The sequence below is a fragment of the Amblyomma mixtum genome, chromosome 3 (assembly GCF_055824585.1).
Source record: "Amblyomma mixtum isolate Tamu chromosome 3, ASM5582458v1, whole genome shotgun sequence".
Classification (NCBI taxonomy): Eukaryota; Metazoa; Arthropoda; class Arachnida; order Ixodida; family Ixodidae; genus Amblyomma; species Amblyomma mixtum.
This window is the reverse complement of record NC_143014.1, coordinates 34,782,785-34,926,963: the sequence shown is the minus strand read 5'-3', so window position 1 is coordinate 34,926,963 and position 144,179 is coordinate 34,782,785. Positions and strand designations below refer to the sequence as shown.

Here is a 144,179-nt window from a genome sequence, read left to right as displayed (position 1 = left end):
TTAGGTGTAGGTCTAAGTAATCGATAATTGATGTATCATCTGCTTTAGCATAGTCCCTAACCTCAATTCGTTCTCGTTGTTTTCTTCTATTGACATTGATTGTTGATGAAAAAGAAATTAATTTGTGGTCTGAAATGCCTGCATCAATTTCAGCGGTTCCTTCATGGAAAATTTAACTGATGAATAAGAGGTCTAGAATATTGTCTCCTCTGGTAGATACAGTAATAACCTGTTCAAGACTAAAAGTTAGCATCATATCAGCGAGCATATCACAGGAAGGACTGTGCCCATAGCTCCAGTTATTCCATTTTATTTGAGGAAGATTGAAATCACCAGTAATTATTAAGTTTTTTCCTCTGAATTTCAAAAGGTGATCGTATAATTTCTGCATAAAGTGATCATCCGCATTTGGTGCGCAGTACACAGAACATAGTATGAATGAAAAACCCCAGACAGAGACATTCAGAAAGAAGCTTTCGAGGTTATCAATCTGCTCTAGTTCTCTTATATCAACACTATTTTTTGCTATAACTGCGACGCCACCACTTCGGGAGAATCTATCTCTTCTAAACAGTTGGTAGCCTGGCGAAATTATTTCGTCATCCTGCACCCCGTCATGCAACCAGGTTTCAGAAATAACGCATATATGAGGATCATATACTAATAAAATATCTTGCAGTTTGTCTATTTTGTTGAGAATGCTTTGGGCATTTAGTGAAAGCAGCCGAAACTGAAAAGGCCGTGATTGCTATTCTGCCTGCTCTAATCTCATTTCTGCGTCATCCCTTCTTGGAACTAGTTTCCGTGTGTTCTGTACGTCGTCCCAAATGTACAAGTCGTCGCCAATGCGAATCTTATCATGAACAAGCCAGACCTTTTTGCCGCTATCTTTTCTTTCTTTCGCACTGTTCCAAAGTAGACGGCGCTTGCGCAGCGTGTCTGCGCAGTAATCATTTTGCAAGGATATTCCTGATCCTTTCAGTTTGTGAGCATTCTTCATGAGGGTTTGCTTTTCAGTGTAATCCTGGAAAAACGCGATGACTGGTCTTCCTGTGGGTCTCTTCCCGAGTCTGTGAATTCTCGGTACTGAAACACAATCTACCCCCACCTTATCCTTGAAGACGTCTTGGATAACCTTCTCCCGTAGCGTTATTTCAGTTTCATTAGGATCTTCGGTAATCCCAAAAACAATCAAATTCGAACGGCGGCTGCGGTTTTCCAAATCAACCAGTTTTTCACGGTGAAGTTTAAGTAGGTCATGCGCTGCGGTTGCAACTGCATTTGTTTCTTCATTTTGATGGGTCTTTGCTCGAACCTCGGCCATACTGCATTCCAAGCTGATTAAACGCTTTTCGAAACACTGTATTGCTGTCTCCGTGGATTCAAGGCGTTCTTTCAATGAAGCGATGTCAGCTCTAATTGCTTGCTGGCCACTCAATATAGACTCGAACATTTCATCAACAGTCGGTCCCGGATTTTCTTCAATGTCCCCACAGACGAGGAGCTTACACGAATTTAAACACTCATTTTACTCTTGTTTTTTCACCAATGAAGCTTAAATTGGTTTCATATCAAAAGTTGCTACGCTGATTGACTGTCGTTCACGATCACGCCTATCCCCACCTGAAAATATGTACACCGTTTTCTTCCCATAAGTTTTTTATGTGATGTGCTCACAGTATTTCCCTGAGCAATTACGGCATTACATGCTATGACCTCTGAAGCTGCTCATATCTCGGTGCTACAGTGGTTCGCTACTGCTGACAATTTTTAGGCGAATGGTGTCTGATAGCCGCCTGTACTCACCTGCAGGCAATAAAGGCAAAACCCTTATTATCCCCATTACGAGAAAAGCCAGCGGCGTGTGTATGCTACTATGTGCGTGTACTCGCCGATGGTACAGAAAATCCCAGCGATTACAGAGAAAACAATGTGACATCATAAACGGACGTAGGACGCACACGGCAAGCCTAACACAGCCATTTCAGACGGCCACACAAAATTTCGTTCGTCTGTATATACTCCCCTCTGGGTGACTTCAATGGGGCGCCAGTTTTCCTTACTACATTCGTACCGAAATTGTGAGCAACCGTTTGTCGTACAGCGTTCCGGGTGGTGTCATATACGATTTCTCGTTGCATATAGCTTACATATGTGCTAGTCAAGTTGCAGGCTAGCTTGAGACGGTTTCGAAACGATGACATCCTTCAATTGTATGCCTTCTCAGACTACCTCTTCCCTTAAGGCCCCGTTGAAGTGTCTAGCGAGATATCCGACAATTACTGCGCCATTTTCTTTCCTCAAGAACAAATGTCCGTATCCAAGTTATGACGCAATTGTGCGTCGTGCAGTCTCTGGGTGGTGTCATAAGGTATCTCGTTCCATATAGCGTACGATTGTTAGTCAGGCTGGAGGCTAGCTCGCGACAGGTATTCGCACCGAGTGACCGAGTGTTTCACTCGGAACTTTGTGGAATCAGTGTTCTGAGGCGCGTCTCCATTTAATTTCATAGTGCGCAACCTGCGTCGAGGTCGACGCTCACGATCACACACTAATGCTTTCATCATTAGCGACAAGGCAAAGTAAAACAAGGGGAATAAAATGCGGCTAGCACCGGTACCTCCATCGTTTAAGATATCGAATTCAACGCTTAGTGAGAAGCTGTGGCCGACACATACGGCTCTATGATCACGTCTTGCTGGGGACGAGCTGGCATTGCTCTCAATGGGCCATCGCATTTGGAATTGGTCACTATAGCGGAAAAAGAAATTGCTGTCCGTCTTAGACGACGTCAGAAAGAGCGGGAAATGGAAGGCGTGCAGGTTCTGCGCTTTCGGTCCATAAAGAGTCCGCACATAGCCCCTTGTCCGCTCATCGGATTCCCCTCCTCCGCGCGCTCGCCGGAAGCGCGTGGAGGCCAGGCAGCAGCAGACACGGACCGCTGGGCAGTGGTCAGACCGTGATGGAATTGCATCGATCGCTGCCTTTCTGGCTGCCGCTCCTCCACCGTTGCCCCGCATTGCTTCATCTTGGAGCAAGCCCTCCTTCATCTTGCCGCGCGCCTCTGGACGGCCGCGCACTGAATGTCTATCTGGCGCGCACTTTGCATCTTGCTGTACCTTCTGCTGCTGTTCCTGCCTGGCGTTCCGCCTCGGCGCCGCTCCGGCGCTTCTTGGCGTTCGTGCCTCGCCCGCACGGATGCGCGGACGCGTTATGCCGCCGTTGTTCGCTGAAGCGCAGTCTGTGTGCCCGGATTTACGACAGGCGGAGAGGGAGAAAAGAGAAATTCATGCAAATGTGGCTCCAAGACAAGGTGCGAACGCGCTTTGGCAGCGGTAAACCTGCCGGATTTTGTGCCTTAGCCACGACACATGTACTGCCGCACCAAGCAAGGCTTTACCCGAATTTTTTTTAGTTTCTTTTTCTGAGAGCGCGGTAACGTTTAGGGATGTTCGCGAGTGGGAGTGTGCGGGAGGATGGGTAGGGGGTGGGGGTAATTCGGGCGCAAGTTCTTACAAAAGCCGGCCAAGCATTGAACCCTTTCGGGCGCTATGCACATAGTTGCGTCCATTGTTAATTCGCGGTTTTATTCTGGAAGTGGGCTACATCTAGCAGTGACTTTTTTTTTTTACCTTCCTCAGACGAATTCCGAACTTCATCTAGCAAGGGGGTGTTCTTGCCATTTTCGCTACCGAATGCAGTGAATAGAATTGGTTATAACAGAGAGCTTGGTAGCTCGGCCTTCGACACTCTCGTATAAACAGTATTTTCCACATATAATGGTATAACTTTATTTTTGTGTTCATGACACCCACGTGCATTTTACAAAAAAAAAAGGTTACAATCCTCTTATCCCTGGTGTGTCGGAGTTACCGCTTCGAGCTATTGTAGCTGTGCCAAATTTTGTACATGCCTGTCAACAATGTAACCATGACTGTTTTGTGTGAAAGCTTGACTAAAAGGCTTTCTTGAGGCCGGCATTCTTTTAAGGTGGGAAAACGTTTTTCTAAAGAGAAATGGCTTGCGCCGCCTGAATGGGATAACAGAAGTGATTTTGACAGCATTTCATCTCAAAACACGTACAGAACCAGGGAAGCTGGGATGATAGGCTCCTTCTGACGGCGTATTAGGGACTTTTTTGGGGCGACGTACATAAATCACCGTACCATATCTCATAAGAGGAGAACTCCGGCGGACTCCCTTTGCCGTTCGCCCGGCAAATTATTGGTAATACGATGACTACCGGTCACACTCACGATAGTTACTTTCGCAACTACTGCATTACTGCCATGGCGAAAAGCATAAGCGAGCGCAGATGGTGCGTAAAGAAGTCATTTCAGCCGCATCCTTGAATAGCCGCTATTTACGATGCTCATAGAGCAGATGAGATATAGCGGACAGCGTGACAAAAAAGTTAGAAAACATCGTATCTCTGAGATCAGTAGTTGCGCCCTTGAAGGAAACCCAGAATTCTGCTGATTGAAGTACTGTCATGAGATTAAAAAAAGAATTATTACCTGATTAGACGTTCTGTTTATCTTTGATAAATAAGCTGTGCCAGCAGAATAAAAAGAAACGCTCTTCCTTCCGCGAGACAACCCCCTATGCTAGAACACTGTACGGTGCACATGCGTGCGTGTGTGTGCGTGCGTGCGTGTGCATATGCGTGCGTGCGTCCATGCGTCCGTGCGTGCTTGCGTGTGTGCGTGCGTGCGTGTGTGTGTGCGTGCGTGCGTGCCACCTGTTTAAGTTGTACTAGAGTGTTGTGCGGTTCTATTTGTTATACTCTCTACGTTAGACGGTTGTGCTAGCAACACGTTTGAAAACATTGGCACATGTATGAGCCGGGCAGTGACTGTTAAAGTAGACGCAAAATTACCGCTTTGGAGCGAAGTCGTGCTCAGGTGCTTAGTTGTGCAAGAATGGCATTTGAAGATTATTTCAACACAACATGGCATCATAATTTTCATTAGTGGCCGCTCTCGGTCGCTTAGTAACATCAGACGGGCCTAGCGGTTCCAGAAGAGACAGCTTACGCGAAGTGGTGTCACTGAGCGCACACTCAAATGCGATTTTTAGTGTGGTTAATTCGCTAAAAGGATTACTATCATAACGTGACATGACAACCGCTGCGAGTCTGGGGCGTGTTAATGACATTTTTTTTTCTCTCGGTGTAGGTGACTCTCGAAAACTGAGTCGACACTCTGAAAGAGCAAGAAAATTGACGTATGATCTCCCCTACGCGGACAGCGCACCGTTGTTTAGCATTTTTCTCTGCGTGTATTCTTTTTGTTTTTTGTATTTTGCTCACTGCAAACCATTTGCATTTTATATTCGGGCCACAAGCAAAAAGATAAAACGCTCTCGAAAGCCACATAGTCGGCGGGCTGACACGCGACATGATTAATGACATGGAAAGGAATGGTATAGTAGCTGGATAAAAACAACAAAAGGGCGACAATCTCCGCCAGCTGCCGCCAGTAAGACGTAGCCCGTTCACCGACAGAGTTGATGCGCGCTGCAGCGCGCGTATATATGCTGCTTTGAAAAGCTCCGGTAGCTGCAGAATGCACCGCCGTGGTGGTCAAGCTTCCGCGCGCTCCCGAGGCGCTGCGCAGCAGCTTGCCGCGTGGCTCCCTTAATGAACCCGGCCGACGGCGATACGTGACGACCTTCTGGGCGCTTGGGCTGGCCGACCGCGCGAGGCCCGCTGAGACAAGAGGAACGGGAGGCCCTTGTGCCCGATCGCGGCAAGTGCGCGAGCGTGGGCGGCGCCGCGGCCTGCGACGGCTCAGGGCCGATTGTTGCGCCTGGCGTGCTCGTCTCGCCAAGTTCATCTCGCTGAATGCCGACAAGTTCCGGTGCGGGCGTTCAGCCCTTGAGACTGTATAGCTCGGAGGGAAATCGGCAGCGCGGTGGCCGGTAAAGTGTGCGAGAATATTCCGTGCGGCCAATCACTGGAGACGGCGCCGGGCGCCGTCAGTGACAGGTTCGCGGATTTCTTCTCTTTTTCAGCGGGAGTCTCGCGTGCCGCCGAGGCTCGAAAGCGTTGGGGGATTTACGGGTGAGCCGTCATTCACGCGAAGCACGGGTTTGGAAACGGTTCGCTCGCGACGTAACCGCTCTTCGCGTCCGAGGCACAGTCGTCAATCTCGCGCGCTCGTCGCCCACGCCATCGAATAGCTCTTTTCGATTTGAGATGCTGGCTTCCATCTCTCCGCATGCCTTTCAGCCGCCTTAAGAGAAACGGTTGGCGCCGCTCAGTGCGACAAAGGAGAGAACAGGAACCTATGCTCGTGGTAGCATCGGCGTCGCGCTGCACGGAGCCCGCCAAGCTGCGAGAAGAGAATAAATTAATGGTGTTCACCTTTTTGTCTTCCCTGCAATAAATATTCCCGTCCTTCGTATTGTCTGCCACTTTAAACTGCATGCCAGTTGATCTGAATCCGTCAGCAGATACGAATTTCGCAGCGCACCATATACGGGAAAAGTCGAGGGCAGAAAACATGCGATATGCTCAACTGCAAACATCAGTGAAGGTATGGAGAAATGAGAAACGGGAAAGAGAGACAGCTGCGACCCGTTCCGTGAACTGCGGCACCTTTGAAAAACATTAGCCATTTCAGGGGTTTCTGAAAGGAAAAGCCTGCAAATGATGACATTGCATGAGGTCGTGGTGTTGCGGGTTATAGAGACACGTCCTTCACTAAACCACGCGTTCTCTACTCGGGTGTATCCTGTTTTGCATAATTTTTTTCACTTCATTTTCGGTATTGTAGCATTTCGTTTCATGAAGGGGAGACACACGCACACACAAGCCATTCGAGTAGGCACTATGAACCAGTTATAGACTGGCACGCTTAAAAACACAACGCTTTACTGAATGTTGCTACTGGGGACCAGTCTTATTTGTAGTGACGTATGATTGTTTCAAACCAGTATTTTTAGAGGCTGGTAAAAGGCAGCTACAATGCGCCTGAGTTAAAACACGAAGAAAAAGAATAAAAAAAGAGAGAAAGGTGGTACCGAAATGGCACTTACGCGTGCGCGGCGCATGATGAGTGAAAGTTTGAGCTGTGCCCCGAGTGTGGCCACTGGACATTCTGCCATTTTTGTACTACCTTTTCTCTCTCTCGCTTTTTTTCTCTTTTCTTCTCGGGTTTCAAACTTAGGTGAATTGTACCTGCCTCTTTCCAGCCCCTAAAAATGCTGGTCGGAAACAATTATATACCAACATGGTGAAGACTGGTCCCCAGTCGAAACGTCAGTAAAGCCGTCAGTAACGACCTAGTATCGCTTACTGCGTTATGCACGATCTGCGTTATGCACGGCGCGAAAACGCCGAGTGTGCCGATAGCTTGCAGGCAAATCCGGGCTACACATAGGTTACCCTATCTGCATGAAATACACTAGAGTACTTTCTAGTTTCGCTTCTCTTAACCCATAGAGGTCCATGTATAACTAACCTGACGGTCACGCAGACTGCGTTCATTATATCCGATGTTCGCAGTAAGTGCGCGCCCTGTATTACAACCAATAATACTAAGTCTGCTGAAAAGTGGCGCTTATTTCGTTAAAATTCTGTCATGTGCATCTGTTTCTCCAAACCAGACACAAATTCGGCGCTTTCCAGGTTCTAAAAAAGGCGGTCATACTCTACTCACCGAGACCCGGCCTTGCTGCCAACAATGATCTTTAGGGACGGGGTATAACTAATCGTAATTGAAGCGCCCCGGGCAGCTGCGGTGGCAGGTCGGCCCCATTTATAAGATTCCAAGCGGTAGGGGGGTGTTCGTACTTTGCATACAACGGCTTCGTCAGAGCTCAGTTCTGAGATTATCATCCGCACGAATGTAGTCATCAGGGGCAAAATCCGGCTAGCTATGCACAACGACGTGCTGCCACAAATCTACATGCCTGTGATCATGCGTGCGTTTTCGATAGCGCCTTCTATAGTTCCTGGGCTCATGGAGCGACGAAAGTAGCGCAGCGTTCGTGCGCACAGAATCTATGAACTGCATTGCCAGCTATCTGGCGCTGCCTGCGCGTGGTAGCAGCACAAAAAGTGGAACTGACTTGGCATGCGAAGCATACCACGTGACCAGCGTGGCAAACCAATGGGCCAACAAAGCAGTTAAACTTCTCAAATCACTGCTGCTAGTTGATCCACGACCACTGGTAATAGCTTCACTTTAGACGCTGCCACTTTCTCGCGCCCACTGCTCTTCTGCTTCCACTTGGGATGCTTTGCCCAGCCGGCGAACACGCAGGTTATGATTGACCTTGTAGGCCTAGTAGAACTTACACTTTCAATGCCACCTTTTTAATGCTTTTATTGGGTCGACATGTTCTTTTCGGGGTGGTTCCGCGGAGTGGTGTCGTGGGATGGTGTCACGGGAACGCCGTTCGGCTTCGTACATGTGCACATGGGTACAAGGTGTGCACAAGTGCCGAGCAGGGATGGAGAACGACCTCTTCACAAGCACGTACCTGTACACCTGTAAAGACGGTCACAAAAGGAGCGGACAGCGAAGACGGACATGGGAAAGTCAAAATGCAACCTCATAGTGCACTTCGTGATGCAAATAAAAAACTGTACACCATGAACTATAACTTCGCTGTCAAAAGCGTTTAACTTCCCATTGAAAAAAAAAATGTCCTGCTTTATGGGCACACAATGCATTCTTTCCTGCAAGCGCTGTGTATCAACTGGAGCTCGAAACCAGCAATGCGAACACTGGAAGAATTTTCTATTTCGTGTTCCTTTTCAAGCTGCTGAATGCATCCCCTGTTGTGTAAGGAACACGTACGAAGGCGATTAGGGCGAAAATAGCAAACCTCAACGCAGAACAAAATTTCCTTGGACCTCACGATCATTAGGCTAACCGACAACGGTGGTCGGGTTCTCACGAACTCAATGTCTGCTTGCTTTGCGAAATAAAGTGAAAGCTCCAGCTGTCAGACAGAGTCGTGGCTCGCAGCCAAGTCGCTGGCACTTAGCGTCACGCGCTCGGCCGATTAGAACTAGACGGTGGACATGCGCCGCCTTCCTTGTGGCGCTACTCATCTACTGTTGCAACGTTCGGGCAAGCACGTACGCATAGCGCACACAAATGCACAACTCAAACCTTCCGCCGGTTCACTTTACATATGCCAAATGGGCTCTGACAGCTAGATTACGTCGTAGTAGCCCGGTCAAACAAACGTTCGCTTCGAACGATCTAAAGCAATAAGAAAAACACCCAGCAAGGCTTGAGAAAGTTGGGTGGAGCGTGACTTGCTCTCCGACTGTGCGCATGGCTGTCAAGAAATTTTACGGGGAGAGAAGTGTTGTTGTGTTACGCGTAACGCCAGCTTTCACCTTTCCTCAAACGAACTTGCCATGCCGGCCGCTTATGACCGCTGGGTTGCCAACAGCAGCTTTTACATGTATTCTCATTGAGCAGCACCACGCAGTTGCAGGCTGTCCTGAGCATTTTTCGAACAGACTGACGCCTGTTGGTGGTCTGGAGAACTTACCTCTTCTAACCTCAACATAGCACGCCGCATACAAAGAACTGAGTTGCACCTGAAGGTACTAGTTAATGCGTCAGGCAAACGGCAAAAGTTGTTTTGACAAAATCATAGAAGAGAAAACGAATTAAATTGTAACAACAGGTAGCTACTCCCGAAAAAACAGTTCGTTTTATATATTTTCTCGGGCGTGTTTTCTGATAGCCTCACTGAGCATTTAGCTTTGTTTGAAATACGATGAAATTAGCTTACTGCTTCTGCAATGTTTGGCTATGCTTTTTGTGTCACCGTTGAAATTTGCGAGACAAGCTCCTCATACTGTTTCAGTCAGGAAAGCACCGATGGCGCCCCTTTCTTTTACTGGTCGGCAATTTTCGGAACATGATGTCCATCCAAGACAACAGAGCCTGCGAAGTTAGTTTCGCTTTGGAGGCGTGCGACTGGTTTGTCGCGAATTCGGTAGGCGAAGGTAAAGGGCTTCGAAACACCTTTAATCAAAGGTGGAAAATCTGTACAGTATTAAGATGCGCCGCTCGTTGGAAAGTGCACGTCACCCCACTATTTCTTGCTCTCCAAGCAATTTCCCTGTCGTGGTCTGGGTCTGCAGTCACTACCTGCCCTAGGAAGAATTTTTCGTTTACCACTTCCATGCTTCGCTGCCTATCATAAACTCTTGTTCCTTTTTCAGGCTGTTGAGCATTACTTCAGTTTTCTCCATATTAATTTTTAGATCCACCAGTCTGCTTTACCTGTATAAGTATCATACTGAGTAATTCGTCCCCTCAGTTACATATTAAGGCAGTGTCATCAGCAAAATCGGAGAATACAAAGGTAGTCCTCAATAACTGTTATCCGCGACTCTTACAATTACAGTTATCTGAATATCTCCTGTAAACATGCGGTCAATAGTAGTGAAGAGATCGCGTCTCACTGCCTGACACCCTTCCTGACTGGGATTTTATAATAGCCCCCGTGGAGCACTACGGTCGTTGTGCTGTCCCTACAGATATTTTGCAGCACCTTTATGTATGCCTCTTCTAACGTAATGCCTGCATGATCGCTGATGTTTCTACTGAATCCTATACTTTCTCGTAATTAAGAATACATGCAGGGGATGGAAATAATCTCTGCATTTCTATATGCCACGATTGATACCGCTTCCCCACCTTCTATCACAAGACAGCACAGTGACGTACCTTTTGCGTACACCCGCCGCAGCTACTGAGCACGAGAACATGGGACTAAATCACGATCAAATCCCGGCCGCGTGTTCATGAAGGCCAAGTGCAAAATACCCCCATGTGCTCCTTTACCTTCAATGAGTGCACCTTAGCCCTCGAATGCCCAGGCACTGCAAACGTCTCGGGCAAAAGCTGTAACTGCCAGGATTTGATTACTAATGTTCCCCTGTTACTTGCGGCCTTGTAGGCTACAGCACTCGAAAAAGTCATAACAGATCAGGAAATTCTAGACAGCCGGTGACCGAGTCGAATAAAATTTATTTCCAAAGGAAAAGGAGTATAACTAATATTAAATATTTTGGACTAAATAGGATAACGTCGATTGCTTATTGGTCTACAATCGATTTTCCCTCGTCTGCCGGAGGCGGCTCTTCGCTTGTGGCACACCGCGACTGCATCTGATTGAGCTAGCGGAGCGGTCCTGTCTCAGATCGCACTACAGACCCCACAAATTATAGATGCAGCAACGGACAGAAAGTAATAAGCTATTGGGAGAACTTAAGGATGGGTTCGGAACCGGCAGTACGAAAACATATCGGAAGCTAATGTCTATTTGTACGGAAATAGAGCTGACTCACAGTGGAGGCAAAGGACAAGAAAATTGAGGAAGTATGCGGGAACTATCATGGGAGAAGGCACCGCACCTGCCTACTACCAATCGGAAGAAACCGCAGAACATTTGGTTCGGCTCATCCAAAGGCTGCTTCGAGTCGTAAACATTTCTAACCAGGAGGCACCTCTCTTCTCCGTGTAGCGTACTGATTAAATCACTCGAGCAATGCTAAGGATGAAACGGAAGAGCTTAAGTCGGTGGCAATTTTTGCTCGAGGCAAGCAGAGGCCGTGGTGTCACGTCGCCGACGCCACGGCGCTGTCCCGCGACTGGAGACCAGGTGAGGTGAGCGAGCAGAGCAAAACTGAAAGTGAAATGCGTGCGCACTGAGCTCTCACTTTCTCCCTCGTCTGGCTGGCTGCTCTTGCGTCACCGCGTCTTCGCCTTTGCGAGGGCAGCCTCTCTTCTTTCCGTTTGTTGACACCTCGGCCGGGCGCATCCTTGGTTCATTGTCAGGGCCACGCTGATTCTGGCACGGAGACGGGTTTCGCAAGCGGCCCCTGTGCGCTTAGCATCCGGGCCAATTATACCTGGCGCATCTCTCGGCAGCGGAGGCCGCCCGCGGGGGAATCCCGCAGTTGCGGGAGGCGCCGATCTTCGCAACTACTCTTCTCCGGGACCGCGGACAGCGAGCGCTTCCTGGTTGTATTGTGGGGGCCGTGGGGCGTGTCTCCGATTGACCCCGGGGCCTTCGCGAGGCACGCAGCGCGCGCCCGCGTGCGTCAAGAGGACGCCCCGGCTGCCACCGGCGGCAGCGCAGGGAGCGCCGTGTCGTGCAGCTTCCGGGACTTTGTTCTGCGTCGTAGTTTTCGACACGCGTGGCGACACTGCCAGAGGGGTCCCACTCGGAGAATTGAAGGGCGAGGAAGATGTTGCCACACGCGGCAGTCGTGAGAACCTTGACGCGCAGACCTTGCTGGGAGGGTGCCCTTCTGGTAAACGAACGTCCCGTTCAGGCACGTGGCGAATAGATACTCCACTTCAACTCTGTCAAACTCGTCTGCGTAATCTACATTTCTGAGAACTCGCAGGAACTGCGCCTATTGGGCAGCAGAGCGAACTTGCTCCCCACGTCTGTAACGATGAAGAACGTGTACGAAATCCACTGCTGTCCCTTAAATGGAGCAAACATTTTAACGGCTCGCTAGCACACTTTGTCCGGTATACTAGACGGAGCGCAACAAGAGCGGTCTTCGTTAGCAAAGTGGCACCTCACAAACAGAATGCGCGCTATAGGATTAGCTTCCCGTTTAATTCAAGCCATGTGGATATTTTTAACGAGCACAGGGATGGCAGCAGGATATTTGTAGCAGGGTGTCGAGGGGAAGGGGGATGCTGTGTCTATGGCAATCCCTCCTCATAAGTACACAAAACATAAGAAGCATGATTTTTGTTTGTTGTGGTGGGCTCGCTGTGTGCTTTTAAGAACGTTAACAGCGTGCTATTGCGCCATTTTATAACCTGCTTATTCCTAAGCTCAGCTTGAGTACGTGAAACACAGTACCTATGTCGAAACAAAAGTAACGAAGCAGAAACAAATCATGCAGAACAGCTGCATAAAGCGGAGAGAAAGTCGAAGGACGTAGCATGGAATTTATGCATCTTAAAACAGCAAAGACGTCACCAGATATTTCGGCGCAGAAATCCGTGAGGCATTAACTTGTCATCAACCCCATCAGCAGCATCACACGGCATCGTAGCTAAAATCCGGAAGGAAAGGTTTAGGCAGGCGCCTGTTGTAATTGCTTTGAGGTTATGTAATATCCATAATATGGGTCCTTCGTTCTAGCCATAAAACCGGCACCCTTTTCTCGAGGTCAGATTGCGTTCTTTTTTGGTTTTTTTTCTCGGTAATGCCCGACAGCACTGCTGACGTCTGATCTGAAGGTTCTCGCCACTTGTTGAACAATATAAGGTTTCATTTCGCTTCACAATTTTTTTTCCCCGCAGTACTTAACTGCAATCAACCCACTCCTCCAACTGTCACTGTTATCGCTCTCTTTGGGCTGTTGGCGTAGCGTAAGAAACGAAGTGTGGAGTTTTATGTCGGTCCAATGCGAGGCGGCTGCAGAACAACCACTGCTGCAAGAAATGAGTGTTGTCTTTCGTGTAATACTAACATTCGCCAAGTATGCAATACTATTCGTGAAATACGCATAAACAGCTGGTGTGCTAGTAGCATTGGTATCTGCGCTCTCTTGCCTTCTCACACGAATAGGGGTGCAAAACTATTTTAAGCCTTCCAGCTCTGAATTTTTCCGCACAATTTTGGAACTCTTCGTTGGTTTATTCAGATTATTTACCGGCCTGGGAACAAAAACAAATTATAGCGATATAGAGCGCATTTGCGGGAGCTCAACAAGGGGACTGCGTCCTCATATCAGGACGCCATGCCCTTGCCTAGTGTTTATAATAGTCATGAACTCAGCACGTAATCTTTTACCTCACGGCAGAACAATAGTTCCAAGCGCCAAAAAGTACTTCTTGATTGCCATGGCCGTAATTGGTGCTTATAGAAATTAGCTCGCATTAAAAGCCTTGAAAGGTTTTTTTTTTTATTATTTATCGCTCAAGCATTTCTGCATTCCGTTCCCTCCAATTAAACCTGAGTTTCCCAGTACAATCTTCAGGCTTTCACATTTCGTGCTAATAGCCAGTGGGCGATTCTGTCGTACCAAACATCCTCGACCGTTGACCGCCCAGAAAAAGATGCTTTTTCAGTGGACACAGTGGGAAACATGACTACCTTCCGCTATTCCTACGTAGACAGATACTGCTAACAGTTGCCAATTGTGCAATACGCTCGCACTGAGTTGTAGATGTTTTTGTTGCCCCATTTGAGATGGCACATACACACGGCGGGGGATTGGCCGAAGAAGCCCAGTTTTCAACTTTTATTCGTCTATACTACTTTTACCAGTGAATCAAGTGCGGCTGAAAACTGCAACGGACTCCCGGAATAGGGAGACCGACGACTAATTTTATGTACAACTAAAAAACGTGTTCATCATCATCGTATTCCTTCATTCCTGTTTTTTTTTTCGGACCTTTACATCTTCTACTAATTGTTCATGTCCTGCAACTTCTGTAACTGCAACTTCTGCAACTTCTATCTCCGCAAACTACGCCAGGACGTTTCAATATAGGGAGAAAAACCTGAGGTGCAATTTCGCTCCTGAAACAAAAATTGGAGGGGACTCTTTAGCTCTGCGTTAAGGGGATGACGCGATAGCTTTAATGGGTTAATGCTCATATATAGCGGAATTGGTCATTCCCGACCTTGCATTCATAGATTCCTGGGAGTCCTCGTACCACTCGTGGCGCAGTGGTGCAGCGGTTAAGCGATGCACCACTGCCCTGCGATGGCAGGTTCTGCCACCAGTGTGGCTTGCGCGACCCAGGCTGCTCTTCCCGGGCAACCTCTCGCGACCAGTCATTAATTTAATTGCCACCTGCCAGGGCAGGCAGTTTGCTCACAAACCGGAGGGCACACTGTGCTGACGCCACGGGGTCACGTGACCTGGGTGGCCCACCTAGGTTGCCTCTCCGGAGATTTTTAGCTGACAACGCCGACGATGGTGCCGCATTTTCTGCAGAACGGGAGTCTAACCTCTATCGCGTTAAAAAAAAAACACAATCAATTTTGTGAACAAGATTTTTCAAGCTTCCCTTTCACGCCATGCTAACCACCAAACCCTAACGTTCTCAACTAAGGGATGGAGGAATGGCTCGCCGTTTTTATCATTACTGTCAGGAAACGACTTTAATGTATTATAGTGGACGCACAAACAGAAAAAGTAGATGAAATTATCAGCGTGCCAAGCAAGTAGATTTAAGGGTTAAAAGATGTCAGAACATGATCATCTCATAGCGTCCTTGCTTTGTGTTGCGCGCCATTTTCCTCGTCGCTTTCAACCACAACAAAAAAGTGGGGCCGATATGAGCGAGGCGGCCATTTGTAACAATCTCCATTTTGGTCTGTTCATGATAATGATTTCTTAACGGCGCCAGGACAGCTTGGTCACAAAGCACATGGCGCAAGGTGTTTAGCTCTGCTCAAGGTGAGGTCAATGACCAGTTGTCCGAAGCATTTCATGCCAGAGAACCTCAGCACCAGGCCACTGGAAAACCTGTGCCAACTGGACAGCCAGTGGATACCCGGCGGCACTGGGGATCGAACCCGGCACCTTCTGCATACGAGGCGAGGCCCCCGCTGCGGTACTCCATTTTTGTCTCAGCGACTTCTATGAATGTAAGGCTTCAGAACAAATATTGTTTGTTTCTGCTCATCTCAGGACACCAGGACAGGAAGGGTTAACTGCTAACGTTGACAAGAATATTTGGGGAGAAACCCGCGTTGCCTCTCAAGGCGCAGCTGGTACAGCTTATACAAGTTTGGGCAATCGGAGGGAAAATGATAGACTGCAAGAACGGGAGATCTATTTCGTAAAAATTATTTTGCTACGACAGCTGTGTAAGACACGTTCGGCGAAGTCATATCGTCGTCGGCGCCTACTCCTCTCGCCCTCGTTCCTCCCCTTTCTATCCTTAGCAGCTTATCAACTATCCAATTCGTGAGTGTACATCGCTTCTAGTATTTTACTCTCAGCAGTCGTCCAGGGGCTATGGAGCTCAGCTGCTGAACCCCAGGTCGCAGGATCGAATCCAGGCTGCGGCGACCGCATTTTTATGGAGGCGAAACACTGTGCCGCCGCGGTGGCTCAGTGGTTATGGTGCTCGGCTGCGGACCCGAAAGACGCGGGTTTGATCCCGCGGCCTCGGCGGTCACATTTCAATGGAGGCGAAATGCTAGAGACCCGTGTACTGTTCGATGTCAGTGCATGCTAAAGATCCCCAGGTGGTCGTAATTATTTGGAGCTCTCCATTACCGCGTCCCTCACAGCCTGGGTCGTTTTGGGACGTTAAACCCCATACACCAAACAAACCAAACTTTCACAGCCCAAGTGGAGCGACGGGACGTTAAACCCCGCATACCATGTCATACGTTCCGCTATTTTATCTGGTAGTCTAACGTACTGTCGACGGTTTCATCAGAACTCGCTCTCTAAGCTGCCTCATCGGTCGACGCACGTAGGCCAGCACTGACGAACTATATGCCATATACGCTGGTGTGGTGTGATCGCACAGGCGGTAGCCACAAGGCTGCTTAAGCCTTTAATGCTCGTTGGTGCGCGGTTAGAAATGGTGTAAGCCATATGTACAGGGCTGTTGTTCGCATGGTCCCTTTCCCTGTGCATTGTTGGCACACCATTATGCACTATAGGCTTTGCAGCCTGTTTTCTGATTTAAACTAATTCCCAAAAGTGCGTCGCGTTCGGTGCAACGTTAGGCACGCACGCCCGCAGGCTTCAAGTGACACCCTTCCAATGGGCTGTAACGTAAAATGAAAGGCGAACAAGGCAATTCAAGCGCTGATAGAAAATCAAGACGGCTTTATTCGAAGGAGACTGGTTCTAAATACTTGAACGGATAACTAACTTTAAATGATTTCAGCTCAACACGAAGGCAGCATAGCAGAAGGCTCAAACAAGACCAGCGCGTCTTCTTTGTCCCCATTATTTTGCCTTGCATTCGCTTCAAATGACGTGTTGTGTGCATCACGTGTAGTTTCCTTCCGGTGTACCAAATTTGTTGATGTATTTTGTAAGCAGTTTTTTTTGTTCTTATTTTTTATACTTTTATATCTGTAAGCGACTCCTGCTTGGGCGTTTAGCCATCAGTATCCCGCAAATAAATAGTAAATTAATAAAATCGTCCAACTTTCCGTCTCATTTCTTTTAGTTGATTTTCACTTCTGAAGGGCGGATACTGGTATTTTGATATGTTGATGGAAACCTTCTGCATATCCTCGACGGCAGCTAATTATCTTATGTTTTTTGGTTCTAGTTTGAGTTGTCTTGTTCGCGTTTTTTTTTTTTTTACTTTGACAGTGCATACCACGATGCCAAGTTTGATGCACGCTACGAACGAAACGGACCTGGTACGTCGAGTAAGACATCCCAGTGGCGAATTTACGCGTTGTGGAAAAAAACCGGGCGCGTTTGTCTCCCCTAATGCGCCTCCGTTTGTCGTCCGAAAGGGGCCATTTCTTCGCCACACTTAGCAGCGCGTCGTCCCTGGGCCCGGACTAAAGGACGTCGTCGGGGAATGCATACACGCAGTCCAGTAATCGCTTCAGTGCGGACGACGCTCACTGCGGCTCGCGGGTGGAGAGCCTGCAGATTGCTTTACAAGTGTCTGGGGATTTGCCAAGTGACTCAAGTGAGAGACGCCGTAGATGTCGGCTGCCTGTACGCGGTGCGGCGCGTGGTAAATTCGTTTTACGGTGGCATCACTCGTTGATTATAGCCCCTGCGGTTGTGGTCGGCACCGCATGCCATACATTTCTTTCCCAGCGCGGTGCTAAAGGACGTGCGATTCGACTGCCTGTTGCGCGCCTGTTTACAACGCAAGGGTGATTTTTCGGCACTTGCGTAACCGCGTAGCTTCTCCGCCCTCACTTATCTTGGAAAGATAGCGTTGCCCTCTGTAATCGTCGCCCGATCTCGCACGGCGTGCACAACCGCCAAACACGGACGTCATGATATACGGCCCTGAGCGCGCGGGCATGTTAATGCTTTCGCGTGGCTTGGATGAAAAGGTTCTTATTTTTCTCGATGATATATGTGCACGCGTGCGTAAGTGCGCCTTGGGCACGTAGGGATGCGTCTGTTGTGGCGAGTTTCGAAAAGAGGCATCAACAGACGCTGCTGTGTAATGTAATTCTAGGTTTTTTTTTCCTTTTTTTCAGCCGGAAACCTTTAACAGTTTTTATATTTCAGGCAGACACCACAAAATTCGCTCGACGATCACCTGGTTAAAGATCCTACTGTCACATTTGCGACGAATTCTATAACGAAAGTTTTCATTTCTGGTCGCATTTTTAATTTTGTTTTCACATGGAGGACAAAGATTTGAATACATTCCGTGAGAATAAAATGGAAATTTTTGAAAAATTATACTCTTGCATAAGAAAACTATCTGCCATGTTGCCATTGTAGATTACTGAGCTCCCACTTGGTGCGCTTTTCAGATATAAAATCCAAGGCATAACACATGTGTATGCATATTGTGCCCAGTGGCCATTTCCTTGTCTTCCAGCTTTAGGCCTTCTTTAGATGCTACTCCGTCTCTGAAAATGAACAGTCACCCGGCGAACTCAGGGAACCCAGGCACACGGCTAAGTAGCCAATTTTCTCACTGACTACAAATTAGAGACATTATAGCGCAGCCTTCCCGCAGTACTGCATAAATATACGGTTACGGATGGCTATTTTATTTTCGAGAGAATATTTATTTGATTGTGAATACTGTACTTCAGTGGACATTCAGAAGGAGGTCCCAGAGCAGGAAGGCTGTATCAGGACCGCTTATCAGCAATTACAAGCATAAAAATGCAAACAACATCAGTTCACAGTGAAAGGAGGGCAAAATCAATATGAACAAAATAAAAGACAGCAAGACCAGAAGAATATCGTTACACAGTATCAACAGGAAATCATGCCAATGTCATTTATAAAGTGATATTAGTTCACGGTTGAAGATACCAAAAAATGAATGTTTAGTGCTGTTAGGAAGCTGATTCCAAACTAATAATGCAGAAAAAATACTGGTTTCTTTTCCATAATTAGTGCACGCTCTTGGGAGCAAGTAATTGTTGCTTGCGGCGAACCTTGTTGAATTTTATTAATTAACTCCCAAGTATAAAACAATTTAATTGACAAAAGGCTCTTGACGGCTTTAAAAAGAACTGTTAAAATTTTGTATTTCACCAAAGAGTGAGTCGACAATATGCGATAATCATGAAGTAGTGGAAGAGCACTGTTACTGTGTAGCATGAAAGTTGCGGCACGGATGGCCTGATTTTGCACACTTTGTAAAGGAGTTAAATGAGTTTCATAAATATTTCCCCATGATGCACTGCAATGGGTAATGCGGATACGAATAAAAGCAAAATACAGGGAGAGTAATGTTTCTCGAGGAAGATAATGTCGCGCTTTGAGTAGTAGCTAGATGCGATGCGCAAATTTTTGTTTTATGTGCGCTGTGTGTTTTGTGTACTTCAAATGAGAATCGAGGAAAACCTCAAAAAATTAACGTGGTTAACGGTCTCGTTTATTAACCCCAGTAGTAACTCTGGGCACGGAAGGATAGTGACAGGGAAACATTGAAGCGACTATAACAGTTAGGGCACTATTTATTGCCTTTATTGCGCGGAATTCCGCGTGTACGTGAAATGCTAAAAAAAAAACTGGACTGAAAATGAAAAAAGAAAACCCTGTTGCTGTTTCGTGTCACTACTGAAGTTATTTATGCAGGACCAACTAGCCCCATTCGTAGCTTTATTGGCGTCACACTCGCAGATAAACCCTTAGGAACTCTGGGGCGTCAGCGTTCTGCGTAAATGTAGGCTTTATTTTCCTCTCTTCCTTCACTAATCACAGCTTTATGCGCAAATCATTAGTTTTTCATAACCTATATGAGTTTGTACAGCTCATCTTATTTCTTTAATGTACATAAACGAACCTATGTTGCGAACATAGAACTGCTTCATGCTGATTACTTTCTGCGTGTATACCCACTGGGGACTTAAGCGAGAAATTTCTCTTTTGTATTGTCAGTGTAGAAAACATTACTAGAGATATTTATGCCCAAGTGTTTACCTTTATTGTTTGTCCCATTCGCCATATTTTGAAAATATTTTTGCTGTTTATTTCATATTGCGCGCAATTATTTGCATTTATCTCCCGCTGTGTTGCCTTGTAGTGGCTACCAGGGCCACGTAAAGCTGTCTTTTGACAGCTTGTAGCTCAGGTAGCCGACCAGAACTTCCTCAGAAAAATGAATTTAAAAAAAAATGTGTCCTAATTGTTTCGAAGCAAACGCTTCGGTGAGTTACTCATTCGTAAAGCATTTTCTAGCTCCAATGGCAGCAATTCGACTAGACCGAAGCCCTGTTCGCCCTTGATTCTCAGCAAAACTGCTAAATACTTAGCTTCAGCTAAGACATGCGTACACTAAACGCGAAAGCATCGATTTCCCTCAGCAAGTGCCTGCACAAATAAATAGAAAAAGGAATGCCGCTTTATTTTTACTTTCATGGCAAATGAGACTCCGTTGGTTCATAAATGTCTCAGCGGCAGAAAAAAAAAAGCCTGATAAAGTTTATATCGTGGCACAAACAAAACAAAACGGTGTGCTCATTGCACTACCTGCCCTGCACGTGTTTCGTTTTCTGAGATGAAGCGGGAAGGTGAAGGCCGCAACAGTAGCGCGCCACTTGGACCGTGCATCGATAAAGAGGCTCGCACAGGGCCGCCGTGTAGGGAGGCCTTGGGCCATCGTAAGCCATGATTGCATCCTGGTGAGACGCGCGCGCCTCGCGTAGTATCCGCGTCGGCCAACAACCACTATCAACCACCTTGGTGCGTAGCCACGGGTTAGGCACGCCTCGGGAGGGGACGCGGCGTACGATGCGCACGCAGGTCACTTTCGAAACGCTGCTCGTTGCCAGGGGGAGTCTTCACAGGGTGCGCATTTTCCTGTCTTGGCCGAAGCCGCCAACGCGATTGACTGCCTCGTTTATTTTTCTGTTTCCCTCTTTCATTCTTTTTTGGTGGCGAGACTGCCCTCGACGAATTGCAGGACTCGTGCACTGCAATCAGGCCGCCGGAGCGATTGCAGCGCGTTGCTCAACCCTCCGGTGTACCTCTAGTTGGTCCCCTTTGTTGATTTATTTTTTTTACGCCTCGAGACTTAACGGCCGTGCGGTCAACAAACACAATGTAAAACAGTGCGACGCCCAAGCCGCGTCAGTGCTTTCCCCGTGACGCCGTCTGACAAAACAGGAAAAGTGAGCCACCTGTGCTTTACGAGGTGGGCTCGGCGGTAACGCGGGCGCGATCTCGTCACACCTGGTGACGTGTCGTCAGACCCTCTTCGTGAATCCTTGAAGAAGAGTTTCGAGGTTTCATGCAAATGAGGAGGTGCCCTTGGTGGCAGCGTCACATCGTCGTAAAAGCTGTATTAATGCAGGAATGCATTTAACGGCTACATTTTCACCTCTCTCTGTCCGCAGATTCTTTGTCCGTCCGTCCACACCACGTGAAAATGACTCTGAGCCACTATCACAGCCGCGTGCAGATAGAAGAAGGAAGTTGGCAGAAATAAATGTCCCAAAAAAAAAAGCCTTAGAAAATACCCGCGTCGCAGCTGCCACTTCCACCCAAACGATTGGTGCAGCAACATATATATAGGTGCCTCCCATACCCCGTCCTCTGGTATGCAGGTAATAATAAAAGCTTAAGCAAAGGGCACTTGCTCATATAACAGTTAGCCACCATAAGTGCGACAATAAGAACAACAGCGTTGCTAAATACCGTTCTAACTTCGTACTTAGCGAAGCGCAAAGAGGGAAACAAGGATGTATATAAAAGATACCGTGCGAGAAATAAATTTTACCCACTTATGAATGCAAAAATGCCTTCACGAGATAAGCAAAGGGTGGCTCCTTGAATACGTTAAAGCCTTTCATGCTTGTGGTACGTACGGGCGGTGCGTATTTCGTCGTGATGCGTTCTCTGTCGCGTTCCAGACCAAGTTTTGTAGCCTCCCTGTCACATGCGCTGTGCTTGTAGTGTCCGCGTCCCTCTCTAGGAGTGTGATATATACTTTTGGTGTGTCAGGTGGGATTATAGCGTGCATGAAAAATCTATAAATATGCTGAAACATTGAACGACAGCATGCGTCCATTTATGCAGTGGGGTAATCTAGGCGCAGCAGGTATTAGACCACTATTTTTTTTTTATGCCAATGTACAGACTGTTTAGTCCTTTTGCCGGGTAAGGTTTTGCGGATGGACTCATCTATATTTAAAAGAAGAGTTTCAGAAACGATCGTTGGCACGCATTTATTCACTCCTGCCTTAGGCTTACACTAGCTGATAAAGTGGTAATACAATGGGCGGGGGGACGCTTGTGACTGGCTGAGGAAATGTATATCCCTCCGGCCTCCGCGGTTGCTCAGTGGTTACGGCGCTCGGCTGCTGACCCGAAAGACGCGGGTTCGATCCCTGCCTCGGCGGGTGAATTCCGATGGAGGCGAAATGCTAGAGGCCCGTGTACTGTGCGATGTCAGTGCACGTTCAAGAACCCCAGGTGGCCGAAATTTCCGGAGTCCTTCACTACGTGGTGTCCCCCATAGCCTGAGTTGCTTTGGTACGTTGAATACCATAAACCAAACTGAAATGTGCACTCCGAATGCTGACAAGCACGCGAATCCTCGCTCTCCGGAAGCGTTATGACACACTTGCGCAAAATTCTTGCCCATTCGCAGACATATATATGTCATGCGGATACATCAGAGAGAGTGATCACCACCTAAAGGATGAACACGGCGACGCTGGCAACGCTGCTAAGATATTCCGGCTGTTCCATTTGCACTCAGAGTGGGAATGGCTATAAGAACAGAAATAGAGAAAAGATGGTAAAAGGTGCAGCAGCTATGTCAAGGGCGTGTCTGTGCACTTCCGCGATTAAATGAAACGCGAACACTGCTTCTAGCGGCAGCGTGCACATTACGCGAGTGCGCGCGTGCGAACATTGGCACGTAACCAGATTATTAGCATGCCGCAGACATCCGCACTTTCTTTCTACTCGAACCATAACCAGCCAGCCGTTGCATAATAAGTAAGGCGCAGTAAAACGCGAGCGATGGCATTTGAGCTTTGTTCCGCCTCAGCAGTATCTGCAGTACATACATGGGCCCCACGGTGGAGAACCCTTACGGAGTGAACTTGATAAGGCGGCCTGACCAGCACAATTAGGGGTATGGCGACAGCGCACGCGTGTTCGTTCGTGCAACCGTACGTTTCTGCGTGCAAATCGCAATAAAAGAAAGCGAAAGGAGTATAAGCACGAAATTTTTTGGTTACGTGCTTTTTTCTTTGAAGTGACGGGTTAGACATTAGTATACATGGACCACCGCGTGGAATTCCCCAACGACCGAAAATAATTTACAATTGAATTTCTTCTCTCATGCTGTTTCAGTTTTAGTATCAGTGACCTCAGCGTTTCTGCCTTAAAAACAACATCAAGTTTATCACCCTTATAACTCCATCCTCCCACTTCCAGTCTATCTTCAATTCATAAAATCTTCAACAGCTCCACGCGCACCACGCCTCATATTCTTCCTCACCCAGCACGCATATTACCCCGTACCAGTCATCATTTTCACATTGCTCGTCCACTCTCACGCACTGTCACCTTCACCAATTCCTTTTTTCCCACGCACAGCTGCAGACTGTAACGGCCTTCCAAGCGACATTGCCACCATCACATGCTCATCCAAGGCCAATGAAAACGCAAAAAATTAAGTACAATTTTAAGAACGTTTTCTTTATTAGTTACCACCCCTTATGCAATACCCCACTCCTAGGGCTTTAAGAAAATAAAATGAAATGAAAATGAAATCAAGCTAAACGATGGCTGCGGCGTCGAGGTCAATTTAGGCCACGTAAGCCATGAAAAACTGCGATATAATCGCTCTCGCATAATTTTAATTTACTACAACGCTGCGGCCAACCTTCCGCAAGAGCCGTAATGACAACGAATGGAAAAGCAGCGATTATATTGCAGCTTTTTTTTTCATGCCTGACGTGACCTGCACTGACTTTCGACGCCGCAACCATCATACGGCTGTCGAAACCGATGCCGAAAGAGCATGAGGAAAAAATCCAATTATATATCATTTAGCGATCGCAGACCAATATCTCCTAGTGATCCACATATAATATGCCTTAGGCATCATTACTAAAGAAGGGAAATTCAACTTAAATTAAATGTCTATACTTCTTTAACATAAATTTTACTCTGTACATTGTCTCACGAAGAAAACACGTGCCGCTAGGTAATTTCGATATTTTTGACTTTCAAAGAAGTAGATATCATACGTAAAGGTTGCTGTAACGAATGTATGACTAATTATCTAAAGTGCATTACGTATCTAATTATCCCTTACGGAACCCGTGTGTGTATTGCGTAGCTGAAGGCTATAATTATCTAGGACTAACCTATGGTTGTTAAGCGCTCGCAGCGCGTATGCGCTCTGAAATATATCCGTCGCAAACGCTGGCGTGCACTCAAGGCGCCTAATTACGCAACCCGCAACCACCCACGAGGCGTAGGAGGGCGACATGTCCGTGTAGCGCGACACGCTGGAGCTGATTGCATTTTATCTGCCTGGGGAAAAAAATGAACGAGAATGAATGAATGCGCTTAGTTCCTTCTGCGAAAAAGCCCCACTAAAATGCCACAGCGATGCGCAAGGAAAAGGCGTAGCTGTTCAATCAGGAGCTCAATTCATAAAGCTCGTCGCGCTTGAGAATAGTCTATGATCGGAGGGAGTTCGTTCCGAGGCCAATCACGATGGCGACGAAGAAGGTTCCGGTATAGCAAGTAAATCTGTGAATTAAGAACGTGATTAGGTTACGAGTCTTCCGCAGTGCTTTGCGGTTTGAATAAATAAAAAAGAAGAAGAGGTAGAGAGTAGATAGGCAGTATCTGCGAGTGAGTGATGAGAAGAGCCAAAAGACGCCTTTAGCGACGGATTTCTCGAAGTACGGGCTTATAGCAAGACAAAAATGGAATAGCATTGCGCTAGTGGCTCAGATCTATAGCCGAAAATCAGTGATTAAAGGATAATGAATGCGCTGTATAGCTAATTTTTCATGTCTCCTGGAAAACTCGTCGTCCTGGTAATAGCGAAGCTTGGATGCAGCGCGGAGGAGGGCGGACACAGAGTCACGGAGGAGCGCTGGGAACATGGATGCAAAGATGAAAGCTGAAAAAAGCCCTCGGTACGGGAAATTAAATTCACTGAGGTGACACCCTGGGCTAGTTGGTGTGACTTATCGAAGAGAGACAGCGTGGGAAAGACAGGAGGGACGAGATCAGTTAAACTTGTTCCCTTTCTCCCGCGCTGTACCTCTTAGCTGCGTTACATCAACTTGCCTGAAGTGCCACTTTGCTGGTAATGGTCGTTTAGCAAACCAGTAAAGCTACATATAAGGACACCTTGTGGCGACCGAAGCTTTTTGTAGGAATTTTGTCTAGAATGAAGAGTCTATTACTGCATCAACGGTGGACTCTCTCTGTAAACAGCGCCAGCCTCAGCCCACAGTATATTTTATTTCTTTCTGAATGCAACAAAGTAGTATGATTAATTTCTAAAAGTTACAATCAAACTCAACGTCTCACTGAAGGCTGTGCTAAGTTACAAAAGTCGCTAATCGTTCGTACAAACAGGGCCTGAGAGAATATTTTGGTCTCGCAGGACATCGGGACAGCACTCTAGTTCACTTAAATCGTATTGCCATCACATGACATAAAACAAGCAGCTGGATTTATTAATTTTTTTTTGTGGGAAAATACATGGTGGTTACCTCTGGGAACCTCTTTATCTTTGCGGTGTAGCGTGCTACGGCGCGACGTATGTGTGCGTCTGTTCGCGTTGGCTTGGTGGCGATTTTCACGGCGTAGAAGGGGCGCCTCAGTTTCTCCAATACGGCGGCGCTACGGAGGACTGTTTCTGGGCACAGCCTATGCGGAATAGTGCCTGTTTCTGAAATCGCACCATAAGCACGCGCTTGTTTCTCGGTGGTGGCGCCCTGGCGTGAGTCAGTACAAGAGACGAGGAAGAAATCGCGGTCTGGCGTGTAAAAACGGCTGGCGTGATAGCGGAACGGTGGATGGTGGACGTGCACTTGGAGAGAATTTAAAATGAATGACATCGACGTTGAAGACTTGTACAACAGGTGAACGACAGAACTAGCAGAGCTTTTTTTTTTTGCACTTAAAACTACAGGTAACCAAGAATCAGCGACCGTCATGCGGCTTGCACAGAAAACAAGTTAGAAGCGTTCTCACTGTCGCGTGAGTTTTAACTCCTAAAGATACCCGGTTTCGTGGCCTTCTGGTTTGAGCATCCGCCTCGCAGGCGGTAGGTGCGGGGTTCGATCTCCAGTGCCGCCGGGTACCCACCGGTGACAGCGCACGTGCAAGCTTTTCCCTCGCCTGTGCTTTGCTTATCTGGGGTGAAATGCTTGAAAAATGGGCCCCTGATCCATCTTGTGTAAGAAAAAAGGACCACAATATGCTTTACTATTATTACTAATAATAATAATTAGTTTTTGGGAAGGAAATGGCACGGTATCTGTCTCACATATGTCGGTGAACACCTGAACCGCGCCGTAAGGGAAGGAATAATGGAGGGAATGACAGAAAAAAAGAAGGAAGAGCTACCGTAGTGGAGGGCACCGGAATAATTTCGACCATCTGGGGATCTGTAACGTGCACTGACATCGCACAGCACACGGGCGCTTTTTGCGTTTTGCCTCCAAAGAAACTCTGCCGCCGCGGTTGGGTTAGAACCCGGCTATAGTCCGGCTCAGTAGCCGGGCGCCCAAACTGCTGAGCCACCGCGGCGGGTAAGGCTTTACTGCAAAAGGTGGATTTCAATCCCTCACGGGTAGATTCTCCATCGGGGGGAAGGGTGAGGCCCTTTGCCAAGCATTTCACCCCAAAAGAGCCTAGTACCAGGCTGGAGGAAATCTTGTACCAATTAAACATTTTATGACCACATGGTACTTCAGGTACAAATATAGATTTCTGATGCTGTGTAGAGTGGAAAGCGAGAACATAATGAGATCGCCTTCCCCGGGCACTTTTTTCTCGCATCAACCGCTCAACCGCGCCTTGCGCACTCTATCCGTAAGCAGTGGATAGAAGGCACTTAATGAATGTGAGAACACTATGATACAATCTTTTCGTCCGATTCTATTAGGTCCTAACCATCCGCTTGTCTGAGCTCATATCTCATGTCACTGTGAAGGCATGCAGCAATAATGAAGTGCAGAAAGAATTATAACAAAAAGGAGTAGGAGTAAGTTACTGTAACCCGCCACCCTCCACTCCCATATGCGTAGGTAACAAACCACCGTGCACGCACGTCATAATAATGCCTGACATTACACAGACATTAATGCACAAAACTCGCGCTTCAGTTAGTCGTGTGTGTTCAGCGGTGGCTGTTAACAAATAGCGCCTTGTGTTACAATAACAAATAGAGACTTGGTGTCTGGTAACAACTGCGCTTTCATGGTCCTATACAAGCGCTCCACTTCACAGCGTGCAAACTTCTTGTTCACAAGCTCTCTTTGTGTTGCTGGTGCCAGAAAATCCGCGCAATAACATTTACCGCTTCCTCTATCTCGTCAGCATGCAAACATCCGCGTAAAAAGGCCCCTAGGGCATACTTCTACAGCAAAACTCTGGCAAATACGCCTGAGTGTGCCTGCAAACCACTTACTCTACGGAGCTAGCGGCGTGTTTCCGAGCGCCGGCTCTTTTTAGATTAGTTCGCGGAGCCGCCGCAGCGTGGCGTCGATTTCGTGAAGATCGACGCGTGACAGGGGCAGTTGGAGACACTGGCACATAAGGGCCTTGAGTGGATTTCGTCCGGCTGATGATGTTAACAGCGGCGATTGTGTGCCTTGGTTTCATTGTGGAAGCCTACGGCATAACTTGGAGCCGACAAAACATTCAGAGATGACATAGAGTCGTAAGGCTCAGTTGCGTAAGCAACTTAGCAGTGATGCTGCGCCGCCGATGCCAGTCTTGCCAGACTAAAGATAACCTTTGAAGCCCAGTCTTGCAAACGCGCTGAAAGAATGCGTCATTCGCGGCTTACGGGAATACGCCCGGAGGCGTCACTAGGGGAGTGCGGACCGCATCGGGTGCAGCGATGAGAGAAGATTTCTACGCAACGCGCGATAAGTAATTGATTGCTTGTAATAAATTACATTTTCTTGTTGCACGGGAACTACAGCCGACAAGTAAACGTCAAACAGTAAAGAAGACACGTACACACGGCTGCCTAACAACGTAGCTTTACTGATAACTGGTAACAAATGGGAAGGTATGCTGTGTGAAGACGGGCGATCACAAGTAGTCGCGTCGTAGGGTAAAATGGCAAAAAGGAGAGAAATAAAACCACTAAAATCTGGGGATATAAAGGTCCATTCTGGCAAAACCAAGCAGAAACAAGCTAGAAACGAGTCTAAAAAACCAGGGTAGATAAAAACCAGAGTACATTGAGAGAAAGTTAAAAGCGCGCGACGACAAGTCAGGCACATGTCAGTTGAAGGATAGCCTGGACCTAAAAATGATAAAATTCACCAAGACATTTCAATTCTCTATCGGTAAGCGCAACGGACGGGGTGCTAATGCAAGCCACGTTGTGGTCAGCAATCGCCACTGCCTCCAATGCTTCACGTGTTAACACATCGTTCTTTCTGGTTAAGAAAACAGAATCTTGCAATAGAAGACTGCATCCGCTTGGCTGACAGTGCTTACAATGTTGAGGCAGGTTTCTCCCCGAAACGTTCTTTACCGACCTCGCATGCTCCATCCCTGTTCGTTCAAAAATCTATCGGTCTCTCCAATATACACCTTCCTGCACGGCACAGGAAACCTGTAGACCACGCCGACCTCGCACATGTACGGCATTTGATGTCGCGTGTTACATTTGGGCTCCGCTTCACCGTTGTTCTCTTTCGCGCGCATAGATATAGCTTTCCTAGGTGCGGAAAAGAGCACTGACACACGGCACGTTGTGGCAATCTTCTTGACCTTCTTCTTGACCTTGTGAGCAAGCTAATGTGTGTGCATAATGACGTCTTCCGGCTTTCGGACACTCCATTCCATGGATGAGCCAGACGTTCGGCCGTTGGGAATACCTTTGTACAGTAACAGCAGCTTCTTGCACACAGCCGATAAAATATTTCGTTTTTAGTGGTTTTCTCTTGTATCTTTTCTTTCTTTTGCTATTTTACCCGATAACGCGACTACTCGTGATCGCCCGCCTTCACACATAATACCTCACCCTTTTGCTACCTTCCTCTTCCTCATTCCACCATATACGTGCCTGTTTTTGCATGAATAAAGCTCAGCTGTTAGTCAATCTTGTGGACGTGTCGTCTTTAGTGTGTGGCGTTTACTTGTCGGCTGTAGTTTCCTTGCGTCCTGAACCACCAACTAGCTCAGAGAAAAATCCTTTTACGTTTTCTTGGCGCTCTGTAATGCATTGATTACTGTTGCAAGGTGTAACGTCCCCGGTAATTCAACTACCTTTTTAGTAATCCCTCACAAGCAACCTGTTACATAATTTTTTTCCAAGACAAAGTTGTAAGCAGTCGTACAACTATGCGAACTTGAACTCAGTGGCAAAGACTGGTTTAGCACCGAATTACCTCGCGTTAGGGCGACAAAGGTAGAGCTGCGGAGAAGCCCCCCGCGCGAGGGTGTGCCCACGTGCAAGCCGGAGCGGCCTGCATTTGACTACCCCCTGTTCCGCGCTTCCCATTTCGCATTTCACCCCGAAGGCACCACGGAATGCCATATTTAGTGATAATGGGCTTTGTTCCCCAAAAGTGCGAACAGCAGCGAAGCGCGGGTCATTGCGCAACTTTGAGGCGGTGCGGAAGGTCTTCGTATGTCAAAGCAACGAACTTCCCACTGGCGCGAACATGGAGATACTCTCCAGTGTCGCTTCTGATGCGTTCAGAAGGAAACATGGAAAAAAATGCCGAAGAAAACTTAGAAAAACAACCGCGGACGAACTTACCAAAGTACATTCTGCAAGGGACTGCAGATCAAGCCAGCTCCACCAACTTCTTCTCTTCCATGTATATTTGTTCTATGCTACTAAGATGGATGGAATATAATGTAATCATAGCTGATTACTTCTTTGTAACTGTTCAGTTACTTTTCATGGGCTGTAACTCACAATTAAAATCAGTCACGTTTTCAATGAAGTAATTTTAATTGGTTACTTGTTTACTGTAGCGTGCATACGACTAGCTGAGAGGGAATGCTTCATCGTGACAATGACGCATAAGCTACCCTCGCACTCCTTTTTTTTTATCTATCTATTCGCATCTGCGTGCTAAATTTCAGTGCACAACTCACGCAGGGAAGTGTGTGTCACAAATACAAAAAATGACGGGCGATTTAGCGCGGTTAGACCAAATGCAAATTAGGTGTGCTTGCACTTCGGTGATGGTGTTGGGATCCATTGCGCACAGATGGTACACTACGACATCCAAAGCACAGCGCGATAGAATGGCAGTTAAACATGCGGGATGTTTCTCTGCGGCAATGGCGTACTGGTCTAACGCAGTGGCCAGTTCCCGCCGCCACCGCCGGTTCTAAACCCACTCGCGTCCGTGGAGTGTTTTGTTTTAATGTATTTTATTTCAGGCCAAGTTTTGCCAGATGGACAAAGGCGATATCGGTGAGTGGGGGTCTTAGTGCTAGCACGCCCAAAAGAGAGAGAGAGAGAGAGAGAGAGAACAAGCACGAAGCTTCAAAGGCTTTCGAAGGAAGGTGAGAAATGGGATCAAAAGCAAATTGCAAAGGCAAAGTAGGTTTGGAAAAAGAGAAAACGCACAGTAGAGCTAAAGGTATGTGTCTGCGGACCAGTATTCCAAGGTGTGCAGACGCAGGACGACGTTCGACACGCCGCGGCACTTGGCCCCTCCGCTGCAAACCTGACGGGCGAACAAATGACCACTGCCGACGTCGAAGGCTGGCCACCTGTTCGGCGCAGTGCTGTCACGGCGGATGGCGGCGGCGAATGCATGCACGGCCGCTGAGTCACTCGCGAGGCGCGGCTGCCTTTGTGGAGAGACCCGAACGCCGCCAACGCAAACAGGCGCCCCGCTCTCGAACACGGCCGGTGCGGCACGGATGGCGTATTCCGCTGTTCGGTGCATGCAGTGCTCGTGAAGGGGGGAGACCGTGGAGCGGGCCTCGCTCTTAACTGCCGACGCGGTCTATCAGGTTGTTTGGAAACAGAGAATGCCGCTGGAGAGCGTCCCCGGTCATCGTGCAACGCATCCTAATTAGCCGGAGGAGTCAGCCGAGCGCGTGGTGTCCGCGGCCCGCTTCGGCTCCGCGGGGCGCCCTTTATTTAGGAAAGTCTATATGTCGGATCGGCGCTTCGCGGGACGCCAGCGCGCTTACAAGCTTGCGCGCCGGCAGGCACCCCCTTTCTAACGGACCGGCAGCTTCCCGACCCTAATCTCGTGGGCTTCGCTTCAGCGCCGTGTTTGCGTTTCACTGCTCATTATTCGTCTTTCCGCGCCGCCACATGCAGCAGGCTTTGCGCTTTGAACTTTGAAAACTAAACTTCCGCATGGCATTAAACTCGATTCCAATAAAATGCAGCAGTAGCGTAGTATGGGATGGGACAACACGCGCGTGTGGCGATGGTGGGATCAACTCTGCTAAGCTTCCAAAGGCGAATGGCGTCGAGAAGCCGTGCCAATTTTCATTTTCCCATTTGTTTAAATAGGTCCTCTCGCCCGCTGTGTTTTATAGCGAAAGATGTATTCTTTGTATAATCCATTCAGGGGGTACAACAGCAGCTGTAACGCTTTACTCGTAATGTTATGCTTTTGAGGTTGAGGTGTCCGTCACGAAGCGAGGCAGTTACTGCGCCGTTCCCTTCCTCAAAACCAACTGGCGGCTCCCACTCCCTCCGTCCACTCCCTCCCGTCGAATAGAAAGAGTGAAAGCACACGGGCGCCTTTCGCCTCTATGTAAACGCGGCCGCCGCGTTCAGGTTCGAACTCGGGTACTCCAGCTCAGTAGCAGAGCGCTATAACCACTGAGCCACCGTGCCGGGCGTAACGCAATGGAACTATGTTGCAAAAGTATCAAACGTCAAAATTTGTGGGCACCTTGCATAGAGCGAAAGGCTTCCAAAGCCTCGGGGCTTTCCTTTAGGACCCGCTACATGTGCGAGCTGTTGCTTAACTGAGTTTCAAAAAATGTTGTTTTCCGTTTATTCTGAGTGTCAGTTCACGTTATCTTTGAAGGTAGCTTTGCCAACTACGCATAAGTTTGTCACATATAATAACGACACTGCGAAAGTGGGTACACGGAGAACAACTTGCGCGATTGCAGTGCTGAGAATGTCGGTCGGAGTCAGCCACGAAGCTTTCATAAGACGCAGAACAGCACCATGAGGAAAAAGATAAAGAAGGGAGCGAACGAAGAAAGGCAGAGAGAGGTGCCGTAGTGGAGGGCTCCGTCGGAGCCTTGGCCAGCCACGGCACACCTTTCTGTTTCTTTCTTTCAGTTCTACCTTCGTGCCTACCCACCTGCCCCCCCGGCGCTGTACTGCGTATTTCCTTTCCTTCTCTACTCCTCGCCATCTCTGTAAAATGCCTGTAAATATGCTTGCGCCAGCGCTACCGTCCTGGTTGTATGCATGCGCCAGACCGACCTTACCTGCCGGAAACGCCCCTAATTCCAACGAGCTTTCGTTGAATAATGCGCTAAGTTGGTAAGCTTAGGCGTACTAATTTTTTTAGTCATTACATTCTTCTTTATAAGCTTCAGGAGCAGCAACAGTGAAGCCAGCCACTCCGTGCGCTGGAATCACGCAGCGCGCTTGCATTCTTCGTCGGCTTCTGTGTCCCGGGCGCCCGTGACCATTCTGCCTACAGACAGCCGATCGCTTGCAGCAGCAAAAACAAAAAAATAATGTATTAAATGAAATGCACGACTCCCGTTCCGTCCAGGTGAAGCCTCACAAAGCCTCCTACGCAGGATTTTATTATATTGGTATAATTTATTATATTGGCGCTCTCTATTATACTGGTATGTAGGCGTTGGACGTTCCAGTTTTAATTTTTTTTTTAAGTAGGGAGAGTTTTAGAGCGTTCGCTCTTATTAGCTCGTTCCTCGATTTCGCGTCGTAGTCGACGTTGCCGTCCGGAGCGCCACCTGCCACTTGCACCTGCCGCCTGCCTCGGTTGGCAGGTGGCAAAGTCATCATCACCAGCATGGCAACGCCCACTGCAGAGCAAAGGGCGTAGAAATAAATCTCCCTGAGGGGACAGAAGGAAGTAGAAGAAAGGTAAGAGGGAGAAAGCGCAGGAAGCGAGTGGCTCGAGCGTCCGGCTAGGCTGTGGGGGGTGGCTGGTTCGAAACCCACTGAAACCCACCAAGGAATCCCACAGCAGAGTATCAGTGCAGCACAATTGTGAGACATTCCAGGGGCTAAAAAAGACACGGACGAAGATAGACGAGATAGGCCGAACGCCGGACTTCAACTGTCCTGTCTCGTCTACCTTCGTCCGTGTCTTTTTTTAGCCGCTGGAATGTCTCACAATTGTACTAGCAAAAAAGTAGCCCAGCTTTCTACGCTTAATATCAGTGCAGCCAGGGTTCAGTCCTGATTAACCTCCGGCTGGTTGACTTTGCAAAAGAAAAAAAAAACAACACGGCTGCGAAAAATACTTTGCTGTCACACCACAGCTAACGCGAAATTTTGAGCGTGAGCAAAGTGTGGTGCTGTCACGCCTAAGCTAACGCAAACTTTCGCGTTACACAGCTGTAACTGTCCTGCGTTTTGTGTGTGTGTGTGCGTGCGTGCGTGCGCGTGCGTGCGTGTGTGTGTGTGTGTGTGTGTGCGTGTGTGTGTGTGTGTGTGTTCCTTCTGCAGAAAAGCTGGCGTCGTCAGTAGCGGCGGCAGTGTAAGCGAAAAAGCAGGTGGCACACCTGCTACTTAGGTCGCGTCACCCTGTGACGTCATCACAGCCTGCCCATTGTAGCAGATGGCAGTTAAATTAGGGACTGATTGCGAGAGGTTACTCGGGAATAGCGACCTGGGTCTCACAAGCTCCACCGGTCGCTGTGTTGAAAGGGCCAAATGCTGGGTGGGGCAGTGGCGCATCCCTTAACCGCTGCAACACTGCACCAGGAGGGGTATGACGACTCCCCGCGATCAGTGAATGTAAAGTAGAGGATGACCAATTCCTCATGTATATACCAGTTAAGGCTATCGCGTCAAACCCTTAAAGCGGTGCTTAATTTCCTCCACCACCCCTAGATTGTTTGTTATTTTAGAATGCAATTCTCGTTTTTTTTTTTCGGTGTATATTATTTGCGATAAAAGAGATGTAAGATTTTTCGGGAACTTGTGTAGTATATCCCTGTGCGATCAACATTGAAGTAGATATTTATACACGTTTGCTTCTTAGCCCACGGAGTTGATGTACCGGTAATTAAGGCCCATACGGCCGTATTTAGAGCACGTGGCTGCAGATTGAAATGCTATCACCATTAGAAAAATTAACCGTATGGAAGTTAAGTGAGCAGACCGGAATATTTCTAGAAAATTTTTTTTGCCGAAAGCGGAATAAAAGCACACAAGCCCCGGAAAGCAAAAGGCGAGCCACACGCATGTACACTTGCCACACTTATGCAAACGGAACCTGGACTTTCCATCTAGTCGCATTAGTGTCGGAAGCACTTTATCTGTGAAAAACACACCTGTATTTCTTTCTTGCGACACGTTGCTCACCGCATCACTAACGCAAGCAACTGTGGGGTTATAACTTTGGTTATAACCGTAAAAGTTAGCAGCTTTGAAATATACACCAGAGCTTGATGGTTATTGACAACGAAAAGATAAGAGAAAATAAAGTGCGGAAGCCAAGGACGCGGTGAGAGAGTTAAATAGTTAATTAATGTGTTAAGTAATTAAGTAGTAGCGCGCTTGGACGTTTGAGGTCATTGCTCAGCGACCTCACGCACACGGCGGTGCAGACCGGGAAGCTCCTCACCCTTGTCAGGCTTCGTCTGCTAGCGTAGGGCTGTCTACTTACAGACCGTTACTTAGCGATAGGGGCTTTTTCACTGCAGGCTTTCAGGGTAGAAACATTGTTTGTAACCGGCCGCCCTCAACGCGAAGACATGCAAAAGACATGCAAAAGCGTTGCAAAAAATAATACCACCTGCTTCCGCGACTCTTCAGCGACACTTCCATCGCTGCTGTCCTCATGCAAACCACGTGATGACTGATCCTCTGGCGACCGTTTGCATTTTTGATGCAGTCACTTTTCGTTTCTTTAAAATTCGAATCTCTGTTCTTGTGAAGCTTTTCCTTACAGAAAAATTAATTCGGCGTACGCCTGCCGGACTTTGTCAGTATAAACCGAACAGTCCAATCCCTAAATATAAGCAAAATGACTTTATCCGCTTTATTTAGCCCATTTTACCAGAAACGATGCTCAATTTACTCTCTTACTGGTAAGGCAGATCAACATATTCGCATATGGAAACAAAGTTGCAGCAAGTACATGCAGGCTCTGAAGCCTTTACAGATTACTGGCGGAATACCAACATTGTTATAATGACGGCCAGAGTGATCACATTCATTTTAGATATCATTTAAGTGCTTCCTCGTTGTCTTGTCTTACTGCTGCTTGCGTGTGCAAATAAATACCGTGCAAATCACAGCCATAAGCGACGAACTTGTGGGCGAGAATAAAACTCCTTTCCCCCACAGTTTCCCCGAAACTTTGCCGTCAATTTTCTTTCTTACTTTTTCACGTCACGGTCACTATTTGGTTTATGTTGTGGTTCGGTTTATATTCTGCAGTACAAGATAGCCTGCTCTTATTTGTTTTGGTGGTAGAACTACTAATTCGGAAACGTTAACTTCGCATGCTCAAGTGAAATTATTCTTGCGACATGTTGCAAAGCGGGAAACTGACAACTTTCCTCTTCTCACTTTGTGCGCCAGAAAATAAACATCACAACACTTCCAGCTTCTTTGCGTTCCTTCGCGCTGCTTTCTGCTAGAGTGTCATAATTCTTTGGCACTGTCGCCCTAGGTTCTGGGACGCCCATAGTGGGCGTGGCCAACTGCCGGTCTGGGCGCGCAGTGCAATCGGGCGGAAAGGCGGTGCGTAAAGGCATCGAGACCAGGCCAGAGTAGCCGTTTTTAGAATACACCATTGGCCGCTTGACAAGGCGTGTCTGCGCACCATGCTTTACACATGGCCGTCATCGTAAAGAGCGAAGGTGAAGCTATAACCCGTGTTTCGATATTGAATCGAGTCTACTCGGTTAACTTCCTTCTCCGTCAAAAATATTGACAGAAAAAAAAAATAAAAAAGCGCCGTTCCGACTGAGGCTGCTGGCTGCAAACATTGTTCCAATATAAAATAAAATTGTCTTACAACGTTGTCTTACATTGCTAACATTGTTAAGGGATATGTTTGAAAGCTGGCGAGCACCGTGCCGGCTGCACATACCGTCTTCTGCCTCTGTACTTCAAACCCCGCGCGTTAAATGCTGCTCCTGTGGACTTATCAGATGTCATCTCGAAAAACAGACACAGGTTCCTAAGCGCGAAAATCGGCAAACAGGTCTCCAGATGCTTTTGCATTGCTTTCACTGTTCCTAAAACGCTCGCAATCAAAATGTCTTGTCTAGCGCAACGTGTACGGCCGTGCCTTCGTCCTGCTGTCGCTCGCAGCGCCGCGTCGTTTGGAGCGTTCTGCTCCTCCTTCCTGCTCTCTGGCGCATTCGGTCTTCTGGTTATGCCTCTATGATAATTTATGCATCACATATGCTTGGCACATGCTTTGCGTTGCATCGAAAGCAAAGAAAAAGTAAATTATTCTTATTCGTAAAGGTATAAAATCATAGTTCTGTCCAAAAATTCCAACCAAATACTTTAAGTGGCTGCCGAATCATTCTGAAAAGCTATCAGTTAACGAAGCTGCTACTTTATTATGCTAGCAGTATCTGACTATAGTTATATTACGTCGCGCTGGAATATGTTCGCCCTAACCCGTGTTGACCGTTATCAAGTCGTGTTTATAGAACATTATGCGTACAGTCATAAGCGATTAAAGGAAGTCATTATTCTTGGAGGTCCCAAGGTTAGATGCTGTTAAGGGGAACGCCTCACACAGAACAAAAAAGATTCAACATAGTACGAAAGCAGTGGCTACTAGATGTGGTGCTACATAAAATACAGAACAGCAGTTTCGTAATTACAGGGGCTGGAAGAGTGCATTAAACGTTTGAAACTTTCTCGAATCATTTCTCAGGCGTCTTGGTGGTTAAGCACGCAGAAAACTCACGTTCTGCCTGCTTGCCTGCAACGATGTCTGCTGTATTCATTTCTGCCGAAATGAGCTGAAGAGGTCTGGTGGCGATGGTTTTGCGCCTCTCAAGTAGCAGCCCTTGTGGGAGCCTGCCCCTCCCCGAAGGGCAGCGTATCATATCGCGCCGCGGTCTGCGCCGTTGGAAAATTCAAGAGAGCTGGCTACCACCACTCTCCCGTCTTCCCCTTTTGAAATATGGGTTTTTCTTATCGGCGTTGTTTAGTTAGCGCACCGGGCCCGAGCGGGGGAAAACAAAAGAAAGCCACGTTCCGAGCGAATCGCACAAAAAGCGAATACTGCTCTCGTTTCCGGATTCAGAAGCATTAAAAATGCACAGTGAGTCTACGCACTGCGTTCCCCGGCGCAATCGCGCCGCGCGCCGGCCGGCGGACCGAAACGCCAGCAACCTGTGCAGGCCGGAACCGGCTCCTCCCCCCGCGCGGCAGCTTGCAACGCGCTTCTTGTCTCTCGCGGAATGAGGCGCGCTTCGAAGTAAGAGAGAATTGGGGCCATAACTCTTGCCCGCTTGAGCTGCGCGAGTTTCCAGTGTTACGAAGTCAAAATATTTATTTTTTTTCTTCCTCGCTTACACTCTCCTAAATTGAAAATTATGTTTAGAAAAAAAAAAAAAGGCAGCGAAACGAGCGGTATGCATGCCTATTTAGCCTTTACACGAGCATGCAATGGACATTAGGAGGAAGGATCGTCGCCGCTTATTAAATTGGTGCGCGAGTGCGCTTAAGCTTATTTAAGTGACACGCCTTAAGCTCCGACCGCACAGTAACCAGTATTATGTGTGCGCGCCATTGTAGGGCGCGCATATATTCTCTCTTTCCACCCAGCTATACGCAGTTGGAGTTCTGGGGCGCGTGGTGCAGTTTTACGGCGAAGGAAGTACGATCCCTTCTTTGCTTTTTTTTTTCTTTTCTAGCCGCTCTGTTGCTTCTTGAGCGACTCATTCCGTTTGACGTCCCGCTCGGCTTTGACGTTCCGCGCAGAAATTTGTCACTCTGGGACTGACACCGCTACATGACGGCACGTCGCAAGACTCGAAGCGGCCACTTTGCCGTTGGCTTATGAGCGTCGTATACCATCATTCATGTTTTTTTTTTTTTTTTTTCCGAAAAGGAAGGAATGGAAAAGGGTGACAGATAAGATATGAGCTTTCGTTCCGAGCAGTCAGTGCAAGATCGTTCCAGGAACGTTTTCCGGGGCCACAGCTTTCGTTCCACTAACGTATATAAAAACGATATGGACATACCATTTGTCTTAAGACTTAAGGCGCATTAAAAATTGATTCAGGATTAAAAATGACCAATGTTGGTCTTTGTAGGCAACTATATCCTCTTACCTGCAATGCATCGTCTTTTGCGTGAGAAGCAGTTATCTTTCTTGCGTAAATAAAAGGCTGATCGAGGTTTACAAGACAGTTTTCATAAAATCTCGCCACAACTACGAACCTAATTTGCGATATCTTGTACGAAGCAGGTGCGTAGCCTCGCTCACGGATTGCAACTCGTCATATCATGAGACGAGCACTGGAGGGATGTGCTGTTGTACTATGTGCGCCAACAGCAACTATACCAGCACTCTTACATCATGTTTCGCAACAAGAACATGAAGGACAGCGCAATCCTTTAATTTCAGTACACGAAACCGCAGCCATTCGGCGCGTCATTGCGAACATGGTTCGGCTGTGTCTTTCCACACCACTCTAGTATAAAGCGAAGTGTATTGTAATACACAACGCCCCAGCCACCCAACCAGATATTTTTCCTACCGGTTATCTTTCTCAGGCGAGCCAAACTAACATGCAAGCACCTAAGGTCGCCTAAGTGCGACTGGAACCGGGAGCGAAGATTGCGCGCGGCACCGCGGCAATTTCGAGCCCTTTGTCGAAGAGCCAGTGGGGCGTGAGTTCCTCGGAGAGTGGCTTGTGCAAGAATTTCTGCGAGCCGCGATTGACGCGCTCGTCTGTCCGGCCGTGCCTGGTCCACGCCGAGGTGGACACCTCCTCACTGCTCGCGTGGGGAAACGCGAATCCGCGTGTGTGCCGCAACCCGCGCTGGCATCACTGGTTAAAAAAGCAAGCCCATTAAAAGGCGCACTGAGCCAACACCGTAGTGTTGGAGGCGCATTCCAGGAGCCCGCGTACCCGGACCTGGCCACCACCTCACGCGGACGTGCTAGGAGAAGCCCTCCGGAAGCGAGGGTGCGGACAGCGCGCGGCGCCTCCGCTACGGAGGCGGCACGCGTGGGAGCAGCGCGATTGTTCTGCCGGCCGCCGGGACAGGGCGTTGCGCGCGACCCCGGCCTTGAACCGCTATGACGGCGGCGCCGGTGGGTGCTGCTCGCCGTGAGCGCGACGTCGTCAGGCAGCGCGAGGAGGAAGGAGGAGGGCTGCCACGTCAAAACAAAAGCAACCGGTTTCCAGCGGGGAAGAAGATGCAGCGGATCCCTACTCCTATAAAACGCCCGTCCCCCGGAGCCGGAGCCTTCACTTTTTTCGGCCCCCATCATCCGTACCAGCAACATCCGCGGATCCGGTGAGCTCGACAGATGGCTTTGCTCTGCTCGGCGTGCTGATTCTTGGGTGCCCCCTCCTGCCGATGGGACTTGTGCCGTACACCCATTCCCGATCGTTTCCCTATAGTGAGCCCTCGCCGCCGGGCTGCGCGGGGCGGTTCGCGAAAAGGTGCTGTGCGCGTGTGTGCTTGTGTATGAGCGCGGCCCATGCCGGTGCGACGATAGTGCGCATGCTGCCCTGATGCATCGGTAGCGGGCTCGACTTCCAGCCGCAGCTGTCGCCGCTTCTGCAGCAGAGAAACGCAGGAATTACCTAGACGAGAGCTTATGCCTTCCGCTAAACACATCTCGCGTCGCTTTCACGAACGAGAGTAAAGATTCATAACGACGCAGTTATTGCCGCCAGCTCACCGGCGACGCTGTTCGTTAGAGTAGCATGCGTGGTACCTGAGTGAGTGAGTGACTGAGCAGTGAGCGAGCGTCTGCGGAACGCTTGCTCGCTGGTCGCGCTCTGTACAGCCGCCACTTCCGAGACCTGGAGGTAGGATGAACAAGCATTTGCTTTTCTTTCTTCGTTTAGTGAAGGAAAAAATAGAATGGAATAGAAGTAGGCGCTTCTCGCAGTTGCCGAATTTACGCCTTGATAGGCACTATAACCTGAAAGCCGTAGCTTAACCATAGTAAGAGCACAAAAAGCGCAGTTGTATTATCTTGGACTCCGATCGGAACACCGATAGAATAGAATGGTGAAGACTAGACGCCTTCTTCAAGTCTAGCAACCTCAACGCATGCGGTCATAAATGCCTTCTTTCTTTTGGCTATTGACTATGTACCGCAACTATTTTTTTTATTATAGTAACAGTGCAATCAGGAAGGCATTACTTGCCTGAGTATACATATTCCTATCACCTATATCATGAGTTAGCCTCAGTGGTACAATGTTCTTTTTTTGTTTTTTTTTTATGAAGAGCTGACGGTCCTCACTGTTGCAGTCTGCGTACTTCGCTGCGGCTTTCCCAGAGTATGCAGTCGCGGGCGCATAGCTTAAGTAAGCTGCAATTCAGGGCCCCACTTCATGCGGACAGAACAAGTGCACCGAGTGCAGGGCCTGGAGTGAAGGCGCAGGATTACCCAGCTTCCTCGCTCCGTTTGATTCTTTTGGCAGTGATCCGAGAGGACCCTATCATAAAATGTGTGGAAAGCAGGTTCTAGGGAGCCGCTGCTGGGCGAGAGAGACGAGAGAAAAAAATATGTGATTAGTCGAATGCTGTTGAGAATTCGATTAAGTACAGCCATATTACTCCACCAAAAGTTATATGGAAATATTCTTGCAGCCATTTTTATCGAAGTGTTCTTGCTCCAAAATGCGTGAGTCCTTATGTTACGGCTAACTCTTTTTTTACTGAAGTCTGAGATTTCTTCCCAAGCGTACTGACTCGAGGAAGTTTATGGGACTGATAAGATCCACTTTACCCTAATAACATCGACTACTTGGGTGTCCTTGTGCTCGTTAAAAGGAAAGTCAGAGCCTCTATTTGCGATTTCAGTGACCTTCGCTCTTTTTCCATAGAAGCGAAAACAATATTTTGGCAGCTTCATTGTAGTATTGCCCTTGTATGACCTGTAGCATGTGATATGCGGCCAAAGCTTATTCACGAAGCAGTTCGCGCGAGCCCCACCGTGCTGACATTGTTAAATTGTTGCTTAAAATGTTACGCTACTTAAACAGTTGTGATGCTTACATTCTGGCGCATTCACTTGCTGCCAGGCGCAAACCTGCATCTGCTGCCGAAACCAGCATGTTTTTAGCGGCTTTGCAAGTGACGCTTCAGGTTTAGGAATGTAGCGTGCGGGAAGGAAACAGATAGCATCAAGGTATTTCGACGAGCTTCTGCTTACATTATTCGGCTCCATGCAAGGCAGCGTGCCAAAGTGGAATGTAGACGCTAACGTCAAAGAGCCTCGTGTCTCACTTTTGAAGATTTTGCTACCCTTTGGGAAGAGATAGCATCACCTTCGTTTGTGCCGCTTGGCAGTACTTCCTTTTCAAGTGCTGTACTAATGGCGTTCTATATGAGAGAAACTATTATAAGGATTTAATGAGCGGCTAGTATTGAAAGAAGTTCCATTACCCTAATGCAAGTCAGTTCAATGTGCATTGAAACAGCTCAAGCATTTTAAGAGCGCAAAATGTCAAAATGCAGATCGCGTATTCGTGGATATAAAAGGCGCAAGTGCGTTTTACATTTACTATTTTCCAGATAAATTGGAGGCAGTTGTTTAAACACTAAGCAGCTTTTCAAGAAAGTTGAAAGGAAAACGTATTCGCGATTCATTTCGCAGAAATTTTCCTTAGCGTCGAACTATAACGCGCGCTCTAGTACGAATGCGTGCGAATATGCTTGTTTGAACTGGTGCGTGATTTCGCCCAAAGCTCGTTCCACACGAGCGCTCTCGGCGCCTCCCTCTTTTGGAACAGCTCTTGCCAACTATCCCCACTCTACGATGAGAGGCTTCGTATGTTTGGCATCTCATTACTCCTGCGACGGCTCTTTAGAAGCATTGCCCAATGATTTAGGCTCTCTTGAAACAAGGGGCGCACAGCCTCGATGATACCTGCTTGAGGAAGCCTCGCGCAAGACCTTGGCGACACAAGCCGCCCAATCAGGAACTAATAGTCGGCCGAGGCGAGCCGAGCTGCATTCACGTGGGGATCCCGCGAAGACCGGACCTTTCAGCGGCGGAAACGTTCGACTGCCTTCTTGTGCAAATTGCATTGCGGCAAGACACTTTGCCGGGATCATCAACGCACGTCGATTTGCGCGTCAAGAAAGCGCGCAGGAGGCATCCGCGGCACGCGAGCACGCGGAAAACTGTGGCAGTCCTTCCCCGGCGGAAGCGATGCTGCGCGTTCCCCGTAGGGGGCGAGACCGTCAAAACAAGTCGTAAAGCCTCGAGGAAGCTCCTTATGTAAGGTCCGCGTAACGTACAAGGTTGGCCGCGCAAAGTGAATGACAGGCAGCGCGGCGACGGCGTTGTTTCACGGCAGGTCTTTTCCTGTCCTCTTCGAACGCGTGCGGTGCTGCACGCTGAAGGCGCGCCAAATGGAACCGGCGAATCATTTACACGCTCGCTTTTGTTTCAGATTGGCCATCAAAAATGAAGATTACCGGGGGGCTTTTGCTCCTTCTGGGTAAGTGCTTATGAAACGCGCGGCAAGGACTCCTTCCTTCGCCGCCGGCCTTGGTTTTCGGACCCGCAAGTGATGCCTCGCCTTCTTCTTTCCTCTTTCCTTCCCCCTCGCAGCCCTCGCATCACCTCTTCACTGTAAACGGGTAAGTGCTAAACCCGAGACGAGAGGGTTCGCCGCTAACGTAGAGGAATAGGTGGGCGAGTTTACCTTGTCCCTGGAAGGACAGTGCAGGAAAATTGCGCGCGCACAGAAGAGCAGCAGCTGTTCAAGCGTAGCGCTTTGTTTATCCTGTTTCTCCAAATTTTGCTAGTAAAAACCACATGCACTATTCTTAAGTTTCCTTTACCAACAAGACTAGAGCGGTGGCGCGGAATCAACTGCGGAAAACGAATGGTTGTGTTTGTTTAACAGAGTTGAAGGAAGGTCATCTGCATTGGCTAACACTTCCAGTGACTCACAGCGGCACTGCATATTGGGTTGCTGCGGTAGCTCGGTGGCTTTGGCGTTCGGCTGCTGATCCCAAGGTAGTGGGTTCAATCCCAGCAGGCCGCGGCGGCCGTACTCCGATGGATGCGAAATACAAAAACGCCCGTCTGCGTACGTTAAAGAACTCCGGGTGGTCAGAATTAATCGGGAGTCCTCCTCTACGGAGTCCTCAGTAGCCAATGCGTCGCTTCGGGACTTTAAACCCCCAGTTTGCATTTTTTTTAAATTACATATTAACTAAATAAGGGTAGTTGCTGTTTTTTCCAGGCATACTTTAAGCTAGCCGATACCCTTCAGTATGTGAGCTCGAACAGACTTTGTCTGGGGCATTGGATGCCAGGAGTGCTGTGCGATATTATGTGCTCGCGAGTGTCCTGTTCGACGAAGAGGCGAGTACAGGCAGCAAGGCGCATTGTACCTTAAGAAGTGCAACGCTGCTCAAACGAGGGCAGTTACAAAGCGCTTCGATAGTGAAGGTAACGACAGTTATGCCTTTTGACTTCTTGTACTGGATTCTGAAACCATATCGCAGTGCATAGCGATCACATAGATACAGGGCAGAATTAACTGATTCTCTCTTAATTCTACAGAATTTTGGTGAAAAACGCGTTTGAATTCTTCGTTTGTTCTACGCTACAGACAAAACGATGGGACGAAAGCAAGGGGCAGAACCAAGAAGGTTGGGTTCGAGGTACAGCTGGTGTCGACTACCCAGACTACAAAGAAATCCCACGCACAAGTTTTCGCTGCAGTCAGCAGCCGTACGAAGGCATGTACGCTGACTTGGAGACGCAGTGCCAGGTAAGGCCATTTTGTAGTATTTACATGTCTAACGCCGACCAGAGAAGCCAAGAACAAAAAGCGGATAGTTGACCTGATAACTTTCAAATAAACTTTCAAGAGCAAGCGCCTTTAATCTCGAGGTTGGGCATTCTTTGCTTTGAACACTTACTTTTATTTTTTATTTACATCACACCAGAAAATATCCTCAGGCGTTTTCTGGAACCTTAGCTATCAATGGCGTCCTAAAGCATACGAGAGCTCCATTATTCCTAATGATTAATGCACGTTTAATAACACCTCGTCACAGTTTATAATCTTAGCCGAAATTATTTGTTATTTTTTAAAATGCTACACCAATAAAATAACTATGATGTTTTCGTTACTGGCATAAGGGCCGCGACACTGCCGTTCAAGCAAAGATCGAGGAAGCGAAAGATAAGAAACAAAAAGATCTTGCTAAAAATAATCCACTTTTTATACTGCTTACATATACTTTCATCAGTTGCGTTAAGTGAGAACGTTTCCATGCTAGGCTGTTTTCTACCTTTAACAAGCATGCGCCTTTCGCTACTTTTCCAGGTTTACCACGTGTGTCACAACGGCCGTAAAGAGAGTTTCAAATGCGGGCCGGGAACCATCTTCAACCAGCAGATCCGCGCTTGTGACTACTGGTACAGCTTCGAGTGCGACGAAGCCCCCAACTGGTACTACCTGAACGCCGAGGTGAACGTTGAGAGCCCGCAACCCCTACAGCCTCTGCCCGGAGGTAGTGGAGGTGCCGGTGGCGTTGGCGGCGGAGGCCGCCCAGGGCCCGCTTACCTGCCCGGTGGCACGGGAGGAGCGGCGGGTGGCGGAGGCGCACCCGGTGCCGGCGGCGCGCCCGGTGCCGGCGGCGCTCCAGGTGCCGGCGGCTACCCTGGCTCTGGAGGTGCAGGCGGCTATCCAGGACGTCCTGGCTCCCCCGGATCTGGCGGTTACCCCGGTGGTGCCGGATCCCCAGGTTCCGGAAGATACCCCGGTTCTGGTGGAGCTCCCGGCTCTGGAGGAGCCCCCGGTTCTGGAGGCTACCCTGGTGGAGCCGGAGGCTACCCTGGCGGAGGAGCCGGCAGACCCGGTGGGGCAGGTTACCCCGGCTCTGGTGCTGGAGGTCCTGGTGCGGGCGGATACCCAGGATCTGGCGCGGGTAGACCCGGCGCAGGCGGTTATCCTGGAGCTGGAGGCTACGGGCCCGGCGCAGGCTCTAGGCCAGGCGCTGCTGGGCGTTACAGCAAACCCGGTGGTGGGCCCGGTGGCCCTGGCTCCGGCGGCTATGGCGGCCCAGGTGGCGCAGGAGGTCCCGGTGGATATGGTGGTGCGGGTGGTCCCGCAGGACCCGGAGGACCAGGAGGCCCTGGTGGTTATGGTCCGAGTGGTCCTGGTGGACCCGGAGGTCCAGGAGGGCCCGGTTGCTGTGGTGGTCCAAGTGGCCCAGGAGGGCCTGGTGGACCCGGAGGTCCTGGTGGACCCAAAGGCCCAGGAGGCCCCGGTGGACCCGGAGGACCTGGAGGACCCGGTGGACCCGGAGGCCCAGGTGCTGCAGGAGGGCCCGGTGGTTATCCTGGTTCAGGAGGCTACGGCGCACCAGGATCAGGAGGTGCGGGAGCCGCGCCTGGTGGTCCAGGGCCTTACATAGCAAGTGGCGGTCCGGGTTCTGGGTCTTATCCGGGGGCTGGAGGTGTGAGGCCCGGTGGTGGATCGCGTCCTTCCGCTGGAGGCTACGGCGTCGGTCCATCAGGGCCTGGCCCAGCGCCGTCTACGTATCCGGGTTCATCTGGAGCCGGTGGCTATCCCGGCGGTGCAGGCGCCGGTGCAGGCGCCGGTCCAGCCGCATCCGGACCCGGTAGCTATTCCTCCACCTACAGTGCACGCTCTTCATACTCCTCCTCCAGCTCGTACAGCAGCTATACCGATTCGGGCAGTGGTAGTAGCTATCCTGGCTCTGTCGGCCCGGGTGTGTACCCCATAGCTGGAACAGAAGGCGCCGGGGCGCCGGGATCAGGCGGCGACGTCTACAGCAGTTATCCCAAGGCAGCGGGCTCTCCTTTCCCCAAAAAGGGCTCCCACGAGTTCGAGTCGCCGTCTTCGCCTGGTCCCGGCTCGGCCGGCTTTCCCAAACCGAGCGCCGGTGGCAGGCGGCCGGGTGGTGGTGGTGTAGGTGGTGGTGGTGCTGGTGGTGGCGGAGCTTATGGTGAACCCCTGTCTTATCCGGGGTCAGGCGGTTATGACACGGCGCCTTTGTCGCCGATTCAAGGTGCACAACCCGGAGGAGGTGCAGCCTGGCAGGGACCCGAGTACCCAAGCCCCAACGCTGGCGGCGGCGGCAGCGGCGGCGGAGGTGGCTACTACAGTGATGCTAGCGGGGGCTACTCGGATGGTTCTGGGTACCCTGGACAGGATGCGGCTGGCCAGCAGCCCGGCGCGGCACCCCAGAGGCCTCGAGGTGGAGGCCGGGGCCGACGGCCTCAGGGCGGCTATGGGGGTCCGATGATGATGGGCGGTGCCGGTGGTGACTGAGAGCTCAGCGTACGGACCAGCTGCCGTCTAGCTGGCAGGTGACCGCTATGAGGTTACTTTCTAGACCCCGATACCACCGGAAACTATCAGCAAGGCTGTCACGCCCAAAAGAGAAAGGAGATTTGTTTTTGTGTGTGCCCAGTATTTTTGCATAGGACAGTATTTTCGCTAACAGCCAGCTTAAGATCTCCAGCCTTGGTTTTGTAATGCGTGGTTTAATTACCACAGGAAAGAAATTAGGCTTGCCCTGTCTGAGCTCGATTGGTAATGTAGTCGTAAACGCGCTTTGCTGCCAATAAGCAGTGTACTTTCAAAGGAAAAGCAAAGCAAACGCATCCTCGCTTTTCAAAGCCGGTTTTGTTCGGCTGCACGCCGATGGAAAGTGTTCTTTCTGTTGTTACTGTTATTACCAGTCCGTTGTTGTTGTTTTCGTTAACGCGTTTTCTCCTCAGTTGTTGTCATTGTGGTTACCATATGTGTCATTTGAAGTTCTCATTGTGTTACTTTGTTAACGATGTTTCACGCTCAATAGGGCTGTTGCTCTCTAGCCATGCTTAACGTCCCTATGTGTTCGTTACAGAGGTAGGATTCAACAAAAATCACATTTGATAGCGCGGCAATGTGAGCTTCACATGCAAGGGCAAATTGCCTGCAGCACAGATTTACTGGTCTTTCTTGGAACACATTCGCGCATGTTCGGCTGTAAAAAAGTAAAAAAGCAGAGAATGTGGTTATTTGTTGAATTTGAAAGTAATAAAGATGTTAAAGAGACGACCGCTGTTTCTTTACTGGTGCTCATACTTCAAATTAGCCACCATATTCCCGCGCGATAGTAATGAAGCCGAGAACACACGTGGCACATCTCTGCGGATAACACTTTAACCTCTCGGCAGCGTAGTGTGTAATTTTAAAAAAAACAGCAGAGAAAACCAAGAACTGCAAACGGGGAAAATCAAGCGGAAACACAAAGCCTGAGCTCTCGACCATGCACAGTCTCGTTTTATGGCCGCATCACACAGACATGCATGCAAGCACGCCATGCACGAACAACCAAGGGGATGGTAAAACATGCGCCAACCAGCCCAGCAAAGCATGTTATTGAACAGAAAAGGCTGTCCGCAGAACCTCCGAAACATCTGCCTACACCTACCTCAGTTTTTCAAAACCGTGATTTAAATCTTTAAAAAAAATGCCTGAGGCTTAACTTGGTTAAGCCTGGAGAATGCGAAGCATCATCGTGTCGCGTAATTTGGAGGCGCACAACCACAGCGACGGCGCGAGGTGGGCCCCCGTTTCTCTACTGTCGTGACGTCATCATGTCACGTGGTGTGACGTCATGTATCACGTGATTTGGAGGCGCACAACCACAGCGACGGCGCGAGGTGGGCCCCCGCTTCTCCACTGGCGTGACGTCATCGTGTCACGTGGTGTGACGTCATGTATCACGTGATTTGGAGGCGCACAACCACAGCGACGGCGCGAGGTGGGCCCCCGTTTCTCCACTGTCGTGACGTCATCGTGTCACGTGGTGTGACGTCTGTCTCCACTGTCGTGACGTCATCGTGTCACGTGGTGCGACGTCATGTATCACGTGATTTGGAGGCGCACGACCACAGCGACGGCGCGCGGTGCGCCCCCGTTTCTCTACTGTCGTGACGTCATCGTGTCACGTGGTGTGACGTCATGTATCACGTGATTTGGAGGCGCATAACCACGGTGAAGGGCTGAAGTGGTAGCTAAAGTAGTATGCTTCGCATAAAAACGTTACGTTCAACAAAGACACAAAGAAATGAGCCTTCAGGAAAATAGAGAATATGCAAGAAATTGAGCAATGTTTGGGTAGTTATAAGCGGTTCAATAATTGAGAGTAGGTAAAATATCTTCATGGGCGAGGTCCACTTTTCCGGTTCACCGGAAGCAGTGGTGAAAATTTATTCGTAAATAAACTGTTTGCATATTAGCGTGTGTGCGGCATTTGTAGCACAAGCCTTTTCTTGCATGCACTTTCGTGGTAATCAAAAGCCAGTCGAAGTGGAACTTATGCAATTTAATGAGCTACGCTGACAAGAAAAAGTACTGAACATAAAATGTCGCTACTTCGTAAGTCGTTTGACCCTTTGCGGACACTGACAGCCTATTGCGCAGAGGCGAACAAAGCTTCAAACAGCCACAAATAAAGCACGTCAAGAACAAGAACAAAAAAAAACTTTTTTTTTTTTGAAGCTGTGACTTTTGAATGAGTAAACATGACTGCAAGTGTAAAAGCAAGGAGTGACCAGAGAAGCAGATGCGATTGAACCAGTGTTCTAAAGAACGCCGAGATTGAGCAAATGTTATGTTTGGTACAAACAATAAAATAAAGATATTATTCCCGCACATGCCGCTAGGCATAACGAGAGTACTAACAAATTCAAATACTCTGCAGCTGGCGCACGCGCTTTCAGCAGGCTGTGCCATGGGAGCGGAGACTGATACTATAGCCTAGGTGTGTGCATTTTATAATTTCTGATCAGTAATTGTTTAATCAGTGGCAGAGAATGCTCAAGTACCCTTACTTTTTTTCTCCTTAAGTTGGGTTTTGCGTTAGACACGCTAAAAGAGGACATGGTGAAAGCAAGCCTGGTATAATCCAGCGGTCAGGGAGATGCGGCGTCCAGTGCATCTGATTAACCAATGAGTCAGTCCCATCCGAACTCCGAACGTCCGCAGAAGTCAAGAAGCGTAAAATTGGGCCGTCACCATGCTGGCGAATAAGCACTGTCTCATCTTCACTATAGACACTCTAGTTTGTGTAAATAAGGCGACGCAGGTCCTCGCACATCGAGTCAAGCATAGTAGGGCCCGTGAAAAAACACAGCAACGTCAGCTGCCAGTCGCCTTCGAGAGGACACCCGAGTCTGAGCGCCTGTGCAACGACATCACGGGCCTGGGAGGAGAACGTGGTTTACTCACCAAGTGAACGCACCAGCTACGCGCTTTCCTCAGAAATACGCGTACGGAAAATGACGAATGGCTAAAAAAGAAAGCCGTTTTGACGAAAGTATTTCATTTTGACGATTGTAATTTCTCCTCGGTACGTTTCCATTTCATGTGTCGATTCTGGAGGGAACTGAAATTAAATTTCCAGGTGTTTTGCCTAGCAAAGAAACGAGAACACTAGGAAGGACGAAACTGACGGAGGTGGCGACGTACCGCGCCCTTTTCCGACAATGTGGAAATTGCAGTTATAAATATTCATGGCAACTTTAAATACAAAACAGCTTATTACTGCAATGTAACTAAGATGTGCACAAAGTTATGTGAAATGAAAAAAAAAATACGAGGCACAGTGAAAACATGCGTGATATACAATCCACGTATTTTTTATACTAAGCATGAATTCAATATTTCTAGTTCACCTTCTACAACCGGCAACCGTCTGCAGTTTTCAGCTCTAGTCGTTGCTCCTGAAAGTTTGTTTCACCTTTGTAAAAGACAGACTGCAGGCAAGCCCATTTTTTCTTGTTTTGTGGCTGGAGAGATGAAGAAAAAAACGAAATTTAATGACTTGTATGATACGCTGTTCTTGCACTCTTAGTTGAAAAGTGACAAAAAGCAGTTGTACAGAGTTTCCTAACAGAAGTAACACGGAGCACACCTGGAAACTGATTAGTTTACAGCTGAGTCCGGATATATCGAATTCGAACTAGATTGCGAAATAGTTCGCTGTATCGATGATTCGATATAGGAAAAATGGCAGTAGGTAATCTTATCTGTAACCTGGAAGACAGAATACATTGCACCCTCGCTAGTGATGCGCCTTGCAGCGACATGCCACTCGACAGCGTGCTGGCAGCGAACTGCTTGTTATAGCGTTCCTCACCTGCTTCACGTCGAAGCCGCAGCGGGCAGTGCTTTGGAACTAGCCACTGCCCGTCATAAGATGTCTAATCTTGTTATTATTGCACTACGAAGAAAAAAATTGGGCAGATACACTCAAGACTGCTTACGTGTGGGAATGCGAACGCATTACAAACGCTGTCGTGCTCCTTCATCGTTTGCGTATTTGTGCAGACGACCACGTTTCACTTCGGTTGGTGCCGATGTCGAAGCTGTAGACGTTGATGGTTCACTGTTCATTGCACGAGTCCACAAACAACCTGCCTCAGTGAAATCCATCGATGATGTATGACACCAGGAACGCTGTACTACGAACGGTTGCATCACAATTGTGATATGAAAGTCTGGTAAGGTTTGAATCCCAGTCGCGAGCTAGCCTTCAAATTGACTAGCACATGCAAGCTATATGCAACGCGAAATCTATGACATCACCCGGAACGCTGTACGGCAAACGGTTGCGTCACAGTTTTGGCACGCGAATGTTGGGGAACCTGGCGCCACATGGAGGTCGGCCAGCGGCGGGTATATAAAGTCGAACAACATGTATAGGATTGTCTGAAGTGGCGGTGCTCGGCTTGCTGCGTGTGTCACACGGCCGGTTGATGACGTTACCCTATTTTTATGACGGTTGATGACGTCACCATATGAAAGTACACACAAACACACACGCACGCCGCCGGCTTTTCTCGTAATTGGACAAGTAATGTAAAAGTAATCGGTCATTGAAATAGCAGATTTTGCAACGAAGCGAGCAAAGCACACAAACCTAACTAGCCTTTAGTTAGGTTGTCTTCACCTCATAACAGCGATGTGGTGCGGAAATGAGTACAAGAGACCCAGCGCTAGCGATGCCAGCAGCTGCCCAAGGCCGCGCAGTCGACCCTTCTCCGCACGCGAAACGTGACCGAAGAGCTCCGTCAGGTGAAGCGCCACTTGCAGGGGCACGCCGCCCTGTTCCCCATATCGAACGACCGACGAAATTGGAGCTTGATATGTCTTGCTCTTTTACACAACATTTTCAAGGGGATAATCTGAGAGTTCGATATAGCCAATAAATAGAAATATTTGTATATCCGGGCTTTACTGTATACCTTGACAATACAACGAGGACTAACCCGCCGCGGTGGCTCAGTGGTTACGGCGCTCGGCTGCTGGCCCGAAAGACGCGGGTTCGATCCCGGCCGTGGCGGCTGAATTTCGGTGGAGGTGGAATTGTAGAGGCCCGTGTACTGTGCGATGTCAGTGCACGTTGAAGAGCCCCAGGTGGTCGAAATTTCTGGAGCCCTTCACTGCGGTGTCCCTCATAGCCTGAGTCTCTTTGGTACGTTAAACCCCAATAAATCAAATCAAATAAAACGAGAACTATTTTGCAGCATTTATCGCGAAGCTGGCAGCAGTGATGACCTGCTGTAGCGTGCATTAAGAAATCACGACGTGTCCAAATAATAAAAAAATTAAATAGCCGGTCAGAGAAGAAAACAGCTTACCTGTTTTAACGGCTTCGGTGGCGAAGAGCGTGCGACGTCTTGCCTGCAGAGCAAGGTCGCAAGGTCGATGCCTGGTGGCGACTGCCGCAATCGATGAATGTTAAAAGTAAAAAAAAAAAAAGCAACGTGAATATATATCGCTCTGACTCCTTCTCCAACTGCCCTGAACTCTATTCCGGTGTTGCACACAGCCTCTTCTAGTATCATGTCGCTTTTAAATCCCGCTTCTACCCTCCTCCCTCATTCCCAGAGCTTTCCTGTCATACCTCGCTGGTTTCTCGCGAAGAGTTAGATTAAGCTCGGCCTGGTGTGGCAAGCGAAGCTCATTTGAGCAGTTGATTTGTGTTCTGAGATAAAGTGTTTTGCTACAACTAAATTGAACTCCCTCGTTCTCACTTTGAAACGCCTGCCTGTCTGCCTCCTGTACTTTTATTTCACAAAAAATGTCATCCAGACATGGCACCCTGAATGCAAGAGACGAAATGAGCGGCGTGCGGTTTTCGTGCGCGCGAACAGCACTCAAGGATTTTTCCACGTGAAACTCAGATCCAGGAGGGATTTCGCGATTCCAGGGGCGCAATTAGGCGTCCACAGCTTCACAAGCACGTAATTTTCTTATCTATTTATTATACAACAGATAACAAACGACAAACCGATAACAAACCAATAACAGATGCTATTTTTTTTATATAGGGGTTTAACGTCCCAAAGCGACTCAGGTTATGATGAACGCCGTAGTGAAGGGCTCCGGAAATTTCGACCACCTGGGGTTCTTTAACGTGCACTGACATCGCACAGCACACGGACCTCTAGAATCTCGCCTCCACCGAAATTCGACCGCCGCGGCTCGATCGAACCCGCGTCTTTCGGGTCAGCACCCGAGCGCCATAACCACCGAGCCACCGCAGTGGCAGATAATAATGAGAGGAATAAGAATATGTTTATTCATGTACACAAAGTCCGGCGCATGCCGAGTTTTTTTTTTTTTTTCGAAGGTCCAAAATTAAAAAAAAAAGGGTCTTAGAGGTAAAGAGAAGCTTTTTGAGGCATAATAATAGCAGCGTTGGCGGACATCAAAAAACAGGCGAATCGTATTAACTAGTAAAGTGATTAACCAAATTTTAAAAGTTAACTTTTGAACTGCTACCGATAGGCACCTCGGTGCAATTAGAGATTTGTAGCCGGTCGTTAGTAATTGCCATATCAGTTTTTGGAATTTAGGAAACGCGATTACCCTTAGCGCTGTGTTTCGACAAAATTTGGCTATTTCGTATAGTTACGTGCATTGCAGAGGTTGCTTTGCCTGCATGCTTTTCGAAAGCGCATGTATTTTGGCACGATGTAGCCAAATTTTATCGAGGCACAGCGCCGAGGATAATAGCGTTTTCGAAATTCTAAAAACAGATTTGGCTATTACCAACGACCGGTGAGAAATCTCTGATTGCCAGCAATTGTCAAGCTGTGATAGCTGAAAAGTTAATTTTCAGAAATTAATTAACTAGCTTACTACTTAAGACAATTCACCGGATTTCCGGTGCCCGCCAACACTGGTAATACTGTGTTGTTGTTGTTAGGTGCTATTTATTGGTAATAAGTAAATAAAATATGAAGGAACTGATGTTGCTAGCCGCGGCATCTGCCATCGAAGCCTGAAGCACCTGTTACGACTCATCTTGAGACCCGAGATGAAACGGAGGGAGATTCTACGTAGCGGCAATTTTGACGGGTCGTTTGACTTCAACTTGACCCCTCGATGTCCTCACAGAAAAGGGCGACTTTCTGGGAAGTGGCCGACGAGGCTCTTCCCACACTCGGCTCGGCGAAAACGACCTCCCCTTCGAGAAGCAACCGACGACAGGAGAAGAAAGGGTGTCCCTCGTCTTGAAAAAAAAGCCCGGAACGAATCAGAGGAAGCCTGCGCAGCTGCGGCTGTGACGTCAACACGACACAATGCTATAGGAATGCGGACTTAGGAATGCGGACTTAGCCTCTTCCTTGCCAGTTTCCGCGTGCGGGCTCTCAACAGGTGTCTTGGCCAGCTGCGTCTGTGACGTGTGGTGGCGATCTTTTGTGCCACGATGGAATGTCGCCTGGTGAAAGGGCGGAGCCTTGGGCTATATAAACTGCGACCAAAGTGGGCACGAACGCTCTGGACCTTCGGTAATAGGTTCATCCAGTGTGGCTCTGAACCTTGGGTAATAGGTTCATCCAGTGGCTCTGAGCCTTGGATAACAGGCTCATCCAGACGCTCGACGCTATGAACTCTTAACTTTTGATTCCTTGCTCTTCTTTTTGTAAATTTATGTAAATAAGTGTCTTAGTTTCCTGCCATTAAATCTGCTTGTTTTTGTAATCTCTAACCATCTGAAGTTCAGACAGTTCCCTCATCCCGGACGAGCCCCCTTGGTGCAACAACAACTGGCCACGCTACCTCGAGCCGTAACAACTGGTGGCAGCGGTGGGATCTGCTACCTTGCGTCGCAACAACTGGTGGCAGCGGTGGGATCTGCTACCTTGCGTCATAACAACTGGTGGCAGCGGTGGGATCCGAAGCCTTATGATCCGAAGCCTGGGATCCGGACTGGTGGGATCCGAAGCCTTGGGATCCGAAGCCGTGGGATCCGAAGCCGTGGGATCCGAAGCCTTGGGATCCGAAGAGATTGGTGAGATACGAAGACCCAACAACTGTGGATCAGCGATGGGAATCTGAAGCCACAAGCGACGACAACGGTCGGCCAGCGAGAGTGCAGCTGTCTTGGTCATGATCACGTGTGTGGGTGAGTGCTTGGCTTTTCCTTTGATGTGGACCAGGTTCTAAAAGAGGGTTAAAATTTAGAACTGGTAGACACCTGTGCTTAAATCCTAGAGGTTCGGTATTTTTGCATAGTTGTTTTGGAAATAGCCCAGACTCGGAACTATCATGGACCTACAGAAGCTGCAGAAGTCGGACCTGTTGCTATTGTGTTTGGAATTGGGGATTGATACAAGGGGTTTGGCACGAAAAACCGTGATAATTCAGGCCATTACTGATTTGGGGGCAGATGATGAGGAGCTCATTGAAGAGTGGAGTCTCATCGAACAAAAAAAGGAAGAGCAGCTCAGACAGCAAAAAGAGCAGGAGGAAGAGCAGCTCAGACAGCAGGAGGAGCGAGAGAGAGAGGAAAAATGGCGTCAGCGCGAACGTGAGAGGGAAGCAAAACTACTGAAGCTAAGGGCTGAGCTCAGTAAGTTAGAAATGGAGTTGAGCAAGAGGTCGGGCGGTTGTCCCCAGCAAGTGGTACCTCTTCTCAACAAGGAGGCAGGCGAGAGGTGTGAAACTATTCTGCAGAAAAGCCTCCGTGTGGATAAAGAACAAGAAGGGCGAAATCTTTGCGAGGAAAAAGAAAGGTGTGACGCGCGTACTGTTAGCCCTGAGGCAGATAGCGCGTTGGCAGATAAGACAGATGTCCCGCGCCAGAAAGAATGCAGCGAGGTTCGGTGTGAACGCAATGACAAAGCCAGAGAAGGGACACCGCTGGTGCAGCTGGCGAGCGCTAGCAGTCAGGAAGTTGAGGCGGTACTAAGGGGCACAAAGAGTGAACGGGAATTGCCTGACGGCAACAGTGAAGCGCCAGGCAAGAGCCCAACGCTCGCCGGAAGGTGCCACAGAAACGCGATTGATTCTGTAGCCCGGAATGAGGAGGATGCTGCTCGGATAGTAAAACAGCAGGAAAATGAGCTTTGCAGCTCAGGCGAAACCACCGGAGTAGACGATTCGTCAGTTAATCCGCCGCCTAGCACTCAGAGTAAAGCACGAGTAGCGTCGCTACCCAAGAAACATCGCGAACGCGACAAGCAATTGAGAAAGGCTAGGGCAGAGATTAATGCTGATGCGAGGGCCGGCAAATTAACGCGGGACAGCACCGCGAGAACTGTTGAGGGAAAGGGAAAACCCACAGTGAAATTTTCCCGAAGGCGGATAGGCCCGATGAAAGCCCAGTTGACTGCCCTTGCGAGCCAAAAGAGGGACAGACGGCGCAGTCGTTGGACACGTGACGCACGCTACCTCGTGACGCAACAACTGGTGGCAGCGGTGGGATCTGCTACCTTGCGTCACAACAACTGGTGGCAGCGGTGGGATTCGAACCCACGCCTCCTGAGAGACTGGTTGCTCTTTATGAACCAAAATTACTACTATAAGTTTTTCGTGCGTTTTTGAAAGTGAAGGGTACAGTAGGAGGTTCGGTTTTTCTCAGCTTGCGTGGGTCTTGGGGGTTTTCAGTGTGAGCTTTTCTACAACGACTATACTAACCGGATTATAGCACCCTCTTTTGGAACTGGTTTGCTCGGAGGAAAGTTGAGTGCTTGCTTGCGCATGTGGTTGGGGTTTCAGAGACGCCTCAAAGAATTTGGCCGGCGTAATAGAAGACCACGTTGCGAGCGGCAGAGGGCTTCTGGCATACTTCTGGCATGCTTCTGCAAGTCGTCTCTTCGTGCAGCAGCGATGACTGCTACTCGCCGAGACTCGTCTGGCGGGGGAGGTAGCTGTTACGACTCATCTTGAGACCCGAGATGAAACGGAGGGAGATTCTACGTAGCGGCAATTTTGACGGGTCGTTTGACTTCAACTTGACCCCTCGATGTCCTCACAGAAAAGGGCGACTTTCTGGGAAGTGGCCGACGAGGCTCTTCCCACACTCGGCTCGGCGAAAACGACCTCCCCTTCGAGAAGCAACCGACGACAGGAGAAGAAAGGGTGTCCCTCGTCTTGAAAAAAAGCCCGGAACGAATCAGAGGAAGCCTGCGCAGCTGCGGCTGTGACGTCAACACGACACAATGCTATAGGAATGCGGACTTAGGAATGCGGACTTAGCCTCTTCCTTGCCAGTTTCCGCGTGCGGGCTCTCAACAGGTGTCTTGGCCAGCTGCGTCTGTGACGTGTGGTGGCGATCTTTTGTGCCACGATGGAATGTCGCCTGGTGAAAGGGCGGAGCCTTGGGCTATATAAACTGCGACCAAAGTGGGCACGAACGCTCTGGACCTTCGGTAATAGGTTCATCCAGTGTGGCTCTGAACCTTGGGTAATAGGTTCATCCAGTGGCTCTGAGCCTTGGATAACAGGCTCATCCAGACGCTCGACGCTATGAACTCTTAACTTTTGATTCCTTGCTCTTCTTTTTGTAAATTTATGTAAATAAGTGTCTTAGTTTCCTGCCATTAAATCTGCTTGTTTTTGTAATCTCTAACCATCTGAAGTTCAGACAGTTCCCTCATCCCGGACGAGCCCCCTTGGTGCAACAACAACTGGCCACGCTACCTCGAGCCGTAACAACTGGTGGCAGCGGTGGGATCTGCTACCTTGCGTCGCAACACACCTGAGCTGCGGCTAGTGAGAATAAAATGAGGCGGAGAGGACAGGGAGAACGAAAGAAAGAGGGGAGCGATAGAAGCAAGGATAGGGTAGGGCGGCAATATTCACTATTTACAAATACTGGGAATTGAAATAAAAATAAATATAGGGTGCCGCCCGCGCAAGGTTGTTGAGAGTGCGCAAAAGCCATATTTTTACTCCAAAAAGCCTATTTTTGAAATTTACTTAGTCTTCCCTGAAGCACTTGGTATAGCCTCCTTAGGTCCCAACACGTCGTGTATGTGCTGAGCTAACAACTCGCTACTTGTGTGGCACCTATTGTAGGTATTCACCTGTCGGTTTGAGCCAGCATGAACTGTTTAATAAAATTGTGGAGTTAAATTCTCGCGGAGCATCCCCAAAAGAACCGGGCTCCCCGCTTCCAACATGTAGATTCGGCGTACAGCGTAAGAAAAGACCTGCACGCGAGCGTTTTCGAGCAGCGGTCGCATTGGGCGTTGCTTCGGTGCACCAAATACGGCCGGGGGCGGCAAAAGAAAAGCGAGAAGTCAAGTGGAAGGAGGTTCGCCGCGAGTCCTGCCCCCGTGACGCCACCAGCGATAGGCCGGAATGCTCGCGGCGGCAGCAATTCGTGCGCCCGAGCGTCGGCCGCCCGCGCGGCGGGCCCGCTGGTGTCGCGCGCATCGACGGATGCCGGCGGAACCCGGGGCCCGGAAGTGCTCTTCCGGAGCGCGCGCCATCCTCCGGTGACGTCACGGTCGTGCTGACGGCGGCTGCGCGCCTGCGCGAGATGACCCGGGGCTGCCGGCGCTTTCGGTTCCCATTCATGCTGCAGGGCACCTAGCAGGCCAGGCTCCACCATGACCGGGCTGCTGCTGCCGCCGCTGCTGATGCTGCTGGCCGCCCTGATCCCAGGTGAGCGGCGTCGCCGGGATGGAGGGATGCGCTCTACCGCGGCTGCGAGCGGCGCCGGCGCGCGAGGCGGGGGTGCGCCCCGCGGCCGTCGCGCGCCGGCCCGCTTTGCGGCATCGCCGGGCTGCCGACCGGCCATCCCCGGTGGTCGGGTGACGGCGGTCCGGACGCGCCGCCGCTCGCGACCGTTTCAACCAGCCACGGCGACTGGGCCCGCGCTTGACTCTGTCGAAGGCGCCCATCGGGACGCGATCGTCACTCCTGCTTGATCACTGGAAGCAGACGCCGGAGCGCTGGGGGAGTTTCGAGATGCGCCGCTATAGAGGAGCGGGAGCGATAGAACGTACGTAGAAGATCGACACGGCGTCGACCAGGTGCCGCGTAGCGTTGACAGCTGGGCACGTGCGTCGGGCCAGCTGAGACTCTGCCCAGGATAGCCCAGGTGTTGCCACATTCTGCGAAGCTGTCGGTGCAGCAGCGAACCGAGCCTGAGTTGGGGGCTGCGTTTTTAAGCAGAACAAATGGCAATGCGCGCATACTCCTCTCTTTCCCTCTCCAGCTAAGCCTTAGCAGACTCCCGTGATTTATTTATCGCGTGCAATGAGGGGTTGCCGGCGGACGCCGCAAATATTAATGCCAACGCAGCATGGCGGGTTCGGCCCTCTGTTGGGCTGGCTTCTTTGTGGACGCGCTGGCGTATCTGGAAAGCAAATGCTCTGGTTCTCTTACGCTGCGCAAAAAGAAGCCACATTTCCATCTCGTGGAAGCTCCTCAAGCGTAGCGTTTGCTCTGGAGAAGACATCTTCCGACACATATCTTGTGTGTGCTAGAGTCCGGTATAAAATTACCAACGCGGCACACAGCCGAAGTACCGCTGCGCAAGGTAGCTTTTACGGGCTGTCGTAACCTGAATAAAATCTGTCATATTTATGCTGCGCTTTCGCCACCACTCTGGCTTCAGCGGGTACGTCGTTTGGCCACCTTCCCTGCATCGCAGTATTTTATCCCACATCTTCGGAATCTGCACGATGCGCCTAGAGCGCGGCCTTGTTCGCGGCCTGACCGCTAGCATAAGGCGTCGCAATTGTTGCTACACCCCGAAAGTGCTCCTCGGCTGCAACAGGTGCTGGCGCTGCTGCTGCTGCTGCTTGTTTTTAATGTTTCCCTCCAGCTTGTCTTTCCGCCGCTGTATTTCTCTGCGCCTGAGAGAGCCCGGCATTGTTTTTCTCCTCACGCGCGGGAACAAAGTGCGCTGTTCGCTTTCAAATACGCTTCCAACGCCGGATGCGCTCTGCTGTTCGCAAGGCGGCCGTGGCGGACAGAACAAGGGGCTCATTTTCTGAACGCGCGGGAAAGCCCGACTCAGTTGGTGCTTACAAAAGGCTGGAAAAGAGCGGTTATTTCTTTTTTTCGCTCTTTGCTTTAGCAGAGACCGAAAGAACCGGGGAGAGTGGCTAGCGGACTGTTCTTGCATTCTTTAATGTGTTGTTGAACGGTGCACTTGAGCCCGGACTCAAAAACGCGCGGCGGCAGCTGGGCGCACAGCTTCCTCCCTGTTCTCAGAGATCGCTTACCAACGGAGTGAAATGCGTGATCCCCGAGCCAAAAGTAATGGCCGCGTAAGGGTTTTTGTCCGGTGCTCAGAAAATGGGACTTCAGACAAGCGCCTTTTATTCGCTGTTTATTTCGTGAACGGTGCGAACCACAGGAGGGTTCCGCAAGAGAAGACATCGGATAGCCGGGCAGGCGCGGGAAAAAACACGAGCTAAAGCAAAACAGGGTACAATAAATAAGGAGATGAGTAGGAAGGGTCGAAATAAAGCAGTGCTACACGGAAAGTGATGGGTAAGCCTCGATAAGGATTGTAAACGGAAAGTCTGTGTTAGTAATCCCGTGTTTTTTCTGCTATTTTTTTTTCTTTAAGGCGAAATCCTTACTAGCCCATTAGACGAAATTCCGTCGACGACCGTCGTTGAGGCCGAGAGATGGTCCCAATGTTCTATTGGGACATAAAAGGCGGAAAGAAAACATAGTTATTCGCCCCTGCTTTCCAGAATATGACGGTAAAGAGTGCTGTCAATGGTGACGAGCGGGTTTTGAGGCACAGGGGACAAATGTGAAAAAGGGTCTCGTGCTAAGCTTACAGCTACGGATTAGGTAAAGGGAAGGAAGGAGGTGCGCACAGGGGCGCGCAAGGAACTACAGCGCTCCTCAGGGGCGTTAGGGCAGGCCGATCGCCTTGAGAAAGCCCTCACAGCGTTGTGAACTGACGGCCAATGGGCGCTATTTCGGAGAACCGTTTGCTCAGGCGTTGGGCTCTCGTGCAGACGCATCGATGTTACGCAGAGCGACCGCATCTCCGAGCAGTATACCTCGGGGAGTGGCAAAGAACGAGGTCTATGGCCCTTCCGTAACCGGGTTGGCTTTGCGGACTTGGTCGTCTGCCAGCCACCTTGATACTGAAAAAAAAGTTTTCGTGATAGTCACTCCGTGCCACAAAGGGCTTGAGAGAGTTGCTTCACGTCGGGAGAAGCTGTAAGAAGGTCGAAGCTGAAGCGATGGACTCAGGGAGTGCAACCAGGCGCACAGCATAGCTAGTGTGTTCCACTCCGATAACAAGGGCATGCAGGCGAGATTTTAGTGCCGTCTCCAAGCGCGCGTATCAGACGGAAGAGTATCAATATAATCGACTGAGTGGTATAATATATAGTGGCTGGCTTGTTGGTTATACATCTTGACAACAACAGCGCGGTCGGAACACGGACAAGAATTATTGACACAAACACAGGCGCTGTGCTTGTGTCAATCTTTTTTGTCCATGTTCCGACCGCGCTGTTGTTATCAAGACTGAGTGCAATGCCCGAGCAGCCCCATTGGCGGCTCAGGGCTGACTGCAGCAGCCCTTGATGAAATGCTCATAGTGCCAGTTAAGCGTGGGGCAAGTAACGGACCGGCGGCAGGTATAAACTATCCTCTGGTCATTGTACCTCGCAAACTAGGACAATGAAGGATTGCTTCTGCGTAGTCGACAGTAAGTCAGATTTATTCCGGATCCCTGTGATGGTTACGCGTATTGCAGGCCAGCTTCAGCAGCACGGAGATAACGATAGTCTTGGCGCCTCTGCGATGTCGAACGGGTGGTAAACCCGATCGTTTGTACTAGCGGTAAACAGAAGCCCGCGCGTGGTCTTTCAGAATGCAGATTGGCGAGGTGGTCGGAAGGAATCTAGACTAGATGCCTCATATGCGATTCCATGGTTTCAACGGCAATGTGCACGGTGATTCAGTGGTTCTGTGCAATGGCTCTATTTTCTGTTATCGACACTGCGCGGTACTGCACGGGTACAGCAGAGAAACGCTTGGAGCCTGGGGCTGAATACCTTGCATTGGGCGATGGATTGTTTTTCACATGTTAGCGACCGCTAATAACTCGTTCAGCCCCGCACGTCCCGGCTCCAAAGGTCGGCGTCGAACTCCGTTCAGGAAGGAACTATACAGTAGGTTTATTTGTACATATTTACAGTCGAGATTGGAGTGTATCGGTCACAAAACAACATCCCGTTAAATACGCTTTATAATCCCCAGATCCCTGACAGGGGAACAAAGTTCGGTGAAGGACGTCCAATCAGATGGGCAGTTGTGGACACTGGTGGTACCACCCAATGCAGGGGGCGGTGCTGGGCTCTCTCGCAACTCGGTCGATGGGAAGGAGTAGAGAGAGTCATCAAAAACTGATGTCTCACTTTGACCACTGCGGCATGTCTTCTGTGCGTTGCCTCCGCGGGAAAAGAATTGCCCGCAGTCTACCAGCAGGTGAATGAACGTCCTCGTAGTCCCCCGCCGGATGCAGCGCTGGATTAAGGGAGGGTCTAAGGGAGCTGCAGCCCAGGGCCTCACCTCCGACAGCAGGAAAAGGGGCCCATTTATTCTAACTTGCTTAGTATATGGAACCGCCGGCAATGGAACTTTGAGCGACACGTATGAAGCGAGAAAACCAGAACGAGGAGATGCCCCCCCCCCCCCCCTCCCCCCTATGCAACTTCGCTTAGCCTAATCAGTTGGGGAGAGTTTGTCGAGCTGCAAAAACAGGAATCCTCCGCCACCCCGAGGGGACCCCCTTTCTTACGAAGCGATATATGCGTTTGCTTACGGATTGCGGAAAGGTTTTCGTGGTTTTCTGTCAATACCCCCGTCCAATGGCGTCTGCAGGTGTAGTGTGTTTGAGAATCTTGGATTCGGCATAACAGGCGGGGCTCCCGCCTCACCGCCAAGCATTCTGCTAGAACTGCTTTCATAATCCGCTAAAAATCCGCTAATTAATTTTTAAAACTACGCATATATCCGCTAATATTCAGTGCGGTGCTAGATGCAAAAAAATACTTGCTTTGCGCCCTCTGCATGGCTTACAAATATAAGGAAATGCAAAGCTTTAGTGTCACAAGTATGATTAAAGCAGGGTAGGCAAAAACTAAAGCAGAAGGTGCAGCGGAATTTAAACCGGCGTCTACCTGTGTATCATATACAGACTGTTGAGAAAATAAACGCGCACAGTAGAATGCTTCTTTTAGCTACACGGGTGGATTGTTTGAGTTCGAATTTCGCACAGATATGACATTTGGCCGTCAGAATTATTTTATACAACACCGGGGGTTTTCTTCTTTATCTTTACCAAACTGAAAAACAAATCAGGCTGTGCTAGCTTCTTGGAAGTCCGACAGCTTCACTTAGTGCTCCGGCGGCCACTGGGAAAGCGAAACGCTAGTTTATAGGTTTATGCTTAGGTTTATGAGCTTTAACGTCCCACATCAAGTCCGGCTATGTGGCATGCCGTAGTGGAAGGCTCCGGATAATTTCGACCACCTCGAGTTCTTTAAAGTGCACTGATATCGTATAGTGCATGGGCCTCTAGCATTTCACCGCCAGTGAAATGTGGCCGTTGCGGCCAGGGTAATTTATTTTGTTCGTTCTTTTTCTTGTGTTTGGTTTCGTAGAGCCAGATAAAATTTAATTTTTGAGGAAATAAAAGGCGTAGTATCTGCCTCACTTTTAGGTGGAGACCTCAACCGTGTATTGAAGGGAGGGAGGAAGGTGTGAATGAAAGGAGAGAAAGAGGTGCACGTCGTTGGTTTATTGGTTTATGGGGGTTTAACGTCCCTAAACAACTCAGGGTATGAGAGACGCCTTAGTGAAGGACTCCGGAAATTTCGACCACCTGGGATTCTTTAACGTGCAATGACACCGAACAGTAGACGGGCCTCTAGAATTTCGCCTCCATCGAAATTCGACCACCGTGGCCGGGATCGAAACCGCATCTCTTGGGTCAGCAGCCGAGCACCATAACCACTGATTCACCGCGGCAGCAAAAAAAAACAAAAGAGGTGCTTTTGTGGAGCGCTCAGGAATAATTTCGACCACCTGGGGATTTTTAACGTGCTCTGAAATCGCACAGGACACTGGCGCCTTTTTGCATTTCGCCTCCATCAAAACGCGGCCGCCGTGCGGATGGGTCTGAACCCGGGTACTCGGCTCAGCGCCGAGCACGCTCACCACTGATCCAAGACATAAATTCTGCTATTCAAATGTGCCCCATGACGGCAGTAGTAAACGTTCATCGAGTAATCAAACTAACTTTAATAACTTTTTAAAATACCCTCTCGGGGCACTAATTAACAGGTGTTTCTATTTCCTAGTCGCGGCCGGAGCACCCAACTCAACTGTAGGAAGGTAGCTCAGCCTGCTTTTCTTTAATGCGTTAGCATCAAAACAGTGCTGCGAACAAAAACCCGTCTCTCGGCTTGTGTACGGTGTCATTGAAAGAAGAGAGTAGGCGGCGCGCGCATCGCGCTGCAATGCAGCCGCGCAAGTTGTCGGTCGGCTCACGTGGCTCTTCCGTGGCGTTCGGCGCTCGGCCACAGACGGACACGTGTCGCGCTTTCCAAGAGTCGCGTTCTGTTTTGTGCACTGTAAAACTAATGCGACTGCGTTATTGTTGAATGAATCCTATTGATCACACCTCGTTCTTTTTAATTGGGTGGAATTACATTGAAGCACGGGATTTATTCCAGCAGTGTCGCAGGGGCATGGGGTCAGTGGAGAGAAAGGGAGAGGGGGTCTTCATGGGCATTAACCCAGGGCTCCTGTTTTTCTTAATCCGGCCCTGGCCGGATGTCGGAAACACGAGACCTCTGTCGAGGACACGGCCGTCTTTCAATTAACAGCAACAGCTTGACATTTCGCAGCACCACTCCCTCTGGCGACCCGAGGGCAGACTCAGCCACTTGACGCCGCCGCATCTTTGCTTCACGATGACTCATGTATGCTAGGAATTCCTCCCAGGCTCGTGTTCGCCGATCTCAAGGACGATTCACACGACGGTCCGTTCGCCCGCGGCCCGCGCACTACGTGTTCATGCGTCAGCACATTGAGAGGCGCGCTGTCGGCCCGCGGACTGGTCAAGCAAGTAAGCTCAGGGGCCTCACCACTCGCGGGAATTAGCGGCGGCCCACGAAGGTGTGTGCGCTAACTTTGGCAACTGGGCTAGCAAGACGGCCCAGGCCATTGAGGAATTGAACAAAGGGCCGCACCCGCACCGCAGGACCACCTCTGCAGTTCAATAAAGTTTTTCTTTCACTGAATCGCACAGTCGTGGGTCGGGAGAAAAAACCAGTTCGACCAGCCTTGCCAAACACATTAAAATAACCTGGCGACTGTGGTACACCCAGCGCGTCGTCTGCTCTTTTGGCCCGTCGCATCCGCCTGATGTCTTGGGATCGCAGGCCAGTTTTTAGTGGCGTATGAACACGTGATGCGCGGCCCGAAAACTCGAATGGCCAGCGTTCACGACCGCTGGGCAGGAAGATATGAGGCTGGAAGCGGGTTGAAGGGCTGGTTTCCAGGAATATCATCCAAGCTCGAACATTCAACAAAAGAAGGCATCAGAAGACTGTTCCCCACGACGAGGCACTTCCGCACAAGCTAGCGCTCGGAATTCGCTAAAGGTTCACCAGGCTTCCCACAACGACAACAGAACAGTTTACTAAAATGCGATTTGATTTTGGCTTAATATTGGTGCTGACAAAGCGGGAAACATCCTCTTTGAAATCGCCAAAGACGGACTGCTCGAACCAAGGTTTCAAAAGAAAACACAGGAGGTGATCCCACTAAGTTCACCTGCTTACAACCACCTGCTCAAGTCACCAGCATTTCTGTGCAGTTTTCCCTTCTTGTAACGCACCGAGAAACTGTACTGTTTGAGAGCTAGACTCTGCCTAAGCAAGCGATCATTTCTGGGGGACATATGTCCTAACCACGTTAGAGACGATGGTCCGACTCAAAGACGAACTTCACGCCGTACAAGTAGCACAACAGCTTCTGTGCCAAAATTCAGAGACAAAAAAAATTTTTGGCCGCAAACAGTTCCAGTTAAGGAATCCACGCTCCGTCCACGCGACTCTACGCAGTTTTACGCGAGCTGCACTCCTGTGAGTGCCCTTATCACTGGGTAGCATGGGAAATCGACACCTGTCATTTCTAACTAAGCTAAGAAGAAACAGTAACATCCGATCAACTCCCCCTTTTTTAGCTTAAAAGAAAGTAGCCTTTCCCTCCACTATTTAATACACACAAAAAAAAAAAGAGGGATAAAAAAAACAGCTACTTCGAAAGGCTACGCAAGGTTGGAAGATGACTCCGCCGCGTTGAAAGGATTGGCCCTTCAGACGCACCCGCCGGGGTCGCGCTCTGACTGATTGTACTGCTGTTAAGTCGGGACAACAGGCAACTAAAAAAAACCACCCCTGACTCCCACTGTCTCCGCAACCCCTCGACGAGCTCAGAAGGCCTTGGCAGTACATGCAATGTCGATAAAACACGCCCGACGAGGAACACAGCGACCAGCGCGAGAAGCTACTCTCTGTTCTCGCCCCAAGCAGGAAGCTCGGCTTTTCGAGTGCGCTCACCGAACACGCCTGCATGCGTGGTCTCTGTTGATTCCTTCGTTCGCATGCGCTGAGTGTCGCTCAACCTGGCGCCTTCTGATCTATCGGGCTGCTTGCCTTTTTGTTCTCCGCCTTTTTGTTAGGACGGCGCGGCCGGGGTTTTCTTTCAGGCCGATGCCCCTTGAAGCACTTCGCGCCTATTCAGGTCGGAAAACGCGCTATTCCCTTTCGGGTACTGCGGTCAGCTTCAGACCCACCTGCACGTGCCGCCCGACCAGTAACTGCAGCCGCAAATTTACGGGCTGCAACGCGGGAAGGTTCCGCCTTTCGTTCTGCCGCATTACTTTCTTTGCTAGCATTAGCAGCTGTCCGCGCCTGTGAATTTAGGGCCTCAAATTTGATCCGTTTTCTCTTGGCCCTTGTCCTTTTTTTTTTTTCTCCGCCTAGACTGTTCCGCGTGCGTCTCCTGATCACAACTAGCTATCTGTAGTTTTTCCGTCGCACCTCGGAAGCTTTCCCCCGATTCAAAACTGGCCTCTTTGCCTTCGCAGCAGAGCGTCAACTCCACGCAGCTGGCAGACGGACTTGAAGCTGCCCCCGAGTTCCCCGGCTCATTCCTTTGGGGGTTGTCCTCTACCACTTACTTGCTGCCGCTCTGAGCGCCATTCTCTAAATTGCCCTGGTCATTTACAACTGATTCCTTCTCTTCTCTGCAAGCCTGGCTTTTACGGCTATCATTTTGCTCGTTAGTCTCGCATTCTTCTTGCGCCAGCATTGCAAAGGTAGCCTCTCCTACTGCTTTGTCACGCATGCCGAGGTGACGCCTCAACTCGCTCTTATCGCGGTTGCTGCTCGCTAAAGGGCTTTCCTTTGTTTCAACTTGGAAACCTTTTCCGATAGAAAAATCTGCGCGGACCTGCCGGTTCGATGCCTGTATCGACTCTACTTAAAGGGTCCCGCTCTGAACAATCCCGACCATGGTGTTAGAATAGGTAACCTATTCTAACACCATGATCCCGACAAAGGCGTCCGTTGCCGCTCCTACCTCACTCGGTGGAGAATCCTCGCACTAGTGTCGTTTAGACGCCATCTCTGACCGCTCTCTCTTAGCATTGCGTCGAACTGCTGCGGCCATGGTCTCCGATTCTTCGGCTTTACTAGGACCACCGTACCGGTTGGACACGCTCTCTGCCACCTGCCTCATGGTGTCGAAATTTGACAACTCGGCTACGGTCACAGACTTTGCGAGTACTATCTCCTGACCTATTTTTTCTGCATCGCTTGCTCTTTCAGGAGTTCCGGCTCGCGCACTACCGCCATTTTTTCGTATTTCGTTTTCAAGCTCCAGTCGTTTTAGTTCCCTTTTCTCATTTTCAGCTTCCCAATTTTGCCATTCCTTCTCTCTTTCCCACTCCCGATCAGCTTCCCTTACGCACTTTTTCCCCCTGGTCGGCTTTCTCTTTAGCCTTCCGTACCGCCTCCTGTACCAAGTTCCGCGTATCTAGAAGCTGATCATTATTCTCGACGTGTTTAGGAATGGTCTTTCATAGTTCAATTTTCGTTATTTTGTTATGCACTTCTACTGACAGCTACTCGCATAACAAGAGCAAGTCCGACTTCGACAATTTCATCAGGTCTATGACCACGCTTTCTCCGCTTTGGCTCTGCTGTCTTAAGATTAACCCCTCTAAGTTGACAAACCCCCAGCGGTTCAAAATTATTCTCTCAAAATCTGAAGCCTGGCGAATCCCATAGTAAAAACCAAAACGGTCACCCGTGGAGGAAGCACGATGTCACACGGTCCATCCCACCACTGCCACCAGTGTATGAGACGGAGTGGGCCATGGGTTGTCTCAGCTGTCTGACTCGTTCAGCCCGCAGGTCCGGGCTCCGAAGCACGGTGTCGAACTCCGTTATGGAGGGAACTGTACAGTATGTTTATTTGTACATATTTACAGCCGAGATAGGAGTGTATCGGTCACAGAATAACATCCCGTTAAATACGCTTCGTACGGGAATGAAGTTCGGTGAACGACGTCCAATCAGATGGGCAGTTGTGGACACTGGTGGTACCACTTAATGCAGGGGGCGGTGCTGGGCTTTCTCGCAGCTCGGTCGATTGAAAGGGGTAGAGATAGAGTCATCACACATCACTGATGTCTCACTTTCACCACTGCGGCAAGTCTTCTGTTCGTTGCCTCCGTGGGAAAAGAATTGCCCGCAGTCTCCCAGCAGATAAACGAACGTCCTCGTACTCGCCGCCGGATGTCGGAAACACGAGACCTCGGTCGAGGACACAGCCGTCTTTCAATTAAGAGCAATATCTTGACATTTCGCAGCACCACTCCCTCCGGCGACCCGAGGGCAGACTGAGCCACTTGACGCCGCTGCTGCTGCCGTCGTCAGTCCCCGCCCCATCTTTCCTTCACGATGACTCATATCTGCTAAGAATTATTCCCAGGCTCGTGTTCGGTGATCTTAACAGCCGCCTTGGAGCGCACCACGGCGTCTGTAATGTTGACGACTTGGGCCGTCTTCTGTGTGCAAGAGATATGACCTCATCCATAGCTCCGGATTCAACGATCCATTCGACACTCAAGCTCTACCGCTTCAAGCGCACTGGCAGTGGCGCAATAGGTAACGTCGTCATACACCCCTTTTGCACCCAGGAACAGCGAAGTACGCAACCATTTCCCCAATTTCTAACGCTGCAGTTACATTACCGAGTAGACAGCACTATCACTGAAAGAACGGGCACGTCCGAAACTGGCCATAGCGTCTGGGTACAATTCGCAATGAGAGATGTCACTGCTGACAAGCAAGGAACCATAGTTTTCTCGGAGCAAATAGCGAGTGCTATGGGGCGTGTTACCCGGCTGGAGAAGGGCAAGCGGCTTGTATGCGGGATGTGCGTGGTTCGATCCCCAGCGCCGCCGGGTATCCACCGGTTTCCAAAGGCCACAAGCTTTCCCCTAGCCTGGCGCTAGGTTTCTCAAGGGTGAACTGCTCGTAAAATCGGTCTTTGACCACACGTTGTGCAGACGAAAAAAAAACTAGTGGGTCTTTGGCACTCTGCGGCTGAGCTGCCCTTTCGGCATTAAAAATCATCATCATCAGAAAGAGAACCAGATGACTAGTCTCCCAGTCTCGATTTCATCCATAAAGAAACAAACACCCAAGACCAGCGCGGCACCGATATTATTCTGGGGGCTGCAGCGTTGGCAAGCCGTTTGCAGAGGTGACCGGCAGCTGCATTCTTTCGATGAAGCCGGTGGACCGCTAGGGCTACAAACGGTTGACATCGACAAACAGTTGTTTGGCCAGCACGGGAAATTCTCCTTATATGGCACAAAGGCTTTTGGGGATCAAGTGACCCACAGTCACCCACCGTTGTCAGTCGAATTTTTTGCACGCAACGCTGAATCTTCTGCTTGTGCCTGGCGGCGTGCATCAAAGATGAACCTCTTCCGCCGGTATCTTCGTTCTGCTACCGCTTTTCATATTCGACGCCGAATTCCGCACGTTTCTTTTCTCACACTGTGATAGGGATTGCGTGGCAACACGCAACGAATCTTTGGTTGTAGCATCAAGGGTAAAGGATGTGCCGTGAGTGAACAGCCCTCCACGAGAGACTCAAATGTGGCTCAATCAGTGCATCGGACGTAGTCACGTGAATTCAAACTGCGAGCCCTTCAGCCTTAAGGTAAATGAGGACATCATCGCTGCTGTAATATCCCACAGTGGAGAGAGATGCCATTTTTTAAAATAATTTCTGAGCATCGATCGTATGCGGCTATGGTCCGGCTCGGAATCGCAAATAATCCCCGCCCCACATGTTGGCACAGAGCGTCAGGCGTCTCGCACTATATTTGATTGTTACGACTCTTGTTGGAAGTGAATGCCGTTCCAGATTTGGCAACATAACCATTGATACTGCGATTGCGCGTTGCTCTTCTATGCATCATGAGCTGTTGCTGAGCTTAGCGCGGCACCTGGAGGTGGTCATAGGAAACTTAACCGCACATTCGAGGACGACTGCTCTTGGCCTCCACCTCTGCTCATCTTTATTGCAGAGGTCTTAACGCAGCTGCAAGCAAAAACAAAAAAAAACATGCCACTTAGAAAAGGCATTGTCATTAGTGTGTTTATATTCGCGCAGACGCGTAACATGCGCAGCGGCGAGGTATTCAGCCCCTGCACATCGATGTATACAACGCCCGCGCGCTGCCTTGTAACTGTCACTCGGGAAAAAAACTCATTTCATGCATTAAGTTTTTAAAAAAAAAATGGACAGGAACGTTGCTTTGCACTTCCACGACTCCTTTGGAGCATTTACATCTGACACAAACAAGCAATGGAGAAAAAAAAATGCCGCCTGTCGTCCGCGATCCAACTTGCACTTAGCTAGAGTGTACTAGAATAGGTTAGCCCTTTTCTTCACGATATCTATACGACTTCAGGTTCTCGTGAGTAATGGGTGCAGAACTCGGTGCACGTTGCGATCGAGCTGTATAGATGGCGGAGCGTACATCCGCAGTCAAAGGTTTGTGGAACAAAGCAGTAGCGAAAGAACTTAACCACAACGCCGCCTATACATGCAGCTTGGAATAAATATCTGCAGCCCAAGAGTGTGCACATTATGTAATTAATTATTCAATCACAAGCAGTGCATCATGGATGCAGAGAAATAAAATATACTCACTGAAATCGCGTTCAATAAGCTTTTGACGGCAGCTGCACGCACGCGTCGTTAGGCACCGGTTATAGCGCCATCGCAATTATGTGACGAGAGTAGGCATCATAGCCACCTCTTTATTATGCATATAGTAGATGGCAAGGCTGAGCAGATCCGCTAAGCGCCCTAGACAACGGACCCAAGGCGCTTAAAAGTCAAGGCCCCAGCGCCGCGGCATCAACGTCTCCGTAGTCGAGGGTGCGGTCCTGGCCGAAGAGCATCCTGATGACAAAGATCAACGGCAGCAGGTAAAACTCCTCGCCCCATTCGGAAGCAGACGAAGACGACGATCATGACTGCAGTCAGACGAGCTAAACCGCCTGTGAATGAATGGTGCAAAACTAGCTTTTAAATCCGTTTATAAACAATCTAAGCCGAAAAAAACTGAGTCCTCTTTAAAAACTGGGTCCTCTATCGACTATGGCTGTCTGTTATAATGCGGGTGCCATCGCATCAGGCGGAACGTTTCATCCTTAATCCCATACTTTCGGTGTCGGCCGAAAATTTTGCTTGCTGCTCAATTTTGCACCAAGTGCTTTCATCATCCGGTCAGGCCTTTCCTCTATTTATGCATTGCATCAAAGCGGCTTGATCAGCATCGGCCCGGCGGGCACCGCGATGACGATCGTGTCCGCCTTCCGAGCGAGTACCGGTTGCGGTCCACGGGCGTAGGCGCCTCATATTTGCCTGGATGTGGGGCCGCGTTCTCGGCAGCTTCGAATAACCAGCGAGGCATCAGAGACCTAACGCGCCGCACCCACTCTGGGGCATGCGGAAGGCCTCGCGAGAATCGTCATCGCCCGCACGTGTCCCGAGATTAGGGCGCTGAAGGTTTCACGAACCGGGGGTCGCATCTCGCGGCGTTCATTATAATCTTCTTTCCTGTTTCTTTTCTTTCATTTTTTTGAGGATGGAGAAACCGGAGCTTTTGAATGCCCAGCACAGCCTTAGTTAAAGGGACGGGGAAAGAAACTAAGGGAAAAAATGGCTCAACGAGAAACGTTAAGAAGAAGAATGAGCGTTGAAAAGCTCCTCAGCCGCTCCCCATCAATCATCGAAGAACGTAAACGTCCAGGGCGCTGCGAGGGCCCCATTTTCGCTTCCTTCATCGATTATGTCTCTGCGAGAAAAAACAAGGAAAGGAGGAGGAGCCGGCGGCGAGGAGAAAAATAGCGGATATGCAGATGCCGGCGCGGAATCGCTCGGCGAAATCCGGCTTACGCGCCTCTTTCGAGACGTTTGCGAGCGCGCGTAGCCGCCGCGTGCGTGCGGGCTTACCAGTGTCGTCGCTCAGTTTGTGCCCAAAGAAAACACCGGGTCAAGCACTCGAAAGCCCCTGCTCGCCTGCAAGCGGGCTCGTGTCGAGCGATGAACGGCGCCGGACGTGAAATGCGACTCCCGACACCGCACGTGGTTATATCTGCGGCTAAAGCAGGACAGCCCAGCGCGTTACACGAGCGATATTGTGCGCACGCGCCTCTTATTTCCCGCACATTTCAGCTTTCATATGCTTTCTATTTACGGCATCCTTTGTTCTTCTTTATGTCGCCTGGCAACATCGTCCTCGCTTGCGTGGTTTTTGAGCGAAGAAATGCCTCCCAGAGGAATGCCAAACAAATAGGGATAGTTGTAAGTGAACTTAGCTCCAAAAAGATATATGCTGTCAATCTGCGCAGAGGTTAATTCAGAGGCCAATAGTCGGGCTCAGTAAATTCGTTTTTTTTTTTCATTTAACTTTTTTTTAGTATAGAACAATAAAGCAGCAAAAAAATTAGAGAACACCACCACTTGCGCCAGTTTGAGCAAAAAAAATCTGAGCAGGCAAGAAAGCGCACGTAGAAGCGGTGATATCATAATTGATTCCGCAGGCAGAGGAAACAAAGCAAAACAAAATTGCGTGCTAACAGCTGTAAACGAAAAATCCAGAAGCATTTGTAGCGTGCTATGTTCAATTAATGCGCGCGAATTTTTGTTCAGGAAAAACGTCGATCCAGTTCAGTCATTTTTCTCTGAGCAAAGTGCACTTCTTGAAGCTGAAGTCCGCGCCTTGTTCGATCTCTTCTTCCAGCATCCCTGTTTGCTTGCGTGGCTACGATATGCAATTGTAAATTTCTTAAATAGCGCGGCGGCAGTTGTAGAATAATTCGCACTCAAAAGAAAGTAACTTTAAAGACGAGCTATTTTAAGTTCGAGAAAACGAACCCATTTCAAACGAGAAAAGGGATTTGACTTAATTAGTAGAAATGCTGACGAACAGATTTTTTTTCAGCCCTGTACTGGCTTGCAAGTGACTCAGTAAACACTACAACTCGTTCTAACAAATATAAGTTATAATAACACTTTCTAATTCTTAACGGGACCAGAGCAGCGCAGACATTACTGGCTGCGGGCTAGGATGCATATGAAAATAACGTAGAGAGGTAACTATTTAAACAACGATACTTTCAGTTGCACCAGGCTTGTTGAATGATCATGATCAGCATGAGATACCAAAACATTTCCTTTCAGCAGTTAAATTTATGAAATGAACGACCAGTTTCGCGCGTCTCAGTGCTGGCGCTAGTTGCACCTTTTATGGTGGAACTGTCAAGGTTTCCTTGAAATAACCTTAAGATCTCATGCAATGAACGCCATCGCACCCTTCTGGTTCGTGCCATTTGTTTGTGCGTGGTGCAGCCATGATTCCCAGGACAAGCGTGTCTGAAGTGGAGGAAGCGGACAAGACACGAGCTAAAGAATGAAGAAACCATTTTGTATTCTCATGAGGAACTGCGTAATGGGGTGTAAGGTCTCCCGCTAAAACATTTCTCTTTGTTTTCAATGAACAAAAACATGGCGCGAAAGGGATGTGCAATTTCCAAAACAATTGGTCCGCTTCCTGCACCGTCGCAACAAGCAGCATAATGCGGCTTGCGATGTTCCCAGTGAAGCCGTCCTGGTGACTGAACGGGGCTGACCTGGCGGCTGAACGGGTGGCTGAACACGGGGCAGCTGGAGGCAGCAAAGTAACAAATGGCCGACAACTGAAGGCACGCGAAGCCTCTTAGCGTCGCGCATTCTTTTACGGCATGCTTATCGCCTGGAATTTTTTCGCGAACGTGTTGGCATCTCTGCGCCCAACACAAGCTGGTTGGCGCTGGTTCTCTGTCTTTTTTTTTTTTGTCGTTCGCTGGAATAAGATGCCTTGTTGTCGGCATCTCGACATGTCAGACTCTTCTTCTTTTTTTTTTTTTGTTGCCCAATATGCTCCAGAACTTATCTCGCTTTGTTGATGTGCCCTCTCGAAGGCAGCTTCCACCCCGTCGGTGCTGGGCCTAGCTGATTGGGAATCATACTTGTTGCCGATTGCGACGGTTAAGGAAAGAAAAAAAGAGGGCTCTATTCCCCATGATACGGAGACTTGGAACACAGGGATAGCCGCAGGAGCTACGTCACATGGCATTGAGACAACCGCGTTGACGCGCTAAACGGCCTTCCAACTAACTGATACAGACATAGATCCGCATGAAGACGAGGGCACCCTTTTAGGCTGGCTACTCGAGGACAAGCGGTGCTGTCGCACAAGTTCGCCAGTGCTTGACAGCAGGCATACTTCGCGGGCCTCTCACAAGGCGTCACTTCCACTGCCACGTTACTGCCACTGTCCCTGTTGTTACCTCGGATCCATTTAAGGTGTACGTATGCGCTGTAGTCGCTTGGTTACTTCTAGATGTTCTGTGGACAGTTGTGCGGAGCACCTTGTTGTATTGATAGTGTGGCGTCTCGACAGTCGGTGTAGCAATAGACACGAGTGTTCGGGTTGTTGAGAGATAGTTCTAAGCGTTACAGCGTGAAGACCAAGGGGAACCGCTTTAAAGCAGGAGATAGTAAGGCAGGAAAACCAAGGATAATGGCGTAGGAGAGTTCATGTTTTCTCTCCGTAGGCTATAGAGCGGGTACGTGAACACGCACGTGCTCAGGTAGCAGAAGGAGGTCTGATTAATTGTTTAGGTCCTGTTTATGCGAACTCACGAGGAGGAAGTGCATTTTCTGTTGATGCCTGCGGAACTCCTGATGTAGTGAAGGGTCGGTTTGCTTGCGAGTGGAATGGTAGATATGTAAATTAGAGATACGTGAGGAACGTTGCAATTCCTGGTAGAGAGGGAAGGTTAAGATGTACTGGTTTGAGAGGGTATGTGGTGTCCCTGTCGGATAACGCTCAGCCTTACGATCTGTCTGTGCATATAGTCTTGCGGGAGCTCCTCAAGTGTGTGGAAGAAGCCCAGTAAGTGTAAACGTTTGTTAGACAGTTTTGTAAAGTATTGGTAATAAGAAGCGGATTAGGCGGCTTTGAACTTTATAGCAACAGCGCAATTGACGAGACACAGTAGGGCAGACACAACGTAGCGCTGACTTCTGACTGAAATCTTTATTGGCCGGCCAGCCGGTATAAATACCTCACTGACACCAGGAATTGGAAAAACAATGCACACATGTCATGCGTAGGAAACAAAAATGCTAAGATACAACTGGCACGTACCAACATACACAGTCAAGGTAAAGCTGAAATTTGGGCGAGTTGGTATGCCTTCACTGTACGGGAACAGCGCAACAACGACGGAACATAGACAAGACAGCGCTTGTCTTGTGCACCGTTGTTGCGTTGTTCCCTATAGTCAAGGCAACTATTTTCCTTTTGTGACAACGCTACAACGGGCGCGCTGATACAGTCGTCCTGAAGCCTTGGTGTCATATGTTATTCTATCCTCTCTCTTACCAAAGAGTGGCTGGCGGTTTCTGCCTACCATAACGTAGCAACGTTCTGCAGGAACTGCAAGAGTTGACGATAAAGATGACACCAACTCCTGCGACCCATTGTATTAGGAGTGCATCGTACGCTGTCGTAAAAGGAAAAATCTTACCTTGACTGCGTATGTTGGGACGTGACAGCTGTATACTCGCATTTTTGTTTCCTCCGCATGGCATGCGTTCATTGTTTTCTATTACTGGTAACCAGTGGTGTATTTACACCTGCTGGTCAGCCAATAAAGATACAGTTGCGAGTCAGCGCTGTATTATGTCCTCCCTACAGTGTCTCGTCAATTGCGCTGCTGCTGTGGAAACTGACTACAGTGAACTAGAAGTCCAGTTCGCTGTAAAAGTGACGTCTCTCAATCGCGAGCAGAAAAGGGGAGGGAAGTGAGGGGTTCGTTATGACATACCCGTACGCATGAAGGAAGCCAGCAGTCACTGAAACCAAGGAGCATAGGGGAATGTTTCTATCTTTTTATTTATTTGTGCTATTGATCAATGGGAAATTAATGGCGTACGAAGTAGAAGAAAACAGAACCACATGTCGCCGATAGAATCCGAACCCACGACCTCATATATCATAACGAGTCCCTCATTTCCCTTCTTTTTTTCTGCTCAATAGCTCAACGAGGGCCGCGGGTCTGGCAGTTTAGATGCGATAGGTAGCATAAGAGGGTTCTCGCATAGCTTCCGCCCTCACCGTTCGATTGCGTTCCATGTGATACCCGCGGTAATAGAGGACGTACTACGTACGCCACTGTGGCCGAGAGTGGCGCTGGTGAACACTCTCAAGGTTAGGTCACACGCAGCATAAATACCCTCGAAAGCAAAATATTGGACAGACGCCGCCGTAGCTAGGTTGGTAGAGCACCTAACGCGAAATTCGAGGGTCGTCGGTTCTGATCCCACCGGCGGCATGTGGTTTCTTTTTCTCTTATAAATTGAAATTCAGCGGAAAAATATTATTTTCCCATCATCAACACAATAAGTAAGAAAAAATATGGAAACATTCTCCGACGGTTCTTGGTTTCGGTAACTGTTGTTTTCATTCATACAGACAGTTCCGCAATTAAACGCACACCATAGAGTGCTTCTCTCAGATAAACTGGCGAATTGATCGAGATCAAATTTCGCACAGAAATGGCATTTGGTCGGCAGAATCGTTTTATATCAGGTTGGTTGGGGTACCTGCTTGAATCAATCAGAAGAAGTTGAATATTCCCATCGTCAGCGGCGACGACGAAACAAAACAAGCCACTCTCTCAGAGATTGCACCATTGACGCCGTCTCGTTTGTCGGCCGTGGATATTATAGGCAAAGTAGGGGGCCTTTTTCATGACGCTTGAAGACGCTTCATGGAAGCAGAAGAGCAAAGCTTACGTGTGCATATGTACTACAAATAAAATCCCTGCCGAGAGTGGGATCTTTGTTTCCGCATTGTTACTCAGCGCACGTCAAGAACATTGTTCAACAATAAACCACAATCAATCAGACCTTTGTTATTAAGCTTTGAGGACACATGTCACGGGCTGAATACTCCTACCTGAAATTGCCCCAAGAAACGATCCATTGCCGCCACGGTGCAGCCATCCCGATGTGTGTGACTTCGCGCTAACACACTTTCGTAAAAAATCAAACACCACATGCACATATACTACAAGAATATCTGGCCCTGAGAGAAAAATATGTAAGTTGCATGGAAGCTTACAAAGATGGCGCTAAAACAGCGACTCATGTCGGAAGTGTAGTAGTACGGGGGAAATGAGAAAAATAATAGGACTGCCAAGTTATGTATCAAACTTTTTTTGCCGAGGGTCATGCAGCGTGTATGGCCTAGAGCAAAATAGTAGATTATAACATCGAAAACAGCATAATCTAGACTGATTCCTTGAGCCTACTCACAGCGCTACAGACAAGAAATGGTTTTAAATCCTTAGTAGGTAGCGTCATACACAGCACAGAAAAAGTCAAAACGCAAGGACATATCTGATAAGGTTTTGCTGGGTCCCGAGCCACGTCGGCATAAGGGGATAAAGAGAGAGCCGACTCCTGTGCTGCACGAGCTCGGAGTAGTGAAATAAAAGTGTGAACATTCCTCATAAAGACTGCATGAAGTTGACACATAGTAAATTGAAGAACAAATGGCAGAAGGAGTGGGATAATGAATGAACAACAAAATACACCTCGTAAGGCCCACCTTAGGAGAATGGAAGTCATGCAGACACCAGGAATGTTTCATTGAAGTAATCGTATGTAGTCTTCGCATAGGACGCACACACCTAACACAATTTCTTACTGATGAAAAAAGACAAACCTCTTTGCGAAATATGTGGAGATGAGCTCACACTAAACCATATTTTACTCTCATGCTCAAATCTCGAAAAACTAAGAAAAAGTATTTTGCTCAATTTCATCATGAATGCATTCCTTTTCATCCAATCATGCTCTTAGATGATAACGCTATTGTTAACATGTCTCGAATTGCTAGCTTTTTAAGAGAACCAGGTTTTCTCTCTACAAACTCTAAATTCTTCTTCTGATCGATTCAGGCAAGTACCCAAAACAGATGTGGTATAAAACATTTGGCGACAATTCTGTCGACCAAATGTCATCTCTGCGGGAAATTCGAGCTCGACCAATTCACCGGTTTAGCTGAGAGAAGCGTTCCACGTGCGCGTTTAATTGCAGAATACGCTGTATTATGTCTCTCGCTCTCGTTAAGCCTGTCTCACATACAAGCGCAAGCGCTAGCGATTTCTGCCGCCGCGGCGCAGAAACCCGTTTTCAGTCGTCGCGGCGGCTCCAGCGGCCAGAGCGCAGAGGTTCCAACAAATTGGAATTTTGCGCTGCGGCGCGCCGTTCAATCGCTGAATTCGCTGGCTTGTTAACCAGCTTTTAGGCCTAAGAGCTGCCGAATCATCAAAAGAAAAAAAATGGGCAAATTTGACGCCGATCAATTTTGGTACACGCCCGAAAATACGACGCCAAAGCTCTTTGCGCCATTAATAGCCAGTGGACGTACCAAAAAAAACGCTGTGACAACGACGAATTCGCTGCGAACCGAGGGAGCCCGCTTCAGAACGCCTCGCCATGTTGCCACGCAGTTCTGCGTGCCCTTGCTATCTTCTGATCTCCGCTGAGTAGTTGCTCAGTGCTCTTGATAGAAAACTGTGACTGTTGCACGAATGTTCACGAATTGTTTCTGGAATCGCCGCGGTGTTTGCATGACGCGTCTGCCGCCGTGTTCAGAAGAAAACCAGACGACGAGGCACCCATGGGAACACATGGAAGAACTGCGCGCTCTCCTGATTGCTTGAGGCCTGTAGTTTCCAAGTGCTGCAAGCTAGTATAGGGACGAAGTATAGGCAGCTGATGTCCTGCACGTTGAATGGTATAAGACTGCTGGCAGATTAGCGCATTTTGAGAATCTTTACCTGCGGTTTAACATTTGATTGATTGATTGATTGATTGATTGATTGATTGATTGATTGATTGATTGATTGATTGATTGATTGATTGATTGATTGATTGATTGATTGATTGATTGATTGATTGATTGATTGATTGATTGATTGATTGATTGATTGATTGATTGATTTGAATTTGTACGCTATATCACCTCGCGCATTGGCACCGTGAAATCTTGAGCAACGAACGAACTACCTTCTTCAGGCACACAACTCGTCATCGACCACGTAGTGGGTGATAAAAAGGGATTGGCTGTGAAAGTAGCCGTAGTCGCCATGTATTACTGACACGTGGAGGCGCTTATCCGCTCGTGCCCTCATTCACAGCAAGGACGCGTGCGTGGCAGCGCATGGAGCACGCCACAGCCCCGTCAGTCGGCGCCGCCCTTTCGTGAGCCCGCCGGGTGCGTGCGAAACGCCCCGCCGTGTGCGCCCGGTCTCCTGTTGCCTCTCTCCCCTGGCGCCGAGCGAAGCCGCAGCGAGTGGTTCCCCGTCAAATTTCCCTGCGGCCTGCGTAAGCCGTGGGACCAGACGCACTGATTTAATTGGGTTCGCCATCGGAATCGGTTTCGACACTCGACTTTCTATCCCATTTTTTATTCATGGCCCGCCGACGTGCTGCGCCGGCAGCCACGTACGTACGTACTATAGCCACGTTCCTCGCGAGCGCCGCACTCGGGATTTCTCCCCCCCCCCCCCCCCCTTTTTTTTTTCCGTGCCAGTTGCTTCCTCCCAAAAAGCGAAAAGTGCGAAAGAAAGAGAAAAATGTTACTTTTTCGAACGTCTAGAGCAAGCCCCTTGAATTAATGGTCGAGAGCGGCGGGGTGTCGTGTTTAATTTACATGTTCCTTTATCCTCAGGCTTTCCTGTTTCTTTTTTTTTTTCGCATTCCCCTTACTACATTTATTCCGTCCAGCTCGCAATCCAATCCCCTGCTGGAATGAAATGAATTAAATCTTGGCAACGTGACGACACCTCTCTCTTGACTTCCCGAGATGGCTTTGACGTTTGCTTCGCCGTATTTTTCCGAATTCCCCGCGCAGTCGCTTCGGTGCACGTACACACTGCGTTCGAGTGCTGACGCTGCATTCTCAAGCTGCCGGAGCAGCCCAGCGTAATTGTGTTAGTAACTGTTTACTTTCTGTTTCCCTAATTGAAAATTGCCTGGCTTCCTGAAGCTCGTTGCGTTTTCTTCGTTCTCGCGATGAATAATGAGCAGTGCGTACGAGAGAAGGAAACCTGATTGTTTCTCTGCTTCGCTAGAAATGGCAACTTCCGAGAAAGTCACATGACTTCGTCTTTTTGTTGCACGCTGTATTTGCTCATCGTCTGAAGGGACACTTCGTTTAAACCACGAGAAATGGGCGGGTAGAATACGTATAGTCGGAAGTTTAGCTTACATGGCTTCAGCCGTTTTGCGACAGAAGGCTCCAGCCTGACTGGTGGCAGATGAAAACAATTACGCGGCGTTTTTTTTTGTTTGTTTGCGATTCTGTTTTGCGTATACGACAATCATATCAGCTGATGAGCACACGAAAGAGGCGCATACAGCCAAGCATTCAGAAAGCCCAGTGGAGAAAGACGCGGGTGCGCTACCATGTACGCTGTAAATTGCAAGGTAGTGTTGTTTGCGTGCGAGTATGGAGTTGGGGGCAGTCTCACAAGGCCACACGATTACCTGTGTGCGGTAATAAATCAACGTCGCGAGTCTTCAAAAGGGTTGATTATGATGCTGCTTCTCTCTGCATTCCTTTGGAGCAGGCAATCGTGAATGCTGTTGTATTTTGCTGCGTTGGCTGTACAACCATCTTTCGGCGAAAACGCCGCTGTCTGTGAGTTGGAAGTCTCCGTCCGCTGCCCGACCCCAGAAGCCCACTCAGCGGGGGAACGAAAAAAAGACGAAATGGAAAAATCGTCATGTAAGACCAGTACTGCTACTGCAGGTTGGTCGCATCGTATCGTATGATCGCCAGTAAATTCATTCATTCATTCATTCATTCATTCATTCATTCATTCATTCATTCATTCATTCACCTTCAGGACCCACTCAAACGATAGTAGAGGGGTCGGCGTTGGAAGGCAGTCTCAGCATACGGTAGGCGAAGTGCGGTGGTGTCTGGCCTCTCTCAGGGTGCGCGGCTAGCGCCCATGTGTCTTGTAATGCGGTTGGCTCGCGACTTGGCCGCGAGGGATTCACACCAGAAGTAAATCTCTCACTTCGCCCCACTAAGCGTGAATCACATTAACAAACATAGAGTGTCTGCTATGCGGCTCAGTGCCGCAGAGCTCCGAGCCGATTGTAGGTGTTACTTTGGGGAGGTGGGCACTACACCGTGTTCAGAGTTAGGGTTTAACGATTAAAGAAAAAATTCTAAGAGCAGTACACAAAAGTAATTATTGTAAATTAGTTATGCGGCCAGGTGGGCACAAGCAGCGAGAAAAATTGACATCGTAACCTGAGTAATTAGCTAAAATTTATTAATCACGTTTTTATTTATTGCAGTTAGCGTGCATGTTTATATTGAAGACTCAGAGGCAGTGGCATTCAAACACTATTCTATTTTGTACAATTTTAGTAACGCGCATGTGTCCTGAGATATGCACGTCTGAAACGTCAGCCCAAACCGCGGCGCTCGGCATGATGCTCCTAATACATTGCGCTGGCGCTATTCGGCTGAAGCTCATACTATGCGCCATGAAAATCCATCACCATCACTTTTTTAGCCTCCTTACAGGCTGGCCGTTGCCACCCACAGAACCATGTGCTAGCTTTTCAACGGATGTCCACAAGATTGTATTGAGAGTCCATTGAAGGCTGGCAGATTTTTTTTTTTAAAGCGATCACCGGTCCGTCCAACAGCCCGGAACCCAAAACAGGTGGAGCAATACGTTATGCTGGTCGCCTGACGCTAATATTTCAATTGCCCTGACAACATTCACATTAGAACGAAAGAAGGAACTCCAGAAAATATCGGTTAGTGAGTAGAGACGGTGTACGTAAGGCGTAAAGGAACCAGGTGTCTGGACGAGAAGTCAGTACTTTTACTAGGGCCCTGTATAACGTTTTTCATGTTTCGTCGCATCAACGAAAGGTGCCGGACGCATCCCAAAAATCGCTTTTAACGACATTGACGTCATGCGCCCGAAAAGCATCTCCTCTTGTACCAAAGCGCTTTCTCTTCCAACATCAACTTTAATCCTGCAAAGATAACGATCATCACCAGGCGCTTAATCATGTCCGACAAATTCCGCCCTGGTGGCTTAGTGGTTATGGTGCTCGGCTGCTGACCCGAAAGACGCGGGTTCGATCCCGGTTGCGGGGGTCGCATTTCGGTGGAGGCGAAATGCTAGGGGTCCGTGTACTATGCGATGGTAGTTCACGTTAAAGAACCCCAGGTGGTCGAAATTATCCGGATCCCTCCACTACGGCGTCTCTCATAGCCTCAGTCGCTTTGGGACGTTAAACCTTCTCAATCTTCTCGATTTCCGGCAAATGGTCGGTGCTCCTGCCATTCACGCTCATATCATGGTAACAAGTTTGATACAAGCACTGCGGCGTCGATTCATCCTTGCACGCAGTGCAGTAGAATCGTTTGTGCGCCACTCTACCGCGCGGCGCTGATAGCATTGCGATATTTTACTCTCACGTTCTTTTCTTCGAAAGCGTTGCTAACATTTTACTGCGCGTTTCGACCACGTGGCTCTGCACTTTTCTAACAATGTTTCCCCTTTTATCTTTCAACAAACAATAACTTGCGTCTCGCACATTTTGTTTTCTGCGTCGTGCATAAGGAAACCTGCATGCATCGCAAATGATCGATATTCGGGCTGCCTGTGGCCTGAAATGCAGTGTGGACATACGGAACCCGGCCTTCCATACAATTAGCGACCAAGCCCCGTGCTTTAGCGACTGCATTACATGCTCTGGCTTCAACCACACTCGGCATCCACCGCTCATCGAGCAGTTAGTCCGTCTCGGCATAGACCCCTGTACGAATTTTCTTCTCCGTCAACGACAGGGAAATTTGCTTCGTCGCTCTTAACGTCTTGGTAGCTGTGCTCCTTTCCTTCTAGCGATGGCGACAGGACGGCCGGCTAAACTTCTTTGCCACCGGTGTGAGAGGCGCAGTTTCTTTGTTGCGCGCCGCAGAGCTCCGTTATTATTACTGTTATTTTTTCTTCACAGTTGAGAGAGAGAGAGCAGAAAAAGAAAGCTTTCGAGGGCTTTCGCTTTCCCGCCTGACGTCTTCTGCTGCCTCGCCAGCGCCCCCCCCCCCCCCCCCCCCCTTCAGCGTCCCCACGCGCACCTTCCTAGCCATGCGCGTGGCAGCGACGCCGCGCTCTCATCTCCGAGGGGAACGCGAAGGAAGGCTCTGTACAGAGCGTCGCCGCCGCGTTGCGCGAAAAATCGATCGGCCCAATCGGACGCGCCTGGCTCCTCTTCTCTGCGTTTGGGGACGCGCGCGGCCCCTGCGGGGGTAGGCAGTGCACGGTGGGGGGGGGGGGGGGGGGGGAAGCTGTCGCTGGACGAGGCGTGATCACTTTGCGATATCCGCTGTTACATTTATAGGGACGCTTTTCTGGCGCCCAACGATGGAGAAGCTTTCAGCGGCGCGGCGTCTCTTCGCACAACGCTCGCACGCACGCCTGACGCGACGGTGCATCTTTTGTTTGGCAGATTTATTTAGCACTCGCGAGCTCCTTGGGGGCCGGGTGAAATGCCCTGGAGCGAGAGCTCGCGCACGGCCCGGAAGCTCACGGGACGATCCCGTGCCCTGCGTCGGGCTCCGATAGACGCAGCCCGCTCAGCGCTCGCTGCATCTCACGGCGCGCTCTGGACGCTGTGGCGAGGACGCACTGCGCGGTCTGCGACCCCGCGCACGCTCCGCACGGCTTATATATGTACGCGGGCGCGCGCGTCGAGATTACGGATTAAACTTGGCTGCTTCGCGTTTACGCTTTTAGCGTTTGCTCAAACTGATCATTGCCGGCAGTTGCGAGCTTTATTCTCATCGCCTCCCCCACCCCTCTGCTGCGGTGTGTTGTTCCACCGATTATCTTTAAGACTTCGCGGCTTGGTTAAATTACATCGACGCTACATGGCCTTCAAGAGCAGGGATAATTAGCAGTGCTGCGTAGCTGCAGGCAGCAATCAATACGTTTTCGTGTTTTGTGCAGAAACCAGTAAGGCGGTACGTTAAGCACCGTTAAGCACCATAGTGAAAAAGCTGTGTCGTGGCGTGAAATTTCTTCAGCGAGAGCTGAGTTGGAAATTTAAGCCGTGTTTACTATTAGAAAAGCCAAAGCATGCGCTGCATTCTAGGTATTCTTGCACTGCTGAAAAATAATGTTAAACATGTTTCCTTTCCAACTGTATCGTAAAGGACCATGAAATGATACTTACTAAGGTTAGGAAAACATCACCACATTCTTAAAGAAGAAAATGCAATAGCATATGTTGCCTGCTATGATGTCTACAATGAGTGTGTAATTTTCTTGCCATTTCCCCGCCATAACTCCGGTTGTAACCGGTTCCATTGTCCTTATATGGTACGCATGAGTCATCACCTTCCAGAATTTTACAGTACCTTCCATTGGATTATCATATGGGATTACACTAATCCTACCCACTAATCCACCTTAATCCACCCACCAAACACGACTAATTCACCTTCATTCATTTGCTGGGGTGGGCCTACTTGCACAATTTTGGGGGTTGGCCAACTTCCAAATTTTGCGGGTCCTCAGATTTTCAAACTTAGCGGTTTCCTATGATTGCTCCTTTGGTGGTGTTGATGACGCCACGACCTTATCAATCGCATTCACAGATCGCGGGAAGTGCTCATTGCTCTACTGGCGCAGTGGTGCCGCAGTCAAGAGCTGCACCACTGCCCCGGCAGGTGGCTGTTTCAAAACCCACTGATAAGGCTTATGAGACCCAGGTTGCTCTTGCCGCGCTCCCGTAAGGCTCATGAGCGCCACGGTGAGCAGGTGACAGCTGCATTGAATTTATTTAAATTAATTTCATTGCTACGTGCCCCGCGGCGCACGTAGCTTACAACCGGGTGGGCAGGTTGCCAAGTGCCGTGGTGGCCAGGTAGTGACGACATTGCTAAGTCACGTGACCACAGTCGCCCAATCATTCGCAACTGTAAATTTGACGGTGTTCTGTGTTTCCTTAGGACTCACGTGACCCTGATGACGTCATTTCCCAATTGAAAAGTCAGTTAATTTCAAATTCGGCGGTGCTCTCTGATTGGCCAATTCGAGTCACGTGACCCTGAGCAGTGTCACCTGCTCCGAATTGACCAAAGAAAGAATTCCGTTACAGAGAAACCGGAACTGCATTACGATAGCCTAAATGCCATCGCATTAATAAACAGGTCGGGCTTGCACCCCGCCACGCCCCATTCCGCCCGCGATGCTGGGTCACGCCGAATGAGAAGGCTCGCCCAGATTGCACGTTCACGTCATCCCGCTAGGGGCGGCTAAGAACGCGCGGAGAGGTGTCGCCCTAGTCGGCTGCAAGTATCAATTTTTAAAAAATTATTTCTCAAATATATGGTTCACGCAGAGCTTTTAAATTTGACTCAAATACTCACAAATGCCACCTATACAGATCTGCTGCTTTAGAATATGACCATCGGAATTATTTTAGGGTCATTTTAAAGCTAGATTGTTGCTGGTGCTCTTTTTTCAAAGATTAAAATGTGTCAATACAGCTGACAAAAGCTATTCGAAATTTTCGAATAGAGAATGAATACCTTATTAAGCAATTCGTCGAACGAATCATATAGCCCATGTTCAAAGTTATTGGAAAGGAATCGAATATGTGCTGAATTCTTCAAAAGATTGGCGCGAACTTTAGAGGCGATCAAATGGACAACTCACATCACTTGCGTTGTCTAACGCAATGCTTTGCCAGTGACACCAATGACCACTAGCGCCATGCCGGCTAGGATCACGATTGGAACATGAGTCACTCGAAGGAAGTCTTCTTTCTTTTTTTCTTTCCTTCTTTCTTCCTTTCTTTCTTTCTTTATTTCTTCCTTCCTTTCTTTCTTTCTTTCTTTCTTTCCTTCTTTCTTTCGTTCTTTCTTTATTTCTTCCTTACTTTCTTTCTTTCTTTCTTTCTTTCCTTCTTTCTTTCTATCTTCCTTTCTTTATTCTTTCTTTCTTCTTTCTTTCTTTCTTTCTTTCTTTCTTCCTTTCTTTATTTCTTTCCTTCTTTCTTCCTTGCTTTCTTCCTTCCTTTCTTTCTTTTCCCTGCTTTATTTCTTTATTTCTTTCTTTTTCTCACTCTCTCTTTCTTACTTTTTTCTCCCTGTCTCCCACCGTAAACTTTTACTGAACTCGGGATCTGAGCTCAAAAGTTCGGGGGACAGGGGTAGGAAAGAGAGAATTCATGCTGGGCGGGCTCGCGAAGATCCGAGCAGCACTGTAAGGTCACCGACGGACCCCTACAAGGGCAAAGACTTGGTTGAGCTTGGTGAGGAACAACCTATGGCGTGCCACGGGCAAGTTGAACCCTAGGACATCGTGCGTGTGACTGTGGTTTTCAGGGCCGCCATTTTACGACGATGCTTTTGCCGATTCACTCTTTTCATCCTCCATCATTTGTCGCTACCAATTATGTCGCCCGGGCCAATGAACAGTGTCAGTCACCGACTTCGTTATCAAAGGTCGAAATGACCAATGGCAAGACGCGAACGAATAGACCGTGAAGCGAAATTAATCTTTACGGCGTACGGCAACAGACTTATAGGTGGCATAGTTGCGCGTGAAGCTACACTAATGTTCTCACCGACCAGTAGAAGACGCCAGCGCCTCAAGCCATGCTGCTGATAGACTGGTTACTTGAAGAAACGTGCAGGCTTAGAAAAAAATGTTTCGCGGGAGCCCAATAAGTATGCGCGGAGCGAGATATCGCGACGAAATTAAGGACTAAAATTTAATTTCTCAGGCTGCTTGACAGGGCTTCCGCCAATTTTTCTGCTCTGCGAGTGCATCTTGCACATCCAAGGACGTGTGCTTACGAGCTACGCAGGAGTAAAGCAAAACGTACAAGATAAAATCAGAGAGAAAGGCCTCCCAGTGCCGAAGATATTACTCGGGAGAAGCGCGGCAGAATTCAAATACCAGCCGCGAAACGTGGAACCAAAGCTTACACAATCAACAACAGCGCGCAGCAGTCCTTGCGCCGGGTGGCAAAGCCGGCATCTACAAAACCAGCACCGTCTACAGCGGGAAAACACGCTCAGGCAGAAATGTGCGGCGCGTTCTTGGGCGCAGCAGGCGGGACCGGCAGCGAATGCCTCGGAGCAAATATGTATAATTATATCGCCCTTCTTTTACAGATCTGCTTTCTTCGCCTTTTTTTATTTTCTCCTCCGCTCCCTTTCTGCGCGCACCAATTCCCCAGACAGGCTTAAAAAGGAATGCGAGTCAACCAGCAGCGTTTCGGGAAGGATCCCCAGAGCGGTCGATGGAGCGAGCTGCGTTCTTTTAATTTTCTTTTTTTTTACTTTTGGCGTGCGTAGGTGTACGCGGTGGAGGCAGGCCGTCCGGACCAGCGCCACTATGCACAAGACTGGGCTCTCTACGATATGAACGCTGTAGGATTCAAATGAATGCCGGCCGGGGAGGGGCGAGAATAGGAACGGGGGGTGACGAGAAGGAGGGCGCCCGATATCCCGCTGCCTCTAGCACAAAGGTCAGAGTTTGAGAACGGCTGGCATCCATTCGCACTGCGCGCACAGTATTGGGTCGCGCGAAATGCGGGGCGGCATCTCGGTGTTGTCCTTGACGCGGTCATCACCGACTCGGCGAGGTCTACACCGCCGAGCTGCCATCGCCAGACCGCCGAGCTCCCTCTGAGCGCCGCGCGCTCATATGTGGGACAAGATTGCTTTCGGGAATTGAGCCAGTGCAAGGGGCTTTTTGCAAGCGTCTAGCGGCGGCCCGGTAAATTGCGAGATCATTCTGCACAGCCATGAAATATAGCTACGCACGCTGGCCGCAACACTTTCTGAGGCAAAACATGACCAAAGCGCAGGACAGTGGGACCACATTAACACTTCGGGTGAATAAAGTTGCTTCGCGGAAACAATAACGTTCTTTTTATGAATCCATGTACGCGCGCATCTAGCGTACCTACGATTCACTTCTACCATGAGACGTCGCCGGCTTTACAAACGCCTCGCAAGCGATGGCGCCGAAGGCCAGAGCGCGTGTTGGCGAAGAGTAGAAGGCTCTTCCTCAGTGCTGGAGTGCATACGCCATCCATTTCGTGCGTTCGCTGCCACATTTTGCTTCTCCATTAAATCTCGCCACCGCTGCCTCGCCCCGGCGTTCGGTGGAACGTTTTTGCGCCGAGAAGAAACGGTCGAGAGGAGTGAAACTGCCGAGAACAATGAGGTTGCCGTTCAAAGAAGCCCCGTTCCTTATTGTCTGCGGCCGCAGAGAGCGCGCTTGCCATTACCCGCGAGTGACGCGGGATCTAGGCACCAGCTCAGACGAACTTCCCGCCGTACGCTCCCGCAACGAGCCCGAATTCTAAAAGCGCACCAATGCGGGTCGAACTTACCCGACAGAAGGAGCCTCACCTAACGCTGGAAGAGTGAACAAGAGCGGCAACGGAAATAGGCTCCGACCCAAGGGTCCAATAGGGGAGGACGGAGTTGTGAGCAGCCGGCGCGCCTGAAAGCACGGTCGGGAAGAAGAATAGTGAGGAAGAGAGAGAGAGCAATAGACCTTATGTGAAATGCTGGCGCCGTCGGTTAGGAGGTGCGCGGCGGAGTAAAGAGCGCGCCCCGAAGCAGCAGCGCGCTTCGCAAGGAGCCGCGCGTAGTATTTGTCTCTTGCGGCAGATCTTGGCCGCTAATTAGTTCACGAGCGCCCTGCGTCGTGTGAGCTGATTAGCATGTGTGTGCTAATTATTTTAGCCGCTAATTGGGAGATTTCTCGGCGAACTTGCCGGGCCATTAGTCTTCCCGCATGCGCTGCGCGATGGAGCACGCTACCCGCTGTGCTCATGTGTTTCTTTGGCTCTCGCGCAGCGACCTTAATATGAACGCGTCGCTCCGAGACTACCCGAGGCATCAACACGGCGGGCGCAAGCATACATCGCCATCGCAATAGGTTCCCAACGTGCTCGAATGAACGTGGAGCTCGAGATATAGGCAGCAGCTTGATGTATAAAAGGCGAAGCTAACCCGCGCTCGAGCGGCATTCCTTAATGTGCGCGAGGCCCCCGAAGCCTCGATTTTATTTGGGCAACCATGAATCTTCCACGCATCGTGAACCTGTCGGGACCATCCTTCCTAACGTAACGGGACTTTCGGGGTTCTGCTATATACAGAGAGCTGAGGTGGGCGCGTGCTGGCACCGTCCGCGTCTTTTATTGAGCTGCCAGTTAGAGCCGAGCAGACCGAAATCGATGCTGCAATCACAGGCTGCGAGAGCGACTTGTATAACGCTCGAGTTAGAGATTGAGCGACGCGTTCTTTCGTGCGTTCCCCAGGACGGATGATGTGGACCACGCGAGGAAATCGCAGAAAGATGCATTCAATCGAGCACCCGTAATGGGAGGATCCAACGACCTCGTGGCAGCTCCAGCCCGTGGAACACGTATTTCAAAACCGAGTGTAAGTAACTGTAGCATCAGTTACATACAGTGTAGAGAGAAAATATGCCAGTTCTTTCTCATGCAATTATTCAGAGATCCGAGCCCCTCGGAAACAGAATACGTTGGAACGGCACTACATAGAGGCACGAAAACAAGGGATTAAGACAAGGGGCCGGTTCGAAGGACGCGCGACAAACGAAGCGAAATGTGATGCCGGTGAGCACAGATACTGACGTTGCTCATGAGCAGTTGACGCAGCCTTTCCAGAAACATTTTTCTGCCTTATAACGAGATGCTAAACGTACCTCACAAGAACAATAATTTTTCCCCTTTATTATTGGACAAGAAGCGAGAGAATAAAGATATGTAATCGCTTCTGGAGAAAACGCCGCCGCCTTTGGCGTGCGATTCGATAACTTTAAAAGCAGAACTGCACACCTGCAGATATTGAGGAGGGCGGTGCGACGCCTGCAGGTGCTCAATGAGGAGACATTCATTTTTTTCATAAACCAAAGATTTGTTCAAATTTGGAGCAGCAATGTTTTATTTATTTTCTTTTTCAGCAGCTTCCCAATGTATGGTTAATCTTTTTGTATCCTCGTCGTTCCTTACCACGTGGTCTTTCTTAGGAACTCTGACTCTAGACTTCTGCGTCTATCTTTGGCTGTGCGCTTAGTCTAATGCGTCGTTATTAGCGCAGACTATAGAGCTGTTAGTGTTATAGTAAACATAGCCTCCAGGCCTGATGTGCTCAGCCCGTACTCAGCTGTCGCTCGTTTCTTGTTGTCTGCTCTACTTTTCAAGAAATGTAGCCGGCTATTGGGGCCATCCTACCACTTCTTAATGCGAGCAAGATATGCTCTTCGTTCTACCGAAGAAAGCTGCGGGGTAACGGAAGTATGCTTCGGAAGGGAAGGATTAAGTAGAACAAAGATTGAAATCATAGGATAAAGCCCGGGAGGCTAAACAAAATCGGTTTTTGGGGAAAGGAAATGGCGCAGTATCTGTCTCACATATCTCGGCGGACACCTGAACCGCGCCGTAAGGGAAGGGAGAAAGGTGGGAGTGAAAGAAGAAAGCGAGAAAGGGGTGCCGTAGTGGAGGTCTCCGGAATAATTTCGACCACCTGGGGATCTTTAACGTCCGCTGACATCGCACAGCACACGGGCATACTAGAGGGCATGTAACGACGCCTGGACTATATGCGTATGCCACCATAGTACAATGACGGCAGTTTCGCACGCTGAAATCGTTCACTGCGAGTATTTTACGGTTCTCTTTTTTCGTAATTCGCGCATCGAAGATTTCCCTTTAAACGATGATGGTCATCGTCTACCTCACGCCCGCTTAATTCCTTTTAAAACGTTTTCTAAACGTGTCGTCTCTCTGCAGCTCATCTTCGTCCAGAGGATACTCTCTGTGAGAAGAGTATCCGAGGCGTGCCTTTTTTTGATGTGCAGGCTCTTCTTTCAAAGTGCCGATTTCGGAGTCGAATGTATCAGCCCTTGATCCCCGTCTTTCTCATCTGAGCTCAGGCTTTCCCTTCCTTTCGTTCTTTAGAATCTGCCGGAAGGTGGCTATGTTGCGCGTATTGGATCCGAACTGTAGTTGCTGGCATCGTCGACAGGTCGACATGTGCCCCGCGCTTCGCCAGCAAAGCCGCTCACCTTCTTCCGATCAGTTCTGGGCACCGTGGGGCTTTGAGGATCGCAAGCATCTCTCCCCATATACCGTTTTGTGCTGGCACCGATCTCTTTGGTATGATAGACTATAAAATGTTCGCGAACTCGCAACGAAATCGCTCCGCAAGTTTTGGGCTCCCACCAGCGAAACCGCGGGAACGAGAGCTGCGTTTCGTGCTTGAAACCACGGATGGAGAAAGCCACCGGAGGCTGGCACCGCGCCACGCGGCGGCGGCAAGCCCGCGCTCCGCCGATCGATGGTCGGCGCGCTGACATGCACCCGAGCGCTGTCGCGTGGCCCGGCCAAGGGTTGAGCGCGCGCTGCAGGCGCCAAAGGAGGATGGGAGAGAGCAGCGCCGCGCTATTCTGCTCTTTGGCTCACTCATTAGGCGAGCGCTTTCCCCGCGGCGGCTGCGTCTCAATAAGCCTTCTTCTCTCTCGCCGCTCCGCTACATCGGGCCTCCGGAGGCAGGGAAAGATTCCGCTATCGGCGCGATTTAGGGCGCTTAGCGGAGGGGCGCAGCGGCGATAGAGCCGCGCTCTGCCGCATTCGCGTTATGGGCTGTCCCATCCGTCGGCTGCTCACGCGGCCGCGGCGTGTTGTTTTGTGTTTGCGTAGGCAGACCTACAGGCCGCCAGCTGCGGAGGCGAGGCGCGGGTCTGTCGGCAGCGACGCGTGGCCGACGTGTCCATTTAGGCGAGAAATGATGCGGAAAAGGAGGGCGCCTGTTAGCGGCTGCGGTGATGGTTCCGCGGGCAACGCGTCGCTGCTCTCTTCCCTGCTGCACCCTTTTAGGAAGCAAGAGCCTACGGGGGATATAAATATATATACTTTTTTATGTTGACAGCACGAGCCCGTCTGAACTGGCGGAAAGGGCCGGAGAAACTGTAGGAAATGGCCATTGGCCTTAAATGGCTGTAGGGCGCCGCAACATGGAGGGGAAAAGGATGAATCTGTTGGTGCGCTCATATGGCAGAGCACAATGCCCCTCTGAATAAGGTAAGAAGGCGAGCGTTGTTCATCGTGCGCAGCGCTGAGAGCGCTCGACGCTATTCTCGTTGATGCCGTCTTTGATTAAACACACATTCAAGCTCAGGATGAGACAAGTCTTCGCTGATGCCGCTTCTCGGCGATTCATTAATGCGGAGTGAACTCTTATTTCGAAGCTTCAGGAACTAAGGGTTTTAAGATACTTCTGGAAACGATGACGGTGACGCTGATAGCCCTTTTAAGGTTGGGTTACATGCAACACGAATACCCTCAAAAGTAGAATATTGGACAGCCACTATCGTAGCTCATTTGGTAGAGCACCGCACGCGACATGCGATGGTCGTAGGTCTGGATCCCATCGGCGGCACGAGGTTGTTTTTAATGCGCTTGCGTTACCACCATCATTTTGGCAACAATTGTACATCGTTGTATGATGCCGGAGCCATCCTCCAGGAGGCCTCCACCCACTACCCACTGCCCACCCACTAGTGCCTGCCACCCATCTCCACCCTCCAGAAACGCCTAACCACCACCAACCACCACCTCCACCCGTTATCCACCCACCTTTGTCCTTCGCTCATGCGCGAATTACCTTACAAGGGAGTGAAGAGAGTGTGAGAAGTTCTCTAGTGCACTCTCTAATAGGGGCATGGTATGCTGGCCAAGCCCTAGAGTAGATTTCCATCACGAAAAAAAAAACGGAATACTTACGGTTGGCAACGGAAGCAGATTTCCTCTTCAACTTCTCTTCCACATCTCAAAATAGTCGTACGCACATTTCAGAAATTAATATCGAACGCACAAATCATTCGTTTTTTCTTTTTCCTGTCTCCCCTCGCGAATTTGACTTGATAAAACATCCTCTCGCCACGTGAAACTTGTACCTCACCTAGTTTCTGACTCTCTCTGTAAAATTGTTAATCTCATCTTTTGGACAGGTGTTTATCCTGCTTGCCTTAAAACAGTGAAAGTTATTCCGGTCTTCAAGAAGGAAGAAGACAGGCAGTTAATTTCTAATCATCGACCCATACTAGTTTTATCATCGCAGCAAAATCTTCGAGAAATGAATAATCCATCGTTCGGACAAATATCTAAATAAATTTAATGTAATTAATCGCGGTCAGTTAGGTTCTTTCTTGCTTTGGCCTTTCTTAATGAGATCCTTCGTCTCCTGGGATAGCTGGCAGGTATCCTGGTTAACCATCCTACCGCCCACTTCTACGGCGCACTCCGTAATGATAGCTATGAGATTATCGTTCATTGTTTCAACATTACGATCGTCTTCCTCACCACCACACAAAGCCCTAACAAAGGAGGAAGCGACCGGCTGGCGCAGATTACAGACCAACTCATTTCCTAACCTACACATACTTAATAAGATGTTCCCGACACAATACAGAGCCACCTGCCCTTGGTGCGATGCCACACCTACACTTTATCATATCACGTGGGAATGCGAACGCAACAAAGCATTCCACCAACACGAACACCCGAGTGCGGAGCAATGGGAGAGTCGGCTCACCAGCGGCGAGCTCGCGACCCAAAGGGCCTTAGTGCAGCACGCGACTGATGCAGCACGACTCAGTGGAGCCTTGGAATAGGGGCCCACCCTTGCTGACAGAAGCCTCAAGTCGCCAGCGCCAGAGAAGACGACGGAGACTTCACAACCGCGAAACCCTTGAAATATACAATAAAGTTTTCACTCACTCACTCCTCAGTTAAAGCGGATTATCTATTATGCAGCGGAATCCTGAATTCTTCTACTTTCCCTCTTACCGCTAACCCGTTAATGGGCTTCCGCTTCACTAGTTTCCTCCGTTCTCTCTTCAAATCTAAGCTAATACGAGACCTTACCATTCTGCGGTCGCTGCAACGGACCTTTCCGATTCCGATAGTTAGACATTGAAATCTACCCTGGGACACGGGCAGTATACGCTGCCCTATTAGGGAGTGCGCTACAGCATCGCTTACTCCCTTTTCACCCCTTTACAGGGCAATTCACTTTTACAGGGCACCTACACCGTCCAGAAGCCGCCATCCACCACAAACCAACCCCACCTTCCAGACTCCTCCACCCACGAGAAGCACACGAAGCAGTGGAACAAAAAAGCGACGGCAAAACACAATTATAAGACGCAATGAAAAGGATATTATTACATAAGTGTAATGAACAACCAATACTGGTAACGCAGATTTGACGTGTCACGTCGTGTGATCGCCTGCGCATTTTTAATACGATAGCATCAGGATGGCCAAGCATGCGAAAACTGTCCGGCTTCGTCGGCGTCTGTGTGAAGCCTCGGTGGCGTTTAGAAGGATTTGCCTCTCTCCACCTGTTGACCGTCCCCCTCTCCCTCCGTCCCTCTCGTTCTCCTTCTCTCCACTAGTAAAGAAGAGGAAGGGGACGCCGGACGCAGAATGACCCTGCAAAAACGAGAATGACTGAGAAAAGGACTCAGACAACAGCAGGCCTACGTGCAAAATATACAGCCTCCCGAGGAACTGCGTGTGCAAAAATTAGGCTTGCAGGAGCTATTCCTTCTCGCACTGCTCGGGAAGAACAGCCTGGGTCTCACAAGCCTCACCGGCGGCTGTGTTTAAACAGCCGCCAGTGCAGTGGCGCATCGCTTAACCAACGCGCCACTGCGCCGGTACTGGTGGTATGAGGGCTTGCCACGATCTAAACAATGTGACAAATTTTGCGTAGTCGAGCAGTCAGAATTGGAATAGAATCAGAACTGCGGTAGACTGGGGAGTGAATGACAATGGACATCGGAATTCGAATAGAATCATAAATGGAATAAACTAGCGAGCGAAAGAAGGATGCCATCGCATTGCCTCCGCTCGCCCCTATTTTTTTTTGTCTACTTTCTAATCAATTATACTTCAGGTAAAAATAGTTACACTACAAATTTGCCAATGATCAACACTATATGCGGATAAAAAAATTGAAGCATTCCCCTGTACTTTCCTCGATTTCAGTGACTATTGCCTTTCTTCATATATGTCTCGATATGATATAATGGTATTCCATTGTGCGGTATACGGTACGGTGTTGGTATCGTACAGAGCAGTGTCATGTGGTGTGATATGGTGCGTCATACGGCACGGTACGGCACGGCATGGTGTCGAACGAAACAATATCATATGGTATGCTATAGAGTATGGTATATGGTACGACCTGTGGGACTTACCGAAGCCGCTAGTGAAGTATGTGAGACGCGGTTTAATTTTCACCACCCAAAGTTCTTTAAGCAAGTGTGTGCTGCAGCTGCGCTAGAAAGAGGGTAGGTGTGCAGAAAGAGCTTGACTTTACGAGTGGAGAAATGGAGACCGCCACAGCCAATTAAGAGGGTTTTCAGGGAAACAGGAAAGATAGAGATTGCATTGATCTGAGATCCGTACAGAGGCGAAATTGAAGCGCGCCACAAAATACCGCTAGACTACCGCACGTCCACCGTGTTCACAAAGAAAAAGGAAATATAAAGAAAAGAAGGTTTTGTAGTCAGCACGACTTCGTTTCGAAGGGACGTGATTCTGGCGAGTGGGTGTTTTTCTTGGAACTGCATGGTGAGCGCAATACAGCAAGCACGAAGCAAAGAACACTACACAAGAGCGCTCGTTGAACGCTGAACTGGTCGAGTTTTGCTCGACTTTGAGAGCTTATAAACCAAAGAGAAACAGCATACAGCTATGGTATGTTTACACACGCCTTTCCAACCGGTCATTCAGAAAATGAACAGCGACTTCAATTTCATACCAGAGCGCACCGATGATTGAGTTCCACGTGAAAACAAGAAGAAAAAAAGGAAGGAAACGCGGCATTCTGCACCGGCTTACAGCCATGCCATGGACGCAACAAAAGCTCCGGGGGCAGCATCAACAAGCGCGTCGGCGGTAGCAGCTTTAGCAGCAGCAGCCGTTGAGACGCCACGCAGACAGACTCGGCCAACTCTAGGCGCGCCGCCTCCTCGAACACCGTTCTCGGGTTCTGCGCCAGTGGTGAATGTGGAGGGGTGGGGTGGTTGTTTTTTAGCCGGGGACCTGCACTGCGCGCGAGCTTTATGTGGCGAGCCACGGTCCGCCGCTCACCTCGAGCCGCCACCGCAGGCGCGCTGTTACGGCCCCCTTTTACCGTCCGCCCTGGCGTATAATTGGGAGCCGCAGCCGATGCCACGCTCGCGCTCTGCTTCCCTGTATACGATTCCCGGTCTCAGCTTGCTTTCCAATTGTTTTTCTTTACCGGTCCCTTTCGGTTCTAGTAAAGCCGACGGCATGACAGCGTGCAGCGCGAGCCCCGTCCCTGTTTCTCTTCTCTTTTCGGCTTGCTTCTTTCGGCGCTCTTTCTTTTCGCCTCTCGCAACGTGGGCGGAACCGCGTACGCTCGCCTGCCGCGGCGGATTCATCCCTGCCTGCGCCTCTGCGAATCCTGCTGCCGTGGGCTGTGTACGTTGCGGGCTGAGCGACCGAGACCGCTGGGAGATAAATGAAAGTGCGTTCCGCGGCCGCTGTCCAGCGCTGCCTTTGACGCGGCGACGCCGAGCGTCAGTATTCGTCTCTGCCCTTCCCCCCTCTCCCCCTACGCCTTTTAATACATATACAATGAGGGCTCGATAACTTTCGCCTCTTGGGTTGTACATTTTTTATCAAGTGATGGAATCGCAAGGTGATGTATTCAATGAAAGCAATATGCCAGCTCTTTCGATATGAGGAATACAGCGGGGCACACTCGGTGCACAAAAGTGAAATACTGAAGATAAAACTTTTTGTGGTCATACTCAAAGTGGCCTCAAATGATCATTTCGAAGTCTTCACAAATACGAGCTACAACTGCAGCGCTAAAAGTCTAATCAGCTCCAGCCTTTGTCTCGAGTGAAGAGGAAGTGACGCAATTTTTACTAGCCCTCACGATTCCTCTGTAGTTAGAGACAAAATAATTTTGACGCCGTTGAGACTACTGCACTTCGTGAATGCTAAAACATGTTTCTTTGAGCATTTGCACGCTGCACGAGACACCTGCACAAGAAATAAAAAAAAAACTGAGATTCTGCAGCAAACATCGAAGGTTTATGCTCAGACGCTACAAAGGCCTCCTTGATATTCAAGAGGTTCTTAGAGCTATTCTCAGCATGCCTGAAAAAGCACGGTGAGCGCAGTCCAATATTGAATTCAAGACACCTGCTTGCCCACTGGTCGCCACGTGGCGAGAGTTTCTTTAGAGTATGTTTTATAACGTGCTCCAGCAACGATTTCAGAAGCATGCCTCCTGACATTTCCCGGTCCATCAAATATAAATGCGCTGTTGCTGATTAGATATCGCAGCGATTGTGCGCACGTGCTTTGGGGCCAGAAGCCCGCCTTGCTCTCATCTACAGATCGTGAGAGAGATAGAGCGGCGTGTCGGGTACCATAAGGATCTGAGTGACAAGCAGAGCGAGTGGAAGAAAAAGCGGGGAAAAAGAAAGGAACGGAGAACGGAGGGAGGGAAGAAAAGAGACAGATTTGTCGCCGCTCAGAGCCAGTAACCCTCGGCGCGTTTACATAAAAGCCCGGGGGCCATCCCCTCCCCCCTCGCATGGAGGAGAAGTGCGCTGCCGGGGACGGAGGCGCTCTCTATCGAAGAGCGTCGCCTAACGAGGTTTTCTTGTAGGCCTTAATGAAGGCGGCCCATTTTCAGCTCGAACGGAGCGCTCCTTCCTCGGCAGCTCCTCGGAGACGCTGTAGTCTTCACACCGACGACGTCGTCCTCCCACGGTTGACGCTCTGCGCGGCTGATGGCCGCCGGCTCGGACGGAGGACTCGCGATGGCTCTCTTCGCCTGAGTGCACGGCTCACTTCGCGAGCCAATATAAAAGCCACACAGAGGAAAAATACAGAGAAGTGAAAGCGGGATAAACGAAGTCAGGAGGAAGGGAGCGGAATGAACACTCGACCGAGGACATGGGACGCTCTCTCCATCTTTTGCCCTTTTCGGATCGCGCCCTCTTCTCCTGTCCAGCGCCTCCAGGGCCAGCGAAAGGCGCAGAATGCTTCGTGAAAATCTCTGGCTGCACCAAATAGCATAAGGCGTAATGGCTCCGACCCTGGTCGCTGTGTGCGCGTTCTCGAGTGGCCGGCCAGCGCACGCTTTGTAGAACTGACTGATATCGCACTGTCCGCGGCCAACAACATATACTTAAGAGAGGTGTCGATAAACTTATATGTTTTTTGCTCTTTCGAGCACAGCTTTTCAGCGTTCAATCATAGATCATGGTTTGGTCTCCATCATAGCTGAGCCTATTCAGTTTCGCTTCACTCGTAACTGAATTTTGCAAAATAAAGAGCGATAGATTTGTTAATGATTGATGTGTGGCCCTGTAGATCCCATGCGCCGTTAGTATACTACATCACTGCTACTAGAACTACCGATACTGTCATAACCACTAGCGCTAAAACAACTTTCTGCAAGCATACCAGTATACAACTTCCTAGGAAAAGCCTATAGATCGGGATGACAGAAAAATTTTGGTAGTGCGAGTGGTTTATTTATGGCACGATGTAACACGCGTTATAGACGTACGTTTCAGGTTTAACGCGCACTTTCTTTTCGGAGTTTATCTGCGTTCTGTACATCTTTTCTGATCTTCCTTTTAAAAGTCATTCATTGACACAATTGGCGCTCCACAGCTTCAGTGGCGGTGGTAGCGTGGAACTTACATGTACTACTGCTCACGAACTTTGCACTTAGCTTAACTGTTGGCGGATAAATTAAGAAACGGGCCTTTGTAAGCTCTCGCACGACGCTGGCACTTCTGCTCCGCGCTCAAATATGGTTTGGTTTATGGGTGTATAACGTCCCGAAGCGACTCAGGCTATGAGGGACGCCGTAGTGAAGGGCTCCGGAAATTTCGACCACCTGGTGTTCTTTAACGGGCACTGACATCGCACAGTACACGGGCCTCTGGAATTCCGCCTTCATCGAAATTCGACCGCCGTGGCCGGGTCCGAACCCGCGTCTTGCGGGTCAGCTGCCGAGTACCATAACCACTGAGCCTGCGCGGCGGCCCGCGCTCAAATATGTTATCGTGCTAACCCATAGCAAGGGAACAAATGGAAAAGGGCTCGCATTGCATGCGCCATTCGTTTATTGCGGGCAAGCGCCGGGCATCCCTTATGCAGGCCTTCCAAAACGGAGCCGCAATCATCGCCCACTCATGCGTGCAGGCATCATGGCATTAATCACTTAGCGAAGGGCTGATCGATAGTCGTACTGTATTTTTTTTTTCAGCATATAGGTAAATGTTTTAGTCCGCTATGAGAAGGCAGCTTGACCCATATTTGTTTGAACACATATTCATCATATATGGTACTTCCGTTCATTCAGCTCGCACTTTGTGATTATTTGGGTGCCGCTGTTATTTACATGCCAGAGAGAGTTTCACACACACAATGACATAATGACCTCCCAAGTAGAACGTACAACAGCGCATGTTCGATTTCGACAACCCGTTTCGGAGATGATCGGAACGAAAACGCTTTATACAAGCCGTTTGTAGGCCGCCGCGGTGGCTCAGTGGTTATGGCGCTCGGCTGCTGACCCGAAAGACGCGTGCTCAATCCCGGCCGCGGCGGCCGAATTTCGTTGGAGGCGAAATTCTTCAGGCCCGTGTGCTATGTGATGTTGTGATGTCAGTGCACGTTAAAGAACCTCAGGTAGTCTAAATTTCCGGATCCGTTCACTATGGCGTCCCTCATAGCCTGAGTCGCTTTGGAACATTAAACCCCCATAAACCAACTAAGCCGTTTGTCATGTATAGTGTTCTACTATTATTAGTGTCGGCATTTAAGTGGCGCTTATAAGAAAACAACCAGCTCCTTTGCCTTTACTTGATCTGCTTCTCACGGCGGGAAAATGCACGCCTATAAGGTCTGCTTCTCAGCGGCTTTGTAAAACAGAACAAGCTACCACGCACAGGAAAGAGCCATGAAGAGATTTCTGAGGGAAAAACAAAAACGAACAAAAAAACTTGATTTCGCGAAGCGACGAGTAGGCGTCCGGAAACCGTCAACGCTAGTGCCCCGCGCTGCCGCAACTGAGGTCATCGTAAGAACCGCCGAAGAAGACAGTTGAAGCCGTGGGATTTCCACGGACCGAAAATGCGGGAGCTTAGCTTTTGACGCGCAATTTATGAGGCTACGCCGCATTCAGAGAGACGTGACTTCTCGGCGACGTGCTTCGCGCCCCTCTTTCGTGTCGCCGTTAACCCGGCGGGTTCGTGACAAAGAAGCCGTACATCACCAGAAAATCGCCACGCCCTTGACGGTTGCGGTAGGTTTAAAGCACGCAAAGAAGAGATCCACCAGGAGGAGGAATACTGGCCGTTCTCTCCTCCACTGTCAGCTCTCCTCTTTGGCAGTGCGCGCCGTATCGAAGGTTAGAACAGTCAGTATTTACCAGCTAACGCGCATTTCAGACATCGTCGCTCCAACGCCAATTCGTTGCAGAAATCGCTTAGACTGAGCTACTCATAAGCAAAGAGAATATGATAACCTAAGTTGGTAGAAAGTTTGTAACCGTTATCTGAGCTTGACGAAAAACCACATAGTAGCAGTCAGTTTAAACCATGTGTCCATTGAAGTGATGCAGGATATTTCTAGGATTGGGTAGTTGGCGTGCATACGGCTCTTTATCAATATCATGCAATAGCGCAGCATGCCAGCTTAATTACGCCGGAAACCTCTTCTGTCATCCCTCACGAAAGCTTGCGATACCCAAGCGCGGCTACCATCATTTATGAGCCGTCCTAGAATGTGACACACTTTTTCTACGACATATTTCACACTTGCACCCACTCTCGACGACAAAGTAGACTGTAAATTTTGTTTTGCGATTGTGGGTTGCAACCCACGATCAGGGTTGCTGCGGCACTAACAGCTGACTCTGTAAAAGGCACAGGGTGAGACACAGCGACACTCCTGCCGAATTAAGTGCGACTCGAGTTTTTCAGCGTAATTGTCTGTCGTCTCGCTGTGCGTCATCCTGTAGCTCCAAATCTTTTTTACGACCGCTGCCTGGCCTTCTGTGCGTTTTCATCGAATAGGTATACAAACTGCTGTATACAGTACTGCATTTCTGCGGCACAAAAGGAAAAATGCCGTAAATGCTTCTTTTTTTGAGCGCGAGGCATAGGCGTCGCGCAATGCGAAACGTGTTTTTCGCCGAACGAGTCGTAGTAACCACCGCGAAGCCTAAAACCCGCACGTAAGCGCGCTCGAGTTGCGCTTCGATAGACTGCACTTTTGGTCCACCGCTCGTTTCGTGATCACCAATCGTTATACTTTCCTTTCTGCTTCGAAATTTTGATCGTGGTCTCGCTCGGCAAAAGCAAAACATTACCAGCCGACTGCCGAAGACGCTGCGAATTTCAGCCCAAAGCTCGTCGCCTAACCACGCAGTACTGCACCCCCCGGGGCGGCTTAGCGGTTGTGGCATTCGTCCGCTAAACCCAAGGTCGAGGGATCGGATACTGGGGTACTTATGGTTTTGTTTTTTAACTCCGAGTTGTCGTGAGTCGCGCGGTGACACATACGGAATGGCACGTCAGTGTGTTAGGAAACACTCCTGCCACCATCATGAGCTCGCAAGAGACTCGGCACAATTCAAGCACACATCGGGACTGGAAACGTTTTTCGCAACAGGTAAGCGGAACTCGCATGAGGAAACGGATTCTGTATAAATGAAGCAGGGGGTTAGACAGAGCACTTCTCCAACGGCCTGTGTGTGACACCTCAATACGCTTTCCTCTCCTTTCGCCTTTCTGTTTCGTTTTTTCGTTAAACGTTAGCCTAAAAAGCGTCGCACTGGAGACGGAGCCTCCCCACGATTCCGTTCACGAGAATGCGCTTCTCACAGCGGGATTCGCTATGGAGATGCGCATCTGGCGTACGACGAAAGACAAGCTGATCGACAGTCCCATCGGCCTAACGCCGTTCTGTGCCTCACTGTCACTCGCCTAGCAGCAGCGAACCTTTGCACGCTATGCAGGGTGTTTCACCTAAGACTACGAATTTTTTTTAATAGGCTTTTTGAATTAGAAGAGCGCTTTCTTTGTCATAGCATTGTTAGCCGTGTAGTACATCAGAACACAGCTAAGACGTGCTAACTAGGAGGATGATTAACTAATATCGAAAAGTTAACTTTTAACTATTACTGTTAGGTTCCTTAATTACTGAGAGGCGTGTAGCCCACCATAATATTCATATCAGTTTTTAGAATTTCGAAAACGCAGTTGCCTTCAGCGCTGTGGCCCAACAAATTTTAGCTATTTCGACGACGTGCACTGGGGAGGTTGCTTTGCCTGCAAGCTTCTCGAAAGCGCGTGTGCATTGGCGCCATATAGCCAAAATTTGTTGGACCACAGCGCCGAGGGTAACCGCGTTTTCGAAATTATAAAAATTGATATGGATATTACTTACGGTGGGCTCACGTCTCCAAATAACAAAGGAGCATAACAATAATAGTTAAAAAGTTAACTATTGAATATTAGTTAACCAGCCTGCTAGTTAGCACGTCTTTGCTGTTTTCTGATATACTACACCGCTGCCAATGCTACGCTCAAGAAAGCGCTCTTCTAACTCAAAAAGCCTATTTTTGAAAATTTTGGACAGTCTTTGGTGACACACCCTGTATAAACCAATTCTAGAAAGGACACAAAGTGACAAATACGATGTTAGTTTATATACATTTAATCATGCAAATTTACATATCTCTGTATAGAGCAGGATGTACAGCAGGTGGGAAAAAAGTCGAACATTACGCAAGCAATATGCAAGAAAGAAAATAATGCTAATAGTTCGTAGCAAGCCCGGCCAAGTGCGTAAACGCTTTCTCAAATAACGCCCCGCCGTGGTGGCTTAGTGGTTACAGCGCACGGCTGCTAGCACGAAAGACGTGGGTTCGATCCTTGCCGCGGCGGCCGAATTTCGATGAAGGCGAAATTCTAGAGGTCCCTGTACTGTGCGATATCAGTGCACGTTAAAGAACCCCAGGTGGTCGAAATTTCCGGAACCCCTCACTACGGCATCCGTCATAGCCTGAGTCGCTTTGGGACATTAAACCCCAATAAATCAAATCAAGCTTTCTCCGACAACATTAGTGAGGGCGTGCTGACACGTAGATCTTCCTGCACGATAGCAGGCTTCAATGATTTTTCTGGTAATTAGGCCCTTGCATTTTTTTTTTCCAACATTGGTTGTCATCCCCATCCCGAGTAATGAAAGTCTAGGCAGTCGTCTTTCGATTTTAGCAAATTATTCTTACCATCCCTCACCATAATTAAGACCGTTTAACAAAAGTCGTAAACGGGCAAGATAGTGCAGAACTTTTTCGGTCTTTTCGTGTGTGTCTTTTTTTTTTGTGCTGTTATTTCTTCCAAAAGGGCCGCAGCGGTGGCTCAGTGGTTATGGCGCTCGGCTGCGGACCCGAAAGACGCGGATTCGATCCCGGTCGCGGCGGTCAAATTTCAATGAACACGAAATTCTACGGGTCCGTGTATTATGCGATGTCAGTGCACATTAAAGAACCCCAAGTGGTCGAAATTTCCGGAGCCCTTCACTACGGCGTCCCTCATAGCCTGAGTCGCTTTGCATGGTTAAACCCTCATAAACCAATCATTTCTTCCAAAGTCTATAATTTAGGCTAGCCCGAACTTAGTAGCATAGCAGTGACACGCAGAGGAGATACGAAGCTTCATCAAGCGCAGTTTGTCCAGCGCTGCGCACAATGCATCGAACGGAGCGTATACGCATTCTCGGCTTCGGGCGCGTGCTTCCAGCGCGGCTGGAAAATGCCTAACAGATACCACGCCCACCAACGACGACGGTTCGGCGGGTGTCATTTGTCGCGCTGCGCGGACCAAAATCGACTTCCCTGCAAAAACACAACTGCTCTGGAGGGAAACAACGCTCCCGCGCGCACACACTCGCAACACGCCACTCGCGATATAGGACCCGTCGAGCGGAAACGGGCGCCGGCGAATAACTAAGCCTGGCGTCGAATCGAAAAGTCGACACGCTTCTTTCTTTCACGCCCGGTTTGGCCGCGCACGAGCGAGCAGATCTCCCGGCGTTTTGTTTTGCCTCCACCGCCGAGTCGCGCTGTCGAGAGGAGCGGGATATGACGCTGTAAACAACCGAGTGTGCCCGGCGCGCTCGCCTTTGTTGTGCACTCTTCCGAACTCTCGGCGCCGCTTGACGCTCCCCGCAAAATTTTGGCTGCGGGCGCGGACAGAGGGCCGCGTTTATTACGATAGGCCGCCGCGGGCGCCCAGGGTTCAGAGCTCGGGCTAGCCGCACGGGAGGCGCCGCTCGACTCAACCCGCAGCGCTCGCTGCGGGGATGAAAAGAAGCTCGGCGCCCAGCCGCCTCCTCCTCTAGACCGTCCGTGCCAGCACCGCGCACGTATTATTATTGTTTCCATAGCGCAGCTTACAAACAACAACGACAGCGGCCGTGACAAAAGGGCGCCAGCACTTGGGATTTCCTTGCTTTCGCCCCTTTTTTTATTATTTACTTCCCCCTTTCCTAAGTTGCCGCACGCTGCGTGCGCACGTCGGTTCGAGATTTTCGGGTGGGACGTCAGGCGCAACGAACGGTGAAAAAAAAAAAAAAGGGCTGGCCCGACACGCTCTCGGAGGAGGCCCGTGTGCGATAGGAAAGAAAGTCGAGCGCCTTTCTTATTGCAATTTTGTTAAATTTATCGCGACGCTCGCACACACGCGCCAGTTCCCTCCGTTCCACTGTGCAGTCATGCTTGCTCACAGTTGACGATTACGCGTAAGGGCACCCATCCGCTCCATTTTGTTGTTTCCTCCCGTTCATTTTTTTTTCTTTTTCTTTTCGGCACAGACTGCCTAGCGTTTATAGCGTTTACATTTCCAAACTTTGAACAGGCGCAGGCATACATTTCTGCGCAAGGAAGAGCGGAAAATTGGAGAGAAACCGACTGAAATGTATTCGGAAAGCACTCCGATTTTTCATCTCCTTTCTCTTATAAGGAGGCCTTCTCTTTCTCTCTTGGCGCCTTTCCCCTTCCCGTAGCGTTGTGTTTGTGCTTTCATTTTTTTTTACTTCTGAAATGTAAATACTGAGTTCTCCAGGTGAAGCTTCGAAAGAAGGAATGGGAATAAGACGAAAATCAGGAGGGGAGGTGGTGATGGGGGGGGGGCATAAGAACGTAGACGTAAAACTTTCGTCATCAGCAAGGAAATGCGAGGAGGTTCTCAACCAACGTGCTAACAAAATTTTCAGGCGCCATGATTCATTTCGTGCATCGGCAAGGATATTAAGCTCAAAATTAAGACCAACTTCGGATAACGTCCGACAGGCTCACATTTTTTCTTTTCTTGTGTAGGCCTCAAAATCAGACGGCGCTTTAATGAAGTACACGCGGAGAAAGCTTCTTTTGTTTAATCCGCTTACGAACGGTTTTGCTGCCAGCTTATTCCGAGTGCAGTTTCTTCAGACCGAAAAGCCAGACGTTCTTTTCAGCGTGTGGCTTCCGTCGCTCCTTTCGAGGAAGTGCGTCATGAAGTGTTTTCCTTCGCTTGGTCATTTTGTTGTGTTCTTCTTGCTTTCTTTGCAAAAAGAACGATATATGCTTCAGCCCAGGCTGATCGTGATCGCCTAATGCAGACCGGTGAAAGGTCTTGAAAGGCTCGAGTACGAAGCAGCTTTTCGAAGCACCAAGGAAGCAGGTAAAATGAAGTGTTGCGAACGTATTTCTAGTCAGTTATGTTTGCTCTGATGGAAAAAGAAAAAGACGAGAGACAGCATACGGGCCATCGTTATACACACGCAACAAAGTGTGTGCCGGGCTGTGTGTGCGTCAGCAAGTACTTTATAACATGCACTCAATTTATGCTCGATTACCGCAACTGCTCCGTTTTCGCTTGCCCTTGAGAAAACTCTAACGACTTCGTAAGACAAAATGTAGCCAAACGTTACTACTGACACATCCCTCAATAGCTTTGCCAGAAGGGATGCATCTTGCAACAGACCGCTTTGTACGAAGCAGCCCCTAAGCGCGAGAAAGCCCCACTCCCGAGCTCCAAACAGCAGTGGGAGCAAGAGGAGGCGCCCACACTTTGCGTCGCAGAATCCCAACACCGGAAGAAGTGGTGCACAAAGAATGAGAAAATGAAAAAAGAAACCGCCGAATTCTCGCCTGAAACTCCATAGCGAGCCGCTGTTCGCGTCCGTGCTTTCTGGGAAGCATCTCCCGGGACGTGGGGAGGCGCTCCTTGGCGCGCAGCCGTATTGCGCAGCCGCTATTAACACGCCGCGCCGTCCCTCTTCCCGATCCGCGAATTAGCTCCGGCCGTGCGGTTGCACCGAAAGCAAGGAGGCAGGGGACCGCGTGAGGAAGAAAAAAGGACTAACAGGAGCCAAAGGAATAAAGCGCGGGGATTGAGCGGGACGTATTTTCTTTCCCGGCCATCTGGGAGAGCTTTCCCCGGCGGAGCGGAACGGCTGACGACGCCGGCCGCCGTTGATTCGCTCCATCGGCTTTTTCCTCGGGCGTCGTTGCCTTGATGGCAGTGCAGTCCGGACCAGTGTCCACGGTTGCCATGGCGACGCCTCCTCAAGCCGTGCCTCACAAAAACGGCCCAGTGCGAACGCGTCCACCCACCGCGTGTGTCCGCTCTCTTCCCTCTGCCCCGGAAGCCCAGCTGGAATTGGACGCGGCGGCACCGTACTGGGGCACGTCGCCCTAAGAGGCGCCGCCATGGCTGCGGTCGGCGCGCTGTATATATTGATACGGCCAGTCGTTTCGGTACCGTGATGAGGTGAATGGAACGAAACGCTTCGCTCTCGGTGGAAGACCACTGCATATCCGACGTGTCCCGAGATAGAAGTGCGTTTCCACTCGAAGCACGGCGCAGCGGGCATCGCTTTGAACAACTGCGCCGCCCCTTCCGCACTGTTGTTTGTTTCTGGCCTTGGGTCGGTCGATGAGGCTCCTCCGAGGGTCCCAACAAGGTCACGGGAACGATCTTGTTCCGGCTGGCTGCTGGAGATAGCGGGGAGGCATCTGACGAGCGAAAAATAATGACGCATGAAAAAGAACGACCGCGCACCAAACTCTCCGTCATCAGCCACCACTGAAAGTTCTCAGGACGGCGCTTGACGGCCTCATCAATCCATCGGCTAGGCGAACAGACCGCCGGACGTCCTACTCTTACTACGGAAGGGGCTAAGAGCGGCAGCGTCTGCGAGTGGCATCCATCAAGTGGCACGCATGCCGCTGCTGATTAGCGCCTTGATAAATGGCGCTCAGTTTAATTATCAGTGAAGGCGTACATGACTGCAAATATACTAATCCAAACAAGGTGGCCCCCTTACGTATTCAAGTATATTTGCAAACCGTCCCTCACGCTTTAACCATGCGCGACAATATGAAAACCGCCGACAAAGTATACAGGTGTTTTATTTCGACCAGCTCTGTTAAGAAAAGAAGTTTCAAAACACTGTAGCCCAACCAAGGACAAGGACAAAAATGAACAGCAGGAACACCACGAGCGCTTAACTTCCAACAAACTTTATTGTTCTCAAGCAGCACATTTACACGCCAGAAAAAGTACGTAGTCAGTTTTGCACAACATTAACGCGTTCGCAAAAAAGCGAGCTCTTTATCACCGAGAAAGATGGAAGGCGAGCTAACACATGCGTTATCTGAACTATTTATCTTCTCAGCTTCAATGATTTCTCGTGTTAACCTATCCCTGGTTTTTGCTATGACAACACATTTATCCAGAAAAGCTTTGCATGTTTTTGTCTGGCACGAAAGAATATGCTCAACGAGCTTCCTCCTTTCCTGTTCTTTATATTGCGAGCACGATCCATTAGGCGCTCATTGAGGCATCTTCCTGTCTGTCCTATATATAAGCTACCGCTAGATAAGGGAATCTGATACACGACTCCTTCATCGCACGCTATGTGCGGTTTCTGGCGCTTGAGTGTGCATCCACGTGGCTTGCTGCTAGTTTTTCGACGTTTGCACAAGGTATCAAGTTTTTTAGGGGCCGAAAACACCGCGGTTGTATTCGTCCTTTGACCTAATCTTTTCAGGTTGGGATAAATCTTGTGAAGATCAGGCAGTACCACAAGATGCCTCTGTCTATCGAGACCAGGAAGAGGTGACATTGATTTTCGGGGTTCAGCTTCATGAGAAGCTTCTCCGCAACAGATACTGCGCGGAGATGCGCGGGGTAACCAGCTTTAGCCAGCCTCTTGGGTTGCTCTTGAAAACTTTCATTCATCACCTGCGTACATGATTTACGGACAGCATTCTGAAAATAAAGAGTGACGATGGATCTTTTAACAAGTTTTGAGTGTGACGAGTGATATGGCAGCGCAGGTTTATTACTACGCGGCTGGTAGGCCCAGCAAATTCATCCTGGTCTCGACAGACAGAGGCATCTTGTTGTACTGCCTTATCTTCACAAGATTTCTCACAACCTGAAAAGATTAGGTCAAAGGAAAAATACAACCGTGGTGTTTTCGGCCCCTAAGAAACTTGATACCTAGTGCAAACTTCCAAAAACTAGCAGCAAGCCACGTGGATGCACAGTCAGACACCAGAAACCGTACGCAGCGTGCGATGAAGGAGTCGTGTATCAGATTCCCTTATCGTGCGTTAGCTTATATATAGGACAGACAGGAAGGTGCCTCAATGAGCGCCTAATGGATCATGCTCGCAATATCAAGGACAGGAAAGGAGGGAAGCTCGTTGAGCATATTATTTCGTGCAAGGCAAAAACATGCAAAGCTTTTCTGGATAAATGTGTTGTCATAGCAAAAACCAGGGATAGGTTAACACGAGAAATCATTGAAGCTGAGAGGATAAATAGTTCAGATCACGCATCTGTTAGCACGCCTTCCATCTTTCTCGGTGATAAAGAGCTCGCTTTTTTGCGAACGCGTTAATGTTGTGCAAAACTGACTACGTGCTTTTTCTGGCGTGTAAATGTGCTGCTTGAGAACAATAAAGTTTGTTGGAAGTTAAGCGCTCGTGGTGTTCCTGCTGTTCATTTTTGTCCTCGTCCTTGGTTGGGCTACAGTGTTTTGAAACTATGTACTACGAAACAAGCCCAAAAAGCCGCCCTACAGAAAAGAAGCATGCATCTGTCAGCGTTTATTTAACACCCACCTGTATTTTCTCTTTTTCGCAGTGTAAACTGCAGCGAGGAGGCCATGCCACGCTGTTATATAGGACCGGCACTGAATATATATTCATTAGACGTTGCAGTAGTTTGAGATAAGCGTCAGTCATGAAGCAGTAGAATGGACGTCAAGTGGCACTTGCCGCCGCGGTGGCTCAGTGGCTATGGTGCTCGGCTGCTGGCCCTGAAAGACGCGGGTTCGATCCCGGCCGCGGCGGTTGAATTTCTTTGGAGGAGAAATTCTAGAGGCCCGTGTACTGTGCGATGTCAGTGCACGTTAAAGAACCCCAGGTGGTCGAAATTTCCGGAGCCCTCCACTACGGCGTCTCTCATAGCCTTAGTCGCTTTGGGACGTTAAACCCCATAAACCAACCAACCAAGTGGCACTTGCTTATGAATAAAACGAATATGACGTAACTGAGCTGCGATTACCGCAATGGTTGCCGCATGATTTCAGGGACGCCGCGTGGCCACTGCTATCGCCTATGCGCGCGCAGAACACTTCAACAGGTTTCTACATCTTTGCAGAGTGCTGATAACATTTTGCAAAGTGATTGTTGTAAGAAAGTTATCACGGGCCGGACTGCAGGGTGCGTAAAGCTTATGGCGGTTCAAATCCCATTGCGTCTGATTTTACAGGGAGCGCTCCTGTCTCACTGGTCGGAAAGAACCATGGTCCCACTTCTTTTTTTTTTCGCCACTCATTCAGGCTTAAATCGGCGGCTACTGGCTCTTCTAACAATCCCTCCGCCGCGACGCCATCTTGTCAGCCATAGATGAATGTAATGATGGAAAAAAGGTGCTTCTTACCACGTGTCGCTGCTCTTCGATACGTGCCAGAATCCGACTAAGCATGCAGCGTTCCCTTCCACTCCCTCTGTTCTCCCTTTCCATCAGAATTAATCTCTCCGGCGGGGCGTTGAACTCTGAGGGGCTGTTGAGAACACCAATGCCCTGCGCTTTTCTTGTGAGCTTTAAGCGCGTCTGATGTAAGCGCTATTTCATGAGTTGAAAGAAAAAAAAAAACGCGTTTCTGTTAGATGCTGTATACCACCACTGTTTTTTACAAAACGCTGGCCCACTCACACTTTCATCGACTGCGCACTAGTGGTCGCAACGGCGGGCAACATCTTTTGTTCTACCGCACTCCTTAATAACAAGTGTATGTATACCCTCGCCACCCTTCTTACGCTTTATCGCAGCACGTATTACCACCTGCGGTCGTGGAGAAACAATATGTAAATAAGTTAAAGTACCTTGCCGTACTCGCCGAGAAAACACGGAAGAAAGATAACGCAGTGAGGAGTCGAAACCAACTCACAGCGAACTGCACCGTGTTGTTTTTTTTTTTCCCCGAAACCGCTAGTGCGGCATCTAAGCTCGCGACAATATCGTTCCCAGCATTTGAAGCCCTGTTCGTCGTATATGCACGGACAGTGCCAAGACAGGAAAAGCGCTTATCGAGTATAGAGAAGGCGCGCAGCGCTTTTGTCGCCCCCAGGGCTTATGACGGTCGGAGCGCCCCTGCGCGCCTCATCCGTTCACTTCTATCGCAACCGCTGTTCAAAACAAAGAGTGCGAAGCCAGAGCTTTAGCGATGTGCCACCGTAGATTCCCGGCTGACACTGACAGCGCCTGTGGATATTTTTTTCCGCGAGAGCGGATAAAAGAGAGGATCCTTCCTTCCTGCCTTCCTTAGCAGCATCGCTTTGTTTTCCGATTTGGCGCCACAGCAGGTTCGACGGAATTGGAGCCGTTTCCCGAGAGAGGCCGTGATTGATCGTGAACGCGGACGTCTTCGTGTTCATAGGCGCCTGTAAGTTCCTGAAAGACCGTTGTTTGTGAGATGAAGGAAGCGTGTGGACGAAGCCCAGCGCTCAACGCATGCCTCTTGGTATTTTTTTTTTCTTCCCGTCAAAGCCCAGGCGCCCCTCCCTCTTTTCTTTTTTCTTTTTAAGGTTTGGAACTGCCATCCTTACGATCAGAAAAGGGGCGGCATTTTCAACGGCAGCAGGTCAGTTTATCCAAAGCAGGCAGTTTTTAAAACAGCTGTTACATTGCGATTGATTCGTACTCATATAGAATGACCAGTTGGCGTGCATTCTGTTCACACTTTCGAAGCATGGTCTTTCCGGGTAGGTTTTTACATCAGTAAAAATACTCTATCGTTTGCGTGACTTCTCTGACAAGGTCCAGTCGCGTTTGAGGACAGCCTTAGACTCCAATGCACCCGCCTTATACTAGCATATGAAGAGCGTCCGTCCTAGGCTGTGTTGGTTCCTAACGAGCTCCTTTCAAGTATAAACTTGTCTTTAATTTAGGCGAGCACCGCTTCCTGTTCTCATTTTCATTTTCTTCAAAGGTGTGCCAAACCTCAGGCTGTATGACGACAGCAACCAGATCGAAAACACTACGTAAGAAGGTATACCACGAAAGGATTACAAGCCCAATTCAATTCTTCGTGCCAGTGCCAATTTAACAGCTGCCTTTGTTTGGCCCTTACTATGCTTAAAAAGGCCTATTATCATCAGAAGTATTTTTGGAGCTTCGCGCTTAAGCGCTTCGTCATAAGCTAGGTACGCAAATTAGACATCAAGCGCAGATCGTGTCATTGAGCCGGTACACTGCAGCAGCGTGCTCATAAACGATGCAAGCAGCCTTTCGTCAAAGGTGTTTTTTTTTTTTTTACGGGGCTATTCCTTTCTCTCGACATTTTTATATAATGGAGGCCACAAAGCTCCTGTGCAGTGCACGCAACACTGCATGTCGAGTCTTTTTTAATCCTATTTTTCGGCGTTCAGAACATGAAAGCCTTCTCCACTCGTACGAGCGGATTTTATTATCTTTGCCCCTTTTGTTGTAACGGTTTTAGAAAGCAAAGCAACTGAATAATGTTATATTAAACTAAAAGTTTTCGAACGTCCACTTTCTCATGGGTACATACTGCATTTCAATATAAGCAGCACCCCCGCCCCTTGACCCAATTGGATGGTTTGGTTTGGTTTATGGGGTTTAACGTCCCAAAGCGACTAAGGCTATGAGAGACGCCGTAGTGAAGGGCTCCGGAAATTTCGACCACCTGGGGTTCTTTAACGTGCACTGACATCGCACAGTACACGGGCCTCTAGAATTTCTCCTCCAAAGAAATTCTAGCCGCCGCGGCCGGGATCGAACCCGCGTCTTTCGGGCCAGCAGCCGAGCACCGTAACCGCTGAGCCACCGCGGCGGCTGACCCAATTGGATCACACTTTCTTGATATACCAACTATGTATGCGACCACCCTCTCTTGGTAGCGGGTATCCTCATTAACTCGGGAGTGAATGCGGATATGGAGTCCACTACGATGCTTGTCTATATTATTGGATGTGTCTGGCCTATTAGCGCTAAAGACAACGCAGGCTTCCCCAAAAACAGCACTCATTCCACCGTGCGTGCTGATATTAAAAAACCGTTCTTTAGATTTTCAGTCACGGCACGCTAACTTAATCGTGCGTTCGTGAGGTGCGCCATTTTTTTAGTTTGCTTCGACGTCAGTGGCACCACATGGATAAGAAAGTGAAATTCTGAAATTTCGTACGGAGGAACATCTTTCAATTACATAATTATCTTGAAATTTCCAGCCCAGGAGGGAAAGCTTCCCTTCTGGGCTGGAAGGAAGCTGGCCAATAGAAGCTGTTTAGTATGAATTAAGCAACAAAGTTCATAAAATTTCTGCCTACGATGGCGAGAGCTAAAAGAAGCGCGAGACTGGACTCAATGCACTGTTTTGAAACCTTAGGGGAAAAGAAAGCAGAACATGCACATATGTTTACCTAAGTGGCAACTCCGGGGCATTGGGGGGGGGGGGGGGGGGGGGGTAAAAAATTATTCTACGATCGTTTTATGAGAAATCAATGGCGCGAAAAAAAAACGGCGAAAGGGAGACAACACACGCTTGCTCACAAACAACACTTCCGAGCCGACAACGCAAGCATCTTACAAAGGACGCGGCGTGAAATCAGGGCGTGCGTGAGCGGGTCCAACTTACAGATGTGTCGCACTGCAGAGCTCACTGCCCTATAAGAAAGCTAAATCGGTGGTGATTTAAAATAATATATATTTTACACGTACTCACAACCTTATGCAAGGTTTTGGGTAGGAGTGGGCAGACAATCACAAAAAGTGGTAATCATGAGCTTAAAATGAACAAATACACTGCAAGGTAACGAACCAACAGTTGAAAATTTACTCGCTGAAGTAAAGCACAGTGGACGAAAAGAGCGAATCCAACTCAACTTGATTCCCTCAGCACAGCTCAGTTTGTATTAAAATAGTTACCTGAAAACAAACGAGCTCTCAAACAAGGGAATCAATCTTGAACAAGTGTAACTGCAAAAGTGGTCACAGATCAATAAAATATGCACAAAACGCGGTTACAAGGCACAAACGCAGGTACAAGAGAAGATTGCAAAGCATTCTGCAATGAATTAGAAGTATGTGAGTGAATGTCGAGCATTCAACGAGAGTTGAGCATTGAACAGTCTGGTTAGCCGCCGCATGCCAGTTACGTGTTGTTCAGGGGAACAAAAGTTTTTTGAAGGCACTGGTTTCGCATCTGAAATCTCTTATCTTCTTGCTGTACGTGGTATGATCCGGTTGTACGCGCACTTGTAGGTCGTATGAATAAGTTTCTGTCTATCGCTGTTTTATGATTGTACAGCAAATAAAAAAATTTCATTCTCTCATAGCATCGTCGTGTTTCCAACCTCTCCCAAGTATGCACACAGCAAAATATATATGGGGACGTACGCCAGCTATTACAGTTAAAAATTAATCTCGTGGATTTAGCTGGAACGTTCTCCAGTTTTGCCATACTTGTTAGCGTAGAAGAATTCCATACGACGGCAGCGTACTCCAATACCGGTTTAATGCATGTTTTGTGCGCTAATAGCTTCTATATTTCGGGCAGGAGATTAGCGAGTTCTTCTGAGATACCCATGCTTGAGCATAGCTTTATTTTTAATATAACCTATATGCTGATACCAACTAAAGTCCGACGTATTATAACCCCCAAGGACTTAAATCTAGGTACCGCTCCTAGATAATGATGACTGATGTGATATCAGAAGGTTAGGGGCACTTTCTTCCGAGTTACAGTTATTGCCACGTTTTTTTTTTGTTTTGTTTTTTTGTTTTTCTGTATTGATGGCCATTTGACACGTACAACATCAGGTGTGTATTTTTGCAAATGACGAGTTTAGCGTTACTTGATCAACAGGACTGGAAATCTTGTGATAGATTATGCAAGCCTCTGCAAATAAACGTATTTTTCCACGTATGTCAAAAGGGATGTCATTAATGAAAACCAGCAACAGCAGCCAGGGGCCCCAGGAATGAGCCGTCTGGAATGTCCGCCTCTACCGGAGCGAAACAGAAATGTACAGGTGCTCCTAAAACTTTCACAACATCGAAATCACGGAAAAGTTGAATTTCTCCGGTTCCTAGAGGCATGACCTGGTATTTAAGAGTGATTTGTGCAGGCCGCATAAGGGAGAGTGCAGAACGCGCCCTGATGTGCTTAAGCTACCAATCGATGAAGATTTTCTTTATTTTCCTTGTTTCGAAAACTTTTTTAGGTGCCTGTACGTCGTCGATGCTAGCAGTCCGGTATCTATATCAAATATATGCTTCGATCCGCGCCAGTATGGTGTAATTCTTGAGTATTAGCTTTAATTTAAGAAGAAGCTTATCGTGGGATACGCGATCAAATGCTATTGAAAGTAGAGGAATAAGATGTCAATTAAACAGCGGTTATCTAGGACAGATTTAAGGTCGTGGACTGGTTCTAATAGTTGCGTTAGAGTGTATTGTCCTCAGCCGAAACCGAGTTGCTCGGCGTTGATAATGTGATGCTGCTCAATGAACACTAAAATGTGTTTAGATATGATATGTTCAAACACCTAGGTGCATGTGCAAAGTAGTGAAATGGGCCTAATGAACTAAATATGGGCCTACGGGTCTATATGCTCGGAAAAACCATCAGTTTAACCTTAACAATTAAATGCCACTCAAAAGTTGATGCATTCCCCTGGTGACACCATTAAAACTAAGACAGCTTTGCCAACAGTCTGAACCACGTAGCACGTTTCAGGCGGTTGCCATGCGCACTCTACTCGAGCATTCTTGTGTTGCTCTCACTACCAGCCTGCATCACACTTGAAACGAGCCGCCTTTGCGCACGTCATGCTTCGAGGAGGAGTCGCCCAGCTAAACAACCAGACCGACTTCGAAGCTGGGTGGGCGTATTCCCCGAGTACGGACAACAACGGAGAAAGAAATAAGTGGTCGCAAAGAAGTGGACTGAGAGAAACTCTTATCATTGTAACACAACATGCAACCTGCATGTAAGGAGCATACAGTAAGGGCTCCCGTCTATTTCCATGCAACCATATCCAGCAGCAAACAGTTAACGGAAGACGACCAGATGCGGCTTTACTGCCCGTACAGGCGCAGCAACTTAAGTCCTTGCATATGCCCCTCGCTGGCGATAATTTACTAGTGGCCTTGCTCGTTATCACGGGATCCTTTTACCATTGAACAGATGCCAACTTTGGTGCCAACGGCCTTTATACTACCGTTCCTCTGGCGCGTTAGAGGGGTTAAAATGCAATAGCACTGATTTAAACGGGGGTGACAACTGCACGGGACATCTGCGCTTGACGTGAAGTGCATTGTTTTAAACAGCGTGAGATTCGCAGTATGGCTTATGTCGTTCAGCGAATAAGTAGACGAGTTGGTTTATATATAGATCTTGGCAGAGAGAGACGGAGAAAGACATATGACCTGGACCGGACTCGTTCGCGTTGTACCTTCTGTATGTGGTCACCGTTAGCCGTCGCTGAGTTGTTCTGAAGAGACGCGCTTTCATCGCAGGCTTGACGCAGCGCAGAATGCGCGCTTATGTAAGTCGCTTCGGAGGAGGCCTCAGCCAGCGGTCCCAAGGAATCTTTTGCCCCGAAACGCGCGGGACTTTATCGTTTGTGGACGGTCTGCAGCGCGCGCCCTCCACCGACGCCATCCTTGCAATCCAAGCAATATGAGATTCTGCGGCCTAGCTGCTCGAAGTAGGTCCGCACTCGGCCAAATTGGGGACGAGGGTGGAGAATGGGCGGCCCAAGCACTGCTCCGCAGCCATACCCGATAACAAGGCCAATTTTCTTGGTCGGGAAAGAACACGCCACCGCAAGCGATACAGCCGAAGCCGCGCACACGCCCGCAGGAAGGAGAGAGGGATGCCGAGTTCCATTATGGCTGCGCACGTGTGGTGTATGTGTACCGGCGCCACAGCATGCTCTCACGAGAAACTTGGACAATAAGAGCACGGCGATGTGCACTGTTGTATAGCGAAGATTGCGAATCGAGGAAGTAGTCACGCCGAGGTACCGGGTACTTTCTCAGTCCAGCGATCTTGTATCAGAACTCTTAAACGGCTACGAGCACCCAGGCTTTTGCGACACGGCTGTCAAAGAAGAAGGGCGGTCTATTTGGTCGCTATAGAGGTAATGGGCATGATATCATGTCAGCGAAAACACCGGAAAGACCAGGAAAAGCGCTGAGCTCGTCCCGTGTGCTCTGTATTTGTCCTCGCTGTGTCGGTGGTCTTTTGAAGCGCCGAATTTGTATGCGTTAGCATTAGAGTGATGGCATCACAGCCGGCTAGTCGTTTGTATTCATAAAGCAGGCGTATTACACGTAAGAGTATTTTACAACAATGCACTTCCAAAGAAGAAGAAAAAACAATGTGGCGTACAAAATTGCACGCAAGAATACTGCACTAAACAGTTTTCGTATCCGGTACAATTTTTTATCACTGCTGTGTCATTTCCACCAACCACCGCGCTTCAAACAGGCTAATGATGAAACTGTGGTCTATTGTAGGTTTCCCCTAAACAAATGAGGGGAAATTTTTTCCACTAGTTGCCGGCTTAAACATTCCCAAGGAAAAACATTCAAAGGAAAAACTTCTTGAAGAGGCACCGTAAGAGTAGAAGCTGCAGGCATGTCAACCAATAAAATCCCGGGGCTATATTAAGTAACGATTCGTTTCTCCATTCATTATTTTGATTAATTATCACTGGTAACTGCCGCCTGTAACGTCAAGATCAGGGCTGGCAGCCAGTGGGCAGTGTCATTCGCCGGGTCTGGTTGGAAATGGAAGAGACCCCCAGCCCAGGCCTCACATTCGCATCCAACCTCTCAGACATTACAGAGTCACCGCGCACTATAGCCCCGACTACCCTTCGAAGAATGAGCGACTCAATCCTCATTAGTTCGCAACAGTATCTCTTACCAGAATGTGGGACTTGGGACAGGACTGAGAGAGAATGGGAGCCCGCGTCGGGGCCTTGCATCGAGGCCTCGTTTTGCAACACGGGCAGTCCTATCAGCAAGGCGCAGCAGTTTTGCACTGCTGGTGTCCCCGCGAGTTTCTGGGGGGCCATTTGTAGCATGTTACAAGCACGACGTCGCCGCACCATATGCTACAGCGCCGGCGTCCACTGCGGAGGTCGACACCGGATACAGCACTGGGGTTTTCGAGCGTGAGTTATCAAGCGATGCGCGGGGCACTCATGTTCGGCCAAGATAGTCGTGGCCATGTGCTCTTTCCTCCGCTCTTGTTCGGTGAACCTCGTAAAGGGCACATTGGGAGCATGACCGATGCCAATTACGATGTTTTGCCTACTTTAAAATTGATTACAGAGAGACTTAAGTACTAAGCAAGACGCCCTGCCGCATTAGATATAAGCGGGCAATTTTAACTAGACTCAGACATGCACTGGAGCACACACACCGGAGATATTAGAACATGGGGCAAATTTTTGCAACTACTTACGACGTCGCTCGGCTTGTTGGGGAATATCCTCACATCGCGATCTTGTCATCGCCTCTGCTTTAAGGCGCATTAATGAGAAATGTTTTACTAGAAATGCTTATTGTATTGGCAATAACAAGGTGTATAAAAGTTAATAAGAACACCTCAGCAACCTCTGATCTGCTGATGACATTACCCTGCCAAGTAACTTCGGAGACTGGTTACAGCGCATAACTGCAGGGCCTAAAGTACTGTGGTAGGCTGCTAGTGGGAAAGACCAAAATAATATTCGACAATCGGAGAAGGAAATAGCCGCTTACGAGAGAGAGAGATCTTAAGTAGCGTGGGGAGTGCAACCACCTAGGTGAAGTAGCAATGGCAGTTCCGGACAGTGAAAAGGGCTTTTGAAGAACATAATAGGTTGGGGAGCATTTGGCAGGCACTCTGAAGCTGCGAACGGCGGCAGCTCACGGATGTTTTTTGCGACGAAGAGCATCCCACTAGTACTCGTCTGTTGAAACTTGGTGGTTCACCAAATTATTTCAAATCATATTGAGGACAGTACGAGAAAGCTATTACAGATGCGACAGTGTGGACAGTGCATGCAGCTTGATTATGTGGCGAGGCGGACATCATTTACTTCATCGAGTGCAATAAATAGTCATTTTAAAGAAGTATTATTAGGGCGCAAGTTTATACTGTGAAATTGGAAGCCGTCATATGAGAAGGCGAGCCTAGTTTTTAGAATTTCTGAATCCACCTTGTGGCTGGAGATACCTAGCGTGAGAAAGACGGTTTTCAAAACCTAAAAACCTGTTAGGTGTCTTTTCCAAGTTTCGCAATTATTAAGTGGTGTCGCTGCGCGTGCTGTCGTCACGGAAACAAAGTCAACATCTTCCACGTCATAAAAACACACTAATTGCATGACGAACGCCATATGGTCAATGTGCGACATGGGAAAGCCAACTTAGCGAGTTTTAAATAGCGTATTTTTCACCGTAGATATCTAAAACCACAATGCAAACTACGAAATTTTAAAAACTGGGCTGGCCTTCGATTTTGACGGTCTTTAATTTCCCTATATGCACTTGCATCCTAAATAAAATAAAATAAACAGTTTATTAGTCAATTTTAGTTCATGACCTTTTCATTCCACTCTAGTACGTAATTAATGTCCGCCTCGCTGTACAATCAACGTGCACAGACCGCACTCACATATCTTTCCCGGCTTTCAAAAGTAAAATTTGTATTGAGTAATTTGGAACGCACGGTATATTACCTAGCCATTTTATATATCATATTCTAAAATGTACTAACTAGCATGCAATATATTCTAATTATTAAAGATGTTCGTATAAGTGTAGTGTAACTGCTTAATATATTCTGATGAACTTTTGCTGTCTGTTTTATTTGTTGCGTCTGTGCACTTTCATTATTATTCTTTATAGCAGGTCCCCTGCAATCGCTCATCTGTGATGGGACCTCCATCAGTATATCACATTTCGTAATCACCGCTAAAGCCATACAATAAAATCCTGATGCTGAATATAACAGTTCGGCCGTGGCTCGCTCGCGACACAGAGCTGGCCAGGGTTCAGTGGGAGAGGGCTTTCCCTCGCAGTTGACTTAACCTGGCACGGCGATAATAATACTGCTGGTAGTGGCGATAATTAAGAATGACCCTCTCGTATAAATGTTGGATTCGTGTCACGGTGTTGTTTCCTTTTTTTTGTCCTTTGTCCCCCTCTTCAAGGATTCACGCTTTTGGTAAGCATAGCGCACCTGAATTTCAGTCACACACTGACGACTGTCGTTTTCGAAGGAAAGGAGGGAAGAGGGCAAACCAGTGAAGCGCGTCGAGTCGATGGAGTGAGCCGGGGGAGGGGGATGCACCGCGAGGGGTGCGGCGAAGTAGGGGAGAGAACGGTGCGCCCCACTGCGGTCTGCCCAAGAATGCCCGGATCGCCCCGTGGTGTCACTTGGCACGCGGGGGACACACTGTTTCTCGTATAGGAGCGCGCTGCGAACATCGAGTGGACAGCGGTCGTTCATTAGGCAGTACGCTGGCCGACGCCGCCACCCGCCCGTCGGTCGATGAGAAAAAGAAGGGGAAAAAAAAGATGAAAAAGAAGAAAAAGGAGGAAAAGTAACCGGAAGAGAGAAGCGGCTCGCGGGTGAGGCGCATAGTGTAGACATGCCGGGAATAGGCATATATCGGGGAATAAGAAACAGCGAAAGAGGAAGGCCACCCGCAAAAAGGCTGCCGGATCCATGCGGTGATTTGTCGCCTCATTTGGCGCTATCGCTCTTCCTGCTTCGCTCTTGGTCTACCTCCGCCTGGCTCCTCGGGCGTCGCGCTCTGTCTTAAGCAGACAGCTTGCTCTCAAGTACTGGATGCCCACACGTACGCCCATGGGCTGAAAAAGAAAAGATTCCTTCCAGCCCCCCCCCCCCCCCCACCCCCCTCCCTTCCTTATCCACTGCGTGCACTTCGTGATTTTGAACTGCGTTTGTATTATACACGATGTTGTATACAAGGTGTTCAAAAATACTTTCAGGATTTTATAAAACAAACGGTGAGCAGTGCACCTATGCCGTTTTTGCAAGTTACTTATGCTATCCGACCAGGCGTACAGAAAGTGAGAACACAGTTGTAGCCGGCTTTATCCTAATTGACTCAAATAAATAAACATTCCAGTCAGGGCAGCTAACGTGCATGTTCATATTAGTAACTTGAAGGCAGTCGTATTTTTAGACTTCTCCATTCGGTAGAATTGTCGTGGCACGGTCGTGTTCACAGATATTCGCAACCAAATTTCCAACTCAGCCCGCGTAACTACGTAGACGCACACTAACAACGCTACTTTTTAAATTCTTAGAGCGCGCTGGCCTCTTAAGACGTCGGCAGAAGCTTTTTTTTTTTTTCTTTACGCTACGCGACACAGGCGCACCAACTGGCGACATCGACAGTGCAAGGCTAACCCCGGCAACGCAACCACCGCCACAATCACCACCACCCTTACGCACACAAGGCGGTGTCGAGCGGCACAACACTCCTCTCTAGGGTCGCACAGCTGTTGCATAAGGTGTATCTTTTATTCCGCCAGCCCAGAGTGAAATGAAGCAGTTATCTGCTAAACCTGTTGCTCTGCGCTGTTGGCACTCGAAACGCATGCCCAACAGATACGTCACAACGGGAGGATCTTAGAGCCGATCGGCACCGCCTTGCATGTGTAATTACGCGGATAGAGTTGAAAATTTGGAGGCAAATGCCTCGCAACAGTGGCACGCTATAACAATCATATACTAAATGGAATAGTCTTGGAATACCGGTTTCTTGAAGAAGTTTTTTTCAGCACTACAAAAACGAGGAAACAGAAAGAAAGAAGTACACAGGACGGGCAAAGTTTACAGATTGATTTTAGTTAATCAGGAGACAGACGCCAGTAATTCTCATCTCACTCTGTGGCCGCCTCGTCACATAACCCATGCGTACAAAAAAAGTTTTCGTGAATTTTGCACCGTCCGTTTTTCACAAATCCTGAAAGCCTCATTTCGGACGCCCCTTTCGTTGTGCAAAGCTCAATGCGTATTTCTGCAAGTGGTTTATATAATAGCAAATGGCAAATCCCACCGATCCAAAAAGAGACGTAGTCGGGGACGGCAGGGTAAGATGGTGTGACGAGCCATGTCGTCGAAATGTCGTCATCGCCATCCCTGCTGACTGCGGCGAAAATGCAGTTAGGTTTGGTTTGGTTTATTGGGGTTTAACGTCGCGAAGCAACTCAGGCTATGAGGGACGCCGTAGTGAAGGGCTCCGGAAATTTCGACCACCTGGGGATGAAAATGCAGTTAGAAACGGAAGGAAGAGAACCCTTACTTTCACTGACGTTCGACGTGACATCTGTCAAGCACTTCTGTTTGCGCCGGCTCCGAGTAGTTCGGAACTGAAGATTCGCCGTTGACTGTACTGAACATATGATGCCCGGATATTTCCCTGGAGTAACCCCCTATACTTACTAAAACTCAAAGAATTTGATATACCATTAGAATTCTGAAATATTTCTGTCTTCAAATGGCTACTCAAATGTAATTACAGAACCCATTCGCATTATCTCCAGCGCGGAAACACTACTTGGTCATTTTATCACTAATTTTGATGTACAATTCAATAAAACCGGTGTTATTTGCTAAATATAACTTACCGTTATGGGAAGACGTCGCTCCCTCACATTTAATACCACCAAATAATCACACAAGACAGACTTGACCACTTTCGCGCAGCAGATGAAATTGAGACATGGGGTGAGGCCTTTTCTATAACGTGACCTAATAATGCATATAACAATTTTTTACATAACTTTACGGCACAAAAACATTTTTCCTATAAGAAAGTAACCGAGCGGAAAACAATCAGAAAACCATGGAGATAACAATAAACTTTACTGGACATTTGTCAAACGAGGGAGCCTTCCTACTGGTTACAATACAAAACGTATCGCAACAAATTAAACAGCAATATTAGAACTGCTAAGTGCTTTACTACGCCGATTCTTACGAAAGTAGCGGTGGCCGTACTGATATCACATGGAAGCAGCTTTCCAAACCCATACATTATTCAAGTACAACAAAAAATTATAATTTAAAAGGCAATGGTGGTGAGAAAAGCGGATCCAACTTAGATAATGCATTCACTGATTTCATTCATTCGCTGATAACTCGAATATAACACGGAATTGATGGAATTTCTTCGTTTGAAATACTTTCCTCGTGTTTTCCTTGTTTTCAACAGGCAATGATGCCGAGAAAAGTGGATCTGACTTAGCAATGCTTCATTGATTTCATTCATTCGCTGATAACTCGGGGTCGAATATAACGCGGAAGCGATGGAATTGCTTCGTTTGAAATACCTTCCTCGTGTTTTCCTTGCTGCACTTAACAACAAAAAAATTCTATCCGTATTCAGGGAACTACTATACGATAGCACATCGCATGACGCGAGTGGAGTCCAGACTTCGCTTTTTAAGTATGTTATAGACGTGATTTCGCAGTTCTTGACCCATATTTCAACCACTGTCATAAATCCGCCACGTTTCCCTTGCGAGTGCCACTAGCTAGAGCAATGCCCCTGTTTAAAAAAAGGTGGTCGCAATAATATCACCTACTACAGACCTATTCATATTACCCGTTTCTTTCAAAGTTCTTGGAAAAGTAATAGTTCTTGATAGCCACAATATTATCTCCAGTTTAAAACTAGTTTTCATAATGGATTAGTAGCACAAAAAAATTTTATCTTAGAAAAATTCAAGGAAAAACGATGGCAAGAAAGGCTGTTAACGCTGCAACGACGCCCGCGCATGGGAAAAGTACCACACTGCTGAAAAAAGCTTCACCTCACGCAGCAGAAGCTTAAGCAGTTCTGCATTTTCCCTGAACCTTACAAACTATGCTTCCCATAACGCCAGAAAGTTTTGGAAAGCCATAAACACAAAGCCGATTCCGCCAATATCGCTGTGCGACAAACGCGCTTCGCCCAATTTAGACAGCGCAGCGTGGTCGACACGCTTAGCTCTCCATTTTCGTCTACTTTTACTAATGAGCCCGAGGGCAACATGCCTAACTATCCTCATTTCAAACATCCACTCATGCCACAGAGTTATTTCTTTCTTAACGAAATTACAGCATTAATTAATTCCCTGAAACTAACACTGTCAGCTGGCATCGTTGGAATTAATGTACAACTCCTTAGGAATACTACAAACGCTGCAGCTATTTTTCTTTCCCGTATCTTCAAGCAATCATTGTACGACGGTATTGTACCTCATAACTGGAAAGTAGCAACGATCATTCCAGTGCACGAAAAGCGCTCTCCTTCATCAAACAAACACTGCACTGCCGTCATATTTCTATAATTAGCGTTCGCTCTAAATGATTCGAACATGTCATTTGCTCACACATCATCAAGTTTTTTCAGACTATTGGCTTTTTCTCAGCCTAACCGCAGGCGTACCGCAAGACACTGCCTATGAACTCTAGTATTCCTAATTTGCATTATCGATGTCACAAATATTCCACCTGCTGCTATTCGGTTGTTCACCGACGATTTTTTCATGTACCGTAGAATAACTAATTGGTGCGCTAACAGGCTGATGTCTTTAAAGGTTATTAAGACGTCGCTAATCTGATCTCATCCTTGTAAATCATATCCTGCACCGAACTAAACCCTATACGGTACTGCGGTACACATGCATCTTCGTATGAATACCGACAGGAATCAGCTCAACACATACGATCTCTTTCGGACCGCCCGTGTTGTGAATTCAACCAATGAAACTAATCGTTTCCTTGGCTCTCTAAAACGAAACCTGCGACTTGCTCCATATTCTGTAAAAATGACCCACTATTTAACTCTACTCTCGGCCTGAACTCATATATGTATGCTCTATCTGGGACCCTATCAAACCAACCTTAATGAATCTCTTGAATCCATAAAAAAAAACCGTGCAGTACGATTTATACAAGGCGTTTTAGGAAAGCCAGCCACTAAGTAAAAAAAGAATGCCTTCTGGAGTACAAAGACTGCTTCTGCGGTACAAAGATACCAATGTTGGCGGACATCAGAAAATAGGTGATACGGTTAACTAATAAGCTGGTTAACTAATTTCTAATAATTAACTTTCTAAGTGCTGCAATTAGGCGCCCTTTGCACTCAGAGATTTGCAGCTAGCCGTTATTAATAGCGTATCATTTTTTATAATCCTGAAAACGCGATTACCCTCGGTGCTGTGACTCAACAAATGTTGACCATCTCGCGCTAGAAACGAGCGCTTTCGAAAAGCGCGCGCGCAAAGCAACGCCCCCAAGCGCACGTCACACCATGGCGCAAGAGCCACGTGACCTTCTCCACGTCACTGTCATGCGGTGAATAAGGCTAACATTTTCATGATGAAGTTAGCGCCAAAAACGAGGACCAAAGTAGGAGAGAAGACACAACACGAGCGCTGTTGTGTTGTGTCTTCTCTCCTACTTTGGTACTCGTTTTTGGCGCTAACTTCATCATGAATAAGATTCAACTCGCCCAACTTTCCACCTTGCTAACATTTTGCCAAACCTGGCCTATTTCAGTGCACTATATGTATACCTGTAAAACTTATATGTGCCTTTCCTGCAATAATCCCGGATGGCATTGGCAGTATGTGAATGTAAATAAATAAGACAACCTAACTCACCAAAGCCTAGCGGCGGCCCCCGCATAGCATGCTTCGCTGCTGAAGGAGCTGCGGCAACCAAATGCATCATTTTATGGCTCATCGGCAGCGAAACTCCGCGTCGGCGTTGACTAGCAGCAGTGGTCACAAAAATCTCAGATGACGTCTACGTGGTATCAAAGAAAAATAAAACTACTTCCAAAGGCGCGGGAAACTGAAACCAGGTACTTGAGGATTGCGAGGCGAGCACGCAACACATGGGCCACGAAACCGCGTTGCTTCTTGGCGAACAAAGTTGGGCCTAGTACATCAGTTGCCTTCTACGGCTGTATGCTAATGGGCAGGTATGTCATTATAAAGGAAGAGAAAATTTTTAACTAAAAAATAAAAAGGAAATAAAAATATAAAAGGGACAACGCATTCAAGTTGCATATATTCTTAAGAGTCCTCTAATTTTTTAATCAGCGATTATTCTATACATATAGACTGGTAAGAGAATTAGGCATCTTACGATAGGCAGTGGCTAGATCCAAAGCAACATTCGAAACGACTTTGATGCGAAGCAGGTTGGACTTCGCAACGCCTAGCAAGCGGTGCGTTGCCAGCACGGCAGCGGGCGGCACGTCACTGCAAGAAGCGCGTCATTAGCGTGGGTGCAATGTATTCGCGCGTCTAGATTATAAATAATCTTATCTATTGCCATTTTTTATGCATCCAACTATTTCGCAGATTCTCTCCAAGTTTGATATATCCGGGTTCGACTGCACCATTATATGCGGTCGTCATTTGTTAAAGACCGCTCAAAATTTGTGTTCAGCTCATGCGTTGCATTTTGTTTCGTAATTGTGCTTGTGTTACATGCGTTTTTACTCTGTGTTACAAAGAGTTTTCTGTAACTGAAACACCGCTCATCATTGGATTGTGAATTATGGCTTTGGTTCATATATCCATTCTTTTCTAAACGGCCAATGGTGTCTGTGTTTCCGCACGCTGTTGTCCTCGGGAGTTTTTTTTATTATTATTATTTTGTTGAGGCCCTCTACGCTTTGCAGCAGAAATAAACAAGCTGAAACTCAAACATGTTGATCTTCTTCACAGCGCTTTCTCAGGCAATAAAGCTGAGGTCAGCCTTGCCTTAGAAGGCATTGCCTTTCGACATTGAGGGTGCTTTGCACGGTCTGTCCAGTGGAGCTTGTACTCAACTTGTGTTATGCCTTCGGCGTTAGGTCAAAGTGGGCTAAATGTAGGCTTGCAGCTGCGTGGCTCCTAGCACAGCATTATTCCACCACTACAGAATAGTAAAACGCACGCGGCCTGTGATGCACAACTGTCTTTTTTTTTTTTTAGTTTAGGATGAGGTACCTCGGGTAACCCGCTTCTTGAAGGCGATCAACCTGATTACTGAAACTTGTTGTCATTAGGCAGGTGCATGACTTATTGACTGCATTAGACAGCCATGTTTTTACTACTCCTCTCTTAACCAACTTCGTATGTGCCGAGGTAAACGGTAAGAGTGTCTTCTTCCCTCTAGGCTCATACATCCAGCAAACTCGACTCGAAGAAACTAGGTTTAAAACTAACAGAAACGAGTTTTAAAACTAACAAACTAGTTTTAAAACTAAAACTAAACTAGTTTTAAAACTAACAGAAACTAGCTTTAAAACTAGTTTAGTTTTAGTTTTAAATCTAGTTTCTTCGAGTCGAGTTTGCTGGATGTATGAGCCTAGAGGGAATAAGGCTCTCTTACCGTTTACGTCGTCACATAAGAAGTTGATTAAGAGAGGAGTAGTAAAAACATGACTGTCTAATGCAGTCAATAAGTCATGCACCTGCCTAATGACAACAACTTTCAGTAATCAGGTTGATCCCCTTCAGGAAGTGGGTTACCCGAGGCACCTCGTAGTCGGAGTAACAGAAAGCATGCGCAGGCAAAGAAAAAACACAAGTTGACAGATAAAGAAGAAGGTCCCAACAAAATTGAAGTAATGCCTTATATTCACAGGCTTTCCCACGGCCTCAAGAAGACTGGAGAGAAAATTGGAGTTAACATTTGCATGTCAGCCTCAGAAAAATTGTCCCGCATGTGTAAGGACACATTCCCAGACGAGCAGGATAGGAAGGCCTGCTCTGTACGGCATCAGAACCCCTTTTTAATTTGCACCGACAACGTTGTATACAGGTTGCCGCTTTCGTGTGGCAAGTTGTATATCGGACAGACAGGCCGGTGCCTGAATAAGCGACTCAGCGAGCACCACAGAAACGTCAGAGATGAGGGGCCAGGTAATTTGGCTCGTCACTGCCGTGGTCACAAGTGCGCGCCTAAGTTCGGGTAGGGTTCAGTGTTAGGAAAAAATAGCAATAAAAAAACGAGGGAGATAATTGAAACTGCGGCGATGGAAAAAGAGGGATTGGAAAATTGTTTCAGTGATCCTTCGGTGTCATTAACAAGCAAAGACATAGCTTTCTTATATTCAAGGCAGCGGGCGATAGTGTGAAACGTGCTCACTGATTGGTGGTTTTTGCTGTGCTTTTTCTTCCCATTCCTTGACAAGATAATCGTTGTTAGTCGTCTATACCTGTACAGTACGTGATCTTTATAAGGCTGTCAACGCCAAATAAAGATCGTTCAGTGGAAGTTTAGCGCTCGTGTTGTGTCCCTTGAATATTGTGCGCTATGGATCCTCATGCTGACTACCCACTAGCCCGAACCCTGACCCTTCTAAGCGGAGCTTCCCCACGCGAAGTACTTTGCAAGGCCGTCTGCTACCTTTTTGGAGCGTCCTTTCGATGTAAAGGGCCGAAATAACTGCCACAGGAGTCGCCGCTTATTAGGACACTAATCCAAGATGCGCATTCCAGAGAAAATTATACTTTTCCCTTGGCCTTCAAAATAGGCCAGGTCAAAGTCAATCGAGTGACTGGTTTACTGACTGACTGATTGATTTTGGCAATGTTCCTTTACTTACACTCCTCGGATGCACGCAGGGTCACGAGCAACGGAGCCATCGTTCCGGTGCTACCAGTGCCGAGTGGCCAACAACGAGGACTGCCACGACGGCTACCTCAAGACGTGCCCCTCTGATCAGGCGTACGACGTCTGCATGACCATGGTCGTCAAGAACGGTAAGCGCAGCGCGACCACCGCGGCTCTATCGCAGTCACCGCCCGCAGTTTGAATGTGCTAAGTATACACGGCTCGTGACAGTGTTTGCACAATATTACATGTCTTACAAACAAGATTGGCAGGCCTGCTACAAAACAGTCATTCAAATCATCCCCCCCTAACCACACACACACACACACTTTATCGCTATAATTCAAGAAGAAAGTGCCCCGGAGAAGCAAGCGTACCGTCATTGGCAATCCGCCTTTCGTGAACGCCGTGACTTCGTCCGAACGCTCTGCAACAGCGCCCACATCCGTGAATTGCAACGCGTGGGCTTCAGACCCGTAAAACTTGCGCCCATGTTTTTTCCGCCCTGCTGCTGCCGTGACACGGGATTTAGGAACTGTCAAGCTGCTGTCTGCGGATTTTTTACTCAAACTTGTCCGTACTCAAGTGTATACTGTTTACGGGAAAACAAAGCGCATCTTCTCTTGCGCAAACGCGGCTTGTGATAGACCGGCGTCACAGGCTGCAGTACTGACCAGCGTTCGTGCGTCCACCAATCAAGGAACGTTCTTGTGAAAGAGAAGCTTCGTGAATACGGTGCCTGTTAATCGGTAAACAAAAACAAGAAAAAAATCCACGGTAAAAATGAATGGAACGCAACACAGGACGCTAATAACGCGACAGCGTTAAGGCTGCCGTTCAGCGGAGAACCCGGTATCAAGCCCCGTCGAGAAAATCCGGATTGGTCTAGAGGGTACGTCGCAACACGACTCCAAACCTCATTATGGCATGTAAGAATGTCTCTAAATGCATCTAAAACAAAGTTAATTTCGTTTACTAGCCGTTCCACTCGAATTTCTGCAGCATACTTCCTCAATAGCGATAGCGTAGAACTTACAACAACTTACAAGTACCTAGTTCACTTTCAGTGTGACCTAACTTGGCATTACCATATTAACACAATGTTAGCATCAGCAAATCGCGCACTCGGCCTTCTTAGGCGTAATCTCAAACACGCGCCTTCACACTTAAAAACACTTGCTTACATCACGCTAATCCGCCCGAAATTTGAGTACGCTTCTACCATATGGGACCCTCAACAAGCATACGTCATAAACAACATTGAATCCCTGCAAAACCGTGCTGTTCCCTTCATCTTATCAGATTATTCACGCTTCACCAGTGTCATAGCATTAAGACAACGTGCCCAGTTGGAACCACTATCCTGTCGACGCCATTTAGTTCGCCTAACCTTACTGCACAAACTGTATCACCATCCTCCCCCCCCCCCCCCCCCAGAATGACTTCTTTTTGCCCCACCCTGCCGTCCTAGCCGTGACCACGATAACAAAACAAAACGCATAGCGTGCCGTTCATCGCTTTTCGCGAAATCATTCATTCCTCGCACCATAATAGACCGGAATAACCTGCCGTCCCACACAGGTACTGAGGCAAACTTACAATCGTTGCAGCATTCGTTAAAGCAAACCATGGACTAACAGATTTTGTATTTTTGTTGTATTATATGCATTTACTGAGTATTTTATTCTGCGTTGTTTGTTGTTTTATTTGTGTACATTACTATCTTTATTTCATACTTCGTTATTACATGTATTTTATTTCTAGTGCCTGTGCCGTATTTTCATGCTTGTAACCCCCCCCCCCCCCCCCCTATGTAACACCCTCGCACGAGAGCCCTTAGGGTTATTATAAAACATGGGCCGCGAGTCAGGCCATCGAGGCACGTTCCTTAGACTCGGTTACAGGCAGGCCTTGTGTGTCTTGTGCAGCAGTGTCCTTGTATACGAAGTGATATGCAAAGATTATCCCAGGCCGCTGAAGGAAGAGTCCCTGAGCATACTCCGTTGACAATGCACTTACACAGTCTCAATCTCTGGCTTTTTCTTTCCCTTTGGCACTGCTGCGCTCTGGAAGCTACACGGGCAGGCCAGACAAAGCACGGGCAGCGCACGTAATCATAGGCTAATGATGCGCCGATGTGCTGCGCCTTTTTCACCTTAAAAGATTGGCTCAGGAACGTGATACAATCAGCTACCGTGTGAAAACCGGCCTATGGAAGCATGGCATATGTTTTTTCTCTGTCTGTCTCTCTGCGTGCGTGCGTGCGTGCGTGCGTGCGTGCGTGCGTGCGTGCGTGTGCATGTGTGTGCGTGCGTGTGCATGTGTGTGCATGTGTGTGCATGTTTGTGCGTGTGTCGTGCTGCAGCAGTATTCCTAACAGAAGTAAAGAAGGGCGGAAAAAAAAATACACCCGATTTAGCGTAGTTATGACTAATGCGAATCAGGTGCGCTAGCGCGTCGGTTTTCACTGCAGTTTCGGTTTAAGGCTCGGTTTTCGAGGCCAAGCAGGCTTCAGACAAAGGTCGGCGAAATCGGTGCATCCTGAATGCTAGCGCAATGAAACCGGAGGGGACACTTAAGCTGCTCCTTAAGGGTACGACGCGATAGCTTTAGTGGTTAATGCACATATATGCGGAATTAGTCATTCTCTACTTAACATTCATAGATCGCTGGGAGTCCTCATACCATTCCTGGCGCAGTGGTGCAGCGGTTAAGTGCGATGCACCACTGCCCTGCGATGGCAGGTGCCACCACCGGTGGGGATTGTGATATCCAAGTTGCTCTCCCTGGCGACGTTGAAACAAATCATTAATTGAACTTACACCTGCCACAGTGGGCAGTTTGCTCCAATCTGGAGGGTAGGTTGTGATGACGTCAGAAGGTCACGTGACCTAGGTGGCCCACCTACCATCTAGTCATAGTGCTAGCTGACTAAAAACGCAGGAGTGGGAACGAAAAGTGTTACAAGTCCTCGTGAGCACATAAGCTGGTAGCTGTTGCTTTTCATGTTTATCAAAGCAAGAAAATGGGGAACAATTTGTATGAAGGAAGGTGCTATGTTCCTTGCGTAAGCACCTCTGTTTTTCTACAGTGAACCCGTGCCATAAGACAGTGTTTGAAAAAAAAAAAAGAAACTACGGTATAGCTGCGAGCTAAAAAAAAAAAGCAAAACCCATAAGCGTTTTCACTACCTACCGATAACTGCTTCATCGTGGCGGTGAGCTGTCATAAAGAGGGGTAAGCCTTGTCGACAGTATGTTCACGTACTTTTAGACCTTTCCAGCGCTTTCCGTTTTCCTCTGTAGTGGTGCGTACGGCGAGCCCGGGCACCGCGCGTCTGCTATTCCTTGCTCGCGTTCAATCAGGATGCGTGAGTCATGCGTGACACGTGCTTGTGCCCTCCGCAGCCCAGCAGGGCTTCTTCATCGAGAAGAAGTGCGCCCTGGGGCCCTGCAACCTGCGCGACGAGAAGCAGAGCCAGGGCCTGGGCCTGGACACCTGCGACCGCTCCAAGGACTCGTACAGCTGTTTTGAGTGCTGCAAAGGCGACGGCTGCAACACGAACGCCGCCGATCGCCGCTCTCCGCTGCTCTGGCTGTCGCCCCTGATGCCGTCGCTGCTGCTGCTGCTGCTGCTGACTGGCCGGAGGGCATGAGCTCGCGGCGACACTGCCGAGCCTCCCCCGAGCGCGCCTCTCTTCTCCCTCACCCACCGCTCGCGTCTGCCACTGCCTTGGCCGCCGGAGGCCGATGGGCGGGCGACGGGCCCTCTGCGCACCGCCGCGCGACGTCCTGAACGGTACAAATCACGCCAGGAGCCCCCCACCTTGCACCCCCACCCTACGAGAAAACCCCGGGCGCGAGGCCGGCGGATGGAGCTTGCAGCCAGAGGCATCTACTGTGAACAAAGGATCCGTGCCGCGATCGATACACACGCGGCGGCATACTCGAACACACGCGCGCGCACACAGCTTCCCGTCCCTTCCCCCTCTGCTTACGGCGGATGCCAACAAGGTGATTTTGACGAAATGCGACAAAACGTTGGTCTGAGCGCGTGGGAGGAAGGAAGAGCCGACTTCATTGGTTCGGAGAGGCGACCACCCCGGTCCAGCGGCTCTTCCCTCCCGTTAATCGGTTGGGACGCGTCAGTAGAGCGGTTTGCGCCTAGCTTCCTTCGTTGAACGCGCCTTGACGCGGTGCGACAGCCGATATTTCGCTAGACATTCGCCCTGCGCTTGCAGAGCAGCGGCCAAAAAGTGAGCGCGCTTGAGCCCGAGCTTCGACCAGCGCCTGCTGTGAGAGCGTTAATGTGCCGCGCAGCGTCGTGGGCGAAGCTGTGGATTCCGTGCTCTTCGCCTTTCATCCAGAAAAAAGCGAAATAAACAAACGCCCTCTCTCCGGTCGCCTTTACGCGCCGCTGAGTTTAGAATCCGATGATACCTGCGCACAGACCTACGAATGGCTCCAGACGTGTCTCATTCCGTGACAGGGTACTAGTCGAAATCTCTGGCCAAGGAACCTGCATGGAGATAGCCGTGTTCTCTATGTTACGCTAGGTGCCGTAAGCGTCCTTGGGCTAGTGTGCGCGCGCGTGAGTTCCTGTAACCGCTTTCCGCAAGGCCACCAACGAACAAAAATACAGCGGGGAAGAAATGACGACACATAAAAATAAATAGAAGGCGGTAGGTGAATTAGCCGAAAGAAAAGAGAAGGTATAGTTCCTCGTAGAATAAACAAGATATGACCAATGTTTCAGCAAAAATCAGTAAGCAGTGACCCTCACACGCTATAAATATGGTTGGTCAGCGCTGTTTTTGAAATAATAACCGAGTTCGTTAAAAGATAAGGGGTTGCTGATCGTAATTCGCGCACGCAAGCAGAGACACATAAAGGTCGCAAGTAGGAAATTTCATGGCTCGAGGCGAGTAGTCTCCTTGGCGTGGCGAAGAATCACGCATTTCCCTATCCTGTGGCTCGCTACAAAATAACAGCAACAAAAAAAAAAAACATCTCCCGCGTTATTTCTTTATTTTATTGATTTCCGTCACGAGCCATATTCCATCTGATCCGAATTCGGCGACTAAATATGCGACACCTTCGAGGCTTCACTAAGTTACCACACTTGGTCAGCCGCTCGTACGGGCCTTGCCAGTGCACTCTCCTAGGGCTCGAAATCACCTTTTCATCTTAAATACCTGGACGGACCGTAGCGTCATGCACAAAGAAGTCTGCGGGAACAGTATTAACGTGAAAGCAGGCCTTCCTTGTCATAAATTAAAGCTATCATTAATCGCTCTATTGCAAACGAACCTGTCATTCCCACTGTTAGAATTTTGAGACAACGCTTGCAACACGTCGCAAGGGATTAACTGCAGCTTCCATTGCACGACTCACTCAGCGGCTCACCAGCCACCGATGGCCGATCTCCGTGCCGGCCCTCGTTGAGGAGAGGCGAACTGCAGCCTGCTGTGACAAACTTTCCTGTCGGCACCGAAACGGCAACATGCTTGACGCGGTGTTCATATTTCGCCTGACGTATACAATTTATACACGAGCTCGCATATACACGCGCGTATCTTAAACGACGCGAGAACACGTCGAACCCAGGCACGGCACGTTGCTAGCCAATATGCGCGACCTGCAACGTACCCTGTTCAAGGTCTACCGAGGCGGTCACTTGGGGTCAGCATGAGCACGTGATGCCGTAGCCGTCAAGCCACTCGAAGCGCGTAGACAGCGTAACGTTAAATTGTCCTTTTTCTTCTCCTTTCAAACCGGGCAATGTAAGATGTACCGCCTTTCGGGAGAAGAGCGGCCGCCACTCCGGTAGTCTCCATGCGTAATGGATCCCTCTCCTCGTGCATAATATATAGGGAAACAGTTACACCCGCGTCTGCTCCCTGTGTGTCTGCTGTGATCACGAAACGCGAGAGCAGACGGGTTTCGCCACGAGTTTGTGGCCGCGCATTTCGCTTTATATAGCAGGAGCTTTTTACGATGATTTCGCAGCCGTTTCGGTGTTGTCTAGTGATCGCCTCCCCCTCCCGCGGCCAAATCCTCCGGTGCTCGTCGGCGATCATGTGTTGTGCGAAGGAGCGCGCCACTGCATGGCCTCTGTCACCATTCAACGGTTGTGCTGCAACCCCGTTCTGGTATCGCGTCCCCACGCCCAGACACCCCACCCACGCCACTTGCAGCGAGCGTGCACAGCGGTGCTTGTCCCGTGCGCCGTGTGTTCCAACTCCGGCCAGCCGAGGGCTCCTCCCGTGCGGAGTCTCCTCGTCTCCCTGGGCTGACGACTGCGCTCAGGGCGCTGACTGCCGGTGCCTCTCGGGACCTGCTTGCGCGAGCAGTCAGAAATGCCTCGGCATGAACTTGAACACTGTCGTTCACCGGCCGTTTACGGCCGGCTAAGATCCGAAGGTTCGTTCAACTAGCTGTCTTTGAAATGAACACCACAGGTGCAGAGTAACAACACCCGAACACCACTCTCGGCTTGGAGTAATCCACAATTAGTTCGCGCACTTCCTATCAGGAGCCACGACATCTTACAAGCGATGGCTAGCGGGGCGACCACCTCCTATTGTCATGTTTGGTGCCAGGCAGCTGCAGTCCATTGTCTAAGCAAACCAGGCTTGGTAATGTTCTGATTTACGCAACACATCGTTCCAAGCACTGGCGACATTCGATGCTCCGTTTAGCATCGAGCACTGACTGAGTAACGAAACAGTTTTGTTTGCTGGAATTCTTTAATACCGCCAGTAAGACTTCTCCCTCGAGCGGTCATTGAGAACAGTAGCAGTCCGAACGACAGGCGCCGCTTTGGCACATCTCACAGTCGACGTCCGACTGCAGGTCTGGTCTCGTTCGTGCAACCAGGTCCCGAATTCCCCAGTGAAGTTACTGTGTACATACATCCAAGCTCTAAAGAGTTTGCATCACAAAGTGAAGTAGCAACCTTGCTCATTATTGATACTCACCACTGAATTGTTGCTTGCACATGCTATTGTACTGTTTTCTTTTCGCTACCATACTGTTCCTGACAACGCAGCTTATTTCATTTTTTTTTCTTTTCAACACCAAGATGTATATCAATTGGTGCATACCACAAAATGTTAACAAATTGAACTGCTTCGCATTGCTGCCCGAATTACATGGGCTTTTTTTGCAGAAATCGTACACAGATTGCTCATTAAAGTGACGTATTGGAAGACAGATGTACAATTTTGTCGCAAAAGTCTGCAGGCCAACGCAGTCACGGCAGAAGTGGGTGCGAGGCTGCACGGCGATTCAGTGATCGAGCTACTCATTGGCTTTGCAGTTGAACATGGTGAGGAGCTATCTTACACTGTCAATAAGGCTAACACAGGGGCCAGTTGGTTGATCATGTTTGAAATATATGCGCCACTTAGGATAACATACACAAATGGACTGATGGACGCACACCACTCGGGTACGCTGTACAGCTGCCTAGCTCACGCGAACAAATCAGTGAACACGCGCCAAGAGGCGCCTCCTGCCTCGATGACGGGTATACGTTGGCCTGGAAGACCTTTGCGTCAAACCGGGGGTGTACTTGCTGCAAGTGCGCTACGTAGTGGTGCTGCGGTCCCTGTACTCGCACGCGTGGTTTAGTGGTTCTTTAGACACGACAGCGAATGAGCAGCACAGGCGGAAGTTACGTATAGTTTTCGCGAAAGCAGTTTTGTGTTCACTCCAAAACGCTGCGTGCAACGACCCATATCGGTGGTTGACGCCAGTTTTGTGGCAGCGGCTGCGCGTTCATTCACCGCTGACTACCGATTTCATTGCCACCAGAGTGTTGTACGAAGTCCTTCTGTTCCTTGTGGCCCTAAAACTCGACGGAGTGCCGTCAGAACGAAGGGAGACAGAAATAAAAAGTGTCCACCGTTAGTTCACACCTGGGAAATCTCATTTGTATAATGTTCGTTGTAAATAGCCCCTTCTGTTTATCTCTGTACACGGTGAAAGTCTCTGTATGCACCGGAGCAGCTATCGAATAACTGCGTGTACGTCGCGTCGTAGGTGTCGAGTCTCGTAACTTTCGGTGCAGTTTCGAACGTATGTATAACATCTTCCACACCGTCTTCTCTCTCCTTTTTGGCATGGCCAACTACTACTCTGCAAGCACAAAGAAATGTGAATATGCACGTGTGGCTTGGAATTTTGACCTCCATGTGTACGCCTGTTGTGTCCCGCCATATCATGTACGTATAAATGTCTGTCGTTCCTTATACAGACGCCTGGAAATGTAGCGTATTCAGCTTTTAAAAAAAATGCTAACACGAGCGCGACTTTATTGAAAGCTGCAGCGTTTTCGTCTTTGTGTGAGGCTGGAGAGCTCTGCGCTTTTGCACAGAGCGGGCCGTGCACACATTCTCGGTCCTGGCCGAAGCGGCATTCAGCCGCGGTTTGCGCGCTCTTTTTCAACCCTCGCTCACGCTAGTGGCGAGAGAGTTGGGAGTGTCGGATGCGTCCGTCGAAACCTTTTTTTCTCACACCCTATAGGTATACACACCTGTCGGCCAAAGTGTGGTTTCGAGAAAAATAAAAAGAAAAAAAAACATTCGTCGCTCTGTGAACGCAACGCGAGGAGGTCGACATTGTCGATGTGCGCTTTGAACAAGTCCGTAGCAACTCCGAAGTTTTAGAGCCGATCAAGAGCCTCTGACGATGGATGCTCCCTTTCCCTTATCCCTTCTTTTTCTAAGCTATTTCGTCATATCTTAGCAAACTCTGGGTAGCGTACGTTATCGCTCAAGTGCATGGGTGGGATTTGCGAACAAAAAGGAGGTGCAAATGCCACTGTCGAACATTCTCCAAGCATGCATGCTTCTGCACCCGCTCCGCTATGCGATCAGCCGGTCCCAGAAATCAACGACTGGACGTGCATGCTTGTCCTCAACTACTTCGGAGTCCTAGCACAGCCGATAAAAAAAAATATTTCCATACGAATGCTGCTTTGCCGTCAATTGTTTTCCCGCGTACTGCGACGATTCGTTGCCGAACGTTACTTTACGACAACACTTATGGAACGGACAAATTTTGAGCTGTCTTAAGAGACTCCGTCCTTCTATTGCTTTTTACGCTACTTCTCAGACTCCCTCCATTCAAACGGTATGTGTCTTGCCTAAAAAACATCAAAACGAAGCGACAGGAAGAATATTCCATGCCAGAGCGGCAATTTTTACGAAAACGTTGACGCTAGACAAATATTGGGAGTGCTCCTGGACCGTGGAGCTGTACGACGCGAATGCTAGCCATGCGCAGAGCTTTAAGCACTAGTAGTCACAGACAAAATGCCAGTAGTGCATTAGATAGGACAGGGCCAAAAATAGAAAGCTAAGCCAAACCCAACCTTAAGAAAAAAATCGAAACATAACCACTCGTGGACTCATTGACGCCTCGCATAGAGATGACTGGCAGTAAGGATAAATTCGTTAGTTGCCTCTCAAACAGCTATCCCTTATTCCGAGCCACTGACTTCTTTATGGCTACCTGATGACCACCTGGGTACAGCTTTTCTTAGTTTCATCAAACATGCTGTGGTCCATGATAGACAGACATGCAGACGTTCAGATGTAACAGGAACACAGCTTGTTTTTCCTTCATGGGTTGCTAATATCGACGCGTCACCCTGTGGCCTGATATGAAATCAATACATTCCTTCCGGCTGAACTGCGGAGAACAGAGCAGGCCGTAAACGTTAATACCTTGTTTATCAAATTCGCGAAAACAGAAACGTAAAAGTTATTTCAGATTCATTTCCCGCTTTAGTTTCGGTTTTCCCTTCGCAGAAAGAAAAAAAAGAATAAAAAGATCTCTTCCGCATTCCAACTACATTTACAAACATGTTCAGTAACGCCAGCCTGACGGCGAGGAATCTGCACAGCCTTTGTCAAATATATACATCCCAAGGGGTCTGCTTCTGGACGTTGCAGCAGGGCTCGTTTTGCATTGTTAGCGGTCAAAATCGCTGGAAGATAAGAATGACTGCCATCGTCACCTTTCCAGAGCTGGGGACTTCCTAGAGGTACTAGAGAGCACCACTAGACGACTTAGGAGCAAATCCTTTGGGCCGTATATCTTTGTCAAAAGTTGTACGTCACTGTAGCGCCCCCTTTCCACCGCCGCTCTTCCGCCTGAGGGGCACGAAAAAAAAAAAACAAGTTTAATGAAACAGTGCCAGAAAAACGTGTTTTTTTTTTTGCACCGTATTCCTTGATGGCCTTTCTTTTTCTTCCAGTGTTAAACGGCTGTGCTTCAAGACAAAAAAAAAATTTACAAAGGCGAACAAAGCGAAGTTTCTATTGCATATGAAAAGCGCTACGAGCAAACGGGGTCTTCTCGTACGCGGTCCACATCCATGCACATGTGCCAGACGTGCGAAAAAAAAATGCGCGGCATTCTTAAATTATGGGGCTCGATTTACTCCGAGCTTTATACTACCATGTAGCTATGACTGATACTGGCCTGCTGTGTTTAATAAAGTTTTTTTCCCAAACTTTTGTCGTGTGCTGTGCGTGACATGTTTACACCTTTCACATTGTGCGAGACAGCAAAGGTAATGGCATCGGGTCACGTGCGCGACGAGCGACTTCATTATTACTGTTACAGTGCAGCCTCGCGCTAGCTGAAGGCGCGAGTAACAGCAAAATAGATCAACAGCTTTTTTTTTATTCGGCTTCGGAAACGACTGAATGCACGAATCAGGTACCGAGTCAGCTATGGCGGCCTTCAGCGAGTCTTTCGTATTATGTGGCTGTTTGTTGGCCTCCCTCTCAACGACGCTTCGCACATAGTAGCCCAGCGGATTGAAATATGGAGAACTAGGCGGGCACAAGTTTGGAGGGACATGGTCGTGGAAGCTGTCGGCCAACCACTCCTGGGTAACGCAGGCGGTGTGGGCGGTAGCCGAATCTTGCTGAAAGACATAAGGTTTTCCTTTTGAAACATTCTCTATCCATAGCTCCACAACGGTGTCAAGCACTTCCACATAAGCAGCCGCATTTACTGGAGTCCTTCTGCAAAAAAGTGCGGTGACATGACGTCACCCTCGTTGCTGACGACGGCTAACGCCATCACAGACGGCTGAAATTTTGTGCGCATCGCAGTAGGCACCTCATCAGCACTTGCGCAAAGCCACCTGTCGTTACGACGGTTAGCTTTTTGTTCCTGGTCAAAGTTTTCTTTTTACATCTGAAAAAAAAAAAAAAATAACAGAGCATTCCACGCTCCTAAGGGTTCTTCAGCTTGCTTAGCAAGCGCTTGGACCGCAGCAGACGATTCTCCAGAATATTATAGGACATGAATTGCCCCCTCCTCAAAAATGATACCTCAAGTCCTCGTGCCCAGTGAGCATGACAGTCGACTCTGCGACTTGCAGCTGCTTTGCAATGGCCCTCATCAACTTTCCAGGGGCATCATTCACGATGAGTTGCAGCCGCTAGAGAAAAATTACCCAACAATCTGGACAAATGCATTTTTGAACGAGAAAGAGTTTATGAACGCAATTTTTTTTCATATAATGTAAGATTTCACTATAGCAATCAACATATCCACAGATCTCCAGTCTGCAGGCTTGCATTTTTTTTTTGTTAGTAACGTTTTTCTATCGTCAAAAGCCTCCCCCTTGTTTTTCTATGGCAGCCTTAGCTGCACTGTGCGAACGATAGAAAAACTTCAACAGAAATATTTTGCAACTCATCGGAAGAATAGACCAATAAATTCAATATTTCTATAACAGTGCCTTACAATTTTCCAATATTCAAACTTTCTGCCCGCGAACGTTGGACATACGCGTTCTAGCGACATCTGACTGCTGACTGTGCTTTGTCCTTTTTACCACAGATGCCACGCAACATCACTTCTTTCCGCACCTTGTAAACGAAAGACTTCGCTACGTTCAGAAGGGTGGCAATTTCCAAGTCACTCTGGTGTGCGGCCAGGGCGACGAGGACTGCATGGCGTTTCCTTTCTTGCGTCAGACTGCGCAGTATGATTGATATGGTGCGATAATACAAGAAGCTCCACGCCTAGATAGATGCGGAAAGACTGCTGGTGTCTATGGTAAAAGAGAATAATGTTCTCAAACAGCAAGCGCACACGGTAATTCACAGACAGAGAAAGAGACGGCCGCGCAAGAGTGCTCCCTTCCAGAAAGAGAAAAAAAAAACTTTAGAGATCACTGCGGCACCCACATTGGAGAAATGCATAAGCATGACGTCACACATTATGACGTTACACCTTATGGCATCACAGCAAGGCGTGCACTTAACACTTGCACACTTTTCACGTCAACTGAGACTCGTGACCGGAAGTCGACACCCTCAAACTGGAAGTTGATCACTTATCGATCAGTTATCGATTATTTATCGATACCTTATCGATGCCACTATTATTTGTCTTAATCAAGTTCCATCAATGGCCGCCGCGGTGGCTCAGTGGTTATGGCGCTCGGCTGCTGACCCAAAAGACGTGGGTTCGATCCCGACAGCCCCTAAGTGGTCAAAATTATCTCGAGTCCTCCTCTGCGACGTCTCTCATAGCCTGAGTCGCTTTGGGACGTTAAACCCCATAAAACAAATCAAACATTCGCTACTATTTTTTCTGATGATATATGCCTCTATCAGCTCGTGTACTGCAAAGTTTACTGCAAGAGAACGGGGGGAGTTCGTTTAAAACCACGCAAATTCAAGGTACCATCTTTGTCAAAAGTATACAGCCCAAGGGGTCTGCTTCTGAGCCCTGCAGTGCGGCTCCTCTGGCATATTCAGGGAGCCTAATCTCACGAAAGTGGTAGGAACTTAAGTCCTCAACCCTCCCAAGCTCAGGACTGTCAAATGTGCTAAAGAGCCCCGCTACACGGCTTGGAAGGAAATCCCTTGGGCTGTATATTTTTGACAAAGACTACACTGCAGTGGCTCATGGTTAACTTGGCAAAGAAAGGGAGTACGGCTCAGTGAAAAACAGCAGCGTTACATGGTAAAAGTTTCATTTGGACTGAACCAGCTGACCAAGGAGGCGCAGCTCTGGCAAGAGACAACCGATAAGTGGACGCTGTAGACGCTTCTGCTATCACTGCAGCGAAACAGTGAAAGTTCTTGAAGGATGAAAGCTATAAGGCGCGCCATGACAAAGCGTTTGTGATGATACAGAGCTCAGTGACCATGCTTTCTTATCCGTTCTTCACCCAGCAAGCACGCGTGGCGACACTCGGAGCGGCACAGGCAGATTCTCAACAGCTCCGTCTCCATCATTTTCCGCACGTAACACAGGTATAAGCCGGCCGACAGTACTCACGGCGAGCAGTGACCAATGTCTTCCTGCTAACGTCCACCCGGACTTTCAAAAATCCGAAGCGCGCAGACGAAATTTCTCTTTCGTCACCGCGGCCCGAATTGGTCCTGTAGGCCGGTGGACCGCCGGCGTACCAATCCCTTCGAAAACTTGGAATTCCGCCTAAAATCATCATCATCAGCCATATCGAAGGGATAAGTACGTTCGGCCGCCGATAACGATCGCTCAACAGCACGCACATCAATGAGACAAACGGAAGAACCACCATGTTTACATTGAAGCGAACGCCAACGTCTCGGTTCCATGAAAGGCCGGCTCACCGGGTCGCTTCCACTTTATTGACAGCTTCTGTGACGTGTACAAAAACCATGGTTCCACCTCCGCGAGATGTCACGCCGGCGGTGACGACACGCGGCGGAGAGGCGGACCGTCTCGTACATTCGGCCCCTGTTTTATTCACAAATTTTGGACGTCTACGCATGGCATTAATGCAAGCTTCAGCAGTTTCTTCCTTCTTCGCATGAATCAACTACGAGCAACACAGATGCATGGCGAAGTGCATACTGCAGAACCAGGAAAAAAAAGACCTTGCTTAATTATTAACTACGAGCAACACAGATGAATGGCGGAGTGCATGGCAAAAGCAGAAAAAAAATATTGCTTAATTATTAGCTTATTTGAAACGTATCTTCCTTTCCCCTCCTTCTGCAGCTCCTTGGACTTCGAGTTTACTTGAAGTTTTCTGGAAAAACCCTTTAGCAGCGCATTTGCTTTTAGTGCGAAAGCGCTACTTCACTAGAAGTCCTGAAAAAGTCTACGCTTGTGTGAAGCCTCTCAGAGACCTCCAGAAATAAAATAGATATTGCTGCGAGTAGGTTTAGAACCCGCGGCGGCGCGAGCAGGTCAGCTTCGCTGACCACTGCACGAGAGCACTATATAGCTATCGCTGCAACCGATCACGCTTCGTGTTAATCTGCACCACACTATCGCACTGTGCACTGCACGTCGTCGCCTTCGTCAACTTCCATCTGTGTGCAAAAGTCACGAAAGGAAAGGAACCCCGCATAACTTGTACCTGGGTCAGCGGACTCTTCAAACCTCAACGAGCTGTGAGCTCTTTGAGGTCTGACAAAGAGATGTGCGCTGCTTGCGCTTTCATTGACAACGCTTTGGCAGAAACGCGGCACTGGAGCAATAAGCCGCCGGCGTTCATTGGGTTCACTGCCGTTGGCGTTGACAACGTTGAAGACTGTTGATTTTGAAAAAGGAAAGCGCATAACTGGCTCCCTGGGTCAGTGGACACCTCAATCGCGCTTTCAGGTACGTGGCGGTGGTATCCACCTGCAAAAAAAAACTGCTTTCGCACAGTATTTCGTGCTTAGCTGTGGTAAACCGCCAAAATATTTTTTTTTATTGCATGTATGCAGGCACTTGCAACGCATAAAGCGCGACCATAACGGCCTCCGGTTGTGTCGGAGCGCGCTCACGCGATTGCGGTCAAAGGTTTTCACGCACAGCCAATGCGGCCATTCTGTGGACCAGGTCGACCAGGTGACAACGAATTGGGGATGTAGGTTACGGCGCCGACTGTCGGCCTGGTTTAGAGGCACCGATGCGACAAGCTTTGGTTCAGTCTGAAAGCGAGCCCAGTCATCCTGCGTGTTAATACCCCGTATTCAGCGCTTCAACGCTCCACGAGAGATCGACTGCCTGGGAAGCGAAACCAGCAGTACCGCGCTGCTCAGGTGCTCCCATTTAATCTGCGATCC

General features: G+C 48.9%; 2 protein-coding genes and 1 pseudogene across 4 annotated transcripts; 2 read left to right on the top strand and 1 right to left on the bottom strand.

Moving 5' to 3' along the window:
* Positions 1–748: 748 nt before the first annotated feature.
* LOC149349639 (uncharacterized) lies at positions 749–3,050 on the bottom strand. Its single transcript, XM_089575470.1, has 2 exons — positions 2,856–3,050; positions 749–1,522 (listed from the first exon to the last, which is right to left on the bottom strand). The coding sequence occupies exons 1-2, from the start codon at positions 3,048–3,050 to the stop codon at positions 749–751; spliced, it is 969 nt and encodes a 322-aa protein (XP_089431596.1).
* Positions 3,051–39,881: 36,831 nt separating this feature from the next.
* Positions 39,882–47,773, top strand: LOC149349638 (uncharacterized). 2 transcript variants are annotated; one of them, XM_089578670.1, is made up of 6 exons: positions 39,895–40,004; positions 43,130–43,177; positions 43,291–43,319; positions 44,303–44,464; positions 45,026–46,325; positions 46,737–47,773. In XM_089578670.1, the coding sequence occupies exons 2-6, from the start codon at positions 43,144–43,146 to the stop codon at positions 46,997–46,999; spliced, it is 1,788 nt and encodes a 595-aa protein (XP_089434796.1). In that variant the 5' UTR covers positions 39,895–40,004; positions 43,130–43,143; the 3' UTR covers positions 47,000–47,773. The 2 variants fall into 2 exon arrangements, with proteins under 2 accessions (XP_089434795.1, XP_089434796.1); XM_089578669.1 differs by having other exon boundaries at positions 39,882–40,004; positions 45,026–47,773.
* A 10,589-nt stretch (positions 47,774–58,362) lies between these two features.
* LOC149349637 (uncharacterized) lies at positions 58,363–139,615 on the top strand (annotated as a pseudogene). Its single transcript, XR_016290138.1, has 3 exons — positions 58,363–58,630; positions 129,103–129,240; positions 132,499–139,615. The product of XR_016290138.1 is annotated as an uncharacterized LOC149349637 (transcript).
* Positions 139,616–144,179: the final 4,564 nt, after the last annotated feature.

Bases quoted from the DNA above. Each gene is read 5' to 3' on its own strand.
- LOC149349639 (XM_089575470.1), bottom strand. From the start codon at position 3,050: ATGAAGGAGGGCTTGCTCCAAGATGAAGCAATGCGGGGCAACGGTGGA. The intron at 1,523-2,855 runs GTGCGGACTCTT...GAGTAAAATGAG, and splicing joins ATGAGCGGACAAGGGGCTAT to TGTTTAAATTCGTGTAAGCT.
- LOC149349638 (XM_089578669.1), top strand. From the start codon at position 43,144: ATGAAGATTACCGGGGGGCTTTTGCTCCTTCTGG. The intron at 43,320-44,302 runs GTAAGTGCTAAA...TCTACGCTACAG, and splicing joins CACCTCTTCACTGTAAACGG to ACAAAACGATGGGACGAAAG. The intron at 44,465-45,025 runs GTAAGGCCATTT...CTACTTTTCCAG, and splicing joins ACTTGGAGACGCAGTGCCAG to GTTTACCACGTGTGTCACAA.